Genomic DNA, 113,172 nt, shown 5'->3' with positions numbered 1-113,172 from the left:
AAGTGTGTCAATGAATGCTCGGATGAAAAAAAAAATCAATCATCTCGATTTTTAGTCTACCTATTTTCAGAATTTGAATCATTCAGAAGTATAACATATAATGATAATGGGTTTTGATTCTGGGTAGTTTGGTAACCATTTTCGAAACAAAGTTGAAATCCAAAGGACATAATCGATTTGCATATGGTATTATAAATAACAAGCTTATTTCAAATGAGCATTTCTCTCTCTTTCTTTTTTTTTTTTTTTTTTTGATAAGTAAAATTCATTAATGAAAGTAAGATCAGTCGAGATGACCAACCAAGTGAGACCCAAAACAAAAGGGGACTATTCGATAGCAATACAACACACCTTCTCCCAATTGCCTATGAAATCTTCAAACCCCCCTCCCCCTACCTCTCCCCTTAAATTCCTTGAAAACCTCGTACTAAAAAAAACAGAAGTTATTAGCCTCTTCTTTAAACTAAGAGATGTCCTTGCCGTAGAGACGTAGGTGTCCTCTCTTGGGATTTAGGGGTGAAAGAGGAAAAACAATAAATTTAGAAGGGTATTGAAAAAGGGGGAAAGAGGATAAGCAATATAAAAAATTGTAAGGGTGTTTACAAGCCAAGAGTATATTAATCGAGAAACAAAGTTCAAATGGAGAATCCTTATTGTAGAATTTGAACTTGAGTAAGGGCCATCGTATTCCCCAATAAATATTTATTTACATACAATGAGAAATTTTGAAAATAGAGGACATGCGACATATAATCGCTTATTTGGCTAAAACATTTAGACTAGAGTCTCTATGAACCACTTATGGGGGTAAAAGAGATTAAATAATAAAGTTTAAGATATATTATCAAGAAAAGAAAGGAGAAGAGGAAAATTAATAAAATTTGAGGGTAATATTGAAAAAATGTTAAAAGAAGAAAGATAATAACATTAAAGGTATTTTTGAAAGAGTCATACTAGAGTGACCTCAAGCAAAAAACACATATCGCACTTCTTGATGTGAAAGTGGATGGGAACCATAGATACTTTTCACTCGTATCTCGATGAATGCGTCTATGATTCTCATACACTTTCACGTCAATAAGTGTGATATGAGATTCCAATCTGAGGTCACTTTAGCATTGTTCTTTTTTAAAAGAGGAAGAAGATAAAATGCAAAACATGTCTTTGGGATACCTTGTTTTCGTGGTATAAATCTTGCGAGGAAGATAAGAGGAGTCCACCATTGTGTTTTAATATATAAATAATATTTTTTGTGTGATTTGCATATATTCTGAGTACCCTACTATTTTGTATTTTAAACAGATAGACGTGCACCTTGACCTTAGTCTTCTCTATGGGATTAATTAAAAAAAATGCTTAAATTCCTTTGTCATTAACATTCTAAGTTCTAACCGTAAGTCCGTTTCTTTGTCTCCTTAAATTAATCTGTTGTGTTTAACCTGCTAGGTAATTTCTTTTACCCTTATCGGCAAAGATGGTGTATCAAATAAGAGGTTGAAAGGTTGGACAAATTTAATTAAAGAATTTGAAGACAACAAATTTTATAAGAAAAATTAAGAGAAAGATAGATAAATGACATTTAGGCCACTTTTCGTTATTTCATTAGACTAATGTCAAGGGGTATGGCAAAATCATAATAAAGAAAATGGTGATTTAGACATACCCCCTATGTTTTGCTGAATATTAGAGATACTCCTGTGTTTTGAACCTTATGACATGCATCCCTTGACCTCAGTCTTCTAGATAAACTAAGAGAAAAAGACTCAAATGCCCTTAATTTTAATTTATAGCCAAAAACTCATATTTGTCTTCTCCAAAATCAATCATCTTCAAGCTCTTCAACCTCCAAGATAATTTTAATCTATGCAATCTTATTTTCATCTGTTATTTTCTATCTTCTCTCATTTTGTAAAATATCATAAAATTTTTATCTAAAATTTCATCATTTTATACTTTCTCAAAAATTGTATATTTCCTTGAGATTTGAATGTTGAAGACTTTAAGTAGATATAATCTTAAGATAGATGATGAAGGGTTAAATTTTTTATTCAAAGTAGTTGACGATGATTGATTTTTTGAGAGAAAAAATATGGGTTTTGGCTGGAGATTAAAGATGAGGGCATTTGAGTATTTTCCCCTTAGGGTATGTTTAATTGCATGGAAAATGACTTTCTATGGAATTTGAAATCCATGAAAAAATAGTGGTGAAAAAAAAATAGGGTTGGAAAATCAAATTTCATTATTTGATTTTACTTGGATAAAATCATGAAAAAATATGAGAAAAAAAGAAGAAGAAAAGATGAGGAGGAAGAGGAAGGGGAGAGGATGTGGCGGTGGCGTTGGAGGTAAGTAAGGAAGAAGAAGGGAGAACGTGATGGTGATGGTGACGACGAAGGAGGTAAGTGAGGAAGAAGATGATGAGGAAGATTAGAGAAAAACGTGGTGGTGGTGGTGGGGGATGAGGTGAGGGATGGAGAATAAGAGAGAGAAGGTAGTCGGAGATGGTGATGATAGAGACGAAGTCGACAATGGTGATGTTGACTACGATGATGACGATGACGACGAGGTTAGTATAATGGTGGTGGTGGTGATAGGAAATAAGAAGATATGAATGGGAAAGAATTGGGGATGAAAAATATGGGTGGATTTTTTTATTGGGGTGGAAAATGAATTTTCATTTCCATGTGCAATCAAACACTTGAAAAATGTCATTTTCCATAGAAATTGATTTTCCACCCTATTTTCCATGTGCAATCAAACATAACCTAAGGGTATGTTTGATTGCACATGGAAAATAGGGTGGAAAATCAATTTCTATGGAAAATGACATTTTTCAAGTGTTTGATTGCACATGGAAATGAAAATTCATTTTCCACCTCAACCAAAAAGTCCACCAAAACATGGATTTCACTTTCCCACTCATATGGGTGAGAAAGTGAAATCCACCTAAATTTTCCATCCTCAATTATTCCACTCATATCTTCTTCTTTCCTACCACCACCAACATCACAATAACCTCGTCATCGTCACCATCGTTGTTGCCGTCATCGTCATCACCATCTCAGGCCACTTTCTCTCTCTCATCTCTTCCGTCGTCACCACCACTACCACGCTCTCCCCTCGTCTTTCTCATCATTTCTTCCTCACTTACTTTCACCTCCACCGTCGTCACAGTCACCACCACATCCTCCCCCTTCCCCCATCCCTTTTCCTCTTCATCTTCTTCTTCCTCTTCCCCTCCTCTAATTTTTTTTTCTCTTCCTCCTCCTCTTTTTTTTTTTCCCATATAATTTTTTCATGATTTTATCCAAGTATAATAAAATAATAGAATTTGATTTTCCTACCCTACCTATTTTCCACCACTATTTTTCCATGGATTTCAAATTCCATGGAAAGTCACTTTCCATGCAATCAAACATACCCTTAATCAATTTAAAAGATAGAGGTCAAGGGATGCATATCATCATTTTCAAAGCATAGGGGTATATCTCTAATATTCAGCTAAACATAGGAGGGTATGTCTAAATCACCCTAAAGAAAATGATGATCTCGTAGATAGTCAAGCTCACGGTTTATATTACGGTTTTAAAATTCGGTATTCCATCTATTCTCTCCTCAATTGATTTTGAGTTGACTCGTATATGTCATATTGTCTCAAATAAGATCAACCATTTAATTCAGACATACAATTATTTGTTTTTATTTGTTTATACGCATATAAGTTCATATTTTTTTATGAACACGAGGTGGATTAAATGGTTATTAGACATTAAGCCTGACCAAAATTTTCACATGTGATGATTCACATTGAATGGCTCAATTATTCTTGAATGATATCGAGATAACTCGGGCGAATCATCCGAGTCTGAGATGAGATTTGAATTCGTGGTGAAGATGAAAAGATTATCTTAAAATTATTTAGAAAGTTAGTTTCTAAAATCTATATTAATCTTTAGAAAATCCATCTTTTGATTGATGTTCTCCTACAAACGTATATTGATGTTATGAAATATTTGGCCTAAGAGTTGAAGTAGGACCGGCTAAGTTGGGGGCCCAACCCAAACTTGATAAACACCAACCCGTGCTCGTGCCCAGCAAGACCTCAAGCATGAAATGCTCCACCCAAATCGAACCCAAGTCAGTTGGCTCATTCCTCATTAATATTAGATAATTTAGTAATGATAATGACATATATAAAGATAATAGGTATTAGATATTTAGTAACGGCAAAGAAGCATAAAATTTACAACTATTTGTCTCCAGATATATATCTCAAAGTTTAAATACATGAAATTACAAGCAAATGATAAGAAAAAGGTTATGATGATTAACTAAAATTTGAAACGTAAATGAGAAAAAAATGAAAATATTTTAAAACTAAAACAATTTTAAATTTGAGTAAATTGGGGCAATACAATGTCTATTCTGGAACACAACTCGATTTGATTCGATCAATTTTTTTTTATTTTTTTTGCCCAAACTTGGGCTTGAGCCCTAGCTACCAGTGCCCAACTTGACCCAAGGTCGGGTTGAACCCATCAGGTTTGAGTTTGGCTTGCCCAAGTTGCAGTCCTACCAGAGAGTAGTGTGTATTAGGTCAATGTAATCATTCCTTAACAGCCAAAATAGATAATCAAAACCTTAAACCTTATAATACCATTTCACATGCCCCCTCTGTCATGTATATTAGAATGAGTTGTGATGAATGCACATGGTCTTGATACGAGTTTGATGTGGCAAGGGCATAGAACCATAAATCGTTTTCATCATGATACACAGGAAAAAGATGTGCGATTTTATGCCCATACTACATCCTATGCGTATTCAACCGTGTACCAAGATTGCATGCATTCATCATTATTCTACTAGAGTCACGATGAATGCATGTGGTCTTGATACTCAGTACGGCACACGACTGACATGGCAAAGACACATAACCATAGATCGTTTTCATCGGGATATTGGAAAAAAGATATGCTCTTACCATGTCATCCGTGTACTCAACCGCAAGACCGCGTATATTCATCACTATTCTATTATAATTGATTGATAAATGATTACCATGGGTCTATTGTTGCAAGTAGCTTATGTATAATCTATTTTTTCAACGGATGCTTACCGGTTCAAATACAATAATATTCGAATCCAATGGATGTTCTAAAACTCTATTCGAATCCGAATCCGATTATCCTATTGGATATCAAATAATATATAATTAAAATTCGAATAATTTGTATATTAAAAAAAACACAAATTTTCCTTATCTAATTGATTTTTTATTATTAAAAAAATTATTATATATTATATTATATATAATAAATAAATCAAGTAAAATAATATATATTATGTTATTTATATAAAAAATAAAATAAAATAAAAATATATATTATATGTTATTTTGAATCGCATATTATCGGATTCGAAATGTTAATATTCGAATCCGTATCCAATAAGGATTCGAATATATAAAACTATCCATTAACACCCCTACTCAAATATAAGTTCCGTACACAAAACCTGTTTAGTCGTTTCGAATAAAATACAAATCAAACACGTCCTAATGCTATATAAGGGATTAGGTTTAGCTCAAACACTCGAGAGACCAAAGTCGAACTCGACTGGTGGGTGCCCTTTTATCCGTCGCAACTGTACGCGGCTTGAGGGTTTTCTTTCGCTGATTGTCTCCGTCCGAGGTAAGCTCCCAAATTTGCATAAACCCTAGTTAGGGTTTTCTCTCCTCTCTCTATTTCAAACTGTTCATCTCTCATTGCTTTTCAAATCCAACTCTCTTTCTTTTCACACCTAGGGTTTTTTTTTTACCAAAAAATAAAGCTACCTGATTGTTCTAAACATGTTCAAACCCAAAAAAGATTCATTTTGGATATGGTTTTTCGTGGTTTTAGTTGAATTGCAGGTTTTCGTTAAAGGGAGGGAAGTTGTGGCCTTGATTTCTTTGAAGGTCGTCCATGGATTTCGACGAGTACGATTATTTAGAGAAAACAGTTGAAAATCCGGAAGCTTTGAAAGAGCCGGAAACAACTAATGGTGGAGATGAAGCTGTTAAATCGGGGGAAAAAGACAGGAAGAGTTCTAAGCATAGGAGTGATCAGATTGATGATGATTTAGATCACCGATCGAAGAGGGCACGATCCAGAGATGACACTCGTGGTCATGACAGGCATGGTGAGAGGGGCTCCTCGCGTCATCGGTCATCTCCTGATCATCGGTCCAGAGATGGTGAACGTAGCGAGAGGGACCGTCATAGAAGCAGCAGAGAACACAGAGACAGAGATAGAGATAAAGATAGAGATAGAGAGGAAAGGAATGGGAAGGAAAGAGACCGTGGCAGAGACAGAGATCGAGAACGAGATAAGGATCGGGAGAGAATAAGAGAGCGTGACCGTGAAAGTGAAAGGGAGAAGGAGAGAGAACGAGAGCGGTCACGTCGTAGCAGGAGCCACTCTGAAAGGCACCTCAGTGACCGTGATAAGGATGTGGAACGGGAGAAGGATAGAGAGAAGAGCAAAGACAGGGAAAAAAGTAGAGAAAGGGAGAGAGAGATAAGAGACAGAGATCGAGAAAGCAGGTAACTTTTTTTTTAAATAAATATTTTCATGATTTGCGGGCTATGTGAATTAGAACTGCTGAAAACGTTGAATAAATCCCTGCAAATATTCATTTTAAAATTATTAGCTTTCAAGTGCACCATGCACTTCAACTCTTAAGGCAAAATAACGAATGTCTACCCATGCTTCGAGTTAGGCAAGACTGTATGTTCTTTAAGTGTCACTTATCTGTTTTTAATCTTCTAATTTGAATTTAACTAGAAGGTTTTCAATCGGTTTCTCTACCAAGATTATGAGCTTCATGGCCCCGCAATCATATTTTGTGCAAAACCCAGTGCTAAGGGACAAGAGAAATTGTATGGACTAGTAGTCTCCTTTCCCCTTGATGATCGACTCATTTAGAAAATAGAAACAAAGCTACAACATACTGATTGTAGTTGGAACATGATGAAGTGATCGGTTCTCGTTCCTCCTGTGATTTACCTTTTGTATGTGAACATATTGATGCAAAATGTGGTGTAATATGGACAAGGGTTCTCGAACACTCTATAAAGCATATTTTCTCTGTAGGTTGTGCATTTTGATTATGAACATTCTGTATGTGTAAAATGGACTGTATCCAGTTATCTGGAATTGGTTTTGAATTTGCCAACACAAATTCAGAACTGATTTGAAATCATGTAACACTATCCACATCTTACCAACGTCTGAATTTGTCTGGACCCACAAAAAATCATAGGGTGAATCCACATACATTAGCTAGTTTTTAGTATGTTATATGGTACATATAGTAATTATACAATTGGTCTAAAAATGAAATTATAGCTCTGATTGGAACTTAGTTTTCCAAAGCACCAGGAAGAAGATATATTTTGGGAGTGGGATCATCATTAAAAACTTGTAATTGAATTGTTTTAGGAACAGAAGTGGGCATGGCATGCCAGAAATTGAATGGTTGGATCATAGAAGATTCTTCCTACTTGGGGTTGGATGTTGATTTCATACTCCATTTCATGCCATAATCTCACTCATTTTTAATGAGATCATGATAACAAAGTACGGTTCTCTTACGATTTCCAAGCTTTCAAGACACTGGTGCTCATCAACTTGAAACTTGTATTAATTTGGTCTTGAAATACCAAGAGATTTGTTCTATATTCAATGGATTTAAAAGGGTTAATTATTCGTATCGATCTCTTGTCTGATTCCACATTCTGTTAATTCTGGGGTCATATTTTCAGAATTCATTTCCCCCCTTTTCACAAAATGTTCATCAACCCTTAACTATGCAAATTTTCATATTTGTTAAATATGTGAATTCTCTTTTTTATAAGTATATGATGCATATCATAAGACATACCGTTGTTTTACTATTCATAGAAGAGAAAAGATATCTCATCATTTTTTTGGTAAGTGCAATATTTCTAAAGAATAAAATAAATGAATGTATACAAGGGGGAGGTTGAAAAACATTGCCATTATCATAAACACAATCAGCTAACACTTCATCTTGACACATGCTCCCACACCAGAGTTGGTAATGGTTCTCTCTAGCCTTAACTCTGATGAATAGGAGCACCTTTAGGGATATATGGAAAGAGAGAATGAGATTAAGAAAGATGAGAGTGACCTCCATTGTTCTCATCGTAGGCAGTAATGTGATACTGCAACTTTGTCATATTGTCAGAATGATGACTGCTCTTAGGTTTCATTTTTTGATCAAGTTAAGGGAATTTTATTAGGGTTCGACTCCTCATGACTGGAGTTTTAATTCCTAGGCTTATGTTGAGAGTTATACCTCACTAAAAATGGGAGTTGAAACATCTAGAGGAGTTACAATTGGCAGGAGTTGGGCATTCCAAATGCCAACGAAATTTGCAGCTCCCTGCCCAACTCCACGGTTCCAGACATGTCCGTAATCCAGTTTATCTTTAAGATTGATCATACTTTCTGATGGTACAGCTGTATCTGGTGCTGATTTGCACCCCATATGTAGAAAATTAATGTGGGTTAATTTGTTTCTTTATGATATCTGAGCTGTCAGAACCAAAGATCTTTTGCGTTCTTTTGATCTCATTACTAGTGTTACTAGCATTACATGCTTCTTAAGTTCCCGTTTGATTGAAAAAACAAGATTGCACATTTCGTGTTTATGGATTGGATACTTGGTGGTTGGGATTGTGAAGGAGGATCCTGAGATGCACTTGTTGGATAGTTTTTGTCCCTTGTAGATTTGTTTGGGATTGGGAATAGAGATAGTCTATATTCTGTGTCTTTTCCCAGTTTATGCTGCTCCTTCGTCCAATGCAAGAATGTATCTGTTTTAACCTTTTCCCTTCTCTAGAGGGAATGGAGATAGTGAAAGCATATACGAGACAACTTTCAATAACTGAAGCCTTGGCTTTGGACTGATTAGGTTGGAGAATCTTTGGGATCAGGCCTTGGTGTTGTTTTTAGGGTGGAGGTGGTTTGGAAACTACAGATCTACTTGTTTAAGACATTCTTTTTTTCTTTTCTGTTTTCCATACAATTGTTACTTGCTTTCTAAAGGATTTTGTATGTATTGCCATTTGAATGGAATTCTTGCACTTTTCCTGGCATTATTTTTCAAATTTCATCTGGTTATTTGTGGTATATATATCACTGTTGGGAATTCTGAATATTGAACGTTAGATTCCGGGAACTCGCAGATACAATAGAGCAATCTGCAGATGGTCGTTCTGGCAACTGAGCCAGGCTCAGGAACTCAGGTCATGGGTCTTAAATATTTGTTCTTCGGGGGTTGTTGGTGGAGGTTTGACGAGGAGTGTCTTGTTATGATTTTGGTTATCCTCCACCTCAGAACACAACGGCTTAATTATATTTATTCTGTTGCAGAAATGCTGGTGGGGAGTGATGAGCTTTGCTTAACAGAAGCACTTCCTTCTGATGCATGTGAGAAAAATGGGTGTTCAGTTGGCTGCCAGATCTGCAATAATTTTTTTACAGGATATCTTATCATCTATTTGGGTGATAAATGTCTCTTTTTAAAATGTAGGCCTTTGGGTTACACATAGCACTTGCCAAGGGGAGGTTGAGTTTGACTGCCCATGGATTGTTTTCTATATTTGAGTCCAAGTTTTCAGCATTTGTAGACCTAAATCTAGATTTTTTCTGAAGTCATCACCTCTGAAGTTTTTATATTCACTTTTAGGTTCCTCTCATTCCCCTTGGGAATCCATTTTTTTTGTTTTCCTTGCATTTAACATTCCTTTTTTCCTTGGGAATTTTTTTTCTTTCATCAGTAATTATGCCATTTGCATGACTAGAGAGTTCCCTTCGAAAATTTACCTCTTTTTCCACATGCCTTTTAAATAATGTAACTACTAGCCGCAGATCTTTCATCATATCCCTATTTATTTAACTAGTATTTTTTGGCTACACTCTACTATAAAGTTTGATGTTTAGTGCATCAGTAACAGCGTGTTGCTAGCATATCTGTGAAGTACATCTTTAGATTATTTGCATTTTAGTCTATGTCAGCAGGAGAAGCAAAAGCTGAGGGATTTATTACACAATATTATACAACTGTATGGATGCAGACATATACACACACACACAGATACATACATATAATTAATTAATTAATTTTGGTCATATTGTAGACATACATTTAAGTACACCTATAAAAAAAGGGATATGAATTTACGTATAAGGTAATGTATAAGTCAGTGCTTGTTAGAAAATTTCTACAGGTAGCATTATTCACATGTTAATTTTTGTATGTTTCAGATCTTCATGATTTAGCCATCTTTATTTGTGGAACTGCACCCTTACTTTTTTTGGGCATAATCATTGTCTGCTCTTCGTGTTTGAGTTATAATCTATTCAATTTTTTTCTTCAGTTTGGTACAGGACCCTTTAACAAATTTTTAACTTCTTAGCTATGATGTATTAGGCCTAAACTTTTGCCCCTTGCACTGCTCTGATGATATATCCTTCTGTTTCCAAACCGATGACAGATTGTGATAAATAGAACTGCTTTTCTTGGTGTGGATTATTGACACAATCTGCTGATTTGCTTGCAGTTTTAAGTATGTTTTTGTCAAATGAATGAGACATATCGTTGATCCAGTGCTTGAAGTTCAATCACATACTTTAACATACCTTGCTACCTAGAATGGATGTTTCCACTCATTAGTTTTAACTTAGTCCTCCAGGTCTGTTCTTTACTGAACTTGCAGATTAGGAGCCGTTTCATTTGACCTTGTCACCTCATTGGTCGTGTTAAATTAACTTCTTGCAGTTCCCTGCAGGAGCGTATTACGTGGATTTGACCTTTGTACGCATAGCGGGAAAGAAATTTGCTGCCATTTCTAAAATATTTTGTGCATGCTTACTTTTTTAAATACATAAAACCAAAAATATTATTTTAAGACTTGTTCTATAGCTCAATTGATGTTCTAGCCTGCTCAAGTTGCTTTATTTAACATCACATCGTAATCATTGGTAAATCAGTTGATAGTTGAGGTTTCCTTTCCCTTGCAGACGCTATAAAGAGAAGAAGGAAGAAGTGGTGGAGCCAGAGGCTGATCCAGAACGAGATCAAAGGACTGTGTTTGCTTATCAGGTACCTCAATGTATTCCGGCTTTCGGTGCCTTTTAGCTGTAGTTCTGATGGTGCTAACTGATATTCTGTCAACACTGCAGATTTGTTTGAAGGCAGATGAAAGAGATGTATATGAATTCTTTTCAAGGGCTGGCAAGGTTAGTATGAGCGTTTTTCTGTGTGTGATCACTAAATCAAGGGCTTAAATTATGCCTTTTTTTAATGATTGGTAAAATATGGAAATTTTATTTAACACGAAGATTAGGCTTTCTAGTGAAAGAAAATATTCACGAGGTGAAAAATCTACACAAACAAAATGAATTTTGCATCCCAACAAGGCTGTGCCGTCAAATCATAAAATTGTACTACTAGCAACTTTGAACTTTGTCAGGACAGATGGACCAAGAGCACTTGAGGGTTTTTATTGTCAAGATCATGCCAGTCTATGTTGTCTTCTTTGTCCTGAAACAATAAAAATATTCTCTTCCTCTATTTCTAAATGGGTCGGCAAATTATTTAAGTAATATACTTTTAAAGGAATAACCTATCTCACTGAAGAGCTTGTGCTGCCAGCTAACAGAGAGATTCATTACTGAAAAAGAAGTCACTCAACTTGCCTCGGAAATGAAGAAAACTCGGTTCATAATCCCCATGCAAAAGGACAATGAACAAGAGGGTTCTTAGTCGTCTCCTTACACTTGCATATGATATGACTATTCGGAGTATTTGAAGTCTATGTTGAATATTAAATGGTTGATAGTGAGGATATTGTATAGCTTAATGTCCATACAAGAAACTACTTTTGAGGGATGGTGGCCGTGAATATCTTGCAAGGGAACCTTTGGAGCTCCTTATGAATTATCTCATTTTAAAAATACTTCACTATGAGAGATCTAATAGTTGACTACTTCTGCATTCTCTTATCTAGATATGAGGAGGGGGAATTGGGGCTGTCAACGGATGCTTATTGGTTCGGATACAACAATATCCGAATCCGAAATTTTTATTTGATACCCGAATTCTAATTCAAATCCAACGGATGTTCTAAAACTCTATCCGAATTCAAATCCAATTATCTTATTGGATATCGGGTAATATCCAATTATGATTTGAATAATTTGTATATAAAAAAAACATAATTTTTTCCTTATCCAACTGATTTTTCATTATTAAAAAAACTTATTATATATTATATTATTTATATAATAAATAAATAAATAAAATAATATATATTATATTATTTATATAATAAATAAATAAATAAATAAAATAATATATATATCATATATTATTTCAAATTGGATATTATCGGATTCGAAATGTTAATATCCGAATCCGTATTTGATAAGGATTCGAATATAAAAAACTATCCGAATTCGAATCCGATATCCAAAATTTTGGATAATATTCGATTTTTCGAATTCGAATTCAAATTTTTGACTATCCATTGACACCCCTAGGGGGAATGATCTATTGTGATTCTTTCGACTAGAGCCATTGCCGTAAAACAGCTTTGGAGGGATAGTGGCCATCCAAATTTCTTAGTAGGGAACCTTTGATACTTTTTAGGAGTTATCTCATTGTGAATATAATTTATTAGATCCTTTGAAGGAGTTGTTGAGGTGTCGTCTTTCCAATCGTTTGAATTGTTCCTTAACTCCTAAGGCTTAGGAGAAACCCAAGTGCTTGATCTAGATGCATTGGCTAATAAGTACACCTTCAAGGTTAGATTGTGTGTGTGTGTGTGTGTTGGCTTTGCTTTCTCTTTGTTTAGACAGGTTGAGATGCTTCAATATTCATTTTCACATACTAGTCACATCAAGCACTAGGGGGTTTTAGGATAATGCCTATATTGTATATACCGAACTTTCCATTGATCAATGTACTCCACAAGGTTTCCTATTCCTCCGATGTGTCGTCAATCCCTTACCAAGAAGTAGAATATTCATATCCTTGAAATACCAATGCCGTTCAACATAGCCTTAAGTTGACAACCAATAGGGTGCAATCATCGTCATCATCATAACACGTACTCCGACTATGTCAATGTATCTTGTCATATCCCAAACCAATACAAAACAACTCACCTTCATGCTACTCTAGACCTCACTTCATGCATAAATAACTTGAAAACATGATGCTAACAACCATGGTTTTAAAACTCGTTTTAACGTTTCGTCTGTGAACGAGACCGAGTCGTCTCTGATGAGTTTTTCGATATGTTTGAGGCTTCTCGTTCAAAAATGAGAAAAATGAATGTGGGTTTTAAATCTAGTACGATTGACTTGTCCGTCTGTCTCGTTACTGGGTGATACGTCTCAGTCTCGGACGAGTTTTGAAACCATGCTAACAATGTCTGAACTATCTCTACAAGTCTACAACCACATGTACTAAAACATAATAACCTATAATCTGCACCAAGACACTAAGAAAAATATGTTTAATACAGATGAGCTGAAATATGGTGTTTTGTTCAACAATACTACCTTTTACAACACATTTACATTTAGGGAAGTTAATTTTGATATTTTATCAAGTTCAATTACGCTTTATATTATAAAAAGCTATACGTCATATTATAAGATGAAAAGTGAGATACCTATTTAAAGGGGCCAAATTGACTTCTTATTGGTTAATCCTTTACCCTCTATGAAGGATAAGTTAATGATTGTGTTGCGGTTTAATAATTATTTATCTTTGGTGAGTTTAATGATGCACTTAAAACGTACAGGCATTCATATAGGCTGTCTCTCATGGTGCAATAACATTAACTATAAAGTATCTTTGTCAGGAGGTCATCGTTTCGTAAGTTAAAGCTTTTGGAACTGTTACCATGCATTTTTGCCTGTTATCTTGTTAACACTTATGTTTACCATCTACAGGTGCGAGATGTGCGCCTCATAATGGATCGCAATTCAAGACGTTCCAAGGGAGTTGGGTAAGTTAATATTTTCTTTCATGACATGAGGTTCTCAAAATAGTAACTTTTGTATGAAGATACTTGAATTAACATAAGACACTTGGGATGAAGCTTCGATGATAATGAAAATTATGGAGGTAAACATATTCAAATAATTTTTATAAAGGACAATATGTGGCTTGCACCATAGGCAACATTTATTGTTGTTATGAAATTGACCTCATTGTATTTTATGGCTATGTCCTTGGATAAAATAAAATCACCTAATGATTCTAATCTATTAACTGACTTTAAAGGCCATTTAGATGAATCTAAAGGACAAAATGCCAATCAAAGGGTTAGCAAATTCACAGAAGCTTGTGTTTTTATAACTTCTTTTTGGCAAATTCCTATAAATATGTCCATGTACAAGGATATAGGAGTGTTAGAACTAAGAATCATAGAATATGAAATTTTTAGCAAAGGAAGTTGTGATCCTTTGTCTCCAAATGACATCCCACCACAACTATTTTGTTCTCATCATTAAGAGTTGTTTTGATTGAATGGAGTACAAATTTATCCCATGGCTGCTAATCATATTTTTGTATGCTACAGGTAATTATTGAATGATTTCTGACATTCTTGAAATTTTTTTTTTTTTTGTCTTTATCGTTGGAAGACTAAATGTATTCAGTAGGCCCCAATAATGCAATTTAGACCATCTGTTTGCTGATTTAATGTCAGTTCATGAGTATTGGCTTTGTTAGATGGGCAATTTTTTGTATAACCAAGTTGTTTGGTACATGGATTATATCTACTAGTTTCTCTTTTTTGCCTTTTCTTACTAAATAATGTTTCTGAACTTTTTTCCACTTTTTTATTTTATTTGATATATAATTTTACTTATTAACCAAGGAAATGAAAAGGAAAGAGAAGCTATGGTTAGCTTCAATAACGATGATTGATGGTATATATCATCCTCAGCCAAAGAATAGGCCAAAACATTTGCAAGCTTTAAGTATATGGGTTGGGTTCAACGGCCAAATTCCTAGCCAAAGTTTTGTCTTATATGGGCTAAAAGTTTTGGAATGGGCTGATTTTTTGTGAGGACGATCTTTATGGTGAAGAGATCATCTTCACAAAAATAAAGAGCACCCTTACAAAAAATCATCCCATTTTGAAACTTCTAACCCCATCAGAATTGGTTTATTAACTAACGGTAAAAACTGATGGGCCACGATTCTTCAAGTTATAATGTGGGGTTAGAAGTTTCAGAATTGGCTGATTTTTTGTGAGGATGATCTCCTCATCATAGAGATCACCCTCACAAAAAATCAGCCCATTCCGAAATTTTTAGCTAATAAAGGTCAAAACAGTTTGGCTAGGATTTTGGCAACTGAACACTCCCTATATATATATACACTAACATATCATTTAAATGTGTTAATAGAAATTTACACCATTAAAAATTCTATCATCTGCCTTATTTCAGGCTTTGAATCAGGTAGGGACAGAGAAAACCAGAAGCGTTGATCTGTATCCATCCCAAAACCAGTCCCCAGTTCCAGATGGGCTGGGGTTACTGTAAGAAGAACCATCCAATTGTACGCTTAGACCATTCTTCCCGTGGCTGCATCCATCATGGTGTCAACATATATCTACTATATTTTAGAAGTTTAGATACATCTCTGCACTATCTCCGTGTCATGATCTCCTGTAGAAATTTTTGGAATCCTTAATTTTATTTTGCTCACTGCATGCTGTCGTTTGATTTACTTATGAGTTATGACCAGATCTGGAGTGGGCCATTTGTACACAAGTCAAAAGTTCTTTTTTTTTTCAAAGTTGTTTCTATTGTAATTTCAATACTTTTTGTTCTGGTGTGATAATATGTTATCTTTCTGTTGAATCATGGATCATATGTTTTAATACATCCTTAAGATAGATGGTAGATCCTAAAGCAAACGTTTGCAGGTATATTGAGTTTTATGATGCGATGTCTGTCCCTATGGCAATTGCGCTCTCTGGTCAACTGCTTCTTGGTCAACCAGTGATGGTTAAGCCATCAGAGGCTGAAAAGAATCTGGTTCAATCTAATACAGCTGTAGTTGGAGGACCAGGTGGTTCTATTGGACCCTATTCTGGGGGAGTCAGAAGGTTATATGTGGGAAATCTGCACTTCAACATCACAGAAGATCAACTTCGTCAGGTAACCACACTTGACACTAAATTAATATTTAGAACATTCTGTATAATGTTTGTTTTACAGAAAAAATGGCATTTGTTAATCTGTGGGACTGCGTATCAGACATGTGCTGTGTCCAGACACCTTCTAAAAAAATTAGATCATCTGCATTAAAACTGATTGTCAATTGGACAACCAGGTAGAACTTGCAATTGCACCTCGATGATACAGTCATCTTTTCTTTTTGATAAGTAGAACATTATTGATGGAAAATGTAAGAGATCAAGCGGACCTACCAACAAAAGAAAGAAATAACAGAGAAAACCACAAGAAAAGGAAAGAAAACTCGAGACTAACCAAAGCGAAACTAGCCCTACATGCTCTCATGTCAAATAAGCTCCCACATAAAAAAGAAAATCCTCAAAGAAGAAACCCTCAAATTTTTTAAAAGAAGAGCTTCAATAAAAAATGAGACCCAAAATGCTGATGTTTTCTTGTATTGAAATCTCCTTCCTGAGAAGATGAGATTGTCTCTTTCCTTTCAGATGGCCCAAGAAACAACGAAAGGTTCAAACTCTAAAGAATCCTTTCTCTAGGCCTAAAATCTGAGGACTTCCATCCCTGGAAAAGAGGGATAATTGATCTAGGAGAGGCCCAATGAACATGAAAAAGAAATAAGTATTGAGGCCAAATGATGTTGGTGAACGAACAACAAAGTAAAAGGTTATTACTGATTTCCAACTTGATGTACATATGGGTTTAATATCGTCAATAGTCAGAATCCTGATAAGTGTTGCCCGACCATATGAAAAAAAACACCTTGGAAGGTACTTTTTTTTAATACTCCAAATGACTGAAACTTGAAATATGGCATAGGAGACTAAAGTGCAGGATTCATAAAAATATTCAAGAGAATGGAAAAATAGGACTAAGTAGGTAATTGATAGGTTCCAGATCCCAGTCATTGAAGTACCTTCTAAATGCGAAGTCCCAATAGATCTGTCCACCAGCTCACACCAATAAATCTGAATTGGTTGATCTTTTTTAAAGAAATGGTGTAAAGGTATACAAATTGATTGTTGAGAGAAACTTTACTGCTTCGACGATCTGCCTAGAATCGGATTTTGTTTGCTTTGCCGACTTGGAAAGAGCTATTATGTTTCTATATATTGCTGGAGACCCCACCTAGAAGATGCCTCGATGCCCCACTTTCCCAACCTAAATTGGCAAAATCCCATTCTTAACTTGAATAACCCCCTTCAACAGATTGTCCTGGTCAACCCTGAATATTCCCAATCACTCATTTTTGAAATTTGTAAGGCATCCATATTGTTGGTATTCAATGCCAACATATTGCAATCTTACTACATTTTTTTTCTTCTTGTATTTGACCATGGAATCTGTCCACAACTCTCGGTCAGGCATTGCTGATGAATATAGCTGGACTCATTGTGGCATGCCTTAATGCCTTAATTTATTTTTTACAACAGCAACATACAAGGATTGTATAACAACTGAAAGTTGAGTGGCTTGATTTTCTTTACATTTAGACCCTGTATGGAAGCTTAGAAAACTTTTGATTGGAAAAATTTTCCCTCAAAAAGAAACTCATGCTGTATTGGAATTCCCAAAGAAGTAAATTTTTTTATGGAAAGATTGTTTAGGAAAGAAAGAAATTTCTAAATTTCCTTACGGGGCCTTAACTTCTACTCATTCTCATAATAAATTCATTTCAAGAAGGAAAAGATCTAGGCATCGACTTGGATGCCTCACAGTCATCTCATTTAGGTTTGGTCTTGGAGATTTTCATGGCTGTTATGCAATATTGAAGAATTTCTGTTATAACTGCATTTCTCGATATTATAGCCATCAAAACTCCAATCTGATCTGTTTGATTGGTGGCATGAGTTTATTGTCTTCCCTTGTTGACCTTTGAACTTTATATCCCAGGTTTTTGAACCATTTGGTCCTGTGGAGTTGGTGCAATTGCCACTTGACCCGGAGACTGGACAATGCAAAGGTTTTGGTTTTGTCCAGGTGAGTTTAATGTGAAAGCATGTAGTTCTTTTTGTTCAAACTTGTAGGATTAATTAATGCTAGTTGTGCCAGTTTGCACGCCTTGAAGATGCTAGAGCTGCTCAAAGTTTAAATGGGCAATTAGACATTGCTGGGCGAATAATTAAGGTAATCTACTCCTTTATTTCTTTCTTGTATGATAGATAAAGGAATTCATTAAGGATAAAAGAGGAACGGCATGAAACCCTGAGGAGCCCAAGAGGCAACACAGGTCTTAAAATAAACAAAATAACTGATCCAAAAGGAGTCTATGTTGATTTCTTATGAGTTCCACTGTAGGCATCTGTATTTGTGTCACCGTACAAGTCTTGAAGGCTGTGATGAGATGAGGAGAGTCCACATAAATCTCCTGCTTTACTTTCTGCAATTATTTATTGACCTTTAGTTAACGGTATTGTTTTTTTCATGCTTTCAGGTGTCAGCTGTTTCTGATCAGGTTGGAATGCAAGATATTGGGGTGAACGCTGGTGACTTTGATGATGATGATGGTGGGGGCTTGGTAAGCACCAACTCTTTCCTATATCCATTGCTCTTTGGTGAGAAAAGTGCTTGTAGTAGATGCCTAGGGGAAAAAAAAATAAAAAAGGCTTGTAGTAGCATGAAAATAAACTTATTCCTGATGTTCACCTTTTTTTCCCCTCAAACTTATTGCATATGTTCTGTCACGCATTAATCTCTCTTATTTTGGTTTTATTTAATTATTCTAAATGCAAGTATTCTTTTATTTTTAAGCATCCTAACTTGTTAAGGGCCGACTTTTCTTCATGTAGTACGTAAGGAGAATGTTGTCAATCATGATGTCACAAAAAGTTGTCATTTATTACAATGCTGCTGTGGCATTTACTTTTGAGCATCTTGTTGAGTTCTTTAGGCATATGTTACACGATACCTTATTTGTAGAGGTTTGGATTCATGAAGGTCCTATTTGGTGCAGCTTTTCTTTCAATCAAAGTGCTTCTATGGAATGGAATGACTTCACTTCTATAAGAAATACAATTACAGCATTGATTTGTTGATGACTGTGTTTAGGAAGTGCTTCCAAAAATTGTGGGTGTCTGGTGAAATCAACTAAAACGCGATTTATGCATTCTAGATTTTTATGAGTGAGAAGAAATGGGTAATATCCTTATTAACTGAAGAAAAAGGATATTTTTGTCCCAAACTACGGCAGTTTTCTTTTTTTCAGCTTCTTGCAAAAGTGAGTAGCTAAAAGTGGGTTCAGTCAACTTTGGCTCCTTGTGCTACTTTGGCTTCTGTAGAAACTAGAAGTTGGGTGCCGACCAAACATGCTTTTGAGTCTAAAAAAAGTTTTTGACGGGTGGGAAGATAAAAGCAACCTTTGCGCCAAGTGCAACCATGCTAGAATTACATCAAAACTCTTGTGTTTTGTGATTTTACGACTGCACTCGTATCATGCTAGGCCTAGGAGTTTGTTTGGCCTCACAAAAAGCTACTTTATTGTCATGGAAAAGGTTTCCCCTCTATCTAGTAGAGGTGCACTCTTAACTAGGGTCATCTTGATGTTTGGAGTTCATAACCAGAAAAAGGGCTAGTGTTGAAGCTTTGAACCTCATAAAACCACCTTCCTGTGAAGGGCCTATTAGGATTGCATTATCATAATCTACAGTCTTCATATGCTTTCAATGCCTGGAGCTCTCCCAACCTATGTGGGGAGATTCCCAAGATCTTCCATTTCCCATTCTTTGTATCCTTCTCTAGCCCAACCTCCACAGTTGTACTATTCTTCACCAATGCTGGAAGATCTGAAAGGGCAATGGATGTAAATGCCACTTTGGGACCGCACTGATTATACTCCAAAACCTCATCTGTCCCCTTTACGCAATGAGACCTTGGTTCCCTATGGAATCTTATTAAATCTGTTCATAATTCCTCTACACAAATTATAGTGAATTCATTGGTGGGAATGTGTTCCTTAATTTTTAAGACATTTTAACTCCACTTTACCTGCCTTTCTTCATTCACTATTTATAGAATGTCACACAAACCCTATTTTTTTAATGGAAAAGGTTGTCTATGCATTAGAAAGATATCTTTGTGTGGTTATAATTTTATTGTTCAAATCTTGAATAAGAGCTTATCTGCAGTTATGCTTTTATGGGTAACACTTGCGTATTTTGCCTTACCTTATTAGGGCATGTTGGTGAGGAATCATGAGTAAGATTCAAATGGAATTGGGTTCAAATTTTAGGACCCTAAAATTCATTCGATTTTTGGTATGAATTAAAAAAATCTGAAGCTATATAAAACAATTATTTTTATGTAATATGCCAAACAATTGTATTTGACAATCTCATTTGGTTGACACATTGCAACTCAACTTGAGTCATGGGTTCAAGTCTAGCTTGCCCACCAAAAGAACCAAAAAAAACACATATTTGAGAAGGTTTGTACAGTAACTTAAAATAATGATAATGCAATTTACTTAACCATTTCAATATGCATTGTAGAGACAAATTTTGTAAACCCATAATATTACAAATAAAGATATTTCTCCAATAGAAAAAGAAATAGATGTTGTGCTTCTCTTTCTCATATCTTTTGTAGATGAAAAACTCTTAGACTCCCCACCATGTGGCATATGAGAGAGTCTAATTACACTGCTTGATATATACATAGCACAACATGTGGATCAACAATGGCCATAAAAACAGAGCCTTATCCCGAAGATTTGGGGCCGGCTAAATGAATCGTATTCCTCCATTCCATTTTACCGTGGCCAAGTCTTTTGTTATTGTAAAACACATGTATCGAATCAAAACAAAATTACACATGATAATATCTAGGCCAAACCATCATATGATACTTCATACACATTATGTCTTGAAAGGCTATGCCTAGTCAACACATTGGATGATATAGAGGGTATTGTCTGTTGATTGAAACTTCTGATGGAAAAGCATAGTTTACTTCTCTACCCTGGTATAAAATAATAAAATGTGGGTCATTTGTTATTACGAGATGAACTGATAACTATCATGGCCAGCTGATTAGAGTTTTTTTTTTTTTTTTTTTTTTTTCTGGTTTTTGGTTTTTATTTTGGTAGTCCTTGAATGCCCGTTCTAGAGCCATTCTCATGCAGAAGTTGGATCGTAGTGGCACAGCTACAAGGTTTGCTTACACCAAACTTGTGTGTTCTGTTTTTTATTTATTTTTATATATTTTAAATTTTATAAATTTGGATTGAATTAAGCACTTACTTTTTTGTCTACAGCATTTCTGGTTCACTTGGTACTCCTGTTGGCAATGGATCTGGCGTTACTCTTCCAACGGCACCAATTCTTGGTGCTGCACCTGCAGTTCCCCCGCTTGTTGCTCCTCTAGGACAGGCTTTCATGCCTACCCTTGCAGGATTGCCAGGTTCTGTTCTTCCTGTACCGGCTGTAACTGTATCTCCTGTCGATGCCATTGGTGTTCCTAGTGAGTGTTTGTTGCTGAAGAATATGTTTGATCCAAATTCAGAGGTTGGTTTGGCTGGTCACTTTTAGCTCTTTTATTTCCATTTGTTCACATTCATTACCTATATATATGAAAAAAAAAAAATCTCATGTTCTCTTTCCCTTTTTTTTTTTAAACTTGTTATGCTGAAATGCGTGTTGTATTGCAGACTGAGCCAGATTTTGATTTGGATATTAAAGAAGACGTTCAAGACGAATGTTCAAAGTTTGGCGCAGTGAAGCATATCTATGTGGACAAGTATGTAACAATGTGGTTTACTATCTCTGTGTGGTATCCACGCAGGACGTTCTTGCGTTCTATTTTTATATCCAATTTAGTTCGCTTCCTAAGCCTAACTTCCAAAGCATCATGTCATGGTTTGATAATGACTCCATAAATGTGGAGGCATTTTCCTAATGTTTAAGCACAGACTTCTAAATCTCGGAAAATATTTTTCTTTGGTCTAATTGTTTTTGCTATCTAGTCTTGTGCCCATGAGAATGGGTCTGACATTTCTAATCAGACCTCAAGTAAAACCTTGAGAAAAAGAGAAATTCCACCAAGATTCTATTATTTTTCACTGTTTAGTTTCATTTAAGATAAGTGTTGAATGCCTGAAAGGGATGTTTAGCCAATCGTATAGTTGGAATAAACTTTGTTGATTGATTGATAATTTTAGGAATCCTGACTTTTATTTTACTAGGCATTGCTCTTCTACTCTTGGGTCTATCATTAGAGGTCGTAGTTTGTTGCACTGTCACATCACTATTTTCCTCTAGTAAGGTTCATTCTTTTGTATAGGTTGTCAATGTATTTGGATCGAGCACTCTCATGCTAAATTGGATTGATTTGGAGTTGTTAGTGCATATGTGTACTAATTCAATGGACCTGATCTACGAGGCATCGAGTACAATAAAGAAAAATATTGACCTTGGAATTTATGGAACCATATGCACCCGATCCCTAATGAGTAAAAACTGTATTGGAAGATGTAGTTTTGATTTAATACATTTCCATGTTTTTTTCCTTTCAGATCGTCTTCTCTACCTCTTACATGTGTTTTTATCTCTTTTCTAATGAAATGTCTCTAAAAGGGATGTAATACATTTCCTCATTAAGAAAGAACTTGTCAGAGGTTTTCAACTATATTTTAGCACTCACTTACCATCCTGGTTTTCAAGTACTTGGAAGGAAATAGAATTGGTGACCTTGAAACTTTATAATTATATGCTTTGGTGTTCGGAGTCATAGGGATTTCGATGACATGGATTTGATCATACCATATATGAAGACGTGTAACAAAAGACATAATTTAATGGAAGAACATGACTTGTTCAGTTGATCCATGATACTTTGGATGAGGACTTTATGATGATGGAGATGATCCTTGTTGACTGAAGTGGAAAACCGAATTTCATGGTCTTGATCATAGATTTACATGTGTAGCGGCTGTTTTAATCCTTCCATGGAACGTTAAATGTTTGATTTGGCTTATTTGATACCCATCAATTCTCAGCATCTGTAGTGTTTATTTGAGATGCTGATACTTTGTTTTGGTTTTCGATAACAGGAATAGTGCTGGGTATGTATACATGCGGTTTGAAAACACCCAAGCTGCCACTAGTGCACAACGTGCACTCCATGGGAGGTGGTTTGCAGGGAAGATGATCACAGCAACATACATGGTAACCCTCTCTCTCTCATGTTTCACTTTCTTCTTCATGAGGTTTGCACAAGAACGCCAATTTTTTTCCCTTTTTTGTTTTTTCTGGCTTCACACTTGCAGTTGCCTGTGAACTACGAGGCGAAATTTCCTGACAGCAAGTAGGCTGCTGTGTGCTACTAGCAGGATTGTTTTAACATTGTTGAACTAGTCCGTTTGTGCGGCTTTAATTTGTTGTTCTTGTCTTGGATGAACTGGCAGCAGCACTCCCATGTAGTTTTAGAGAAATTTTAGATCACCCATTTGTGGTACAAGTAGCCTGTTATGTCTTTGGATCATTGGAAGGATAGTATACATTTGTCCAAACTTGTTAATGCGCCATAAACTGTATTTGACTATTCATTTCTTTCAGCTTTTTTCTATTTTAAAGATTGCTGTTGAGAGACCCTTGGGGATTATCTGTAGTCGTTTATTTCCAGCACAAATGGAAGTTGTGCTTGGTTTATTTTTATGATGCACTGACAGTGCAGTACTCGAAACCCAATTCCTTGATATACAATGGACTGTAGATTAGAGATAAATTTTTAGTTGAAGTTTAGTGGCATGTGATAGAGATCAAGTTTAAATTGGTACAAATGAGACCCATTAACAGGGCCAGAGATTGTTTTATATTATTGAGTTGAGACTTTTCAAATTCTCTTCGGTTGAAGATATTTGGCCGCAGAGATTAGGGGAATCAATAATGGTTCACTCGTCATTGTATGAGTGAGAATTGATACAGTTTCTGGATCATTTGGTGGAGAGGTTGACTGGTTGAGTTAGGTCATTCCATTAGCCACAGACCCATATTGATGACTGCCATCTCTCTTGGAATTGTGATAGATTTTTCTACCAAAAAGATTCTTGTTTCGTTTTTTTGATCAATTCCTCAAAAAATAGTTAATCTCTCCTGTATTTATTCTAAATGACTCAATCAAATTTCTATCGTCTGAAAAATAATAATTTTATTTTATACTAGCAACTCTCGACAATATTCTAGCAACTGGTTGCAATAACGACCCAATGCCCCATTAGAAGTTTTTACCAATCAGGTCTTTGTTAAATGCTCTTTCAAAAAGTCTTGACATAATTTAAGAAAAATTCACGAGGAGAAAATATATGGAAAGTAGGTTTAAATTGTTTCAGGTTTCCAAAATTGCAAGCTTATTTTACTTTGATATAAGTAAAGTATAATTTAAGCAAACTACCAAATTACCTAAAATATCATACCAGGAAAGAAATTTACTACAAAAATAAATTATACTTGCAGAAATTAAAGATTAAAACTTTAGGCTGTATGCCTCTGACGCCAAGGAATAAAGGAAAGATTTAAGCAATGGACGAATAATGTATTTAGAGACTTAATGAGGAAAATTGGAAGCTTTTTTTATTTTATTTTATTTTAAGGAATACTTATATATTTTAATTATGATGATTTTCTTCTTAAATATTGTATTTTTAAATAGAAGTAACGGATTACTACATGACCTGACATCCCAATCAAATTAAAATAAAAAATATTTTAAGAAAAACTCTACCTTGTGGAGCCAAATGTTGACACTAAGAGGTAACATGCTAAATACATTTAGCATATGAGAGATGCAGATGGTGAGATTGATGTATTCGTGAAAATGTTAGAATGACATTAATTGAAAGAAAGTCCATTGGATGGTTTGGGCATTGTTCAAACAAGGTTAAATAGTTCCAATGAGAAAAATAATTTAAGTTGAAATTTATTTTTAGAATAATAAGAGGAAGACCCAAAAAAATGTAGATGGAGATAGTGGAATGAAGGATTATAATTCAGTTAGCAGACCCAAAATCTTTGTTTTCTATATTTCTAATATAAGTAGAAGAGTGATTTAAAAGTTGAATAATTCTATGGACCATCTGTTTTATTATTTGTTAACTTGAATTCCACTTAAATGAAGTCAACAATTTCAGAAAAAAAGCTGATCTTTGTGAGGATATCTTGATCATCTTCACTAGCTCTCAAGATGAGTGTCACTTGCATGAGGGCTATTCAATAAATTTTATGAATGTATTCTCTACAATCTTTAAAGTAAACTAGAAGATGACATGTGCCATAGCACATGCATTTGAAAGGCTTATTCATAATTTAAAATATTAGTTAAAGGATGGTTTTGAAGATTACATAGTAGAACTTTGAAAACTAACCAACTTGATTTTATAGATATGAGAATGCAATTTTCAATTTTTAACCCAAATGATCTTGATTATATTAAGTTTAAATGTTAAGGTGAGAGCATTTTTGAAATTCAAATATTGGTGTTGAATTCTTTCTACTTCGTCTTCTCTCGTTACAATAACAAAGATACACCTAACCCCTAGGGGTTGGCTCAATGGCAATTTTGGATTGATAAGTGGTTAATGCCTATAGGTTGTGAGTTCGATACCTAGTATGACCATTAATTCTTCAGGGGCCACTTGCGAGGGCGCATCGTCACTTACGTAGTGTGTGTGATGTGGGGCATTGCACATGCCCTGCGACTAGTTCTTGTGCAAGACCATTGTCTATGGAGTGGGCAAAACCCAAATACGGGCCGATCCCCTGTCTGTAGGGATACCTAATTATCCTAAAAAAAAGAAGTAAAGATACACCCTCTCTTTATTCTAATAAATTTGATAAAAAGTACAAAAATTTGGGATCAATTGGATTTGTAATTTTATTAGTTTCGATGAAATAGATTTAATACTACGTAATATTAGTTTAAAAAATATCATATATTTTTTAAATGAGATTCTATTGACACTCCAACTTTTACCATGAGATGGTATTCATGTGATATTAACGAGAGATATATTTCTCAAAACTTGCACAACTTATGAAAATATTTCGACTCCAATACTTATCAAAACATGTTTTTTTCCGGTGAATTCATCACCTTATAGTCAATGAATTCATTGATAAATTATCAACAAAGTCATTAATAAATTATTAGTGAGATTGTTGATATGGCAAAATCATTGGTATTTTATAAGTGAATTTGTTGATTATAAAGTGATGAATTCACGGGAAAATCATATTTTGGAAATTAAATTTAACAGTGCATTGGACTTGGAATTTCGTCTTATTCAGCCCACGTTAATGAAACATAAAAATAAAAAAAAAAAAAAACCAATTTCAGTGTGCCATTAGTAAAAGATGGTGTGTTATTAATAAAAGTGAAACTTTAATTCTTTTATTCAGCTACTGACCTTGCCATTTTTTTTCACGGATCTGTATCGTGCGCTACATGCGTACGTTAGCCGCTCACCCATCTATCTAAATTCTAAAAAGCAATTAAACTTGCAGAGAAAGAAAAATAGAGGTTCTAAAGCAAGGTCAGTGGAAACCCTAGCTTCTCTACCGCAGATTGCCTTAGATCTGTACGGATTCCTCTTCAATCCATCCGTTCTACTATTTAGGAGTTCGATCATTTGTTATCTCACTCTCTCTGTAATCAACAAAGCTGTCTTTTTTTATTTTTTCTGATTTTTTTTCTTCAATTTTTATTGTAGATATTCTGCAAAGATGACTCAAGATGTGGAGATGAAAGAGCTTCCAGCTCCTTCGAATTCTGTGTCTTCTGCTGTTCCTTCAACTTTGCAGAGTAGAAACCCTTAAAACCGTAGTCTTTTTGTTGTTGATGTCCAAATGTAGAGTTTTTTGGTTTGATTTTGTTTAATTGCTGTAATTGGGGATGTTTTAGATTTGAAGGAAATAGCTTCTCTGATCGAGACTGGTGCATACGCAAGGGAGGTTCGTCGAATCGTTCGAGCCGTCCGCCTCACCATCGCATTGAGGCGAAAGCTGAAATCATCGGTGGTCTCCATATTCCTCAATCACGCTCTCGTTATAGGTTCCGAGGCGCATACCAGATTGACCTCCTATCTTCCCAAGGTTATTAGCTCATGAACCCTTCCTTGTATTTTATTGAAATTGGTTATTATTTCCTAAGATTTATGTATAAATCTGTATGTTCAGTTTGTTTTTTCTGTTTATCGTTAACATTATAAAAAGGGACAACTTGCAATCGAAGTTTGTGTGGAATCCTTGTTTACTTGTTGGATTGACTTTCTTGACCGTGTGTCAGTTTGATTTGAGTTGATTTTGGGGCTACTTGAGTTGCATTAACTAGGTTTACTCGAAAAATTGGGGTAATAATATTGGGTAGTGATCTTGCTTGAGTTCATAATCATAGTGGCTTATAACTACTACGTGGGACCATATAGAATGAAAAACATTCGAATTCTGCTTTTTTTGTTGTTGTTGTTGTTGGGTAGTCTGAAATCAAGAGAAAGAAGAAGATCTAGTGGAATATGGAGCTTCAACGGGCTCATAAGAAACTGTACAATCACTGTACTTTCTTAGCATTCTACCATTTATTAGGCTTGGAACACCCTAAATTGTGAAGGGTAGATCCTTGTATGTGTAGTTGCACTAATTGTCTTAAGTGCTGTTCTGGTCAGCTACCATTTCTGATTCCTGCTTCTGCCTCAAGAAACAATTCATCTTAACCGCAACAAACATCTCTTTCCAATTAGGTTTGTGCCATCATACTTTAATTTATAGTTGGACATGTTTATATTTTGTTCTTTATTAACTGGGGTTCATCGAGTTAACAACCGGAGGTAAAATTGCATAAAACTCTGATTAATCTAGTAGCCACATGTTGAATAATGATTTTTTTTTTTGTTGCTTTTTTGTAGTTGTTGTTTTTAAATTGCATTTAGGATTGCATAACATTCATATATCACAATATAGGAGTTCAGTATTGATATAGAGGCTTGAGGTTTTTAACTTATAAGGTGCTTTCTAATTAAGAAGAGAATTCCAGGCAGACCATGCCTTGATGGTACAAAAGCATCTGGCTGAAGTCATCAGTTTCACTTTAGGATTGCAACATGACTGGCACTCTAGTTAAGATTAATTGGATTTAAATATTCCAAAGAGATCACTTTTGTTATTTTCGTCCAATGATCTATAAAGATGGAGAGATTGGTGAGGATGTGACTTATACAATTAGTGCTTTCTAGTTGAAATAGAGGCTCTTTGTTGGACATGGTGTGACTAGACTGAAAAGAAAATTCAACTAGACAATAATAAGACCAAATATTCTTCATGGGGTTGATATTGGGCTATCAATAAACATGTTCATATAATGAGCTAATAGAGATGAAGATGCTCTGCTTGTGGAAAGAGTTCATCAAAGGAAAATATTGATTCAATCAATTTGGAAGGGTGAGCGCTTATTATGCTCTGCTTATGGGTGTAGCCTTTGGAGGGGGATTAATAAGATCCTACAAGAGTTTTGAAAGAGGATTGCCTTCAAAGTTGGTAGAGAAAAGAAAGAAAGGTGCGGGGAAGATCGTTGGTATGTAGTTCTTCCCCTTAGAACTCAAATTTCAAATTTTAAGGGCCATCATTAATTTTTCAAAATTGGTTAATCACGACTCGTAAATATAACAAACACATAAAACCCAAAAAGAAAAGAATTGAATATACTCGAGGAACTCCAAGAGATGTTGACACAGTTTGTTGCATAACACTGGCTACATCCTCAACCTCGTTGAGTTGATCCACTATGTTTGTTTAAATTGCACGCATGTACCAACAATCATCTCTCATGCGAGTTTTTAGACACATATATAATACATGTGGTATGGTGGAAATAGGTGCAAGCAAAAAAATCACATCATAAATGTATTCACATCAAATCAAACGTGCCTAATTGTGTCATCAAATTGTAGGCTTAGTGAGTTGTCATGTCAAGTCGTATTTTTCAATACACGCATCGTATTTGGGGTCATCTTGACTTCAAGCATTCCCATAAAACAGACTTTGGAGTATCGTTTTTGGGAGCAGGGTATTGATCACTTTTGGACTTTGGATAATAAACTGTCTCTGATCGAGTGTTGAGCCACCTGGTTTTATAAACCTTAAGGAATGTTGGATCGACTTGTGACTTACGATTAATTGAATTGATATGAAGGTTTCATATGTTTGGCTTAGATCCTGCTTACAAAAAGAAAAGTAAATTTGGCACGTGATTAGTTAATTTGTGGATAATTCATGGTGGAATGTGGAATTTTATGAAAAGAAAGGCCATCATATTATAGAAATAATATTCTAAGTTAAAAGAGGGAATTTTAATGGTGGGTGCTAACTAGCTTAGTTGATAAAGTCTTTTGGTGATGATATCAGAGACTTGGATTCAAATCCCACAAACATCGAGTTACTGAATTCTTTAAAAACTTGCTTCTGATCTAATAAAGTAAAAAAAAAAAGAAAAAAGAAAAAAGAAGAGACTAATGGACTGTAATTAAATCTGAACAAAATTTTTAGCTTGTAGCAAAGAAGTTAATAATTTGATGATCCTAATTTATGTCTCTGATGAAAATATTGTTTTGAGTGTTTTGAGGCAATCTCATTGAGTTTCTTAAGCGGCGGTGTTTTGAGGCAATCTCTGGCATTCCGATTAATTTTCGAAAGAGCAAGCTATTTGCTGTTGGTGAAGAGGAAGGGGTGGAGGTAGCAGCAACATCGATTGGGTTCCAGATGGGGGCTCTTCCATCCACGTACTTGGGACTACCTTTGAGAATGGGTTATACAAGCAAAAACATCTGGGAGCCGGTGATTGAAAGGATGAGGAAGAAATTAAGCATTTGGAAAGCTAAGCTTTTATCGAAAGGAGGGAGGATTACTCTCATTAAAAGTGCTTTAGCAAGTATTCCGGTCTACACTTTTTCGCTTTTTTCTTTGTCAAGGAGAGTGGAAATGCAATTAGAAAGAATATGTCGAGAGTTTTTGTGGCGTGGCAAAGATGGCTTGAGAAAACATCACTGGATAAGTTGGAGCAAGTTATGTTTGCCCAAGAAGAACGGGGGTTTGGGTATCTATAATTTTGGATCGATGAATTCAGTTCTGTTGGGGAAATGGCTTTTGGAGGTTTGGGGAGGGGAGGGGGGGGGGAAGCCTTTGGAGGAAAGTAATCGTCGACAAATACGGGATGAAAGGAAATGGGTGGTAGAGTGGTCCAGCTAGAAGCGCGATGGGATGCGGTGTTTGGAAGGGTATTCTCAAAACACTTACATTTTTTAAGAAAAAAAGTGAAATACAAGGTTGGGAGTGGGACTAAGGTCAGATTTTGGGAGGACTGGTGGTGTGGGAGTGGTCTCCTTAGGGACTTATTCCTGAATCTTTATGTTTTGTCTTTGAAAAAGAATTAGGTCATCTTGGATTTTAAGAATTTTGAAAATGGCACGGTTAACTGGGACTTTGGGTTTAGAAGAACTTTCAATGATTGGGAGGTGGATATGTTAGTGAGGCTAATCGTTGTGGTGGATAATAGTTATATGCAAAACTCCTCGGAAGATAAGAGATTGGGGAAGGTACTACGGTTAAATCTTTCTATGATGGTATTAGTCCTACTACTGGTACAATGTTCCCTCATTCTTTTGTTTGGGGTGGCAAGACACCTCCTAAGATATCTTTTTTCCTCTGGTTGGCGGCATTAGGGAGACTCGCAACGATGGATCAGTTAATCAAAAGAGGCTTTGTCTCCCTGAATTAATGTTGCATGTGTGGTTCTTAGGCGAAAACAGTGGATCACCCTTTCATTCATTGTCGGGGGGCTTACCACATTTGGTTATATTTTTTATCCTTATTCGAGGTAGTGGGTTGTTTTCCTCGTTCCGTCAAGTTAGTTTTTGGAAGTTTGGCTGTTGTGGGGAGGTTCCTTCTTGTCTTCTAAGTGGATTCTTTGGTTCTTGGCTTCCTTTGGAATCTGTTAGGGTATTTGAAAAGATCGTAATCGGTGCATTTTTGAAGGGAAAGTTTCGATGTTGGAAGGATTAGTTTTTTCTATTTTGGAGTTCATGTTTTCTTGGAGCAAACTTTACGAGGAGTTCAAAGGGGTCTTCTTTGAAGATTTTGTTGGGCGTTGGGATAGAGTGTGCTCTCTGTCGTGAGAGTATCTTTTGATCGTGCTTAGTTTGTTGTTTGTCTTGTTGTGTTCTTTTTTGTTGTTTTGGGTGGGTCTCCTCGAACCCCTTGCTTTCTTTTTTCAATAAAATTACCTTTATCGATCAAAAAGAAAAATATTGTTTTGAGCCCCAGATTTTGTAAAATTTTAAAAATTGCACACTATGATGTGCCAAGATAGGGAGATCATCTCACGAATGGCTAAGATGTGAATCAAGAAATGAAGGGTGGATGTTGGTGTGTTTGCTCTATGTGGTAATTGCGTATAACCATGATGTTCAATGTGCTCATAGTCCTCCATTTTCTTGGTTGCACGTCTCTTTCACCAGTATATTGTTCTTCATGTAGTGAAACACTGCCATTATGTGAAGTGTACGTCCATTTGCCACTGTTTGAGATTAGTTTTGCATTTATCAGATTCATTGGGGGTCTTGGAGAGGTTTGGCCTATATAATACCCAGTGGAAGGTGATTGCTGTAGCTGACTAATTAATAGCAAAGAATTTTCATGTTCATTTTACCTCCAGTCTGGCCTAACCTGGCTTTGTATGCTACTTTATAAAGAAAAGTGAATAAGTGGAATTGCTTGTCTGATTCAGATCCGACATGTAACTGTCATTGCCCTATTTCTTTGTAGTTGATAGGGGTCTTTGCTTTGTTTTTGTTTTTCTTGCCTTCTTTTCTTTGTATTGGGGACCACCTCGGCCTCCTTGCCTCTTTTTCTAATAAAATTTACACTAGACCAAAAAAAAAAGAAAAAAGATTGCCCTATTTCTGTGGTGGTATGATGGTTAGGCAATTTTATTAACTTAGTCCCATGCAACAGAGTTGCACCTTCCTGGTGTGAATCACACTGAACTAATTCAATTAACTAACTATAGACTTGTGGAGTTAATGTCTTCATGTTTGATTTCTGAATTTGGTATTAATCGTATTATTACAGGTTATCCATTCAATGTAATGAAAATTCAGATTTTATATTTATTGTTGTTTTGGTTGCAGGAAGATGAGCATGATATGGAAGTTGATACTGCTACATCTGTGACTCAGGCTCCTGTGAAGCACTCCTTGCCGGAGGTTGAGATTTTCTGCTACTTGCTTGTGTTGATTTTTCTGATTGACCAAAAGAGACTCAATGAGGTGACTAACTTTAAACTACTTCAATTGGTTATATCTATTAATGACTTATAGTGAACCGTGAAGTCATTCAAAATACCTTGTTTTCCTTTTCTTTTGTTAACATTTTCCTGGGGCCTGGCTTTGTTATCTTTTAGGCTAAAGCTTGTTCTTCGGCTAGTATTGCTCGTCTGAGGAATCTGAATAGGAGAACTGTTGATGTTCTAGCCTCCAGACTATACTTCTATTACTCATACAGCTATGAACTGACTGGCGATCTGGCTGAAATTCGAGGGTGAGTCATTGATTAACAGAGTCCAAGCCATTTAAATCCTACTAAATGTCGCTGCGTCATAGACTGGCACAGAGATGCAACTGCATAGATGTTTGATTGTGTGCACTCTAACTTGAATGCTTTTTTCCTTACCAGAACCCTCCTTGCCTTGCACCGGATTGCCACTTTGCGCCATGACGAACTGGGGCAGGTTTGTTTCAATTAATCAGTTAATTTGAGAATCCTTTGACCTTCTCCTTAATGTAATTCTGTGTGCAGGAAACACTTCTGAATCTGCTACTTCGCAATTACCTACATTACAACTTGTATGATCAGGCAGAAAAGCTTAGATCGAAGGCACCACGGTTTGAAGCACACTCAAACCAGCAGGCAACTTTCATTTCCTTCAACTTGACTGATGTCTTCCTTCTGCATTTTATAGGATAACTCATGCATGCTTGGACATTTTTACCTATCAAATGTAGTTCTGTATTTGGTTCAGTTAATGAACACACACACATGAATGTATGTATGTGGGTCAGATTTTTTGGGATCATATTGAGGCCGGTGCAGTATATCCTTAATTATGGTCTATTTGGTGTGTGTATACCATATGTATTTTGGATAATTTGCAGTGCACTTGATGAGGATGGGTATGCAATCTGATTGTTCCTTCCTTTGTCGAACCTGTTAGTTTGGTCGGAACTGTTGAGTGTGTTGTTTTAGTCAGAAATGTAGAGGGAAGGATGTTTTTAATTGAATGGTTACTGCAACCCAATCAGCCTGGTTCTCTCTCGCCCCCCGCCCCCCGCCCCCCGCCCCCCGCCCCGGTTGTTCTTCCAAGACCTTGTTTGATAATGACAATGAAGGGTAACCCAACTAATAGTAGCAATTGTAAAGAAGATAAACAACCACACAAATAAAAGAGCAAGAACATAATGCCCAAACACAAGATTTTACGTGGTTCACCCGAAGGCTACGTCCACGGAGGTATGATCGATGGAGCTTGATTTCACTATGAAGAAAACGGGGCAAATCGATACAAGGACTCCCTTTATCACTTAGATTCACCTTCTTCTAGATCTCAATCTTCCCAAAACTCTCAATTTCTCTTCTTTTGGGTTTCTTTCTTTCTCTACTCTCTTCTCTAGAAAAGACTTAGACTTGAAGTTAGATTTCTAACAACAAAAAAACAAAACCTTTTTTAGAAGCACCACGTAAGTGGGCCACTTATATAAGTTACAATCCCAATCCAGATTACCTTGGACCAACCCAACAATACACACACTTGGACCAGGTCTAATTGATTTTTAAGACATAATTCAACCCCCCTCCTCCTTTTTCTCTAGATCCTAGATGGGACCCCTTGTATGGATGCCCTTTCCTTGTCATTTGTGATCTACTTGTGTATCTTTGTTGCTTATGGTGTTTGTAAGTGAACTGGTAGTCAAAGCACTTATGTGACTTATGACAATTGGTTTCTCAAAGGTTTTCTAATGATGAGTGTGTTAATAATAGAATATTTTCATGCAGTTTTGCCGGTACCTCTTCTATCTGGGAAGGATTAGGACAATTCAGTTGGAATATACGGATGCAAAAGAGAGTCTACTGCAAGCAGCTCGAAAAGCCCCTGTTGCAGCTCGTGGCTTCCGAGTTCAATGCAATAAATGGGCGGTGATAGTCCGCTTACTTCTTGGGGAAATCCCTGAGCGAACTGTCTTTATGCAGAAGGGAATGAAGAAGGCTTTGAGGCCATACTTTGAGCTTACTAATGTGAGTCTGACCCGTTGAACTTGAGGCTGCTTCTTTCACTATGAACATAGATAAACACATGTTTTAGTACTGTTAGAAAAGAACATATTTTAATTCTTTATTTTGGAACTAGTTATGGAACTAGCACTCTGGTATAAAAGATGGGACTCTCTGAGTCAGTTGAGTGACTGCGTTTTATATCAACTCACTGCCAAAATTCTGTTGACTCAGTTGAGTCACTTAACTGTGCTGAACTCGGGAAAATCTGGCTGACTCAGCAATTCCCAGGCTGGCGACATGGTCCGGTGTGCATTTTTAGGCCTTAAAAGTTTTGGCAGGGCTGTGTCACTAGTCGACCCCTAGCTTTGCAATTGTGAATTTTTGAGATAGCTTGATAACGTGTGGTGGACTTTCCAGGCCGTTCGCATTGGGGATTTGGAGCTGTTCAAAACTGTAGCTGAGAAGTTTGCAGGTACTTTCAGTGTGGATCGTACCCACAATTTGATTGTGAGGCTGCGCCATAACGTCATAAGGACTGGTCTCCGCAACATCAGTATATCATATTCCCGTATCTCATTGGCAGATGTTGCCCAAAAGTTGAGGTTGGATTCTGAAAACCCTGTGGCCGATGCTGAGAGCATCGTATCTAAGGCAATACGAGATGGTGCCATTGATGCCACAGTGGATCATGCAAATGGGTGGATGGTATCCAAGGAGACTGGAGATGTCTACTCCACAAATGAGCCTCAGTTTGCATTCAATTCGAGGATTGCCTTCTGCCTGAACATGCACAATGAGGCGGTGCGTGCTCTGCGGTTCCCACCGAATTCTCACAAGAAGGAGAAGGAAAGTGCTGAGAAGAGACGCGAGAGACAACAACAGGAGCAGGAGCTCGCAAAGCATATCGCAGAGGAGGATGACGATGAGTTTTAATTTAGATTGTTGGGCGTTGTCTTCATCTAGTTGTTGCAGCAAAATCATTTCTTATTGTATTTGTTTCAGCTTCCTTCAAAACTTCGTGGGGAGGATGCTCTATTTTCTTGGATTGATTACTATGATGGAATTGCTGGGTTTTTTCGTTTTTGATATTTCTTACGTGTTTTAAATATTTAAGTTCCAGAAGAACTAGTGTTTTAACCATTTTGAATATCTCTATTTCGAGTTCATAGTTATGTGCAAGCTGGTGGTCATCTCCTTTGCTTTTGTTTTGTTTTTGTTTTTGTTTTTTTTGTTGTTGTCTTTTTCTGATTCTTGATTTAGAGTTTGTTTTATTAAAAGATCCTTGTGTGAGTTCAATTCAATTGATACACCCAAATGACCTAATGCTCAGCTTTCCCAACCCTCAGAATGGCCAAAATTAACCTTAATACGATTACATTGGATGAAGAATCAGCCTCTGCAGAAATAATGATCACAGCTTAGACTACTACTCAAGAGGCAGGGTAGCAATGACATGGTGCTGATGCCTGATGTTCGAATTCATTTGAGGACAAAAACTGAATTGGGTGCGGCAGTCAGTTGGAAACCCCAAAGCAACCGGGCTTGATCTTGCAGAAACAAGGTACCATGTTTCATGGGGGGTGAACTGTGATTATGAAAATGTTAAAAGAGCTTTGCCAATTAACACCATCAAAGGGCTGGCTTATCTAGATTGGTATATTATACTGTTCTGTTTTGCTGGGGACAATGGCTGTTGGACACCAATCTAAGAGGCTCCCTCCTGTGTTCTTGCACCCAAACAATTGAGATATAATAGTGTTTTACAAGTTTTTCAATTGACCTTTTGGTAGTGATATTTGGATTGGAACAGATCCAAAATGATTTGGTTGTTTGTATTTGTTGCCAAAAAATGATGAGAATGGCAGTCATCTTTGCTGCAATTCTGCAACTTAAAACCCTTTATACTCTACTTCATGACTTCAAGACGTTTATGGATTCTTCTACCTCTTAAAGAAAGATCCTTCAACAAGAATTGTGGGGAGTTGAACTTCCAAGCGCAAGCAAACAATCTACATAATCTCACCAAGTTAAGATCAGTTTGCATTTTTTTATTTTTTTTGATATGCGGTACCAAATCAGGGAAAAGTTGTTTTTTGGTTTTTGGCCCTTGTAACCCATGAACCTTATGTTTATGTAAGTTGAAGGTTTTAAGGAACCAGAGGAAGAGCATAGATTAAGATACATGGATTGACGTGCAATCTTAGGTTGCTAGAATTAAAGGCACTATTTTAAGCAGTAGTTTTTTTAGTTAAACAAAATCACTCCCCCTCAGCTTCAGATTCTTAGCTTATAAAGCAAGCTGACATTATATTGTCCTTAATTTATATGATGTTGATGAAGTAAGCAGAAAAGAAAGGTTTCTGATATTTTAGATCAAAGGAAGCATTTAATATGGTGGTTATTCAGTGAAGCACTGAACCATGAATCATGATTGTTCAATCAAAGCTTTTACCACCTATTTGGCTCTTTGTCTGCTTCTTGCTTTGTGTGTCGGGCCATGTGCTAGAATGTGACAAAGTCCCCACAGAAACTCACAAATGCTGCAAAATAGAATCTAATACATCTCTCTCTCAGCTAATTTATTTACTAATATATCAACTGATTCCTATTTCTTTACACTTCTGATACTAAATACACGTCTCTTCACCACCACCTTCCCATTACGTGCTTTGTTCATTATTTACCCTATTAAATGTATGGAGGGTGGTTTGGAATTTAGAATCTGATAAATAAAATCCAATATCATACCTTATGGGATAAACTATTTTTTCCACCCATTTGATCCAATTGTTATTTAGATCAAATTTGGATCCAAATATTCAAATTATAAGGACAACTAGTTATCAAATAGGTTAGAGATCAATTCCAACCTGAACTGAATCCAATTTGTTGATGAGCATAGTAATCAGTGGATCCAGTAAAAAAGAAGTAAAATCTTTACTATTATAACTACAAGGTTGAAAGTTAAGTCCATGTTAATTAGTTTCTTAAATTATAAAAATATCTTTACATTAGACAATACCACATGTTATATAATTTTTAAATCTCACGATCTATGGCATAGGTACAACATGGATCATTTACCATGGTAGGTTGGGGAACTATTGGATCTTTTTCTTATGTAAGTAGTAGACCAGAAACTCGAGTTTACAAAGTTGCCAACTGCATACAAGTGTCATTATTGTCACGTAAGAAACAATACTTAAACAAGTCTTGTACATTGCTATCTACTGGAGTGGGTGGTTATGAGACAATCCTGACCGTTCAAACAATCTACAGATTCTTGCTTGTATGGGCTACAAGTCTTTATGCTGTGGGCCAGTACAACAATCTGAAAGTCCATCTGATCAATGATGATGATTTGAAGATCCGGTTTGATGAGACATTTGCTCTTATTGGTGGTAATTAAAGATGGTCACCACTTTTACTTCTATTTGATCATTAAAAAAAAGGTGATTATATCAGACAGTTAGCATTATCTGATCAGTCTAATTTCCAGGTTATTGCCCATCACCATGTTTGTACCAATCAATGATAGTGATGGTTCATCCAAATGTACTTTGTGTACCAGACTTTACCTGAAATATCTCATATAAAGTAATAGAAGAGTGGCAACAACCACCCATTACCATCCCTCAGTGGGCAAATGTCAAACGGTGACATGTGCAAGCCAAGACACAATAGAAAGGTTTATGGGTTTTGATCAAATAAGTCAAAAAGGAAGACCATGTGAGGTGTATTTATGGTTTAAGCAAACTATTTTATAAACCCCACCCATTGAAGATGGTGCAATTTTATTCAGATGGCAACAAACAATATAATACAGAAATATTATAAATAAATAAATAAATAAAAACTTTCTTACGTTTGGGCAAAGCATGTGACTATGAGGGGACGAGAACGTGGGAATAATTGAATTGAGGCCCATAAATCTTGTGAGTTGCAGAGATAATAGAGATGGTTGAAGAGCACATTTATTGATTAAAAAAAAGGAAGAAAATGCAAGTTTTTTGCCATTTGCATTCATCACATGTGAGGTGGTTGCATAAGAAAAGGGCCTATTCAGTATTTAAAGATGAAGAAACCATTCTACATTCATCTTCCTCCTTACATTCTGCGTAGAGTTTTAGAGAGAAATGGCGTCCTGCAATATTCTTGCGATGATCATCGTGATTGGCTTGAGTTATGGATCAATACATGTCGATGCCTTTTCGCCTTCAGGATGGACCAAAGCCCATGCGACCTTTTATGGGGGCAGTGATGCCTCTGGAACTATGGGTATGTGTTTGTTTTGCTTTTTATCATATATTTGTTTTAATAATGAATGGTGGGACTGAATCTTTGATGGGGTATAGGGGGTGCTTGTGGATATGGTAACTTGTACTCCACTGGGTACGGGACAAGGACGGCAGCTTTAAGCACTGCTTTGTTCAACGATGGGACCTCGTGTGGGCAATGTTATCGAATTATATGTGATTATCAAACGGATCCTAGGTGGTGTGTTAAAGGGAAGTCTATTACAATTACTGCAACTAATTTTTGTCCTCCGAATTTTGCTCTTCCGAACAACAATGGTGGGTGGTGCAACCCACCACTCAAGCATTTTGATATGGCTCAGCCTGCATGGGAAAAAATTGGAATTTATAGAGGTGGGATTGTACCCGTATTGTTCCAAAGGTTAGTTTTTTTTTCCCTCACATATTCTCTTTTTTCCTCTTTATCTCCTACTATACAACTCATGGTGTCGAGGGTTGGTGCAGGGTTCCATGCAAGAAACATGGTGGAGTTCGGTTCACGATTAATGGGAGAGACTACTTTGAACTTGTCATGATAAGCAATGTTGCAGAGAGTGGATCAATCCTGTCTGTTTCGATTAAGGGTTCACATAATGATTGGACGGCGATGTCGAGGAACTGGGGAGCTAATTGGCAATCAAATTTATACCTCAATGGACAAACCCTCTCTTTCAAGGTTACTACCACTGATGGAGAAACACGTCTCTTCCCTAACATTGTCCCATCTAATTGGGCATTTGGTCAGACCTTCTCTAGCTCTGTACAATTCTAAGCTCACCGCGGGGCTTGGGGTTCAAGGTTTAGGTCGGCAGAGGCGTGCTTATTATTTTATTGAAGCAGCCCGCCATTCTTACATGCTATTGGATAAGTTGGTGGAGATGATAATTTTCTCTACAATTATATAGTCTGGGATTGAATCTGTGAACCCAAGTCTTCTATAAACTAATGTCCAAAGCATAAGGACACAAAGCTTGACCTGAAACATGGTGAAAGTTGTGGGGAATAAATCTATTTCAAGAACATAATTGTAGATTGCACGTCTATACATCACAAGGTTTTGCTACAGCTTGATTATATTTTATTTTTCTCTTCTCCATGTAATGTAATATCATCCATCACAATGTTCTTTTATTATCCCAAGTCAATAGAAAAGAATCTAGATGTGTTGAGAATTTTTTTAATGTCTGGTTTTCATTTTTGTCATATTCCTTGGTGATCCATGTATAATTGCCCCACTAATTACTCCTCTCTCTAACAAACATAATTGTACACATCTGAACTCAGATACCTATACAAAAATCCAAGTTCCAAATTTGTATAGACTCTTGTAACTAAATTGAAGAATTACATAGTCCAAACATATGTACTATATTCATACCCTTACTCTGGACTGTCAAGAAATAAAAATATGGAGAAAAGACTAAGAGAGTCTTGCAAGATATGGTTACATTAACTATCTAACAGGGAAATCTCCACTACTGTTGATGTGAGCGCTGTTCATGACTGTTTTTGAAGTTCAACCATCTCCCACTTGCAGGAAACTCTCTTGATCCTCCACAGATTCAATCCTACGAGTATAAAGCGTTAACATATGCTGAGTGGAATCTCCTCAAAAACTACTCCTATTGTTTAAACCAAAAATGATGAATGAGAAAGAGTTAGGCCATGTCTTAAATTTAGTTCACATGCAGTTTACAATACACATGAGAATTGAACAATTGTATCCAAACTTTTAAGGAGCACCTATCTCAATCTTACCTCTCCAATATATCAAAGAGGCACAGGTTATAAAGCAAAGTAACATTATGGTCACTAATACATATATCTCACATCTGCATCCCTGACAACTACGTCCATTGTTACCAAAATAAATTTCACTTTCATGTTAATCAAATATGATGGGGATTGGTATGCAATCCAATGGCTCCTTCCTTTGTCAAATGGAGTTGGTTGGCTGAAACTGTAGAGTGTTGGTTTTTTGTTTTGATAGGTATAGGTTAGTGGTTAGCAAATGAAGTCGGGTCCAAGGGGATTTGAACCTAGGGCGTGGAAACAACACTCTACACATCTTACCACTTAACTAAGTTGGCACATTTTTTTGTTTGTTTAGTCAGAAATGTAGAGGAAAAAATGTCTTTATTGAAGGGTTGATGCAACTCAATCTGGCTTCCACCCATTGTATGGTGCTTCTTCCTTGCCATTTGTGATCTACTTGTGTATCTTTGTTGTTTATGGTGTCTGTATATTGTCCCTATTCAATTGGGTTTTGTTCCTGGGTCGAGCTTAGGCAAACTGTAGTACACGCACTTAATTATAAAAAATAAAATGAAAATGCACTTGCCTGGCTTGCAACTTAATTAAGTTGTTAATAATAAAATATATCCATGCAGTTCTACCGGAACCTCTTCCATCTGGGAATGATAGGACAATTCAGTTAGAGTATACGAATGCAAAATGGAGTCTTTTGCAAGCAGCTTGAAAAAGCTCTGTTGCTTTCGAGTTCAATGCAATAAATGGACAAGACAGTCCGCTTACTTTTTCATTGTCAACTTACTTCTAAAGGAAATCCCTAATGCAAACTGTCTTTATGCAGAAAGGTATGAAGAAGGCTTTGAGAGGCCATACTTCAAGCTTAAGAATATGAGTCTGACTCATTGAACTTGAGGATCTTCTTTCACTATGAACATAATTACACAAACACATTTTAATGTCTGAAAAAGAACATATTTTAGTTCTTTATTTTGGAACAAATTGTGGAACTGACACTTCTGGTACAAAAGCTTGACTCTGATTTAGCTGAGTGATGTGTGAGTTTTATGTTGATTTAGCACCAAAATGCCATTGACAAAGATGAGTCACTTAACCGTGCAAAACTTGGGAAAACCTAGCTGAGTTTACAACTTTTCAGCAAGTGGATTAGTGCGACATTTGACTTTTTGGGTCTTTAAAGTTCTGGCAGGGCAGTGTCACTAGTTGACTCCCCTAGCTTTGCAATTTTGAATTTTTTAGATAAAGCTTGACAATGGGTGGTGGACTTCTCAGACTGTTTGGGTAGGGGAAGCATATCACAGAAGAGAATGATGACGAGTTTTGATTGAGCTTGGGCCCTGCCGGCATTTAGTTGTTGCAGCGAGTTATATCTTCCAATATTTGTTTTTTGTTTTTTCGTAAATAAGTGCCAATTGTGTATTTTTCTGAGGATTTTAGTGGCAGTTAGTCATTCGGGTGTACCAATCTAATTAAACTGGCTATGCCCTCTAATCTAACAAACCCTCCAAATCAGAAAAAAGAAAGCAAAGGAGATGACTACCAGCTTGTATTTGTTCAGCTTCCTTTAGAACATCGCAGTGAGGATGGTCTACTTTCTAGGATTGATTACTATGATGGAATTCTGGATTTTGTTTTTGATATTTCTTAGACATTCTTAATATTCAAGTTCTAGATGAACTACTGTTTAACTATTTTAAATGGTTGTTCTGAGAGTTTATTTTCATGTGCAAGCTGGTACTCAACTCATCTCCTTTGCTTTCGTTTTTCTGGTTGCTGATTCAGACGGTTTGTTTTATTAGAGGGCATAGCCAGTTTAATTTGATCGTAACATCCTCAGAATGACCACTAGTGTTGGACGGGGGCCATGTTTATGATTGTTCCCGGGATTCAAACTCCATCAATTACTATGATTTGATTGGTCTACAATGTACCATTTTCATGCGTTTGTGGATTGAAGGTAAATCATCCATAACTTTAGCAAAGAAATGACTAAAAACAATAAAAGAACTAAATTAGAAACTTAAATGGAAGAAGTAAACTGAGTCCAAGTGGTCCTCCACAAATCCAGTATTTGATGTTGAGAGACTCTGTGACATTGTACATGGAAAATGGGATTCAGCTCGTCGGGAAATATATACAACAATAATTAACCATAATTTACTAGAAGTTCCCCTAATCCTTCTCTGTCTCTTCTTCAACTCACATTTTCTCACTCTTCAGGTTTTTCTTCCCAAGTATTCAATAAGATGCAACATGGTCTTAATTTCAACAAGATCCTACAAGACTCGTAAGACACAAAGCCAGCTCCCTCTCACTGGATTTCATCAAGTATTCAACAATACCATCAGCATAAGGAGCTTTAAGTTGGATCTTTCTCTCCACCATTATATTAATCAACTTTGCAGCTTCAACCAAATGACCTTGTCGACAAAGCCCAGCTAAAATGATGGAATAAGTATCAGAATCAACAGATGCTAAGCAATCTTTCTTCTCCATTTCACTATACCTCGCAAACCCATCAAGGAACCGACCTTCCGAACAGAGTTGCTTTATTAAATAGCCACACGCCAAACCATCAGGCTTCATTCCACTAACCAACATCTTCCCAAAGAGCTTCTCTGCTTCCTCCAAATTCTTAAGCTGCAACAAAGACACGATAAGAGAACTATAGCACCCGTTGCTTGAAATACTCCCATCCACAACCACTTTGTCGATCAGCTTATATGCCTCATCTATGCGGCCTTCAACACAAAGTCCCTTAATCAAGGTAATAATCGTAACTCTATTTGGAAGGCACCCCTGGGCCTGCATTCGATCCAAAATTCTCAATGCTTCCATTGTCCTACCATTCTCACAGAAACTTTGAATCACCGACGTGTATGTAACAACATTCGGCATACAATCATCACCCTCTTTATCCATCTCACCCAACAACTCCAACGCCCTGTCAAGATTTCCAGTCTTACATACCCCATCAAGCAATGCTGAATACGCCACTACATTTGGAACACAACTGTGCCCACGCATAACCCTAAACAACCCACACGCATCCTCCAACTGACCCACATTACAGAACCCTTTGATCATTGCGACGTAAGTGATCATATCGGGATAAAGATCGATCAAACCCATCTCTTTCATTAATCTCAATGCCACATTCATGTCACCCTTCTCACTAAAAAGCCGTATAACGACATTAAAAGTAGTCGTATCAGGCCGGCAATTGAACTCACCCATTTTCCTCAAAACCCATAAAGCCTCCTCGGCAAGCTTGGCTTCTCTACATAGATTCAGAATCACCTTAAATGTCTTAATAGAAACCACACAACCCTCCTTTCTATAAGCTTCTAAAACATTAGTTAACACTTGCGGCCTTCGACCGATTTCAAATAATTCACAAGCTTTGTTATACATTAATGTGCTGTGTCTATAATCTGGTTGTAAACCAGCCCAGATGAAGAACCTAAGACCTAAGAGGGTTCGATCTACAGAGCACCTCTTCATGAACTCTTTGACGATCGAAGAATCCAATTTTCCCCTAATTTTCGAAAGGGTTTTTTCTATGTTCGATTCAGAACCATTTCCATGTAAGATATTCCAGTAATTCTCTGCATGAGAAACGCTCGAATACGGGTGTTTCATTATGAGAGAAAATCTGAGGTTTTTTAATCGAACGGGAATAGAAAGAGATCGATGGATAGCCATGAATGGAGAGTAGCAGAGGAAAATTAGGGTTTTTGTAAGATTGAATTCTTAAATGAAGATTTTACCTGAAATTTGCAGGCTCAAGCTTCAACCTTTTGGTTTCGTAGAGAGTCGAAGGACCTTTTCTTCTGGTTCACTGAGTTCCCACCAAGTTGCGGACTCGATAAGTTGTTTTGAATTATAGTGATTACGATATAACCACTCCACATTTTTTAAACATTTGAGATACCCTGTATTTTCAAACCAATGACATGCCCCTTGACCTCAGTCTCCTAAGGAGGTTAACATATGATGACACAAAAATCCTCATCTTCAACATCTGGTAAAAAACCTTTGATTTTCACCCAAAAATTCTACCATCTTCAAAGCTCATGGGGGAAGTTATTGTTAACTTATTCATGATCCTATGGTCAAACCACCTTCTTCACCTCTCGAAGAAGATCCTTTATTTTTTCATCAAAATCATATTCTACTTTTCCAAAAATCCTATCTTGATAAAAGATCTTATAAAGGTTCAAGACACAAGTAAAAGATTTTACTTATAGACAAGTGGCTTTAGGGGGGAAAAAAAGTAAGGACTTTTTTGGCTAAAACTTGAAAATGAAGGTTTTTAGGTCATTTCTTGTTAGTCTTCCGGACTCCTAAATTTACTAGGATGAAGGGTAAGTCATTGGTTAAAAAAAAGAGAGGATAGCTCAAATGTTCACCTAAACATGGAGAGATATGCCTAAATCACCTTATAAAATTGTCTTTCCTATCCTTTCCATACAATTAGAATTGTCTATTGTGCTAAGGTTTAAATGTGAATGAATAATTGATAATATATATGTATGTATGCGTGTTAAATTATTACACAGAATATTTAACACTTCATCTAGATTGTATTTGTAACTTTTTCCTAACCCAAACTTTTAAGAATTGAACCAGCTAATGAATTCAAAATCGTTTCATATACAATGTCACGGTAAATTTTTTTTTTTTTTTCAAGAGTTTCATTTTATTTTTTGTTCTTATTTATATTTTTAATAGTTACATTGCATTTCATTTTGATATGCTAATTTTAAAATAAAAAATTAGAATCGATAATATATTGATATCATTATGTATAACATGTCTTGATTATAAATACATCAACATATGAATAAAAATCAAACTAAGAAATAGATATTATATTTGAAAAAATTTAGTCATTGATTTTTAGCCATTGAAATTGAATAGATCTTTTTACAATAACGGGATATATCACTAATCAAATTTTCTTTTTTTTTAATAGCTCTAACAAAACATTTTTATAGGGATGGGACGAGATCGTATCAAACTTTTTTTAATGTTAGAGACTATTGAGTATAACAAATTACCTTTTACATTTATGATGAATTTTATTTTGTGTGGGAGTGGCTCGCATAATTTTCTTACTTAGAAGGAACTTGCATTAAACTCTGGTTCGTTTAACTTTCAACTTCTGTTAACTAAGATTATCTTGATGGAACCATTTATTTTTATATGACCAGTCATGTTGGCCATCCCCACGTGTGGTTTGTGGGGGCATTGAATAGTACTTTCTTAAAACTTATGTCGCTCATACAAAGTTGAAAGTATCTCTAAATTTAATTAGATTAAAACTCTTGTTAACAATGGTTAATTGAGAGGAGATGTCAAATGTCTCACTAATATAAACCAGTCTTCAGTGCACATTAGAACCCTCTTGATTTTCAGGAGAACTTGATTCTTAACTCATCGTCATTTGTGGGATCAGAGTGACACTTCTGCATTCCAATTCTGCTGTTGTGAGATGCAAATACTTACAAATTTGGTGGCCAAAAAAATTAGTACAAAAGGAGTAAAATTCATTAGAAACAAAGTAGAGAGAGTGATAGACATGATCACTTGTTTTAACTCTTGTCTGGAAATACAATTTATGGTTCTTGATTCTTGAAAGGGCTGTTCAAATGTCTTCTTGATAGTATGAAATTGCTCGAGCTTAATCACCAATTGATCAGGAGAAATGATGTTAAAACAAATAAGCTTCACCAGGTTGATCAAGGTATATGTCTTACATAGGTAATAAATAAGCTTCACCAGGTTGATCAAGGTATATGTCTTACATAGGTAATAAATATTTTTACACAGCTGCACTCAACCCAAAAGATTTAACAATGGTACTGACTCTTTCAGCAAAAGTTTTGGAGGTTATTTTCTTCCCTGGCACGTGAAAAGGGTTTGAAACTGCATCCACGTACGCTGAGTGGAATCTCCTGAAAAACTACTCGTGTAGTTTAAACCAAAAATGATGAACAAGAATGAGTCAGGTCATATCTTAAATTGTGTTTGTTTGTAATTTACAACACATATGAGAATGAACAACCATTCTCCAATCTTTTAAGGGCATCTCTCTAAATCTTACCTCATCAATACATCAAAGAGGACCGTGAAATTATGAAAAAGCACGATCAATATTATGTTTTCTACATGAGATGAGATGGAATGGAAAATATCACTTTTGCATACTAATATACTTACGTTTCTCACATCTGCATCCCTGACATCTAGGTCAGTTGTGACCAAAATAAATTTCACTTTAGTGTTAGTCAAATATCCATACCTGCATTAGAGTATACTGCAATGAGATTAAAGAAAAAAAATTATAATTACAGGCAAAGCATAAGAAAAGGATTCTTGAAATAGAAAGTCTAAGCCCCATTTAACATTGTCAGGCTAACAAATCCAAAAATAAAAAGGAAAACCACTCGCATGAACTTACACTTTGTAATTCTCAGTTGGATAAAGAAGACCAAGAAATGTCTCATTCAACGTTGGGCCAGTTTTTTTCGGATTGTTCACTGAACATGTAGAATGAAAAATAAACAAATTAGTTACATTGGTTTATGTCATATCTCAATGTGTCCAATTATATTAAGATCTTAATCATAAGTTAGAATAACTAATTCTGAACCGATATTTATTACTATAGAGAAGAAGAACATGTAGAACCAACTAGAAAAATAATAGACTGGATTCATAAACAAGAACACCTTAATCAATGCAACAGACATAAGAATGTAAAATAAAGGTGAACCTGTATTTCAGAAGCTATCCCAAATAAATTTTAAGAAGTCCACGATTAACAGACTTAAAGTGCGAAGGTGGGATTTTGATCCCGGGCAAAGACAAGCCTAAAATTCAGGAAAAAACTCTGAGCCCAAGACTAAGCATACGAACCAGGACAGCACATACCAATGCTACCACAGGAGTGAACCTTTTTTTTTGTTTTGATGGGTAAGTAGAACTTGAACCCACGACCTCAAAGCTGCTTTGCAATGTGTCAAACCAACTGAGCTATGGGTCTAAGCCCCAAATTTGGGATAGCACATAAATGATCACCAAAGCCTCAAATGTGGCTATCATAAAGGGTATTTGGCCTCATTGTGGATATACTTGATTGCACCCAATCAAAAGAGAAGTCCAAAAAGGCCACCACAAGGACACTGCAACTCTCTATTTTTTGGAACTGAGGTATACAGGTCTGTTAGAACATCCGACTAATTCTCGAGGCACGTGTCATGGACACAGCAACTCTCCATGGAGACTGTCTAGCACTTGGCCCAATGGATGACATTGAGATAATGAGCAGGTAAACACCTCACAGGTTCAATCCCAGATAACATAGGAAAAAGGAAAGCATGTGGCCTTCCCATGGAAGGGATTCTGCAAATTCCTCTAAATCAAGTTTGAGGTTAACTATACCTGATTATCTGTAGCCTAACAATCAAGATGCATTGCATAAGAGCATTAAATTTAAACAAGTGTTACAAACACAACAAGCCCACCTTATAAGATACTATTTGACATTAACTACAAATGACCCATCTAAAATCTAACAATCAGGAAGTGGAAAATAGATCATTAAAATAATGTGATGCTAACTCAACAAGGTTCCATACGATACTATAAATCAAAGATTACATCTTAGCAATGTTTTTTTTCTAAACAATTTTTTGTAAGTATAAGTTTAAATAAAACCAAGGCAATAGATTAACATTCAAAGGAAACATAGATTCAACCTAGATGAGAATTAACAGTGTTGCAAGCTCATCAAGGCCCCCATACAATACTGTTTGAGGGTAGCTACAAATCCGAAATCTAAAGGAGTGGTTGAGTGGAAAAATAGAGCATAAAAAGAATGTGCAGCTACACAACAAGGCCTCATACGATACTATTAATCAAATGTGCAGCTACACAACAAGGCCTCATACGATACTATTAATCAAATAAATCTTAGCATATTTTTTTTTACCTTTTTTTTCTGATGAGTATAAATTTACATAAAACTGAAGCAAAAGAGAAACATTCAAAGCAAAAGTAGATTCAACATAGACGAGCATTAAACAATGAGTGCTGCAAACCCAACAAGGCCCCCATAAGATACATTTTGGGGTTAGCTACAAATTGAAAATCTAACAACAAATGAGTGGAAAAATAGAGCATCAAAACACTGTATTGCTAACTCAACAAGGACCCATAAGATAATATTAATCAAATACCACATCTTACCAACCTCTTTTCTTTTATTTTCTTAAAATAAAAAAATAAAAAGCAGCAACAACGACCAAACCTTATCCTGAACATTTGGGATTGGCTACAATAATCTTGTTCTACATTTCTTCTAATTGGGGCCATAATTGGCCTTATTTATACTTCTTTTCACATACGGAAATATGAAATTCAGACTCATGTGACAAGTCAAGGCCCTGAAAGAATCACGAACGAAATACCGCATTTAGAAGCCCATTTACTCCGCAATTTAGACAGAAATGGAATTGTAATGCTGGGATCTTGGGTCGAAACGGGTGATATTTTAGTAGGTAAATTAACGCCTCAGATGGCGAAAGAATCGTCGTATGCCCCGGAAGATAGATTATTACGAGCCATACTTGGCATTCAGGTATCCACTGCAAAGGAAACTTGTCTCAAACTACCTATAGGTTTAAGCATGCCCAAATCCTCTCAGCCAACTTTCTCTTAATGTATATCACCAATCGGAGCTACTCCAACATTTTACTGAATGTATTCATTTCTAATGTACTATTTCATTAGAGTAAACTTACTTTTCTCAGCTAAAATAAAATGCCTTGTTTTCCAACCTCCTAGTCTCGAATGAGTCCTTTCAATGATCGAATCCTAGACTGATTCCTTATGCCCTACGCCAGGCGGTCACTAAGGTACTTAGTAGGAAAATCACCTCCAAAACAGACACCATAACATTCAGATTATGGATTGTATCTCTGGGCACCTTACTTTTGGACAAATTAATTACCAACCATGAAACCAACCCGAAGCATATTAATAGTCCTCCAAGGAACCTAAACTGGGCAGGGGAGAGGAACCCACAAAAAACAATGTGTTGTCTGCAAAATGTGTGTGGCAGATCTGTGGCTCGGACTCAGGAGAGTTTCATTTGTACGTGTCTAAGGATGTAGCTTAGCTTTGCGCCTTTGCCTTAAGCCTCTGGACCTCTACCATTAATCCAAATTAAGAAATATGGTATTTGGCACAAATTTGACGATCCACCTAATCAAACTAATTATGAATCCCATACAATCCAACAATCATTTGAGAAACACCCGATTTACATGATTGTAGGCTTTCCCAAAATCAATTTTTTTGCAAACTAAACCCAAGATTTCGGATCAATGCCTGCATTGGTTGGCTATCAAAATTTCTGAACTTAAGCAAAATAATCAAACTAACGTCAACAAATCAGGAAAGAAAATAAAGTTTGCTAAACAGAAATTCATAGAAAATAAAATATATTTCCTTAAATTAAGCGAAGTTAGGGGTCTGAATAGGAAAAATCGACAGAAAATACACATGAAAACTCAAATCTGATTCCATAATCGATTGAAATCAAAATTAAACAAACAAAAAAGGATCTAAAACAAAATTGAAATACAAATGGGAATTACCTCTCTCATCAATGACGTCCAAGGAGCAGTGCACGATGTGATGAAGCTTTAGGGCATCATCTGCCTCCGTGAAGCTCTGCAAATACAGAGGATTGTTCTGCTCGTAGAGAGGAGAGAGACACGGTGACACGTCAGATTCATAAAATTGGTCAATTCTCTCTCAAGTCTCCAAAAAAAAAACAAAGAATGGGGGCGAATGGGAAGAGCGCACCTGATGGCCGACCACGGCTACGCATACGATCATCTTCTCCTCTTTGGCGTCACTGGCCACTGCAGTTGTTGAGAATTTGCAACTCAGAGTCGCATCTCAAGAACTAGGGCTGTTAATGGGTCGGGTTCTTATTTGATTCGGTTTGATCCATTGTGGTTTGACTACTATATAGTAATTTACTATGACTATTCAGTATTTGAGCTGGGCTGGGTTAGGTTAGACCCGATTCATGTTTAGGGTTGGGTTTAATCTTGGGGGCTAGACTCACGGGTGGCCCGACCCGTTTACCTATAAATTATCTCATGTATAACAATTTTGGGTCAATTGAGCTTGGTCAAAGGTGAGTTTTTATTTGGGTTGGGCTTAGATTTAGACTTTTTAGGAAAAATTACTTAATAGCCACTAGCACTTGGGCGGTGTTTGTTTGCGCTATTTTTCAGCGCTTATTGCTGAAAAAAATTAAATTCAGCACTTTTGTCAAAATAGCGCGTTTGTTTACTCTATATTTTCAATGCTTATTGCTGAAAATAAGTGAAAAAAATTCAGCACTATTTTGATGCTGAAAAAAAGTGCTGAAGCAGTAAGCACTTTGCTTTTTTCAATACGGACAAGTATGGCCTTTGTTTTTTTTTTTAGCATGGACAAGTATGCCCTTATTCTTAAAAGGATATTACTTCTTATATCCCATGGATAAGTATATAAACACCCCACAAATTAATAAACCCACACCATAACTAAATTGTTTTGTCTTATATGGGTTAAAAGTTTTGGAATGAGTTGATTTTTGGTGAGGATGATCTCTACAATGAGGAGATCATCATCACAAAAAATCAAAAATCAGCACATCTTGAAACTTCTAACCCTATCAAAACAAGTTTAAGAACCGTAAATTGTCCCCCTTTAAAAAAAAAAAAAAAAACTATTTTTGACGAGTTAGAAGTTTCAAAATAGACTGATTTTTAGTGAGGATGATCTCTAGACCATATAGACCATCCTCACTAAAAATTTGCTCATTCCAAAAACTTTAACCCATATAAAACAAAACAAAAAGTGGCTATAGTGTGGGTTGCCCTTATTAATTCATAGGGTGATTTTATAATTATACATCCTTCATTTCCATCAAAAATTAGTCATCCAAAATTAAGTTCTTTTAAAGTTGATTTCAAATTTTGGTGACTTGTATGACATTATTATTTTTAATTTGAAATTTGTGGGCTTTTATAAATAGAAATTATTATTTATAAATTGAAGATTTGAGTATTATTTATTATTTAAAAATAAATTGTATTTTAATTTTATAAGAAATAATATATTTTATTGTGTTTGATAATAAATAAGCATTTGAAACATGCAAACAATGTATAATATGATTGTAAGGGTAACAAAGACAATTTACCAGTATCAGCAATGTGTAACAAACATGATCCAGCATCTAAACAAACAACTTTTTCAGCACTTAAATTCAACGCTTATAAGTTTCAGCGCTTAATGCTATTCAGCACTTATTTTTTTCAGTTTAACAAACATCACCTAATTTTTCTTTCAATTTAGTGCTTGATTTTTATGGGTTATCAAAATAGTCCATTTAATAAATCTCTCTTTTCAAAACTGTTCATGAATCCCACTTTAGACATTTCTCACGATTGAAATGTCAAAATTGTTCTAACCATTTAAACTCACTATTTTCGTTTAAAAAAATTGTATTTCTGACATTTCGATCGAGTTTTGGAGACTTCATTCCAATAAAGGATTTGAGAATAAAGAAGAAGTCATTTTCAAACATTTTTAAAATGTATGTAAAAAATTAGAGTTTTTTCAATTGTTTTACTTTCTTTTTGTATGAAAATTGATAAAGGATGGTTCTTTTGATTTGAAATCATCTACACAAGTCATTATGTTAAGTTTTAAGTCTATCTTTCCAGATATTTTAGTTAGAAAAACTAAAAAAAAAACAAAAAAATGGTCGATTTTATAGCGTTGGGGTTGACAATTTTTAGTGAGTTCAATATTTTTATTGCCTAAGGTAGACATTTAAATAAAAAAAATTGTATCTTGCTAGTTTTATTTATCGTCGAGGTCACCAATTTTAGTTATTAATGAGTTCGACATTAATTAAAAAAAAAAAAAGGTTGACCTCGACAATAAAAATATTAAATTCAAAAATAAAAATGATTGACCTCGATGCTATAAAGCCCACCTGTTTTCGTTTTTTCAATTTTTTCGAACTAAAATACATGGAAAGATCGACTTAAAACTTGACATAATGACTTGTGTAGATGATTTCAAACCAAATAAAGAATCATCTTTGATTAATTTTCATCCAAAAAAGGAAGCAAAACAATTAAAAACCCATAGTTTTTTACACACATCTTTAAAATACTTGAAAATAACTTTTTTTTTTCCCTTCTAAAATCCTTTTCATCGGAATTGAGTTTTCAAAACTCAATCAAGATGTTGGAAATCCAATTTCTTTTTTACGGAAATTATGAATTTGAATGATTAAGGCAATTTTGACATTTCAATCGTGAGAAATGTCTAGAGTAAAGTTCAAGGACTATTTTGAAAAGAGGTATTTACCAAATGGACTATTTTGATTACCCGCAAAAGTCAACGACTAAATTGAAAGAAAAATAAGTGCCATGGACTACTCAGTTTTTTTTTTTTTTTTTTAAGGTTTGAAGTTTAGACATTGGGGCTTAAATTATCATTATTTGTGGAGGAAATATTGGGGGGCACATGAAGGCCACCCTTCGTCTAGGACATATCCGGATCAATTCCTTATCTTGACTTTTAGATTCTATAATCTTTAATAATACTCTTGAAATCAATGTAGGTAATTAAATATAGGAGCTGCTCTTGGCACCCCAACTTTTACTTATTACACTCCAATTAAAAACAAAGAAAATAAAAGAATGGTTGAGAATATGTTAAAGTTGGGGGATCAATAGAAGCTCTCTTGTTTTTTGTTTTTTTGTTTGTTTGTAAATTTTTATATTTTTGGGTTTAGGATTTTATATGAGCCTAATTATAATTGTTAACAATTATTGAAATTGTTTAATTGACTGTTATATTGTTGAGATTATAATTTGGGCTAAACCTATGAAATGTTTGAAGAGTTTGTTTTAATCCTTAATTGGGGGGTGAAGAATAATTTCAGAAATTGGGGTGTAACAAGTAAAAGTCAGGGCACCAATAGCAACTCTCTTAAATATCGGAGATTATGACAATTATAAGATGTGATAATCGAAAAAAGTAAGATGCTACTAAAATTACCGAATTCATCATAAACCTTTAAAATATGAGTTCTAAGTATTGTTAAAATCACATTAAATATTTCTTACTAATATACGTAACGACATTGATCATAATTGTATTGGAGTTAATTGGAGGTCATGTATAGATCATGATTTGAAACCATTTAAAAAATCTGAAAATTTTCTAAATTTATTTTAAAATAAGAATTTCTATGGATGGGAGAAAAAGAGAGATTGCTTGTTTTGGAGGAAGATAAAGCAAACTCTTTATGATTTCATCTTGATTTAGAGGAGGAAGATAATTTTTTTTTTACCTATCTCAAAAATCTCGGATGAGATTTTCAATATCTAGTCCGATACATATCGTTCGTCTCGTGAGATACTGCCAAACCCTAATAGTTTGTCCATTCGTCTCGTTGCTAGCTGATACCAAAATGACTCGGATGAGTTTTAAAAGCATGGTAAGTCAACTCATAACGCTAATGAAAGGAAAAGCAATTGCAACTAAGTTGTGGGCGGAGATAAGTACAAAGAATTTAACTAAAATGTGGACATGGTGGAGAATTGATTACACACGGGTAAAGTTTTATTTGACCTGGCCCAGCCTTTAGATAGACCAAGATCAAATAGATTCTTAGGCTCAATTAACATCGGTGATTTGCGGTCCAGACAATAACAGTAAAACCCCATCCTTGAAATTTAATGAAATTGTAGCTCGCACTGACAAATCCGGATTTACTTTGCTTATCTAACTCAATCTACACCTTGCTTCCCAATTTCAACAAGCCCAAGCCATGCATCTCCCTCGAGCTAGCACATGGAGCCCCAACCTGTCGACAACTCCCACATTGGCTGAGCCGAAATACCCTAGGCTTATCATGCTTAGGCTACATAGGCCGCATCAAGCTGATTGTGCTCAGGTTGCCCAAGGCGATCATGTAATATGCGACATTGGCCATCCCGTGTTGATCAATATTCCTAGCTAGGGGGGTATCAAACTCCAATTCAAGGGACAACAACAAAAAAAGAAAAAAAATTGAATTTGTTCTCAACTCTCCATACTCTCAACTCTTTGTAATTTCATCTTCTAAACAATTCCTAAGTTGAGTATAATTCATAGTTGGACTAGTTAGCAACAAATTTTCAAACATACAAACAATTTAAATCAAAATGAATTATTTATCGAGTACGTTGGATTGTTATAGGTTAGATGGGTCAACGTGCTTATCTACATCACTAGCTTGTGCAACTTTATTCCAATGACCCATGCACGCAAAGAATGTCACGACACGGTTGTTGGGCCCAACTCCTACTCCAAGTCATCACCCTGTATGATAAAACCCATCACATCATATTGTTAGCTGTTCCACTTACCCCTTTAAAAAGTTGGAAACTTAAAGGACAAGCTTCGGACATCACTAACGGCTTAGTTGGTTCAACCTTAACCACCAAATAATATTCTCCCAAGCTTTTTTATTTATTAATTTATTTCTTTATAATTTACTAGTAGGGTTAATGTAAAAAATTAAACCAAGATTAATTCTTCCATGCATGAGAACTATGACTAGGTCTCAATTAGAAGAAATTCACAAATTGAAAGTTTTTAAATTAAAAAGAAGTTGAAATTTGAAATAGTGATTTGAATTAATAAAACATGACTTTAGATGGAATCGAAGTGGATGAAGTTTTTTTCCTAACCCCGAATTTTTGGGTTATTAGTTTGATTATGAAGATTGCGTATTCTAGAAGTAGGGTAATGCTAGCATATTCCTCCTCCCTTCTTGTCATGTTAATCTCTTGTGAACTTGTTAAATTATACATATTCTATCATCTAAGTTTATTTTCATATAGTCCATGATGAAATTCTTTTGAATACTATGGTAATTATTAGAAGAATCATGATAAGTTGATGCTCCTTTTTGTGCGCTCCTTTCACAGGATTGTAGATCCATTGTTTCGAGATACACAAAGACATATATTTATGATTTTGTATGATTCTGTGGATGAAGCGTACAAAAAATGAGCGTCAAATTATCATAACTTTTACTAGAAATGCTAATTAACTAACTACTCCAAAAAATCCATCTGATGGAGAAGGGAAGAACTATGAATATAAGAGGTTCATGGGGTCTAATTGGGATATAACACACCTGAATATACATTCAAAAAGATACATTCCCGTTTATTGTAGTGTAGGTCACCAAGGGTAGGCCAAACATTAGTGCATCACCCGAAATAGTGTGCCATATGGCAAAAATAGATACGTCAATATCGATAAAGGTACTCAACTCCTGGTGTACATGATCCCCTCTTCTCTTAGCACATAAATTGAGAAGGAACTCACAAACCCATGAACAGCATTTAAGGTTCTCCATCAAATGGACGGCTGATATAAGACCCTTGGGATTCACAATAAAATGGATCCCTAGTAAAATTGTTTGTACTGATCCCTAAGAAAATAATATGGATGTCTAAAAAAATTTATGTTTTTCTTCCCATTTCAATTGTATATTTGATGGATAGTCTCAAACTTGGTTCGAGGTTAGAGACGTCCAATTGAGGAAGCCTTTCAAAATTCAAAATCAGATTTGGTAAAATAAGGGTAGCAGCTACACCTTGCAAGGACCAACTTAATTATTTTATTAATCTTATCTTATATTCAAAAGAGGGATTATTTGATTATATTTTCTGTAACAAATAGAGGATTAAGTAGTTTGTCTGATAGCTAATATTATTGGTGGTCTAGTTAAAGAATTGCTTTCAAGCGCAGAAACAAATGTGACATTAGTTGTCGTCTAACGAGGATGCTTCAACAACACCACTCCATTAATTATCACTATTCTTACTCACCAAATCTACTATTAGAACCTCATCTCTCTTTCTCTCTCTCTTGTCGTCTATAAATACTCTTATCTTTCTTTAGATTCCACACAGAGAAAATTAAATACAAGATATATAGAAACCACCATGGCAGCCATTCTTGCACTGTTTTGCGTTCTCATTCTCTCATTTTCTACTTTGGGACATTCACTGAGCTTAAATTACTACGACCAAACATGCCCACAAGCTGAGGCAGTCATCACCGATGCTGTCAATAAGGCAGCGAAGTCCGACAAGACAGTGCCTGCAGCACTCCTTAGGATGCATTTTCATGACTGTTTCATTAGGGTCTCTCTCTCTCTCTTATAGATATTGACGTCCTTCAATATTTTACTTTTTCTTTTTCAATAACGTTCGTAATCATTTTATTTTTTAGTGAAAAAAGGCATCCATACATTAATATTTTGAATATTAAATATTTATCTTTTAACGAAAAATAAAGGTAATTTGATCAAATGTGAAGATAAAATTCGTTTGATGATTTGAAATCATAATCTTTAAATCATAATAATTATTATTATTCTTTTTTCCTTTTTCACAAGGGTTGCGATGGGTCGGTACTGCTGAAGTCAGTAGGGAAGAACACGGCAGAAAAGGATGGACCAGCTAACCTATCTTTGCATGCATTTTATGTCATCGACGCTGCGAAAAAAGAAGTAGAAGCTTTGTGTCCTGGCGTAGTCTCATGTGCAGATATCTTGGCTCTAGCTGCAAGAGATGCAGTAGTTCTTGTAAGTTAAATTCTTGACATGATAGGTCTTCTTTTATAAGGCTATTAATTATGGGCTGGGCTTACTCAAAAGATGAGTTTACATTTAACTCTCCACAATATTTTACTTATTGGGCTTTTAATGGGCCCTTGAAGGGACTTATATTGAGATATGTGTAAGAATTGTTTCCCAAGCCCAGCCCTTACGAGGACCAGTCAGGGAGTCCTTCGACCTGGCCTGGTCCACTGAGAACGATATTAGTGTTATACATAAGAGTATAAAATTTGAACAAGTTGAGTCTGAATCGGATTCCACTGATCATGTCTTCGACTCATCCGAAAATCAAACCCATTTGTTTGGATTTTTAATTAGTCTTATAGCATGTAAAAATTATAACCAAAAAAAAAAAATTTTGAAATATATATTGGATGTGCTAACATCTAATGTCTTAATAAAGAGCTAACAACCTCCACAATTCAAATTCATTCTGTACTTTATAGGCTGGAGGTCCAACTTGGGAGGTGCCCAAAGGAAGAAAGGATGGAAGAGTTTCAAAGGCTAGTGAAACCAGATCATTACCAGCTCCTACCTTTACCATATCTCAGTTGCAACAAAGCTTCTCTCAAAGGGGTCTCTCCATGGAAGATTTAGTAGCTCTCTCAGGTAACTACCATACCCTATAGGCCCATATCATTAAAGAAGTAAAAATTCTCCAAAGGGAGCTTAATTTTTTAAAATGACCAAATTGTAGGAGGACACACCCTTGGATTCGCCCATTGTTCATCCTTCCAAAGCAGAATCCACAACTTCAATTCCACCCATGACATCGACCCAACTATTCACCCAGCCTTCGCAGCAAGTTTGAAGAGTGTCTGTCCCCTACATAACAAAATGAAGAATGCAGGCGCTAATATGGATCCTTCTTCGACTACTTTCGATAATACTTACTTCAAGCTACTCCTCCAAGGGAAGACTCTTTTCTCTTCAGACCAATCTCTACTCACTACTCCAAAAACCAAAGGGTTGGTCTCTAAGTTTGCTTCCTCTAAAGAAGCCTTCAATGATGCATTTGTGAAGTCCATGATCAAGATGAGTAGCCTCAATGGTGGACAAGAGGTGAGGTTGGATTGCAAAGTGGTTAGATGAAGTGGTCTTCAAGTTTTTGTTTATTTGATACTTATGTGAGTTAAAGAGGTAATCCATCAAATGGGTTATCTTTGTTTTGTTGGTAAGAGTTACTTTTAATGTTAACCGCGGAAGCGGCGTGATAATGTATTTGGGCTTAGTAGCTTGGCTTGATCAATTAATAGAAATAATCATTTTTACTTAACTAAATTTTATTTTTATTTTACAAAGATATAATTGAACGACGACAAATAATTCATGTCACCCACCTTAACATTTGGGATTTTGATAGATAGGTGAAGCAGCTTATGCTGATCAATTAAATAATTGAAGTGGTTGAGCCATGTCTTCTACTGACTCTGCTTTGTCCTCCACTAGATAAGGAAGCACAATTTGATCCTTTAAAAGAAAAAAATATCAGATGTATTAAGTTTGTGCCTTGTATTCTGTTGAAGGTTCGATAGGGTCAGAATGGTTGTACACAAGACGTGAGTTGTGGGATTTTATTTTATTTTTAATTTTTACAGTTTCATGACTTTACCTAAAGGGAAATTTCATCTTTCTATGAATTATAAATTCATAGTGAAATCATTTTAGAATTTCTATGAGAAAGTAATATTGAGAAATTAAACATGTGTTGTGCCCTCTTTATTTTGATTTGTATTTCTTGTTTGTTGTCATTGTTTCTCATGCCAATTATATATAAGAATCATCTTTTATCTTGTTTTGTTCTATTATATGAAATCTCGAAGGTGGGGGCTATCCAAGGATGTATAGAATCTCCTATCATGTCTTTTTGAACTAAGCATATGGTCAAGATCAAAATGATCATATTTTGGAGCAAATGAAGGGTCGATCTCATAGGAGCAAAATTTCATGATACATGTCTTTATTTTCTCTATTTTGAAAAGTATGTATAAGGTAAGTTTTCGCTTTTTATGGAAAAAATGGTTTTTCAAGAAAATGCAATTTACTCTAGGGTGCCAAACATTTCCCTATATATATGCGGAAAAAAATTTCTAAGAAAAGTTAGGCAGTGTCAAAAATAATGAACGAACTTATATGGAAAATTGTATTTAAAAATAAACTTATGCCCATTGGGTTCAACGTCAACTAAGCTTACAATTGAAGATAAAAGCCTTCTTAGTCTTCCGACAAAGGAAAGACTAATGAGTCTACTGCGGGTCAAGAAAGCATCCTTTTCTTTGCTTCACAAAGATTTTTAGTCGAAGTATTGGAAGGACAGGAGGAATCAAATGAGTTGCCCTCTCACGTTGCCCTTATATCTAGTCTAGAACATTGGGAGTTTCTCGAGATTCACAATGTGACAATTTGCACGTTTGGTCTACTCTTTATTAATATAAGCATCGATCATTAAATTTCTGTGATATACTTTTTCCATGACAATGATTGGACCGACGGTTCAGATTAAAGGTTAGTTTTATACCTTCTCAAAACACAAGATTTTGGTTTAAAAATAAGAGTCGTGACAAATGCACACGGTTAGGGACAAGGCTGATGTGGCAAGGGCACAAAATCATAGATCGTTTTCATTAGGATACGCAGAAACAAGATGTGCAGTTCTATCCCCTTGCCACATAGTCTGTGTACCAAGACCGCGTGCATGCATCATTATTCTTAATATACTAATTATTTTGAGTGCTGATTTTGTAACTTAACCTGACAGGGTAACTCAAAAATTTACTGACGTAGCAGGATCGATAATTGCAGATTTTTTTCCCTCAAAGTGCAATTGTGTATCCCAAGGAAAATCTAGATTCTTGCATTGTACGCATCGCGGTTGAGTTTTTTAATCAACCTCCAAAATCAGTACACTTATTTTGTAACTTGGACTGTCACTTACAGACTTAACTCATACATTATTAAGACTGGAGTTTTTTTTTCCACCACTGCCACACGGGATGCTGGCACGGCAAACAATTAATGACAACTATATTTATATCAAATCTTGGAAACATGCAAAAATAAATATATAAATAAATAATACAAAAAATATTGCATTATTAAAAGTAGTTATCTTGCTAAAAGAATAGGTATGTATAATGAATTAATCTTACAATTTTGACTGGTTTGTAAAGTCTTTGGCTCAATGGCAATTTCGGACTAATAAGTGATTAATGCCCATAGGTCATGAGTTTGATACTAAGTATGAGTATTAATTCATCAGGGGTCACCTGCAAGGGCACACCCTCATTTACCTGGTGCATGTGATGTGCAGTTGAACGTGCCCCAAGACTAGTCATTGGACATGATCATGGTTTATAGATTAAACAAAGCCTAGATATGAGCTCGGTCCACTGTCTACGTGGATACCCGATTATAATCATGTAAGAATATGTTACTTAAAAATTGGGTTGGGATTTGTTGACTCATGAGGAATGACTCGTGGAGAAAACACAAGATCTCAACCGTTTAGCTACAAGATCTAACAGTTGAGATTTATGTGTATCTTGATAACACATATCTCATAGATACTTATCTCAAAGATAAATCTCAACCATTGAATTTTGTATTTAAACGGTTGGGATCATGTGTTTTTTTCACAAGTCATTCTTCATGAGTCATTTTATATACACATTTTGATTTGCTAACTTAATTGGGTCATGAAACATACATTAGATCTACTATTGGGTTGGTCTTGGATCTAATATTCTAACCTGAACTAATTGAAATTCGAATATCCGATCCATTGGCAACTAGACTCCGCAACTCCAATCTCGTTGAAGAACCAGTGGTTTTTAAACTCGTCCGAGACTGAGATGTATCTTCTGAGTTAACTCGGTATTGGAGTTGAACGAGACCAACTCACAAAGTATTTTGAGATAATCGCGTATTGTGAGATAAGCGAGTCGTCTCGGACGATATTTTTTAATATCTCAAGCGATACAAACGAGACAGGGCAGAAAATGATTACCTTACGAGTTAAATGGAACGTATCAGACCAGATTTTCAAAATCTCATCCGAGTTAACCAAGACAAACGAGTTAAAGCCTCAACCCTCTATTCTTTTACTCCCAAATCGATTTTTTTTAATTATATATTTTTTTGGGTTCATATTTAATAGAAATAATTTCTGAATTTTTTTAAGAATTTTTCAGAATTTTTATATGATTTAAAACCATTGTCTCGATGTTGAACGAGACAACTCGAACGAGACGTATCGTCCGAGTCAACTCGGTATTGGAGCTGAACGAGACGAGACATACCGAGTTTAAAAACCATAGTCCAATTTCGTTGAAGAACCAGTGGTAATTGGTAAACCGTTGGATATTATAACAGGGGCATATCAGTCATTTGAACTTTACCTAGAGGTGTAGACTTTTAAAATTCAGAAATGAAATTAGAAGAGAACATTTTGTTCCTCCACCGCTTCCAGCTCCCCCTGCTTACCAACACAGGATTGGAATTAGGAGAAAAATCCTCATTGAGAGATCTCTCATTCTCTCTTTCGATTTCTTGGTAAATTTTTTCTCTCTCGCTCTCACTATATGTCTCTCAATATCATCTGAACCTGCAATCTTTAAGTCGTTCTTGAAGCTCCAATTGTCAACTGTAATGGTTTTTTCCAATCCATCCCCGCCCAACCCAAAAAAAAAAAAAAAAACTCTTTCAATCGGGTTTATTTACTTAAAGGATCCTCGTCTTGTGGAAAGATTTGCAGTTCTTCAGGTCGTATCTATTTGTCGATTCTGGTCTGTTGGATTGAACTATCGGTTTTTATATTGTAAATCATAGCTGCTTTAGGGTTTCTTTTAGTTATTATTTCCAAAATCTGATTAGATTTACCAAATCCGTGAATGTGTAGAAAGGTCAAGATTCGATTTGTTATCTGCAATGTGTTTTCATTTTACCCTAATAGAGGGATTTATTTGTGGATGAATATATAGTTGGATTGGGAGGTGTTCTTATAGGATGAGTTTCATTACAGGCTCTATATATAGCTTTTAAATTTTGAAATCTAATTTGATCGATTGGAATTTAAAAATAAATAAATATATAAGGCATACAAAGGTTTCCTTCTATGAGTCTATAATCTGTTTTTCTTCATTTGTTTGTTCCATGTTAAGCAGAATTGTATGATGATTTAAAGATTTTATGGTTCTAGAATAATAATTGGGGAGTTGGAATAAATCTGCCTTATAGAAATGGGGAAACTCTTTGCCTTTAAATGGGTGCTAAATTTATAGCTTAATTTGAATCTGAACATTAAGATCTGTTTGTTAGTTTTAGATGGGAAACGAGCATCTCCATGGTGATGCCAACATTGCTGAATCTCCAACAACTGTGGGTAATGACATAACCTTGAATCCAATAGATAACATGGCAAATGGGTTTGCTTCTGAGCCAACCAGAAGTTCTGGGAACGATGAATCAATGAACCCACGAGATGTTAGAGGAAACCTTCTCAATGCTCCGTATATATATAGACAAGATATCGTTAGGTGCAACAAAGATGCTCGGCTGACTGGGATTGTGATGGAAGTTGCTGGTGACACAGATTCAGAGAGTGACATCACTGATGATGATGACGACGACGATGACGATGAAGACGATGATGACAACAATGATAATGATGGTGATGATAATAGTGATGAGAATGGTAACAAGAGCAAAGATGATGATTATAAAAGCGATCCTCTTGCAGCTGACCAAGTTCGAGTAGTTTGGATAGATCACTCTGAGACAACTAACAATATTGCTGATGTAAGTGTTGTTGATCGAGCATTTTTACATGGGGATATTGTTGCAGCTGCTTCAGATCCAACGGGACAAGTGGGTGTTGTGGTGGATGTCAATATCTCCGTGGATTTACTAGCTCAAGATGGATTTTTTATAAAAGATGTGTCCTCCAAAGACTTGAAACGTGTGAGTGATTTCACCGTGGGGGACTATGTAGTACTTGGACCTTGGCTTGGTAGAGTGGATGATGTTCTAGATAATGTGACCGTGCTATTCGATGATGGTTCAATGTGTAAAGTCATTAAGTCTGACCCATTGCGGCTTAAACCAGTTTTGAAGAATATCCTTGAAGATGGGCATTTCCCCTATTACCCAGGCCAGCGTGTTAGGGCAAGCTCTTCTTCTGTTTTCAAGAATGCTAGATGGCTTTCTGGCTTGTGGAAAGCTAGCCGTTTGGAAGGTACCATTACTAAAGTTACGGTTGGATCAGTGTTCATCTATTGGATAGCTTCCGCTGGGTACGGTTCTGAATCTGCGACTGCTCCTGCTGAAGAGCAGAGCCCAAAGAATTTAAAACTTCTATCTTGTTTTGCTCATGCAAATTGGCAAGTTGGTGACTGGTGTCTCCTTCCATCTGCAGTATCATCGTCCATTCCCGCTGACAAGACTTCTTCAGCAGTAAAAATTGATGATTTTAGTAAGAGTGGATTAGTTTCTGGCGGTCCAGAAAGTGAGTGTGATTTGGAAACGGCCCCTCTTGAGGGTTTAAATGGAAACTGCCCGTCATTCCGAAGTAGTGAGTCCATGGATCTTGATACAGTCCATAACCTGGATGTAAATAGTGGAAATATGGAAAGTAACACCTTGCCTGAATCTAGCTCTTGTAGCAGTTCGTTGTCGGTTTCAAAGGAATCATTGCATGAAAATGGGCCTTTTCACCGGAAAAAGATGCGCAAAGTCGTTGTTAGGAGAGACAAGAAGGCTCGAAAAATAGAAGAAAATTTCGAAAGAGCCCTTGTGATTGTAAATAGTAAGACAATAGTTGATGTGGCTTGGCAAGATGGAACCACGGAACTTGGACTTGTTTCAACAAATTTAATTCCCATTGATAATCCTGGTGATCAAGAATTTGTTGCTGAGCAGTATGTGGTGGAGAAGGCTTCAGACGGCAATGATGATGATGCTTTTGTAACTAGGCGTGTGGGGGTTGTGAGTAGTGTTAATGCGAAGGAGCGAACAGCGTGTGTCAGGTGGTTGAAGCCGGTTTCCAGGCCGGAAGACCCTCGAGAGTTCGATAAGGAGGAAGTAGTTAGTGTTTACGAGCTTGAGGGGCATCCAGACTACGATTATTGCTATGGGGATGTGGTTGTTCGTCTATCCCCAGTTTCTGTTCCTTCACGCACAGTTCGTTTTGGAAATCCAGTTGAGGAACCAGAGCTGCAGGTTGATTCAACTGAAACCAAACACGATCTAAAAAGGCAGTCAAGATACAAGAGAGTAGAGGACACAACGAACAGTGAGGCCCTTGCGGATTTCTCAGACCTCTCATGGGTCGGGAATATAACCAGTCTAAAAGATGGTGATATTGAAGTTACATGGGCTGATGGGATGGTTTCAACAGTATACTCCCTACCCAAATCCTTTGGCTATTCAAAGTTTTCTTTTTCTTTGTGTTTTAATCAACGATTTATTTGAGATTTCGAGAATCAAATGATTTCACTCAACTCTCTTCTATTTATTATCCTATAACTTAATGATCCCCTGTACTTCAATATATGAACAGTCATTAGCATGGTTCAAAATATTGATCGAACGTATTGGTATTGGTCGAGACCGATATAAAACAGACTCTGAAACATTGAACGTTTCCGGAATATATCCGGTATATATCTGATTGTATCGAATAGGTCGGTTGATATGCTATATGTTTTTTCACTGACCGAAACATTCCTTTGATATGACATTTAAAACCTTGGTCATTACTTTAGCAAGGATTAACAAACCACCATTTGGTGGTCCTTCCTTTAAGGGAGTTCCAACAGTTTCTCAACTGATCCTTCACTTTTGGTCTCAGGTTGGACCTCAAGCCATTTATGTGGTTGGTCGGGATGACGATGATGAATCAATTGGGGCTGGGAGTGGAGTTAGTGATGACGATGCGGCTAGTTGGGAAACAGTCAATGAAGATGAAACAGATGCCATTAAGATTGCTGACGAGGTTAATTTATGTTTGATATAGTTTTTTGTGTGTCATCTTTGGTGGAGTCTAAGGTGCCTGTTGGGAAGACCATAAAACAGCGTGCCAGAGATGTCTCTGTACTATATGATGCAGGGGGTGGGGCCTACAATTCCACGCCCCCTCACCTTGGATAGTGTTGGGTCGGGCATACCCTATTGGATGATCATAACCATCCAATATTGACTCTTTTCTTGACCTTGAGAAAAGTTGCTAGACATGGGGTTTGAATCATTCTGTCAGGATGATTTTTTGTTTCAGGGGGGATTTCCTAGGTGGTTTCCATCAAATGGTTGGTCCCATTTGCATGTGCCACACATATCACTATGACATTGGAAGACCATACTTCTCTCTACCTTATATTTCCACAATTACTAGTTTCTTTCCACACGTTCTCTTTGTTGGATTAATGACTGAGTTGTAAATAAATAATGTTTAGGAAGCTGGACTGCAAAATTCTAATGACACCATTCCTGAGGCACAAACAATGGTTCATTCAGAAGAGAACAATTCTGGACGAAGTGGACCATTGTCCATTCCCCTAGCTGCCCTTGGGTTCGTTACCAGATTGGCCACTGGATTTTTTTCCCGAGGAAGAAAGCAGATTGATCCATTGAGTTCGGATTACAGCAGTGAGAGTGAACCTCAATCCCTTGGAACTACTGATGCTTACGAGAGAAGAGCATCCAGTGCTGAAAGTAGCTCTCAAGAATGTAATGCAATTGGTTGCTATGCTGTGCAAACTGCTCCTGAAAATGCCGAGGAACATGGCCTTGTGTCAGATTTCACAGATATGGCTAACATGTCAGAAACTTTATGCAGCTTGAGGTCCGAAGAAACCAATGCTCACAGCATGATGCCATGTTATGGCCATGACCCTTGTGGCTTCAAACGATTCGATACTGCTAAAGATCCGTTGGACCATTTTTTCCTTGGTGCAAATGGACAGGTAAGGACTTTTTATCCTGTTTAATTTACTCAATCTTCTGCAAACTGCTCAATTCGTCCTTTATAAACTTTTAGTTACCTCTGTGCTTGTGTTAAAACATGGTGACTCTGAATCTCACTAGTATTTTTAAGTGCTAAAACTTGTACACTTTGTCACCTGGGTACTGTAAAGGCATGGCTGTGCGATGTTGTGGACCTGACATTTTCTCTTAAAAAATGAATCGCATGGGCACATGTTGTCATTTTGAAGCATCCATTTTATGGAAGTGGGAAATAATATATTTTCAAAAGGATAAACTGACTTAAAGGAATTCTTTGTTGGAATATCAAGTGTGTATCTTCTTTCAAATTATTTTCAGTTTTTTTACTTTACACCATTTCTGTGTTGTTTTTCTATCAGTAAAATCATATCTAAAAGAACAGAGAACTGTACATAAATACAGAGACACCATAGTGAAGATGAGGACTGCTTAAGCCCTAACAATATAAAGATGCATTCACTAATGCCAATTAGGGTCTCCCATCTGAAGACAAAAATGTCAATTCTACAACCCTTAAACTTATTCAAAACAGAGGTACAAGAGTAACCCCCCCCCCCCCCCCCCCCCACAAATTCTCTCTTCCAAAACAAAAAAAAAAGATTTTGGTCTTCATAATTGTCGTGTCAAGTGGTTTTTTATTGTCTTCTGTTACTATTTTCTTTCCACAAAAAATGATCACCCCCCGAACAGATGCAATTTCCTAAGCAGCTTACCTTTTTCAGAGTAAGCTTTAACATACCATCCATCAAAGAGGCCCTTAACTATGCTAGGGATCATCCAACATGTATTAGGGCTCAAGAAAATACTTCCCATACTATCTGAGCAAAAGGGCAGAAGAATGAGAAGGTGGTCCACTGATCCTTATGTGAACTTTGCATAAAAGAAATTGGGGATGAAAAATCCATGGGTAATAAGTTGGTCGATGGTACGAATTTTAATGAGAATCATTTTCCAAGTAGATGGAATTGGGGCTTTCTGGATGGCCATGGCTGAAAAGGGCTCCAATTTTTGTTCCATGGAAAAACATGAAACTTGATGTGGTTATTCTCCCCATTTCTCCAAAAAAAAAAAAAAAAACAATTTTTGCAATCGGTTTGCCAACATGCGTTGAAACTGAAATGAGTATTGGAAAGCAAATAGGTAGACAGGAAAGAGTGCTCTTGATCAAACATTTCTCTTTGCAGTATATTTTAGTAATGTTTTGTATACAGGTATTTAATAATATATTAGTGTACACACAGTGATTTATATACATTTGCATAAACTTTGAATCCCTACAGCCTGAAGTGACTATTCTAATTTACAGATTAATAATGGAAGGAAGTGGCTCAAGAAGGTTCAACAAGACTGGAGCATCCTTCAAAAAAACCTGCCTGGTATCCATGATTTGTTACTTTCCCTATAATTTAAAATGTCTGCATGGAATATATATATATATATATATTTCATTAGCAGAGACACTGTTAAAAAGGTTTAAAGCTGTACATTTTGGTTACAGAAAGCATCTATGTTAGAGTTTATGAAGATCGAATGGATCTCTTAAGGGCTGTGATAGTTGGAGCGTATGGTACACCTTACCAAGATGGCCTCTTTGTCTTTGATTTTCACCTTCCACTAGAATTTCCTAATGTTCCACCGGTAAGTGAAACTGGCAGCACTTCTCAAAAGTTAATTTAGTTCTTCAGTTGGAATCTGTAGCAAAAGTATTTGTGGACTACTTTGGGAGCTTTGTTAAGTTTGAAAAAGGTTAAAAATATTCTATCTCCTGACAGTTTTTGTAATGATGCAGTCAGCACACTATCATTCGGGTGGCTGGCGGATAAATCCTAATTTATACGAGGAAGGTAAGGTGTGTCTGAGCCTTCTAAATACCTGGACTGGCAGAGGGAATGAAGTCTGGGACCCAACATCATCAAGCATCCTCCAAGTCCTGGTCTCGCTCCAGGGTTTAGTGCTCAACTCTAAGCCATATTTCAATGAAGCTGGGTATGATAAGCAGGTTGGGACTGCCGAAGGAGAGAAGAATTCTTTATCCTACAATGAAAACACCTTCTTGCTAAATTGCAAGTCAATGATGTATCTCCTGCGAAGGCCTCCCAAGGTAATATACCATATTTCCGGAATTTTCTAATATTCTCTCCTCTCTCTTTGCATCATCTATTTTCTTCGTGGTGGTTGATAGCCGATCCCAAATTTTTGTTAAGGCTTTGATATGGATGATTTATTTTTCACTGCTTGTTGCTTCTTGTTTCTAGTATTTATTGGTAGGTGAAATCTTGTATTGCTCTTCAGGTACCACAGGGATGTTCCATTAACACAATTTCCATTATTGGGGAGGGAAATTCACTGGAAGTTTACTTTATGAAATTTAGAAGAGAGAGATGAAGTCTATGGGTGATGATAAAATAGAATTGCATTCAATTCCCACCATCACTAAGTTACTGATCTCATTAAAAAATAGGTTTACCCATTGGGGCAGGGAGGAAGAGATTTTCTGTGAGATATATTTTTTTCTTAAAAAAATGAACCAGAAACTCTTTAATAAAGAGATATCTCGGGGTTATATCATTTTCTTAAAATCTTGGGAAAAAAAATACAAGATCTGCAAATTTGTAAGATCTACTTGTTGTTAGAGGATGCTCTAGTCTACCTATACCTGCATCCGTGGCTTTTGTTTGGGGACCTAATTCTGGTGAGCATAACCACCTGATCTTGTTGCATTCGTTTGGTCTATGTAGCAAGGTCATGGACTTGTGTTTTGGTGTCTGACATAGTAAGAAGTGTCAAACACATTGACCCCCACAGGCCCAATGGACCAATTCATCCTTGCAGTTTATCCATCTGTCAAGAAATACATTGTTAAAGTACTTCATTGACCATAATAGTGGAATGTATATTTTTAAGTGTCGGCATATGTCCAACATATTGTCTGGAAAGTACTGTGTGGCATGGTTTTTTTCGTTAGGTAGTGTAGCATTTTCACAATTAGGAAAAAAGGGAAATGACAAATGGTCCACAAAGAAGTCGAAAATGCCTTTGGATCAGATGTATATGGTCATCAGATCTGGTTGGTTTACTTATGTAGGAGCAACTGAATGACGAGCGCGAGATGGGCTGAGATATGATGGCCATAGAACCTTCCTGTTTGGTTAGTGACTCTAAGACATCCTTTTGCTGGCATAATGATGTTGATGAACTATGTCTTGTGTTATGACATAGAAATGAGTACATTCTCTGATGACCTTATTTTTTTCTTCTTGTCAAAACTTATATATTAGGTTGAATACTGAGTGGTTGGCATTCAAAGTTTTATTTGTAGATGTTGACTTGATTGCTATAGTTGTAAATGTTCGGATAACTACAATTCGGATCACTTTGTAGTTCGTCACCAAGCTTACCTTCATGCTAATAGTAGGAATCCATATCATTGGTGTCATTATGTCACAATAGTAAGGATTGGTTGGATAGCCAAGTCTTTCACTGTGTATAATATTATGTATAGATACAGGACTGCAAATTGTAGTTGGGGTCTTGCTGTGGCATCCCGTGTATTGCATATTTGCATTGTGCAATGGATATTCAATTGATTTTGGGGTTGGGGAGTGGTTTGCATTTCACAAAATAAGGTGATTCACTTGTGCAAGCTCAGATTAGATACCAGGCAACACATAATGAAAGGAGGGGTTACTGGCTATAAATAGTTTCCTCCTCCCACTTGGTGCTTCCAGAAGTGTTAGGCAGGCTGGGAGCCTGACTAACGATAGTCTGCTTAGAATTTGTCCTGCTTTCATTGGCTTAGAGTTAATAAATTATTGCATTTTATCAAATGGATGCTGTGGCTTTCATAAAAAAGTTTCATGTCTTTAACCACCATGTATAAATTGTACTGATTAAAAAAATATTTCTAGAGTATATGAAATAGATGCTGAGTGAGGTTTCTAGATAAGTTTCAAATCTTTTTAACAAGTAATTTTAAACTATACCAATAATAAGAAAGATCTAAGCTATGTTTGTCATGGATGTAGGATTTTGAAGAGCTAGTCAAGGACCATTTCCGGAGGCGTGGTTATTACATTCTTAAAGCATGTGATGCATATATGAAGGGCTACTTAATTGGCTCACTCACGAAAGATGCTTCTGTAAGTGATAAGAGCAATGCGAATTCAACATCAGTTGGTTTCAAGTTGATGCTGGCTAAGATTATGCCCAAGCTAATCTCAGCTTTAAGTGAAGTTGGAGCTGATGTTCACCAATTCAAACACTTGCAACAGTCAGAATAGTGAAGGTTGACCCCTCCAAAAGGTCTCCATGAAGTCAAGGAGGTCAGTTCTGTTTCATGGTGTTTCCAAAATAACTCCCCTGGTGTAAAGTTATTTACTGTCATAGAATTGTTTCATTAAGTTGATCCATTACAGAATCGTCCTGTGTCTGCGAGAGCTTCTATGAACAATTCCTTTTTTTTTTTTCATTCTTTGTATTTTGTATCTGGAATCCTTTGAAGCAAAATTACAGGTCCACGTCTGTGTCATAGTAAAATATTCAACTCTGCTAATTTGGCAGAGATTTGAAACTGACTACATTGGCTTTACTCTTAACCATAAATTGTTGTTCCTAAACTCACTGGAATCTTAGATTGCTTCCAATTTGGTGAAGGTTTCAACTCGTTGGTACCTGTTGGAAAAACTTCCTTCTAATGAAGAAATTTCTTTATTAGCTGCCTGACAATAGATTCTTTATTATAACTTTGACTTTTGGTATTTGATCATAGTCACCCATACTACTTTTTCTTCATTTTTTTTTTTTTTTTGTTTGTTTGTTTCAAGAACAGATTAGGGTGTTGTGTATGGATTCGTCGTTGTTGCAGTGTCAAGAGCTCAAAACTCCTAAAAGAGATGTATTCTTGGTGAAATACCACCTTAAACCCATTGGTGGGTCAAACACCCAAAAACATAGGGTAGTAAACTTCCCACACATCTGAGACACCATTTATTATTTGCCAACACCCAAAAGCAGAGGGTAGTAAACTCCCATTTATTGTTTGCCCATTAAAGTTCTTGGCCAACATTCTCCCGGAACGCATACACTTGGATTTTCATCACTCTGGTCGTGACAAGGACAAATCTATAGGCTCTACTCTCAATGAGGTGGCCCAACTCAATCTTTGTCCACATTATCAATCCATGCGTCATCTATTCTAATGACCATGTGCATCCCACCATCATTTTTTAATTTTAATTTTCAAAATGATCAAGTTATGGGTAACCTCCCAAGGGTGGAGAGAGTGGAGTATCTAATACATTCCCCCACACTTTAATCAAACCTCCATAACTAGACTCTAGGTGTACGACAAGGTGCCTTATTTCTCTCTGAGTCATTAATCTTCCATGAAAATTATTTTCTAAGTGATCATTCATATTGAATTTAAACAATGAATTTCATGGCAATAAGATTTTCCTAGATAAAAAAATCACGTTGTTACGCAATACATTGAGACCTAAAAGATAGACAAAATTTGCCTAAAGTCACCACTCGCTCTACAGACTTATAATCTATGAAAGGAATCAAAGGATTCTGCTAGTCGGAAATCCATATCATATTTTGTGTCGATAAATTATGCATTGACTACTTTAATTCCATATTAATATTCTAAGTGGACTCAACTGATTACTTAAAGGTATATAACAAGATGAAATCATATTAACATATGAATTCACCATTATACGTCAATGGTGCACATATGACACAAACATCTGCCCTGATTGTAAAACCAATGAACCCCATGAAACTAGCTCAAACATTGACGTTTGATGTATCAATTTAGAGGATATTAACACATTGATCAGTGGTTTCGATCAAAGGGCAAGAGATTGATCCGATGAATATTATTAAAAAATCTATTAAGATTGTAATAAATAATTATGAGCACCAGTTGTGTCTATTTATGGTTTCTACTTGACAAGTCAATACAATAGTTACTCCTCATCTATATGATCTTTATAATCAATAAAGATCAAAATAACATAATCAAGAAGGGGGCTACTTAAAAGAGCCACAAAACAAATGAAAAATAAATCCTAAAAGATTTGAATGATCTTTTTAGGCAGATTGGGTGGGAAAACTCCTAGTGTGATTTCCATTAGAACTTGTAAAGATCATTGATTTCCATCCTTATCATCACGATGAAGATTTGGAACATGAACTTATTGTTTTCTCTTCACAGTTGTTTCCTGGATAACAAGTTTTCTAGCTCTATTTATAGTGAGAAAACACAAGTAAACATGCTCTTCCAACTCTCCCAAATGCTCCAAGAAGCCAGAATCATGGATTTTGAACTCCTTCACCACCTCCCTCAACAGCTGAATCTTTTGATTCTTCACATACAACCTAGCAATGGACTTACAATGTTCTATCTCATCGTGTAAGCTCACCACAAGCCGACTCATTGTTTCGAAATCCTTATTTAATATATAAATACCCTTTGCCGCCGCATCAAGCTGTGCCATAAGATTTATCAGTGTATTTGTCTTAATCCCTTGTCGAGCATATTTCATCCTTTTTGTCAAGAAACCTAATGGAAGAATGATTAGTCCTGATGCAGCCACAATGCCAATTAAACTGTGCATTGCAAGGGCTAATGTTACAATTGCAAGTGCACCACAAACTAATATTAGGCTTAACCCCATTGCCTTCTTGAATAAACCGATAAGTTTTTCTCTCCTAGCAATCTTTTTACGTGTAATTGTTAATCGATCGAGCATCAACTTATATTGATCTTGAATTACACCAAATTGCAATCGGCTTGAGGAGGTAAGCGGGTCATCCAGCTTTGAAAACGAAGCGAGGTCATTGGATATAACCCGACATTGATCATCTTTGTAATCACCGAAATGGGGCACCTTTTGGGTTAATTTAATGACCTTTTGACTTATACCATAATTCACTCGTGTTTGATAGATGCTTTGGAGGAGGAAACCACATGTCTTGAAAGCCTCTAAGCTTCCATTGAAGTAGTCAATGAGGAGGTGATGTAGGTCTAATGGTTCGATCATGTCAATTAGAATGTCTTGTGGTGGTTTGAGTAAATGGGTATATGAAGGGTTTGGAGATAAAGAATAGAGTCTCTCGTCGCTTGTTCTTCTTAGTTGGCCTTGAATCTTGCTCCATATTTCTGTATAGGAATTCGTTCTAAAGGCTTCCCTGTATTCCTCATTAACATTTAACTTGCTCCCCAAGTTATTTATTTGTTCCCTTGAAGAAGCACCTAAGGAAAATAAGATGAACAAAAGAAATATTAGAAATCAAATGAGAAGATGAGTTTATGTGTGTTTAAACTCTACAAGAATCTCTCCGTAAACAATCTATTTATCTCTTTTAGATGAAAAACCCATCAAGCAATCTAATAAAAAAAGCTTAGATTTAGGTTCCACCATCTCTTAGTTAATCCAATAAACAACAGAGAACATGATCAGTGTCTTGATGGGGCACAAATTTATAAAAAAAAATTCTCTCGATCAGAAACCCATGTAACAATTCTATTAAAAATTATGATTATTTCATCTAAGTAATTTCAAAGTTTGTATAACTAAAAAGAAGATGGAGAAATCTAAAAGATTTTAATTTAACAGATATACCTGTTCTTGTAAAAGGAGATTTCAACTTGAGCCACAACATAATCTTCCCAATCTAAGATGATGTTACAAAGGCACACATTGACAATAAAGAACACAAATTGAGAAAATATTCAAATAAAATATAGAAACTTCTCTTGGAGGAAATTTATGAAGAAAAGAAGAAATCTTTTATCACCACCTATTTCTGATGAATCAAGTGTTTATATTTCCAATGATTTGTATTTCTAAATCATAATTGATAACCGTCCAAAAAGGCCAAACCTTGAAGCTTAAATAGAAGTTTCCACTTGCTTTCACTCAATCTTCTATGGAGAGTTCAATGAAACATACTTTGGGTTTAACCCAACCAACAAATTTGATGTATTCAGTGGGTCCCACAATAAGGATCCTAAAAGATGATTTCTAACCATCAACGTGGCTTTAATTGGCTGACCACGTAAGATTCTTTGTTGGTGGGAGCAACTAAATGATAATTCTTCTTGTTATTTCGTTCAAGACACGACTATGTATGGAAGGCATATTGGCACCCTATTTGCTGAAGACACATCGTAGTTTAGTGTGATTCGCCCTTTTCTTTTCCACCGCACAAAATAGACCAATAAATGAGTATCAAACCCATTTGAAAAAAAAGTGATCTGCTTGCTGTAGAAATCACCCTCATAAAAAAAATCAGTCTATTCCAAAAATTTTAATTTCATCAAAAGTGATTTACAAAAAATTGTTATTATAGTTATTGTCACAATTATTATCTCATGAACCGTGCGGAAGTGACCTTAAGATTGATGACCTCAATTCACACTTTTCTAATGTGGAGGTGCGCATATAACTATAGATATTTTTCATCGTCTCTTGACGAAAAGCATCTATGATTCTGTACACACCTCCACGTCAATAAAGTGTGAATTGAGGACTATCTTGAGGTCAATCCACCATTATTCTTTCTTAGAAGGAATAAGATTTGAAAACAAAAATCTTGTAATTCTAAAGAGTCGTGTTGGACTGACCTTAAGATTGGACCTCATATCACACATCTTGACGTGAAAATAGGAATCATAGATGCTTTTTCACTTGTATCTTGAGAAAAAACATATATGATTCCCATACACTATCAGGTCAGGGTATGTGATGTTAGGTCCAATCTTAAGGTCACTTCAACATTAGTCAATTCTAAATGGATTTGGAAAGAAAAACACTTTCTTATTAATTTAGTAGGATTTTAAACTTTACTAACATTCCTTGGACTCAAATGGATTACCACATTGGCAATCCAACACAACATTTTTTGTTTGAGCTTGATCCAAGGTTTTAATGGATGAAACAAAACTCCCAAAATTAAAATTAAAATTCAATAGTAAAGAATAACTCCTTTTTCAAAAAGAAAAGTTATAGAATTTTGAGTGCCACAAGGTGAGCTCTACGACCTATAAGAATTGAAATCTTAAAAGGAAATGCCTTACTACCTGTCTTGGACGCTGGGTCCAACAATGAGTTGACTTGGTAGTGGATAGAGAACCATTGGTTTTCTAACTTATATCTCGAGGAGATAAATCTATAGTTATCTATGTGCTTTCAAGTCATTACTATTTACATGAACAAACTACCAAAGCAATTCCTAGTTTTACAAAGGAAAAAAAAAAACACTTTCCTTACTTAGCGCGGCATCCATAAACATTGTTAATGTTATGATGCTACTACTAGATCACAAAATTTTAACAATTTTTTTTTTTTTTTTTTTTTGTAATTTTTGTGATATTAGATTTATCCTCTGCAAAGTAAACGTTTACCTAGGTTTTGCTTGAAAAACTAATAGAAAATGACCTAAATGCCATTGTCTTCAACCTTGTGCTGATTTTCTCCCAAAAATCAATCATTTCAATCTATATTTTATCTCCAAAACCAGTCATCTTATGAAGTTTTTTACCTCTTTTTTAACTTTAAGATTCTTTCTTCCTTAACCTTCAAGCTGCAAGAATAAGATATGATTTTTTGAAGATCGATGAAATTATGGATAGAAAAATCAAGGGTTTCCATAACTTTTGAAGATGAGATTGAATAGGTAAAGACTAGAGATTCTAGGATTTAACAATTTAAAGATTGAAAATTTTTAAATAGAATTCTTGGAGACATAGAAGGTCAATGAAATTTTAGATTGAAAAAATCAGTGGTTTCTAGATGACAATGAAGAAAAGATCTAATCCTAGAGTTTGATGGCTTATTGAAGATAGATACCTTCTTCCTCAATCCAAACATTCTACCTCCTCCAATCTTCAAATCTTAAAAAACAAGTAGGACTTCTTTTAAGCGTGGACTTTGGGATAATAAAAAAAATTAAATTTTTTTATATTATATTATATTTCATTTAAGAAATTTGATACAGATGAGGTTCAATAAGTACAAAACAATAGATTTTATAGAAGATGGCATTGAGGATGCGTTCAATAAGTTGAAAATGAAAAAACATCTCCAAGAAAAATGAAAGGGTTTTGGCTTGAGGTTTAAAATAATGGCATTTAGGCCATTTTATGTTATTCTCTTAAACAAAACCTAGGTCAAGGGATATATCATCAATTTGAAAACATACAAATACCTCTAAATTGATTAAAACGGGGGGACATGTCTAAATGGCCTATTTTTGTTAAATTTAAGAAAAAATATATCCAAGAATTTGAAAATGAAATTGAAATTCCAGGAATTAGAAGTTTTGGAACAATTGATGTGGTCCCGTTACTAAGTTAACACTTTTCCAAATGACACAGTCTAGTCTTACGAACTTAGTAATATTTGAACTCTTACAGGCTCGCTGAGCTTTGCTTGTGCTTTGTGGCATTGCCACACGATTGTAACACCACTACTAGTTGGTTTGCACACCAACATTGAATAATAACCTTCTTTTTATAATGTCTATTTTAACCTACTAATTGCACTTCATTGTTGGTATTAGTGAAATCGTTTTCTTTGCTCGTGCATGTTTGTTATATGACCAAGTATTTTCTTACAAAAATTATTGAACCAACAATAATTTATGTGAGAATGGCTGAAAAAGTATGAAAAACAAATAATAAAGAAATGCAATATTTTTATTTTATTTTAAGTGCAATCATCCAAATAGAGTGCACAGGGAAATTTTTAGTGACAACGTGCAATTAGTAGTGGGTGGTGTGCAATTAGTCGATCCCTAATAATAATAATAATAATAATAATAATAATAAAGAGATATATTTCACTTGAATTTTAACTTTTAAATTTGGGAGTTATGCAGAAATTCAGTAGTAGTTCAATTAAAATTGAATTTATTTTTAATTGGATATGAGTTTTTCTATGATTAAAATCTTAATTAGTTGAGGAAAGTGGTTTTCTTTCCAAATCCTTTTAGATTTACAAGAACTTTTCCCTATATGCTTTTCATCGAGATACATAGGACTAAGAGTGGACTTCCACGTCAGCAAAGTGTGAATTGAGGTCGGGCTTAAGATAACTTCAGTACGACTCTTTCAGAAATTACAAAATTAAAGAACTCATATATATAAATATATATACCTAAATCGTTCGTTCATCACTCTAATCGTTTAACTCAATCTTCTTCTCCAACCTTCAACCACAAGAAGTATTATAAGGCTCTAAGAGGGAGAGAGAGGTTTGATAGAAGAGGGATTCGAATTCTTATCCGATAAAGATTAAGTATCTACTATCTCTTGGCATCCCTTTAATTTATAATTAGAATTAATTAAACAATCAACGATGGGTGATTGGTCTAATATTCCCAAAGATCTGGTTCTTGAAATATCCAAGAGCCTTACCGTCAACAACTTAAATATAAATAATTAATTAAACAAGCAACGATGGGTGATTGGTCTAATCTTCCCGAAGATCTGGTTCTTGAAATATCCAATAGAGTTACCGTCAATGGGGATTATATTCGATTTCAGGCCGTCTGTGTTCCTTGGCGATCTGCTTTATCAGAGATGTCACATCACCTTCGCCTTCACCTACCATGCCAACTTCCATGGTTGATGTTACCTTATAATAGATACGACGACAACCCTCATCGTGGTTTCTTCAATTTATCCGACACTAAGATTTATTGGTTGAAGTTACCACAAGTTCGTGGCAAACGTTGTTGTGGATCTTCCCAAGGTTGGTTGGTTTTTGTTGATGAAGAGAGTGCAGCCATTTCACTTTTAAATCCTCTCACAAGGGTCCAAATCCAACTCCTACCGGTCACAGCATTTCCATATGTATTGGATTTCCGTGTCTCCAAAGTTGGTGAAGAATATGTTGTTAGGAGTTGTAGTGGGGGAAGAAACATCTTTAGCCTTAAGGAAGTCGCAAGCTTTTACATGGAAAAAGTCATCTTGTCCAAAAATCCTAGAGAGGCCAATTATATTGCCATGGCTATATTTGGAGATGTAAGGAAATTGGCCTTTTGTAGATCAGGAGACGACAAGTGGACTACAATAGAAGAAGCTGGAGAGCACTCTGCCTATGAGGACATCATATATTGGAAGGAACAATTCTATGCGGTAAATTGTAAGGGAAGAGTTGTTGTTTGTGATATCAACGATACTTGTCCAAAGACGATAACGATTCAACCACCAGGAAATATATGTTGTAATTGTGACAGGAAGTATCTGGTGGAATGTTTCGGGGAGCTCTTACTGGTCTTTAGACGCAGAAAAGGATATACAGTTATATATGATGATGGTGAGGAAGGTCATCTAAATAAAACATTGATTTTTAATGTTTTTAAGTTGATGAATGATGATCATCAAAAGTGGGCGAAGTTGAATAGTTTAGGTGACTCCATGTTATTCCTCGGTGATAATTGTTCGCTGTCACTCTCTGCCAAGGACTTCCCTGAATGTAAAGCTAATTGCATCTACTTTACTGATGGCTTTTTGGATGGTTGTGCTTGCACTGATGGCAAAGGTGGGGGCCATGATATAGGAATGTTCAACTTGGAGGATGAAAGTATCGAACCATTTCCATGTAGCTGCTGCATGGTTAAATCTAGGTTAAATATTCAACAAGCAGTATGGGTCACCCCCTCTCTGTACTAAATAGTTTTTTTTTTTTTTAATACTGAAAGATAGTTTTATCTAGTTAATTGGGCTTGAGAAAAGATTCTTCTAAATTCATGATGCACTCTAATTATTATTTTAAGAATCAATTTTCAGATATAATTATTTAATACCTGATTGGACTAGACATGCTTACCAGGCTAATATGGATTATACCCAATCAAAGATTAAAGTAATAGATTGGGTTGCTTGATGATGAATACTTGGATCAAGTGTTCATGCACCAAATAATTTGTTAAGACATGGTTTGAAGGGGTCACCCTTCTCTTCTTATTCAAATTCTGTAACTTCTTGTATTCTTCTATTCTCTTGGGTACTTTATATAGCATCCATCGATGAGATTGTGTTGAGAAAGGAGAAGATTATTAGTTCTACAACTAGCTAGAGTTTAATTTTAAAGGGATGGAGTCGAGGGGAGGGTTGTATTTGATGTTGGTGTTCATGATTCTAGGGCCGGGAGGAGGGAAGTTGATGGAGAATTTTTTATGCCTCCAGTTGCCCAAATGTGGAGACGATCGTGAGACAAATAGCCATGACCAAGTTTAGACAGACGATCATCACTGTTCCGGTAAACTAACAATACACATCAAACATTTGTTTTACAAATCATAAATAGGTTAAATTAGTCGAAACTATGTACCAATAAGTTCAATCTTTTATCAAATCCTCTACCAATATTGACAACAGATTAGACGATTTAAAATGAAAATCGGCACAAACAATCAGATCTTATTCTGAAACTTACTAATATCCATCTCTAAGTCCTCCAAACTTATCCTGACCTGCAGTATCCCAAAAGTAGAATCTGTTTTTCCCACTGCTTGTGAAAAATCCAAGGATAAATTTCAACACCGAATGTGGCTGCTAATATTACAGGTTTTAGCAGCAAAATCATATTGGAAAATCAATCAAAAAATGAAAAAGAAAGATTTGATCTGGGGATTGAAGAGGAATTTACATAGCAATACCAGAGCTAATCAACCAAATGACTCCAAATGCAATGATCCAAGCCGAAAATTGACAAATCAAATCAGATCTACCTAATAATCACAAAATAGGATTCCAAAATCGTAAATAAAAAATAAAAAACTATAGATCAAAGAGAAGATTGAGAGAAAATTGTTGTGTAAATGTCTTGTATTAATCTGTTGCGCTACACAAAGAAGTAGGGGTGCATAGGTACCAAACTGTTGTGTAAATGTCTTGAATTCTGTTGCCATTTTTTAAGGGGTATAAAAAAGACAATCGTGTAATATTTTTTTTTCAGATTTTCTATTTTTAGATAGTTTTACGTGTTTTGGTAATTCTCAATTATATAAATAGAGATCTCTAGAGTTATTAAACTTATGAGAAAATAGTGGTTGTTCTAGTTTGGTTCTATGGACGTGAGCACATTGTCGAACCACATTAATCCTTGTGTTTTGTGCGATTATGTTATTTTTGCTATTTCGATTTTTTTCACAAAAACAAGAGATTACATGAGAGACAAAGGGCTTTCAACGATCTCAACTTTAGGTTAGATCTTGCTCGAAGAAACAATTGAAAAGAGAGAGGCTTTTTGACAATCTCTCTCTCTCTCTCTCTCTCTCTCTCTCTCTCTCTCTCTCTAGCTTCTTTCGATCCTTTTAGAATGAGAGAGTGAGCAAATTAATACCCTCTCGAGCTTCTTTAGGTTTCATTCATATTAAAACGTGAGAGTGAGAGAGAGAGAGAGAGAGTTTGTTTCAAAAATGGATAAATATTTTATCGAGTGATTGTTTGCTCATAACCCAACACCGACTTGACATGTGGTGATGATGATGTAAGTAATAAAAGAGAAATTTTCTTTCTCCAGCCCACACATCCACTTCCCAGAAACCATAATTTTTGGATTTCAAATCTTAAAAAATATTGTGAGATCCACATGGATTATCATATTGGCAATCTTTGATTGGGTATAAATCCTAATTTTTAAAAGACGTGTGTTTACACATGCCAATTACTAGTGCAATATAATATTCAGAAATTGGGTTTTATTCAAAGACAAATAAGCTTTTAGACCCCAAAAATATAATTACAATGCCACAATATCAGGCTATCAATCAAGAAATATTAACTGATAGGCTTCAAACAAGTGATGTTCTGGATCTATTTTTCCAGGAAAATTTTTTAATGGGTAAGAATTCCTAACTTTTGGGTGATAACTTAACAAGAAGTTAGCAAAATCTTTCTTTCTTAATCCCCTCATTTTTATAAAGATGAAAATAAAATCGTCAAAATGGTTGAGTGACATTGAATAGTTGATCTCGACTATTTGGACCATTAAGCGTTGAGATGGACAATTTATAATGCTTGATTTTGATGTCTGTAAAGGGTTGATCATCTTGACGATTGGATCAAAGGTTGATCTCAATTACTTTATTTTTCATGTCAATGATTTGAATCATTAATCACATGATTGAAAGGCGTGGGGCATTAAGAAAGAACGACAATGAACTCTTCAAAGTTCAAACAAGTCAAATATTTGCAGGCAAGATGGTGATGGGAAGGCAATGGAAGGAATATTGATTATCTAAAAGGTTTTGGACTTCGAAGATTGAGGAGTTAGGGTTGTGGTCATGGTGGCCATTGATGACTTTTTGATGGTTTTTTGAGCCTTTGAAGGGAGATGACCATAGATTGGAGAAGAGGTGGGATGGGTTAAAATTTCCAACAATTGTGGGCAAATCTATCAATTTGATAATGAAATTATGCTAATTTATATAATTAAATGGTCTGTACGAAAGTAGATGTGGCATTAGAAATTATTGAAATAAATTTAGATAATTATCCTATAAAATCATAAACTATATTAATTTATTTTAATTTATTCCATAAACTCTCATGAGTTTTATAATTATTATATGGATCAAACTTAGAAAATAAACTCAAACAAAAGAAACTGCTAATTAATCTTTATTTTTGCATTCGAAATCTGTCATTTGCACCAACCAAAGTCCATCTCCCATCGCCTGTTCACAAAAACTAGGTCCTTTAATTAGTTCATTTAATCATGCTCTTTGTCATCCATTGCATTGCATGATTCTTTTAAGTAGATGAGCAGCTGCAGAACTAGGAATTTTTTGTCATGGGTGGGGAAAAACTATAGTTAATGGTATACTTGAAGAGCTTGAAGATGAATAGCTTTGCGGAGAAATTCAGAGATTTTTTTTTTTGTAAAAAGTAGAAGAAAATGATATATAGGTCATTTCCTATTAGTTTATGAGAGAAGGTCCAATCAAGAGGGAAGGAAAATAAGAACGTAATTATTTGAAAATAAGGGGTATCTCTTAATAGCCCTGGCCATGCCTTTCTTCTCAAATGAAAAATCCAAATGGTAACTGCGTAATAAATGTCACCACATAAATAATAGGACAACGGTTGGTTCGAGAGAAACAAATTTTCACTCACCTCATTGTTTGGGTGGCTTTTTATGCCGAGAACAACCAGGCCTACCTCATATAGAAAGAAATCAAAATAAGATATAAAATTAATAATAAATATTAAAAGTAATAGTAAAAGTTAAATTTTACTTACGGGTGATGTTCAGACATATGGATGTCAAGTAACTTGCTTGTTTCAAACACGTTGTGACCATTTTTTTCTTTGCATTCATAATTACATCCTTTGTGAACTGTTTGATTATGACTACGGAAACTATTAAGTTCATCCAAGTTCCTGTCATCATGTATGAATATTAAGTAAGGTGTTTATATCAAAGAACTTGTCATAATTCTTATATTTTCATTAATAAATATGATCTAATTTTATCTTTGTTGTGAGTTCAAAAATTATTAAGTTCATATCATTCCTTGCCATCATGAAGACAAACGAATTTTTCTCTTCCATCTTCCATGATGACTAAAAAAAAAAAAAAATAGTTGAAAACAAATAAGATGAAAAGGAGAAGAAAACAGGATAAGTTGATTTCAAGCTATTTTAAATTTACAGTTAATACTTAAATCAAGATTTCAATTATCAACAAAACTTTATAATATATCAGGTATGATAGATGTGATGATACTTAAAATGCAAAATGAAAAGTATGCTTGATCCAAGCAAAATTCTCGTGAATAAGGTGGTGGGACACAAACGTATGATTGAAGTGTGTGTAACCAACCACTGCAATTGTGATAAATTGAGTTCATCTCTTAGGCCCATATGTTGCATTATGGACATTACATAATTGGGTCCAATTGTCACCTTATCATTTTTATATATAAATCTTTTAAGTTTGTTTAATTAATTCTAATGTAATCAATTGAGTCATTGGTATCGTGAAAGTCCTATTTAGATTTTTAGGATTCATTCAATTATGTTATTTAGGTCAATATAAAAGCATATGTTTGTTAATTCAAGTGTCTTCAAACATGCTTTCATTGGATTGGAGGAGAATATAAAATTAATGATAATAAACTTATATATATGAAAAGGAAAATATGATACAACTATAAATAAATCCAAGAAACAATGACCATGCTTGGGACACCATGAAATACCGTAAAATGTAAAATGTTGCAATTACCATATTTTGCAATAATGGTTTTTGCAATTTATGAGTACTTGGTAGTAAATTTGGAATAATTTCAATCTGAAGTCTAAATTTAAAAAATAATTTTTCTACTCTAAATAGTGTAGATGAAAGAGATGTGTCTCACTCTATTCAAGTAATCTTTCTAATTAAATATAAGTATTCTCTTAAGGAAAGTGAGGAGAAATCACTAATAAACTTATAAACAGTGAGAGTGGATTCAGTCATGGAATAAACAAAGAGAAAAAATGTAAAAAATGACGTATTCTAAAAAAATAGATAAATGAGATGTTGCATCAAGATAAATTAGATCAAGTCTTTGAATCAGTAGAAAATCTGAGAAAATGGAATATCAAGGAGAAGAAGGTCAGCTCGGTCCCTTGATTGGAGATCAATATATTGTATTTTTGTTATCGATTGATTCATTGGTAGTAATATATCTTTTACCACATAATTATGTAATCATACCAAAACTAATTTTCAATCATTTACAAATATGGCTGAGATGATCACTAGGATTCACTTATCAATTTCAAGATTTTCATTTTCTTTTAATTTGTAGATACAATGATTATAGAAAAGTTGATCTAGGCATACCCCTCCACGTTTTCAAACCTATGACATGCACCCCTGCACCCTGATTTTCTCTAATACACAAATGAAAAATGGACTATATGCTCTCATCATCTTAAACCTTTAGCCAAAAACCTTTCATCTTTATCCCAAAATATATATTATCTTCGAGTTCTTCCACCTCCATGGAAAGTTATTCTAATCTAATCAATTTCATTTTCAATCCATCATCTCTTTCTCCTTCCACAATCTTTTATTATTATTTTTTTTTTCTGATCGTAGGGATCCATGATTATTCATTTTCGATATTCACGTCATCAGTTACATTCCTGCATCGTTATCCCCAATGTGTTAGACCATATCTCATCAATGTATGGAAAATTTGAGGTATCTTGTTTCTCCTTCTCTTAATTATTATTGGCAAACATGAGAGAAATTCCTCATTCCCACTTAGTTAACAAATAATCTGCAGGGGATACGTGTTCGGTCCTGATCTATTGTATAGTTAATAGTTTTGCCTACTGCTAAGTACATTATACTGAGTCAAAATTCATTGATTAAAATATAACCAACCATCAGCTAATAGTTTAGTGAACCACTGCGGGTATTGGAATCCTTTGACAAAAATTGAAAGAGAGAAATAAAAAGGGAAAGTCATAATGTTGAACAGGAAGCTAGTATGGTTTTAAAACTTGGTATTTCGTCTCATCTCCCACCCCTCAATATATACCGTGTTGACTTGCTCGAGTCATCTCATCTTGGACTACATAAATCATTTCACTCAATTCACTTGTGTGTGTATAAGTTGAAGAATCATAGACCGTCAATTTTTACCATTACTTTATAAATCACTTTTGATGGGATTAGAAAATTCAGAATGAGCTGATTTTTTGTGAGGATGATCTCCTCACCATAGAGATCATCCTCACAAAAAAATCAGCTCATTCCAAAACTTTTAGCCCATATAAGACAAAATTTTGATTGTTGAACCCAACTCATATATATATATATATATATATATGGGAAGTGTTCGGCAGACAAAATAAGGCAGGCAAAAAGCGTCCTAACCGTGTACACCGTTAGATCACACTCGATGTAATGGCTATGACATGTTTCATTCTCTTAAGTGAATGTGGTTTTGATAATAATAGCATCAATTTACAAGTTAAAGAATCGTGGATCGCCAATTATTTGTAAATCACTTTTGATGGGGGGTTATAAGTTTTAAAATGTGCTGATTTTTTGTGAGGAGAATCTCCTCACCATAGAGATCACCTAAAAACAGATGTTTGGCTCTCCTTAGGGCTTCATATATATATGGGAGCGGTTCGGCAGCCCTAAAGTTTGCCAAATTTGGTGCCAAACATTTTTTTGTAAATCATTTTTTATGGGGTTAGAAGTTTTGGAATAGGTTGATTTTTTGTGAGGATGATCTCCTCATCATAGAGATCATCCTCACGAAAAATCAGCTCATTCCAAAGCTTCTAACCCATATTTTGAAAAATGTTTGGCACCAAACTTGGCAAACTTTAGGGCTGTTGAACCGTCCCCTATATATATATATATATATATATATATATATATAGGGGACGGTTGATAGGACAATAATTGTGACAACATTTATGACAATGATTTTTGTCTTATATGGATTAGAAGTGAGGATGATCTCCTCACCATAGAGATCATCATCACCAAAATTCAGTTCATTCTGAAACTTCTAACCCCATCAAAAGTGATTTACAAAACAATTGATGGTTCACATTCTTCAACTTATAAATTGGGGTTAGAAGTTTCAGATTTGGTGAGGATGATCTCATCATCATAAAGATCATCCTTACAAAAAATCAGTCCATTCTAAAACTTCTAACCCCCATCAAAAATGGTTTACAAAAAATCATTGTCATAGATTTTGTCACAGTTATTATCTCATGAACCGCCCCACATATATAATTATATATAAGTAGCCTTCGGTTGCCAAAGTCTTGGGCTAAAATTTTCATGATGGTTTGATGTTTTGTGGGGATAATCTCTATTGTGAGAAGATCATCCTCACAAAAAATCAACTCATTCTAAAACTTTAAACTAATAGAAGATAAAACTTTGGCTAGGAATTTGAATGTTGAACTTCATCCTCACCAAAAATCAGTCTATTTTGAAACTTCTAACCCATCAAAAGTGGTTAATAAAAATCGGAAGGTCCACAATTCTTCAACTTGTAAATTAGGGTTAGAAGTTTCGGAATGAGCTAATTTTTGAAAAATCATGGAGATCACGATCACAAAAAATCAATTCATTTCGAAACTTTTTAACCCCTATTTTGAAAAATGTTTCTCGTTTGACTCTCTATAATGACTTTAAACGCTTCCCATTATATATATAGTGATGGTAGAATTTCTTATTGTTAACATGTAATTCAGGCATTATTTTGGGAAGAGTGCTTATTTTCTAACTCAACTCGACAAAATAACTTAAAAACTCATTGACATGGCATGTGCAAGAACCGTTGATTTCTTCCTCTGGATGCACAACTACACATGTTTTATAGGGATGTGCAGTTGTATATCCGAGGGAAAAATCTACAATTCTTGCATATGCCACATCAGTGAGTTTCTGAGTTAGTCTGTGAGAGTTGAGTTAGAAAATCATTACACTTTCTAAAACAGCCGTAATATCTCTCTATAAATTAGACAGCCCAATAAATTTCTTGATTGAAGTCCATAGGGTCTTTTAATAACTTAGATGGTCCAAGTAAACTAATGGCTAAGATATCAATCATAAGACAGTCGACCAGAAATTCAAAGTATGCATACATAGTTCATACCTCCCCCCACCAAACATCCCAACACACACACACACACACACACACACACACAAAAGACTAGAATTTCGATTGTTGAGATGCAATGCTAGGCTTCAACGACTTGCCCGCAATGTCAATGACAAAGCGATATCGAACGTCATTCTTGGAGAGACGGTCCATCGCTTCATTGATCTGATCAGGAGTGATGATCTCCACATCACAAGTGATATTATGTTTTCCACATAGGTCCATCATCTCCTGTGTCTCCTTCATTCCTCCAGTCATGCTACCTTTAATCACCCTTTTGCCTACAATTAAAATCAAACCCTTGTTACTACAAAAGTTTACAACCTTGGAAAAACTAGTGCTAGAAGTTTGCTCCCTCTGATATTGTTTGAAATTGGGTGGTCTCTTGATTGATCCTATTGTGTGTTGTCGGATTTGGGCATTCAACCATAGGGATTAGTTCGAGAGATTTTTCATTACAAAAAAACCAATCCAGGATTTCACAGAATCCCTGATTACCAATAACCAATTGCATGAAGCCCAATGAGGTTAGTTTTGTAAATTGGGGATGCCCACAATACGAGCTCATGTGATTGGTTGATCTGAGATTCAACTATACCCATCCAAAAAGGTCTAGGGATACCATTTTCATTAAAATAAAATTGATGATTGGAATATGTACCGAATATCAAGGGGAAAGAAGGCAGCTCCACAGGCTTATCAGGTGCACCCACGAGTACCAAAGTTCCCTTCACCTTAAGTAGATCTAATATGGGGCCCAGTGAGTGTTTCGCTGCTACCGTGTCTATGATGAAATCCAAACTCCTGCTTCCTGCCTGTCTCCTCCCATTCCCAAATCACAACCAATTATTAATTACAACAAACATATATATTACGACCTGATCAGTAAGTAATATAATTGAAGGGCTGAGATGGGAAGATTTTCGTGTGGATCTGATTGTCTCCCATCTCGACCGTTGGTTGGTTTGACCATCCCTATCTTTAGATAGAAAAGTTTTATATCATATTATAATTAAGTAAGTAAAGTACCTGCATTTGTTTGATATCAGTGCTGACAAGGAAGTCATCCGCTCCAAGACGTGCTTTAGCTTCGTTTTCTTTAGAGGGAGAAGTGCTGATGACGGTGACGTGGAGGCCAAAGGCCTTTCCAAACTTGACAGCCACATGGCCTAGACCTCCAAGACCCACCACTCCTAGTTTCTTGCCTGGTGACTCAAGCATATTGTTATCTTTCATGGGTGCGAACACTGTTATCCCTGCGCACAATAGAGGTGCTGCAGCATCCATAGGTAGGCTTTCTGGCACGTGCACTACATACCTTCGCATCAAAAGAACCCAGACCAGGAAGGAAAACTAAATTAGCTTTGTACAAGATTTTCCTTATATATAAGATTTTTTTTTTTTTTTTTTAAATGTGTTTGACTTGATTTCTTGACTTTGATATGTTAACAGTTCGTTGGACCAACAAGCTCCATTGCTGACTTCTATACATCAAAATTCAAAGCATTTTCCATCATGGATTTATACATAAAGCACATATTGAAAACTGCTCGAGATCCATTGGAAAAGAAAGAAATAAGCAATGAACTATTTTGTACTAGTTTGGTTTTGTGTTTTGGAAGAGATTTTGGGCTGTAGCATACATGACTCCTAGGAGAAGCTTATAAAACAACCCCAAGAGTAAGAGTAAAGGGAACTTTATGGTTGAAAAGTGCTTTCAACTACTGTAAGTCATCAACGTTGCTTTTTCTTGATGATTTAAAAGTGAATTTTTGATTTAATAATTCAAGTATTTGGAGAGCATTTGGCAGAAAAAAAATCAAAATCAAAATTCCAGTTAAATCATCAAGAAAATGCAATGTTGACTTATGGTCAAGTGGGGTAAACTTAATCTTGCATTTTATAAGGGTTAAACCTAATATCATCAATTTTATAAGGGTATTTCTAAAATACCCATAAAAATATATAATAAACAATGCAAGAATTTGACAGAACTAAAAAAATGTATATAATTTCTGGATGATAATATATTTTTTTAAATAATCATCAAAATACTTTTAAGATATTTATTAAAAGTCTAGATCTTAAACTCATGAAAAACAGTGATTTTTCAACATTTTGTTGTTTCTGTTTTTCAAAGCTCCTCTCTATGAAATTCTAGGAAACAGAACCCCCCTACAAAATCCAAACAGGCCTTTAATGGGCCCAAAAAAAAAGAGGATTGATTACCTTTTGTCAGCAACAATCATGTTGGAGTAACCACCATAGGTGATGCTTCCATCCCAGAAAATGCCATTGTATGTAAATTGAATCTTGTCACAGTAATTTTCCTGTGAATCCTTGCAGAATTCGCACTCCAAGCAAGAAGCTGCTAGACATCCTATCCCGGCTCGATCTCCAATCTTGAATTCTGTCACATTGCTTCCTACCTTCGTCACCACACCCGTAATTTCATGCCTAAATTAAATCAACCAAAATTTATTTCAATACTTGTGTGTACGATTTCTTAGGAAAAAAATATTTTGATTGAAAGACAATTTAGAGGGGGGGAAAAAAAATCCGAATTTCAAATCCAATTTGGATCTGCATTTAGGAACCTCAAATCTGGCTCGAGACAAGTATTCTCCTATTCAGTATGATACTTTATTGGATCTGTTCTTTATAGGGTCTCAATATAAGTATCTGAATCCCATTGAAAATAATGGATTTGATACACATCAGATCATATTCAATGTTGGTTGTTGCTGCACTAAACCATCATCGTTCCTCATGATATAACTAACGCCACCATGTGGCGTCAAAGTTCATATACCGTCTGGGAAATTTGACGGGGGGAGCAGATCCTCTGTAGTATGCAATTCCCTGTAGTGGCATTTGACGGTCGAGGGAGAGCCACATCACACACCACAAAAATCCCCTTCGTTTGAAAATTGGAGGTCATGGACCGTCCATTTCAAATCCTTTCTCAGACTGTAAAATATGTCTTCTTTTTTTTTTTTTTTTGAAAAAAAAATTAATTTTTTAAATCTGATCTACACAATGATCCATACAAGACTAAAGTGTCAGATTTTGTTTTCAAGATGCCAATCTCTACTACTTAAATGGAACTACAAGCAGGGGCAGAGCCAGGATTTTCTTGTGGTGAGGGCAAACTATGGTTTTAGAGAGAAATTCAGAGGTTTTTGGTTAGATGTTGAAGAAAAGGATATTTAGGTCATTTCCAATTAGTATATGAGGTGAGGGTGTGGGGACAAATGGGGGCATGTAATTAGTTGAAAACATAGGGGTGTCTCAAAGTTCTGTTCTGTTGGAGCAATTGCCCCCACCAGCTCCGCCATTGACTACAAGGGGAAAGCATACTAGAGACTAGAGAGGATCTGCTCCCTTTGAGGGGGGAGGGGGGAGGGGGGAGGGCATTAGGAGGCCGTTCCACATAGTACCAATTAGCTTGGAATTGATCCTCTGTAGTATTTATATTTCCTGTGGTACCTTACCTTTTCAACGGTTGAGACACCACCACACCCTCAAAATAGTAAATTCTAACCTTTCAAAATTGGGAAGTTCAATGAACGTAAATCATAAATCATAAAGGCCAGATATCAAGAAACATATATAGTTGAAGCAATATTAAGAATTAAATAATAATTAAAAAAAACTTACCCAGGGACAACAGGATACATGGTGATCCCCCAGTCGTTCCTAACATGGTGGAGATCGGTGTGGCACATCCCACAGTACCAGATTTCAATGGTCACATCGTCCACTCCATTTTCTCTAACAACAGTTTTAATTTATAAAACAAATTAGTTAACAAAAATATTTTTATTTCCCAAAACAAAACAAATTAAGCTTCATTTTTTTTTTTTCTCAAAAGTTTAGGTTACCTTCGTTTGAATGTGTATGGCGTAATCTTGCCAGAGTTGTCATGAGCTGCCCAACCAGAGACGATCTGAGTGTGGTTTGGGGTTACTTGAGTCATTCTACACCTTAGTAATATAAAGATGAGCTTCAACTTTGAAAAAGGGGCCTCGCTTGACTTGGGAGTGAGGAGTAGGGGAGTGGGACGTTGCTCTTCGCTTATCCTTCTATTTATTTATGAACTTTTAATAAATATATTTTCTTTCATTAAGGCCCCGTTTGGATCATCTTTCTGTCTGCCCATATGTCTACTCGCAGTCCAACGTAAATGCACATTGACTTCCAAGTTTCACTACTTTAATTAAGTGAATCAATCAACCACTTGTTCAGACTTTTCAGACTTCGGTCTAATTTTTATTAGTTATTAATTATTAATATATAATGTCCACAAAAATATGGAAAGTGAACGTGATTATAAAGGGTCTCCAAGACCAAGACTCGCACACACAAGACACGTGGCACAATCCTATTTGTACTCAGTCATTAATTTACTACTCTTATTATCATAATATTTCTCCTACCTAAAGTAAAAGTAATCGGTCGTCTGTTTACTCATTCAATCGGTTGGTCAGGTTCGAATTCTTAAAAAGCCATTAATTGGAAATTAGTTTTCTTAACCACTACCCATAATTAGTTTTCTAATGTGTGAATCAATGTCATTGCAACATTTTCATATAAGTATACAATCACCTACCGATATGGACCACCTATCCATTTGATCCCAAAAACATAACTGTCTATCACAAAATTTGAAGAACTCTCAAAAAGAGATTATATTTTTGTTTTTAAGTTTGAGAGTTCAATTACAATCCATTTTGTTGACGGGCATATTGTTGAAGCAGAGTAACCGTGCAATTTTATTGGAAGATTTCTTAGAATATTTTTGCAATAGTCCCTCCATCTTAATTTTATTTACAATCCTTATACTTTTTATTAATTAAATTCAAATCCATACACCGTCATTTTCAATTGAAATAGCAAAACACTTGTCTTACTAACATAATAAGATTTTAATTCTTATTAAGGGTCTTTTGACTTATATGGATAATCACATCACTTGTCCAACACTACCACAACCCTCTAAATTTCATCAAAAGTCTCATATCAAAAAAATAAAATTCAAGAAATAATTTTTTTTAACATTGATGTAAGTTTTTGAAAGTTACCGAACTTTCAAATAACTCCCAAACTTAAAATTAAAATACAACGATGAAAAATATCGTTTTTTGGGGATTTATTTTTTCAAAGTTCATATACTTTTATCCTCAACAATATTGAAGCATTCGATCATGTGTTTAGATGCCACAAGGTGAGTCCAAGATTAGTTGAAAATAATAAAATATTTTAGATAAACATTTTTCCTACTAAGTAGGATTTGAAATCTTACTAAGAATCATTGAGCTCAAATGGATTACCAAATTGACAATCCAAAACTAAGGTTTATGATTCTGAAGAAAATAAAATTTAATAATTTATGAAGAAAAAACAATATTTTTTTTTAATGAAAATGATTTTCTCAAATAATTCAGATAAAAATAATGATAATGAATGAAAAAAAAATCTAATTAACTTGCAAAAATAAAAAGAGATGTTTCAACTTTTTACTGTAAGAGATATTTTAAGAGAAGGACTATTGACACCCCAACTTTTACTTATTACATCCCAATTACTTAAATTAATTATCACACCCCAATTAAAGATCAAAACACACTCTTCAATTATTATTAAAGTTTGCTTCAAATTACAAATCTCATCATAATAAAATATTATAGCACTCAGCTTTTTACAATTAAAAAAACGTCATATAAAATTCTAAACCTAAAATAAAAGAATCTAAGAAAAAATAAATGACAATTTCTATTGGCACTCCAACTTTTACTTATTCTCAACCATTCACCTATTTTCTCTATTTATTACTAAGGTTTGTCTTTAATTACAATCTCAACAGAATAAAATATTATAGCACCCATTCAAAAAATTTCAATAGCTTTTTACAATTAAAAAAATGTTCATATAAAATCTTAAACCTAAATAAAATTTTATTAACAACCTAAATAAATAATCTGAACTCAACGACCCTTAATAAAATTTCAAATTTTACTTAGTAGGAAAATTGCTTCTCTAAAATATTTTATTGTTTCCAAATAACTTTAGGCTCACCTTGTGGCATTCAAAAACATGATCGGATACTTCAATATTGTAGCGGACAAAAGTATATGAACTTTGAAAATACAAATCCCAAAAAAATAGTTATTTTTCACCATTGTATTTCAATTTTAAGTTTGAGAGTTATTTGGAAGTTCGGTAGCCATCAATTTTCAAAAACTAGGATCAAGCTAAAAAAAAAAAAAAAATTGTTTATTGAATTTTATTTTTTTAATCTGAGTTTTTTATGAAACTTAGAGGGCTGTGGTAGTGTTGGACTGGTGATGTGGTTATCCATATGAGTAAAATGACCCTTAGTAAGGATTAAAATCTTACCACATTAGTAAGACAAAATGTTTTGCTATTTCAATTGAAAATGACTGTGTTTGGATTTGTATTTAATTAATAAAGAGTATAAAGATTATAAAAAAAATTAAGATGGAAGGACTATTGCAAAAAAATTCCAAACAATCCTCCAATGGGATTGTGCAATCACTATGGGTTAACAATATTTACGTAAACAAAATAGCACTCAAAGCACCTATGAATTTGGGCACACCTCAATGTCTTCAATGTGTGAATCAATGTCAATTTGAATGTCACTACAACATTTTCATACAAATATACAATCACCTACCAATATGAACCACACATCCACATGATCCCAAAAACATAATTGTTTACCACAAAATTTGAAAAACTCTCAAAAAGAGAGAGTATACTTTTGTTTTTAAATTTGAGAGTTCAATTATAATCCATTTTAAAAGTCGACATCCAATAAAAAAATAGTATTTTTTTTATATATTATTTTTTCAAATCAATCTAAACCACATGGCCGAGGTGTTATATTAATTTTAGTAAGATTTCAAATCTTACTAACCGTGATTGAACTCACCTTATGACACTAAAAGGATGTAGAGGAAAAAATTCTATGAACGTTAAAATAAAAATTCAAAAAACTTAACTTTTGAATTTTATTTTTTTGAATTTATTTATTTAGAATCAGAGTTTTTCCATGAAATCTAGAGGATTGTGGTCTTGGATTTGCCAATTTGGTAATCCATTTGAACTCAACGACGCTTAGTAAGAATTGAAATCTTACAAAATTAGTTAGGAAATCTTTTTTCTATTAATGTTTGGTTTACGTCAACTTAACCTATAGTAATAATTTGACGCCACTATTTAACATTATTTATAATAAAAATATCCGTGGGTTCCTTCACCAACTACTTGGGCGGTCGTTAATGTAATTACTTCTACATTTTATAAGTAGGTCCTCTCTAGCCTGGGGTGGGGGTTCACACAATTGGACCAACTTAATTCACATTAATAAATATAATTAATTAAGGGTGCCAACGTACCCATTTTGATTTGATTGGATGTATTCTTGTAATCAAAATCTAAATAAAATATTGGTTTCGATTGATTTAGCGTATACTAAGAATCAAAAAAAAAAAAAAAAAAAAGACTTTAGTTCTTTTATATCGACTTTTATTCGGTTTCAGTTCTTATCCGATCCATTGAAAGGCCTTTAGGGAGCGGTGAATCCCTGAGGAGTACAAGTTCCTTGTGATGACAGACTGTTGGTAGCATTAAATATTTGATGACATTAAAATACACATCCATCTACCACAACTTTGGCGTATCTAATGTCCCCAATTATGACCCACACGCGTGAATCCCGTGGGAAGCCACCCAAAGCCCATATTGCGTAGAAATTTCAAAATCACATTGTTAGGTGGGAAGATGAATTTCAAAGAAACTACACTGAGGAAAATCATTTTCCTACCCACTTTTCATGTCAAATTATAGACCCTCAATTCCAACTAGTTGTACATGGCCCATTTCTTGCATGACCATAATTGTAATGAACACCTCTTCAAATGTTGGGCGCAAGATGGAGAGAATAGTTTTGGATATTTAAGAATAATGTGAAAATATAGTTTTTATAGAAAATACTACAAGGTTAGCTAACCTGAGACTATTCCGTATATAGATGGAGCATTCTACTTTGTCACATTCATTGATGACTTCTCCGAGAAGGTATAGATCTACTTTATGAAACATAAGAACGTGGTATTTAAAGAGTTTAAGCAGTAGAAACTAATGGTAAAATCAACAAGCAAACAAATAAATAGGTAAAGTACGATTGGACAGATAATGAATTGGAATGCAAACTTAGTGAATTTATCAAATTCCACGAAAATGATGGGATCACTAAACACTCTAATTACTACACTAGAAGATCCACAATCAAATGGTATAGCAAAAAAAGATGGACATGACTCTCAGGGGTGGAGCCAGGATTTTGCTCATGTGGGAGCAATCAAGAGTAGAAAAAAAATTGTGGGGACAATTCAGAGTGAAAAAAATAGTTGTGGGGGGCAACTAAGAGTGGAAAAAATAATTGTAGAGGCAATAATGGCAAATTTCTTTATCCACCACTAAAATCTATCGCAATAGCACATTAATCCATATAATTTGAAAACTTTTGTAGGGGCAAGTGCCTCCACTCTACATCCGCCCCCGATGACTCTTCTAGAGAGAGTAAAATGTATGAGATTACATGCATGTTTGCCAAAATCTTTTTGGGCTGAAGTTGTTGACATGGCATGCTATACTATTAATAGGTCACCTGATCAACTATCATTGCTAAGGCTCTCAAGTGATTTGGATAGGTAAACTAGTTAACTATTTTTGAGTCGTGCTGGGGTGACACAGGAATTTTTGTGATTCTCACAATTCTGACATGGACATGCATACATAACCGTAGATTGTTTTTACTCGCATCGCGAGGAAACACATCTATGGTTATGTGCACATCCCAGGTCAGACTTGTGAGAATCACAGTCAATTCTTTTTGTCGTTTCAACATTTTCCATTAAAAATTGAACATATTTGGTTGTCTAGACTATTTTCATGTGCAAGAACAACAACGATCTAAAATGGACCCAAAGGCCAAACAATGCATATTTATTGAATATAAGAAGACCATAAAAGGATGTATACTTTAGGATTCGATTGGACATAAGGTTGTTAATAGTAGGGATCTGTCATTTTTAATGAAGCACATACACTAAATCTGAATAAGGAATGGGTCGATTAACAGGTAGCTGTTATGTAGAAAGAATTTCAATCTAGGTGGAGTTAGATGAGACTAAACAACTTACAAGAGAAGATGTTGTACATATGCTTTCTCAAGAACATGCATGTGGTGAGACTATTAGTCAAGCATAACTAACTAACATCACTGTAGGTAGAGAAGAAGATCTCATAAACCCCTTGTCAGCTATGGATTTGAAGATATGGTTGCTTTTGCTTTAATAATTGAAAGTAGAGATCAGTCTTGCTTTTAGGATGTTGTTAATGTTATAAAAATTGTTTGAAAATTGCTATGAGGCACAAAGTAATCTATGTTGTCTGATAGACAATAGACGCCCCCACTCCGATTGAACACGAAGATGCAGATGGGTTGCTGGCGAACTTGTCTTCAGGATACAATAGAGCCCAATTCTATCAAAATTGTATATTTTGAGAAAATTTGCACTATTTTAAGAAAATTTGTCACACAGAATCTCAGATACACGAATGCCTCCTTTTTGTAGAAAAAATTTTAATTAAATTATTTTTAACAGAATTGATCTCCATAAATAGATAACAATTACAAAAGTCACATCCATTCGTAAATGATTTTTTAAATCTCAATAGGTATGAAACTCATTGGATCTACTAGGCACCTATTCGGATCAAGGAATCCGTTAAGCACCCAATAGGCCCTTTTGACACCTTTCGGATCGGCCTTGGTGCCTATCCAAAATTGGACGACCCTATTAAATATTTAATTTTTCTCTCTCTCTTTCTTTTATTTTTTTTCTTATTATATATATATATATATAATATAAAAAAATTATTAAATTTCCATATAACTAGAAGCCATTAGGAGCTCTCAAGGAGAGCGTTTTTGGAATGAAGAAAGAGTTGAGAATAGATTCTTATTTATAGGTTTAAAAATCCCTTCAAAACATTTAAAAAATAATGTGGGATTTATAAAATATTTGAAAAAGGAGCCAAAAAGAACTTTTACAAACTTTAATCCATGTGAAAAGATATCAACCAATAAAAATATTCTTTTTAAAAATACTTACTTTTCTTTAACAAAAAAGTACACCAACCACAAAGTAACTTTCAAATATCATTTTAAAATAAACTAAATTAATTTTATTTGAATCAATTTTAAATAAATATTAATCAACATTTATTAACATTTATTTTAACAGTTAATAACAAAAATAGTAATGATACTTGGGAATTAGTTGAATACCTAATAGGCAAAAGGTGCTTAGAAAGCACTTATTTACTCATTTGAAGATTTCTAATTTAGCTAACATTCTTCTCTCTGCATGACTTAAGGTAATCAAAATGAAAGGTTGGATATTATTAGTTTTGCTATCTCTACTTTTGAATCTCATGCTGACCACTTTAGTGATTTTCATTTGTTGTTATTGTTTCATTTTTTTAGGAAGCAATAAACAACAGTCCGGGATTTCGCAAGGTGGTTTTCCAGTAAGCTATAGGAACTGGAGTTTCCGCCCTTAGGAAGTCCTCAATAAAAGCGTGTCGTGATGTGGGTAGGGATCCTTGCAACATGACTAAGCGAAACAGTATAGTCGTTGTGCAGTTCCCCTTCTTATCCAGTTTTTGTAGCCCTTCAAGGCATCCGGGCCTGGAGAACCGCTTTCTTTCATTCAGTTTGCATTCTCTTAGGTAAGTTGTCTCTAACATGGTCCACTTTTTTAAGGGCCTTGCTCGTGTGGGGCGTCTGTTTGAGGTATCTCGAACAGTGTAGTTTGTATCTCTTTGAAGCTATCTTTCAAAGTCAACTGTTGTGTCATGCCTATCTCGGGTGTGCTTTTTCGAAATCATTTTCCTCTGTTCTTTTTTTTTTTCTTGTCGAATGTGTTTATTATTTGCTCTTTCGTTTTCTTCTATCTCTACTTTAGCTTGCCCTTAGGTATATTTGTGTGTGTTTCCCTATACCAGTATTTTGATGATTTGTTGGTCGTTGCCAAAAATTTGCATGAGTTGGATTGTTAAAATCCGGATGAAAGAATATTTTTTTATTTTTTATGAAAGATTTTAGTGCCACTAAAAGAATTCTTAGAATGAAAATTTGGAGAGACGTGAAAAAGGAAAAAAAATACTGGTCTCACAGAAGAAATTAATATGTTGGTAAGGTGGTAGAAAGGTTTAATTTGGGAATAATAAAAACTTGTTAGTACTCCTCTAACTATTCACGTTAAATTGTATGTTAGGTTATGTCCTTCTATACATGATAAGATGGAGGAAATGTCCCAGATACCATATACTTATATTCTTGAAAAGTCATCACTGATACTTCCAGACTTTTGCAATTTGGGCAAGCCCCGTAAGATAAATATGTTGGGCTTGGTCTTGGGCTACGTTCTGGGGTCAGACTTGGACCTGTAAGTGATAGGCCCATCTTTGTACTACTTTCATTAATGTTGGACTGGACTTGGGAAGGCTTTATATTGACCCAAACTTGGCCCATTTACACTCATACATTTCGGTTTTTGTACATGATTATATTCCTGTCAGTCTCAATCCTTCTGAAAGTAAACAATGGGCACTGAATTTATCAAAAGAGGTTAAATGGTGGGGCATATTCTCTTTTTAGCTCATGTGAAGTCCTATCAAAGCACTTTTTTCTTTTTGAGAAAAAGATTCTTCTAACATATTTTTCCTTTGAAAAGTAGGCTTTGATGTTGTTTGCTAACTATTTAGGTCACAATTTTCGACCAAGACTTTTCCAAAACAAATCTATGGATTTAGGAGAATAAACAACAATAGAAATCCACTCTCTTCGAAAAATTTCAAAGCTTTCTTGAACTTAGAAATGCATGGGTGGTCTTGATTTTTCTAATATTAGAAATTGTTAGATTGATATATGGTTCATGATCTATCTGAAAACAAATATTTGAATAATGTCCAATTAATGGAATAATTCATCAAATTCACATGAATATAAAAGCAGAAAATAAAGATAGAGAAATTGCTAAGGATTGTAAATTTGAGCAAATGCTAGAAATATAAAAAACTTCAATCCTCTAATCATTTTCACCCAACCTGTAATTTCAAGTGATCCTGACTTAAAATCCTCGAACATCCTAAGAGATAACGGGAATCACCCTCCAATTAATATTGGGGAACAATGCATTTAAAAATATATATAATCTATACAATTAATAATATGGATCCGATATTCTTTGAAGTATTTGATAGTTAAATTTTCATTATAGGAAAATTGAATTCCTAATCAAATCAAGATCCCCAAAAGTAGAAATGAAATGGAAAAAAATGAGTTTATGTTCTAAATTAAATCCTTTTATCATCTAATTTTCATGGAAGACAAATAGGTGTGGTGAACATGGGTTCAATATAAAAAATCTACACTTTTATTTTAACAAATTCATGATTTTGGAGTTTGTTCTCTCTTCAATAAATAGTAATTTCTTTAAATAAATAAATAAATAATAGCTTATACATTTCCTCACTAACGTTGTGTTTGGATTGAGAAAAATAGAGAGAAGAGAAGAGAAAATAAATGAGTTTCTCTCCATTTCTATGCTTGGATTGTTAAGTTGGGAGAAAAGAGAAAAGAATTGGAGAGAAAATGAGAGAATTCTTTCTCTCCAAAAGTGGAGAGAAATGGAGAGAAACCCTTTCAAATTATTTTATAATGCCAACTTTACCCTTAGATCTCTTTTAAGATATTTTAAAAGGGAAATGTTCAGCACCCAATAATTTGCCCAACATTTTGCCCAACATGTTTTGTCTTACATGGGTTAAAAGTTTTGGAATGGGCTGATTTTTGGTGAGGATGATCTATATGGTGAGGAGATCATCCTCACCAAAAATCAGTCCATTCCAAAACTTCTAACCCTATGTTTACAAGTTGAAAATCGTGGACCGTCCATTTTTTGTTAACCATTTGTGATGGTGTTAGAAATTTTGGAATGAGCTGATTTTTGGTGATGATGATCTCCTCATCATAGAGATCATCCTCACCAAAAATCAGCCCATTCCAAAACTTCTAACCCATGTAGGACAAAACATGTTGGGCAAATTGGTGGGTGCTGGAACGTGACCCATTTTAAAAGTCTAAAGTTGTCCTATGTTCTCTCCTATCAATCCAAACATGATGGAGAGAAATTGAGTTTCTCTTCTCTTCCCTTTTCTTATGTTATCTTCTCTCCACTTCTCTCAATCTAAACACAGCCTAAGAGGATTGGATCCTTGTTAGATCTTCCTTTTTATTAATATCCTCTTTTATTGGATTGGGACAGATTACAAGATGGAATAAGCGTAACTTGGAGATACATTTGTGTGAGGACTTGAGGTGTATGAAGTTCGAGATATTACTCTGCTTGTTCTCAAGATACTATGTAACAACCTGAGATCTAGCTACTATACATATCGTTCTTTCTAAATTGCCACATGAAGATCCCATAAGGTAGAGTATTAAATTACACCAGCCTAAGTACTTTAGGTGCTAAACTGATGAACCAATGGCATTCGATCGTGTACCAATGCACGAGAATATGATTATAACCAGACAATCCACGACACAATGTAGAGACTCTAGGTGTATAAAAGGAGGATTTGTTGAGAGCAAATGTTTGTAATATTTCTTCTTTGAACCATTATTCAACTAATTTGATTGTCATGAAGAGCATTTGTAGATACCCTGGTGATGAGGCTTAGGGAAGGAAAATTGATCATCTTTAGGAGATGGACATAGACTAATGGTAGGAGCGTAGGACTGTTATTTTGTGCCCATGACTATTTTTGTAGGAATATGAGATATTAACTAAACAAAGGGCTAGAGTGTAAGCCAAGTCGCTGAGTTGATCAAAGTTTGGGACTGTTGATGAGACCTCCATTACTGACCACTAATCTCAATATGCAGCCTTAATAGTTGGTTCAGTTAGTAAAGAGCCTCATCCACTTTGAATTTCTTTTAGAGTCGTGTTGGAGTAATATTGTGGCAGGACATTTTTAATGTGTCTGTGTGTCATAATCATTGATATTTTTCATCAAGACACTAGTGAGATCTTAATGAAAAGTACCTATGGTTATAACACATCCATATCAGAAATGTCTTCTAAGAAAAAGTGTATACAAATCTACGGTTCTAGACTTATTCACATCATGGAGTCATTTGAGTATGCCACCTGGCGAGTCATATTATCAGGACTCTATTATATATATATAATAGGGACCGGATCAAGGGACATATGAAAAAACATATGTAAAAACAATGTAACATTAATAAATTTTCAAAATATAGGTTAGAAGTTTTGGATTGAATTGATTTTTTGTGAGGATGATCTCTATGATGGGAAGATCATCGGAAAAAAAATCAGTTTAATCTGAAACTTCTAACTCCATTAAAAGTGATTTAGAATGTGGACCGCCGATTTTTTACTAATAATTTGTAAATCACTTTAGATGGATTTATAAGTTTCAAATTGAACTGATTTTTTATGAAGATGATCTTCTCGTCATAGTAACCATCCTCACAAAAAATGAGCTCAATCCAAAATCTCTGTCCCATATTTTAAAAAACCATTGTTTTTATATGTGTCCCTAGAACTGCCCCATATATGGAAATGTTCAACACCCAACCATTTGCCCAACATGTTTTGTCTTACATGAGTTAGAAGTTTTGGAATGGGCTGAATTTTTATGAGGATGATCTCTACGGTTAGAAGATCATCCTCACCAAAAATCAGTCAATTCCAAAACTTCTAAACCCATGTTTACAAGTTGAAAAATCGTGGGCCATCCATTTTTTATAAATCATTTTTTATTGGGTTAGAAGTTTTAGAAAGGGCTGAATTTGTATGAGGATGATCTCCTCACCATAGATATCATCCTCACCAAAAATCAGCCCATTCCAAAACTTCTAACCCGTATAGTACAAGACATGTAGGGCAAATGGTTGGATGCCAAACGGGACCCATATATATATATATAGGGTCGGGTTCCGTAGACACATTAAGCTACTCATAAAGCAACACCATTTTTGTCTTATATGTGCAAAAAGGTTTGGAACTGATTTTTTGTGAGGATGATCTCTGTGATGAGGGGATCATCCTTGCAAAAAATCATCCCATTCCAAAATTTCTAACCCCATCAAAATTGATTTACAAGAATTGGATGGTCTAAAATTTTTCAACTTATAAACATGGGGCTAAAAGTTTCATAATGAACCGATTTTTGGCAAGGATGATCTCCTCATCACAGAGATCATCCTCACAAAAAATCAGCCCATTCCAAACATTTTTGCCCATATAAGACAAAACACGGTTTTGCTTTACCTGTCTACGGAGCCCCATCCATATATATATAGGGTCCCGTTCAGCAACAAACATTTTGGCAAAACATTTTTCAAAACATGGGTTAGAGAATTTGGAATGGGCTGATTTTTGGTGAGGATGATCTCTATGGTAAGGAGATCATCCTCACCAAAAATCAGCCCATTCCAAAACTTCTAGCCCCAGTTTACAAGTTAAAAAATCGTGGACCGTCCATTTTTTGTAAACCATTTTTTATGGGATTAGAAGTTTTGGAATGGGCTGATTTTGGTGATGATGATCTCCTCACTGTAGAGATCATTCTCACCAAAAATCAGCCCATTCCAAAACCTCTAACCCATGTTTTGAAAAATGTTTTGCCAAAATGTTTGTTGCTGAACATTTCCCATATATATATATATATATATATATATGGTCCCGTTCCCCACCTTAAGCTTTACCCTACACTTTAACAAACGTGTTTTGTCTTACAAGGGTTAGAAGTTTTGGAATAGACTGATTTTTGGTGAGGAGATCATCCGCACCAAAAATCAGCCCATTCCAAAACTTCTAACCTCATAAAAAATGGTTTACAAAAAATGGACAGTCCACGATTTTTCAACTTGTAAACATGAGGTAAAAAATTTTGGAATGGGCTGATTTTTGGTGAGGATGATCTTCTAATCATAGAGATCATCCTCACCAAAAATCAGTCCATTCCAAAACTTCTAACCCATGTAGGACAGAACACGTTTGTTAAAATGTAGGGTAAAGCTTAGGGTGTAGAACATTTCCCATATATATATATATGGGAAATGTTCAGCAACAAACATTTTGACAAACATTTTTCAAAATATGGTTAGAGGTTTTGGAAGGGGTTGATTTTTTGTGAGGATGATCTCTACGATGAGGAGATCATCATCACCAAAAATCAGCCGATTCCAAAACTTCTAACCCATCAAAAATGGTTTACAAAAAATGGACGGTTCACGATTTTTCAACTTGTAAACATGGGGCTAGAAGTTTTGGAAGGGGATGATTTTTTGTGAGGATGATCTCCTCACCGTAGACATCATCCTCACAAAAAATCAGTCCATTCCAAAACCTCTAACCCATGTTTTGAAAAATGTTTTGCCAAAATGTTTGTTGCTGAACGGGACCCTATATATATATATATATATAGGGTCACGTTCAAGGGCCAACTTTTTGGCAAAACATGAGTTAGAAGTTTTGGAATGGGCTGTGAGTAAATCATCCTCACCAAAAATCAGCCCATTCCAAAACTTATAACCCATGTTTACAAGTTGAACAATTGTGGACCGTCCATTTTTTGTAAACTATTTTTGATGGGGTTAGAAGTTTTGGAATGGGCTGATTTTTGGTGAGGATGATCTGTACACCGTAAAGATCATCCTCACCAAAAATCAGCCCATTCCAAAACTTCTAACTCATGTTTTGAAAAATATTTTGCCAAAAAGTTAGCCATTGAACGCCACCCATATATATATATGGGAAATGTTCAGCAACAAATATTTTGGCAAAATATTTTTCAAAACATGGGTTAGAGGTTTTGGAATGAGCTGATTTTTAGTGAGGATGATCTCTACGGTGAGGAGATCATCATCATAAAAAATCAGCCCATTTCAAAACTTCTAACCCCATTAAAAATGGTTTACAAAAAATGGACGGTTCACGATTTTTTAACTTGTAAACAGGGGCTAGAAGTTTTGGAATAGGCTGATTTTTGATGAGGATGATCTCCTCACCGTAGAGATCATCCTCACAAAAAATTAGTCCATTCTAAAACCTCTAACCCATATTTTGAAAAATGTTTTGCCAAAATGTTTGTTGCTGAACGAGATCCTGTATATATACACACACAGAGGTGTGGAGTTAACAGCATTGCCCTTCTTTTTGGGGGAATGGTTGTCGAACTTGAACCGAAATTTACTAGGTAGTAGGTAGAAACGTGGCGTTGGAGACTGAAGGTTCTCGTAGACTGTGAAACGATTCATCTGCTTTATTGAATTGAAAGATTTATGCCATTGGTTAACTTTTAGTCCAAAGTGGTTGCAGCAATGCCTTTCCAGCATTTCCAAGGACACTTTTCCAGCGAAAAGGGTCTACACACCGCATCTCTCGAGTATTCAAGGCCTAAAAGGAATGAAAAGCCAACCTTATAAAGTCATACTCATACCTGCTATTTACACGTGCCATTCATCCTTTGTAAAACGAGTGACACTCACTCACTTGCTAGGGTTAGGGTAGATCCCACGTTAAAAGGATCCGGAGACAATAATTTTCGCTTTTTTTGTTTTTTTCCACTAAACATTCGGAGAATTCTTTTAAGCGACCAACTAGTTGCACACCACCCATTATCAATTGCAGTCCATCACTTAAAATTCTCCCCTTTGCACATCATTTGGATGATTCCACTCCAAAAATAATGAAAAATATTGCACTCCTTTTTTTCTTCTTTCCTAATCATACTCACATAAATTATTATTATTTCAATCATTTTTGTATAATCTAATCTATGTGCAAATATCATAAATTCCTTATAATCACTATGTATCATGAGTGATAAACCAAAGAAAAATTGGTTTTGTCAGTTTTAACGCACTTAAGAAACTTGTTGGAATCGAAGATGAATAAACTTGTAAATTATAAGATAATCATAATGAAGTGCAATTAGTAAGTTAAAATCGATTTTAAAATAATTAAATAAAGTATTTTTTTAATGTTAGAGTGCAACTAGTTGGTCCATTCTTTTAATCATTCACAATGTAACAATATTTACCAATAAAAAAAATGGAACAACGATATTTTTCAACCAAAGAACAAAGTAGAGTCATACTAAAAAAAATTAACACCTCTACCCTCTTGAGGTCATGACTTAGATCTAATTTAAAAAATAAATAAAAAATAATTTTTTTCAACAGGTACATGTCTTTACAAATGAATGACTATTAAATTCTCAACATTTTAAGTTTGGGATTTAATTGCATTGTTGTTGTGGTACTCTTTCAATGGTTGAAAGTGTGCTATAGAGTGCTACAGGAACCTTGTGCTACAGAGGATTCGCTTACCTATTTTCAAACCCCAAAAATGCTCTTGAACACCAGAAGTACAAGAAATGCTTCCCAAACAAAATTTCAAACACCACATATTGAAAGTTCACATGTCATTGCCCCTTGTAAGTGCTAGTATTTAGGGGAGATTGCATATTATACCCACCGATAGGGCCATAACATCAGTAGAGCCTTACCTTGAAAATTGTCATTGTTAGAGAGCATCAGTCATCCATAAGGCCAAAACTATCATTAGTCCTACAAAATTGCTATATAAAATAAAATAAAAAAACTCATTATTGTGCTTAATCTAATTTATTGGACTCATGAAACTTTGAATTATGAGTTAAACCCATTAAGAGATTTGACCAAACCGTAATGTTTTAAAGATCCGAACTGGTTCAATTACCATTAATGAGATCCATATGTAAAGGATCATTAAACTTTGCAAAACTAAGCAGTCCAAATGTTCATGAGACTGCAAGTGCTGTGATGATAGTTGACGCAATGAAATGTAGGCATGTTTTAGATTAGTTATGATCGTTACAACAATGAACTTGGCCTAATGTTCACTCATTGAATTGTGATTGCAGCAATGAGTTCCAAAGCATGGGCATTTTTGCTCGAATTTCACTAACAGTCCAAAACCATACCATTATAATATACACTCGCACAAATGATTTTATTATAAAATCGTCACATACCTATCATTCGTATATTATAAGTGTGATAATATCACCACCCCAAATTTATACCATTTAAGCAAAATGAATGCGGTTGATGGTCCTAAAGAGAGCCAAACATTTTTTTCAAATAAGAGTTGAAAATTTCAAAGTAAGATAGATTTTTTTGACGAGAATGATCTCTCATCAAAATCAGCTCATTCCCTCTCATCAAAATCAACTCATTCTGTAACTTCTAACCTTAATTTACAAATTAAAGAATCAGCTCATTCAGAAACTTCTAACCTTAATTTACAAATTGAAGGGTCGCAGGCCATTCTGATTTTTTTGTGAATCACTTTTGATGGGCTTAAGAGGTTTTGGAATGAGAGTAGAGATCATCTTAAAAATAAATAATAAATAATACTGAGAACGACTTTAAGGCCCTCCTGACGCCACTACCTACCTTTAAGCAATAATACGGAGAACGTCATAAAATAAAAAATAAAAAGTAAGTAATACAGAGAACGACATAAAATAAAATAAAAAATAAAAAGTAAGTAATACGGAGAACGACTTTAAGGAACGACTTTAAGGCCCTCCAAACACGCCTCGCCCTAGAGCAATACGGAGAACGACTTGTGTCAAATATGTGAGTTTATCAGATTTCTGTTTATTTTAAAAATAAAAATAAGTATTAATTTGAAATTATTAAAATAAAATTATATTTTAACATTATCTATGGCAAACTTTTTTTCCAATTTGGTTCTGCAATACAGCTCATATGGAACAGTTTGGTCCGGGCGTGACCACAGAGGACCACCCTCAGTGGGAGTAGTGATGGTGGTACTACGAAAAACTGTCCATTATGTACAGGTTCCTCTACTCTCCAATAAAATAAGGGTATTTTGGTCACTTTATAAAAAGAAAAGGCGAGAAGATAAGGCCGAAGAAAAAGTTTCATTGGATAACCACACATGGTCCGTGATGTGGATGATGACCTCATATCATAGAAAAGCATATTCCCAACAAAAGAGACGATTTAATAGCAACCCCAACCCCAACCCCACCATTATATCAAACAATAATTACTCCAACAAAAGAAAAAAAAAACTTAAAAAGCAAAGAAGAAAAAAAATAAAAATAAAAATAAAGAGAACCCCTTCTTTACACACAAAGACCAGAAGTAGAAAAAGAAAGAAAGAAAGAAGACTAAGTTGTCATGGAATAACAGGCTTTAGTTGGTTGGGTTGCTGCGGAATGATCCCAAAGCCTTAATAGCAGCAGCTCTCAAGATATATTGATGGTACGCAGCTGCAGCCAGTGCTCCAACAAATGGTCCCACCCAAAAGATCCACTGTGTTCATGAAATAACATAAACCAAACTAATAATTAGATCCAAAAACCAAACCCAATTCAAACAACAAAAACAAAATAAAAATAAAAAACTTACTTGGTCATCCCAGACTTTTTCGTTGTTGTAGATCACAGCAGCACCAAAGCTTCTAGCGGGATTAATACCTGTTCCAGTAATAGGGATGGTAGCCAAGTGAACCATGAACACAGCGAACCCAATAGGCAAAGGAGCCAAAACCTGCACCACATAATAACAAAATCCATCTCGTAATTATTTACCGCTATTAGCGAAAAATTGCAATAACTTGATGAGAAAGATAATAAATAAACTTACAGGGACATGGGAATCACGTGCGCTTCTTTTGGGATCAGTGGCGGAGAAGACAGTGTAAACAAGCACAAATGTGCCGATAATCTCAGCTCCAAGAGCAGTTCCTTTGGAGTAACCAGGAGCGACCGAGTTCGCTCCACCACCAAGTGTGTTGTAGAAGTGCTTCATGAACGCTTTTACTAACCCAACTCCAGAAATCGCTCCCAAACACTGAGCTGCCATGTATGACACAGCTCGGATCAACGAAACCTTCCGCGCCAAGAACAGACCGAACGTCACAGCTGGGTTAATATGACCACCTGTTCAAGAAACCAAGAAAAATCCATAAATTAAAACCCATCTCTCAAAAACCCACCAAAAAAAAACAAAACAAAACAAAAAGAGTGAGAATTTGAACCAGAAATTCCAGCGGTGCAGTAAACTAGGATGAAGATCATGCCACCGAAAGCCCAAGCTATGCCCAAAATACCAACACCAGCACAAGGGTCGCTTTGTTTCTTGTAACCAATAACAGTAGCGACAGTAATGTAGAGGAAGAGAAGGGTAGCAATGAACTCTGCGATTAAAGCTCTGTAGAAGGACCAGAGTTTAAGCTCACCCATGTCGAACAGAGGTGCTGGTGGTGGATCTGTGTAGTCTTTCTGTGTCGTTCCCTCTTCGATCACGTCTTTTGCCATCTTTCAAGCTTTCGTTCTGTCTCTCGCTCTCGAAGATCTCACTCAAAGAACTCTAAATCTCTGTTTCTAAGATTTCTCTAGTTGGGCTACAGAGAGATCGGTGGATAGTAGAACTGAGTAGAGGAAAGGAGAATTTATGGATGAGACATGAGAGCAAGAGCTTTCTCTCCAAAATAAAATAATAATTAAAATTTTGAAGAGTGAGAGAGAGAGAGAGGGAGGAGAGAGAAAAAGTAGTGGGCCCAGTAACAGCGAGACCATGTGACCGGCTAATAAGCCCAGAGCGTCAGCCTGGCGTCGAACCAAACAACGCCGTTGGAAAATAATTCCAAATGTCCAATAGAAAGTTACAAATATTTGTTATATTTTTCAATAATTGTAAAATCCCTATTAAGCTGTTTCCTTACGAATTAGGTTAAGATGTCTAATACGACAGAAATGTTCGGACATCAATAGAGGAAGAGTAAAGCTAGTCTTACTAACTTAGTAAGATTTCAAATCTGACTAAGATTCATTGAGCTCATCTTGTGTCATCTAAAAACAAGATCCAATGCCACCGGAAGTAGGGACAATTTTATGAGCTAAAAAAAGTTATTTTTTACCATTAAATTTTAATGTTAAATTTGGGAGTTGGTTGAGAGTTTACTAATCGTTCATTTTCAAAATTATGGATCAAACTCAAAAATAACTATTTTTTTTTTTTTGAGAATCTTAGTTTTACCATGACATCTAGAGGGGTGTGGTATTGGATTGCCAAAGATATTGTTATTTTTGAGACATATCAGTATTCTTGATTGGATTGAAGTAGTTCGATTTCAACTTTACAAATAAAAAAAGGACTTTGAAAGAGATGAAACCATAAATAATAATAATAATTATTATTATTATTATTATTATTATTATGATTATTATAAAGACCTTAAGAAAAATAGAAATGATGTTAACTTTGAAGAAAAAAAATTGTAGAAAAAAGAAAGAGATCATTAGTGGAGAAAAAAAAGTGATAGGCAAAGTCATATTCTCAGACTGAATTGAAGTAGATCAAATTCCAAATTAACAATTATTAAGTGACATGTTTTTTCTTACTTAGGATTTTGGGTTATATTTCTTTCACTATTATTTTGTAAAAGAAAAAAAAAATTTAGAGATTGATGTATTATATATTTAGGATTATTTAAATATGCCCCTCCATATTTTCAAAATGACATGTCCCCATTGATTTGTGTCTTCCGGGTCATTTTATATTATTCGACGACTTTCATTAGGTGTATGTCATCAGTTTAAAAAAAAATAGAGGTATTGTCTAAAACGTGTAGGTGTATCTCTAACCTACCTTAAAATTAATATGCAACAAAAGTAATGCGTCATGATAAAAAGTTTGGTGCGGCAAAGGCAGCTCTCTATTTATTTAAATTTCTAACCCATCAAAATTGATTTTAAAAAATGAATAATTTACAACTTATTTTGATAGGATTAGAAATTGTAGAGTGGGCTGATTTTTGGTGAGGATGATCTCCTCATCATAAAGATCATTCTTACCAAAAATTAGCTCATTTCAAGAAATTTCCGTATTTTGTTACAACAGTCATCATTTTTTTTTTTTTTGTTTAGAAACTCTAGTGTCGAACGAATTACTGATCTCGAGAAGGTATGTATTTATCTTCCAAACTCTGCTGTTCGTTGGACTCTGGGCGTCCAACATCGTTAGACCCTAAAAGAATTCCTTTAATTCGCTGTGCTCCGCTATAACATACATTCTCTGAAGTCTGAGTCTTCCATTTCTTAATGATGTATGAGACATGGACTAAGATCTGTCCAGACTCGAGATAGCTGCAAGGCAAAGATCAAAGATCAAAAATCGAACACGTGGCACAAGTTGGAAAGATCAGATGCGGGCCCACACTCACTCATCGTTATCTGAAACCTTGACTCTGCACCAAAGCTAATTAGCTTCCAAGCTACTTAGTTAATAAAGTACAATTTTGCTTAAAAATCATATTTCGCTTTCTTTCTTGTTCCATCCACCGCCCAAAATCGCCACGTGTCATTTTCTCACCAACGGCTACATGTTTCGAGAGGCTTCGTTCTATCCGTTGGGTCTCATATTGAAAACGAGAGGAACTAATATTTGCGTTTTTTTAATTTTTTATTATTGCAACGGTCATTTTTTGGAAAAGGAAAACGAATGGTGTTTTGTGGTTGTAAGTGAAGTTTGCCCCTCTGCGCACGTTAATGATAATTATGATAGACTACAAAGGGATATGCTTTTGTTAAATTTGCTTTCTTGTCTAGTCTCTCTTTCCTCTCAAGGTGCACTACTTTTCTTTTTTTTTTTTCTTAAAAAAAAAAAAGTATTTATATATATATTAGAGATGTGATATTGCCAGGCGCATATTCTCAAATGCCCAGACATCACTGTTTATTAACTATTTTATTGCAGGTAATAATGGCCAGATGTAAAGGGATTGGAGTTTTGACTGCGTATGGTTAATTATGTAGTTCCTCAAATTAGTATGCCCAGTCATACTATGTTGTAATGTTTCTCCAATGTATAGCAGATGGTATCAATAAAGAACAAATATTAGGTGAATGTCTCATTTGTTTTTAATTTTTTTTTTTCTTTTCTAGGTTGGTGTTCTCAATTAGAACCTATTTCACAAATATACAAACATCTTTTTTTTAACATAGTGGAATCAATGAGATGGGTTGGGCCTTAAAACAAATTGTGGTCCAACTATTAATTGGACCCGAGACATTTAGATGAATTGAATACCCAAGCCATGTACTAGGACTACGGACACTTGTTTAGTCGATAGTAGAAAACGATGATAATAATAATAAAATCAATAAAGTTTTGTCCTAAAGATTTGGAGTCAATTAAATAAATTGTGTTTTCTAGATTCCAAATTACGCTAATGAGTTCATTTTTTTTTTATTATTAATTTTGGAAATTCATTTGAAGTCTTCAATTTGAATATATCTTCTGATTTGGATTGTAATCAATTTTCGTTGAACATTCTCGAATACTCTTACTGAACTTTCTTTTCATTTAAACTATATTGGAACCAAGTTAGAGGGAATGTTGACAAATAATAAATGGAATGGGCCAGTTCTAAGAAGGGAGGGACCCCCTAATCAAACAACCTAACTCCGCCGGAAACATAAATGCTTTGGGCTAAATTACTTTGCCCAATCCCAATCCTTTGTGGGGCTGATCTTGAAACAATTTAACCTTCTGACACCAACATATACCATTAATGATCGAGTCGTGCTACACTACTTGTGTTGGACATTGAGTTCAACATTGAGCTGATTTGGCAATGCACAAATAACCATAGATTTATTTCATCGAGTTATAAGTTTGAAAATCAACAGTTCTCTATACATTGCCAAGTCAACTCAATGTTGAACCCAAAGTCCAAAACAGACAGACAGGGATTTTCCTTAATAATCAATCCGTCTCCAAGTGCAACACACCATATGTATAAGCGATTAATAATCAATCTCAAAGACTACTCGATGGTTTAAATCTAGGAGAAAAATATGGTATCATCTTATAATGGGCATCTACTATTATTTTTGTGAGATAAGGTTGTAATTGAACCTCAACTAGGGAAGGAAACTGATATAATATAGCCAATTCTATATTTTGACTTAAAAACCTTATCACTTTATGTCTAATTTTTAATCCTTATCACTTCCATGCCTAATTTTTTATTATATGCAAAGCCAACAACTAATAATTACGACCATTATTGTTATAATTATAAATTAAAGATTAAGATAATGAAAGATGATTAGCACTACATGTCTGCTATCAAGATCATGAAATTATAATATACATTAGCAAAAAAAAAAAGGATAGAATATTCCATTAATTATCTTTCTTTCTCTTTGGCTAGAATTGTATAAGTATTTCTTGTAATTAATTAAATGGAATGAATGAAACGAGGTGTCTTAATCATTGATAATCAGAAGGTACTATTATGGATGGGAGTGTTAGCATCTTTCCTCTTGCATTATCTGTGTCACGATGTCTTGAGATTCACACTACACAAATCTTGATGATCATAATTTTGGATGACAATTAGGATGATGATTAAGAAAGATAACTGCTATTGGCAACCCAAATTTTACTTACTACACCCCAATTTTTTAATTATTTATTACATTCTAATTAAAGATTATACGACACCATTCAAACATTACAAAAGTTTGATTCAATTTATTACTTTCGCATTATAACACATTCAAACAACCTTTCATCTCTTGTTTACAATTAGCATTAAGCTCTTATAAAATCTTAAATCTAGCAAATAGAAAACTAAAAGAGAGAGAGAAAGAGTTTCTATTAACACCCCAACTTTTACTTATTCTCAATCATCGACTTATTTTAATTGGGGTGTAAGCATAATCATCAAAATCGTGATTTAATCACAAATAAATTATGATTTAAAAAAAAAAATGATTTAATCATCTATTTTTTAAAGATTTTATTCATATATCATTTATTCTTATAGTTAAAAATAGGTTTTGAT

The 113,172-nt window shown here is 35.1% G+C and overlaps 10 protein-coding genes and 1 pseudogene across 11 annotated transcripts; 6 read left to right on the top strand and 5 right to left on the bottom strand.

The window, feature by feature from the left end:
* The first annotated feature begins 5,534 nt into the window (after positions 1 to 5,534).
* On the top strand, positions 5,535 to 23,880 carry LOC147407577 (Splicing factor, CC1-like protein). Its single transcript, XM_086436221.1, has 14 exons — positions 5,535 to 5,693; positions 5,904 to 6,586; positions 11,094 to 11,175; positions 11,256 to 11,312; positions 14,037 to 14,092; positions 16,028 to 16,262; positions 18,189 to 18,275; positions 18,348 to 18,422; positions 18,730 to 18,813; positions 21,379 to 21,443; positions 21,547 to 21,796; positions 21,940 to 22,028; positions 23,341 to 23,455; positions 23,557 to 23,880. The coding sequence occupies exons 2-14, from the start codon at positions 5,967 to 5,969 to the stop codon at positions 23,596 to 23,598; spliced, it is 1,857 nt and encodes a 618-aa protein (XP_086292347.1). The 5' UTR covers positions 5,535 to 5,693; positions 5,904 to 5,966; the 3' UTR covers positions 23,599 to 23,880.
* Positions 23,881 to 26,707: 2,827 nt separating this feature from the next.
* LOC147407576 (putative 26S proteasome non-ATPase regulatory subunit 3) lies at positions 26,708 to 35,740 on the top strand. 2 transcript variants are annotated; one of them, XM_086436219.1, is made up of 9 exons: positions 26,708 to 26,862; positions 26,995 to 27,086; positions 27,186 to 27,376; positions 32,461 to 32,598; positions 32,733 to 32,869; positions 33,005 to 33,059; positions 33,128 to 33,238; positions 34,382 to 34,621; positions 35,018 to 35,740. In XM_086436219.1, the coding sequence occupies exons 2-9, from the start codon at positions 27,008 to 27,010 to the stop codon at positions 35,531 to 35,533; spliced, it is 1,467 nt and encodes a 488-aa protein (XP_086292345.1). In that variant the 5' UTR covers positions 26,708 to 26,862; positions 26,995 to 27,007; the 3' UTR covers positions 35,534 to 35,740. The 2 variants fall into 2 exon arrangements, with proteins under 2 accessions (XP_086292345.1, XP_086292346.1); XM_086436220.1 differs by having other exon boundaries at positions 26,759 to 26,817.
* Positions 35,741 to 38,556: 2,816 nt separating this feature from the next.
* Positions 38,557 to 40,076, top strand: LOC147407575 (expansin-A11-like). Its single transcript, XM_086436218.1, has 3 exons — positions 38,557 to 38,878; positions 38,956 to 39,277; positions 39,361 to 40,076. The coding sequence occupies exons 1-3, from the start codon at positions 38,737 to 38,739 to the stop codon at positions 39,665 to 39,667; spliced, it is 771 nt and encodes a 256-aa protein (XP_086292344.1). The 5' UTR covers positions 38,557 to 38,736; the 3' UTR covers positions 39,668 to 40,076.
* Positions 40,077 to 42,651: 2,575 nt separating this feature from the next.
* Positions 42,652 to 44,469, bottom strand: LOC147407574 (Tetratricopeptide repeat (TPR)-like superfamily protein). The gene is made up of 2 exons (XM_086436217.1): positions 42,869 to 44,469; positions 42,652 to 42,752 (listed from the first exon to the last, which is right to left on the bottom strand). Exon 1 carries the CDS (start codon positions 44,368 to 44,370, stop codon positions 42,931 to 42,933), a length of 1,440 nt encoding a protein of 479 aa, XP_086292343.1. The 5' UTR covers positions 44,371 to 44,469; the 3' UTR covers positions 42,652 to 42,752; positions 42,869 to 42,930.
* Positions 44,470 to 46,376: 1,907 nt separating this feature from the next.
* Positions 46,377 to 50,699, bottom strand: LOC147407573 (SNARE-like superfamily protein). Its single transcript, XM_086436216.1, has 6 exons — positions 50,545 to 50,699; positions 50,334 to 50,430; positions 47,132 to 47,210; positions 46,891 to 46,972; positions 46,480 to 46,633; positions 46,377 to 46,431 (listed from the first exon to the last, which is right to left on the bottom strand). Exons 1-5 carry the CDS (start codon positions 50,575 to 50,577, stop codon positions 46,493 to 46,495), a joined length of 432 nt encoding a protein of 143 aa, XP_086292342.1. The 5' UTR covers positions 50,578 to 50,699; the 3' UTR covers positions 46,377 to 46,431; positions 46,480 to 46,492.
* Positions 50,700 to 56,716: 6,017 nt separating this feature from the next.
* On the top strand, positions 56,717 to 58,723 carry PER64 (Peroxidase superfamily protein). The gene is made up of 4 exons (XM_086436215.1): positions 56,717 to 56,966; positions 57,221 to 57,409; positions 57,889 to 58,051; positions 58,140 to 58,723. Exons 1-4 carry the CDS (start codon positions 56,766 to 56,768, stop codon positions 58,532 to 58,534), a joined length of 948 nt encoding a protein of 315 aa, XP_086292341.1. The 5' UTR covers positions 56,717 to 56,765; the 3' UTR covers positions 58,535 to 58,723.
* Positions 58,724 to 61,875: 3,152 nt separating this feature from the next.
* UBC23 (ubiquitin-conjugating enzyme 23) lies at positions 61,876 to 71,016 on the top strand. The gene is made up of 8 exons (XM_086436214.1): positions 61,876 to 61,993; positions 62,765 to 64,834; positions 65,289 to 65,432; positions 65,890 to 66,399; positions 67,746 to 67,815; positions 67,938 to 68,077; positions 68,229 to 68,540; positions 70,465 to 71,016. The coding sequence occupies exons 2-8, from the start codon at positions 62,765 to 62,767 to the stop codon at positions 70,717 to 70,719; spliced, it is 3,501 nt and encodes a 1,166-aa protein (XP_086292340.1). The 5' UTR covers positions 61,876 to 61,993; the 3' UTR covers positions 70,720 to 71,016.
* Positions 71,017 to 72,639: 1,623 nt separating this feature from the next.
* Positions 72,640 to 74,110, bottom strand: LOC147407570 (UPF0496 protein At1g20180 pseudogene; annotated as a pseudogene).
* Positions 74,111 to 77,909: 3,799 nt separating this feature from the next.
* LOC147407569 (F-box protein SKIP23-like) lies at positions 77,910 to 79,127 on the top strand. The gene has a single exon (XM_086432610.1). The coding sequence runs from the start codon at positions 77,910 to 77,912 to the stop codon at positions 79,125 to 79,127; it is 1,218 nt and encodes a 405-aa protein (XP_086288736.1).
* Positions 79,128 to 86,953: 7,826 nt separating this feature from the next.
* On the bottom strand, positions 86,954 to 91,187 carry LOC147407568 (putative cinnamyl alcohol dehydrogenase 6). Its single transcript, XM_086436213.1, has 6 exons — positions 90,982 to 91,187; positions 90,758 to 90,871; positions 89,327 to 89,554; positions 88,127 to 88,415; positions 87,759 to 87,912; positions 86,954 to 87,378 (listed from the first exon to the last, which is right to left on the bottom strand). The coding sequence occupies exons 1-6, from the start codon at positions 91,074 to 91,076 to the stop codon at positions 87,149 to 87,151; spliced, it is 1,110 nt and encodes a 369-aa protein (XP_086292339.1). The 5' UTR covers positions 91,077 to 91,187; the 3' UTR covers positions 86,954 to 87,148.
* A 16,024-nt stretch (positions 91,188 to 107,211) lies between these two features.
* On the bottom strand, positions 107,212 to 108,780 carry LOC147407567 (aquaporin PIP2-7). Its single transcript, XM_086436212.1, has 4 exons — positions 108,355 to 108,780; positions 107,961 to 108,256; positions 107,724 to 107,864; positions 107,212 to 107,627 (listed from the first exon to the last, which is right to left on the bottom strand). The coding sequence occupies exons 1-4, from the start codon at positions 108,632 to 108,634 to the stop codon at positions 107,508 to 107,510; spliced, it is 837 nt and encodes a 278-aa protein (XP_086292338.1). The 5' UTR covers positions 108,635 to 108,780; the 3' UTR covers positions 107,212 to 107,507.
* Positions 108,781 to 113,172: the final 4,392 nt, after the last annotated feature.

This window comes from Akebia trifoliata, chromosome 3 (genome assembly GCF_017979445.1).
Source record: "Akebia trifoliata isolate Shusen 1 chromosome 3, ASM1797944v1, whole genome shotgun sequence".
In the NCBI taxonomy this organism is placed as follows: Eukaryota; Viridiplantae; Streptophyta; class Magnoliopsida; order Ranunculales; family Lardizabalaceae; genus Akebia; species Akebia trifoliata.
This window is presented reverse-complemented; position numbering and strand designations above follow the sequence as displayed.

Bases quoted from the DNA above. Each gene is read 5' to 3' on its own strand.
- LOC147407577 (XM_086436221.1), top strand. From the start codon at position 5,967: ATGGATTTCGACGAGTACGATTATTTAGAGAAAACAGTTGAAAATCCG. The intron at 14,093-16,027 runs GTAAGTTAATAT...AAACGTTTGCAG, and splicing joins AGACGTTCCAAGGGAGTTGG to GTATATTGAGTTTTATGATG. The intron at 16,263-18,188 runs GTAACCACACTT...TTTATATCCCAG, and splicing joins CAGAAGATCAACTTCGTCAG to GTTTTTGAACCATTTGGTCC.
- LOC147407576 (XM_086436219.1), top strand. From the start codon at position 27,008: ATGACTCAAGATGTGGAGATGAAAGAGCTTCCAGCTCCTTCGAATTCT. The intron at 32,870-33,004 runs GTGAGTCATTGA...TTTCCTTACCAG, and splicing joins GATCTGGCTGAAATTCGAGG to AACCCTCCTTGCCTTGCACC. The intron at 34,622-35,017 runs GTGAGTCTGACC...TGGACTTTCCAG, and splicing joins CATACTTTGAGCTTACTAAT to GCCGTTCGCATTGGGGATTT.
- LOC147407575 (XM_086436218.1), top strand. From the start codon at position 38,737: ATGGCGTCCTGCAATATTCTTGCGATGATCATCGTGATTGGCTTGAGT. The intron at 38,879-38,955 runs GTATGTGTTTGT...GATGGGGTATAG, and splicing joins TGATGCCTCTGGAACTATGG to GGGGTGCTTGTGGATATGGT. The intron at 39,278-39,360 runs GTTAGTTTTTTT...GGGTTGGTGCAG, and splicing joins GTACCCGTATTGTTCCAAAG to GGTTCCATGCAAGAAACATG.
- LOC147407574 (XM_086436217.1), bottom strand. From the start codon at position 44,370: ATGGCTATCCATCGATCTCTTTCTATTCCCGTTCGATTAAAAAACCTC.
- LOC147407573 (XM_086436216.1), bottom strand. From the start codon at position 50,577: ATGATCGTATGCGTAGCCGTGGTCGGCCATCAG. The intron at 50,431-50,544 runs GTGCGCTCTTCC...CTCTACGAGCAG, and splicing joins TAGCCGTGGTCGGCCATCAG to AACAATCCTCTGTATTTGCA. The intron at 46,634-46,890 runs GTAAGTATATTA...CTACACGAGTAG, and splicing joins GGGATGCAGATGTGAGAAAC to TTTTTCAGGAGATTCCACTC.
- PER64 (XM_086436215.1), top strand. From the start codon at position 56,766: ATGGCAGCCATTCTTGCACTGTTTTGCGTTCTCATTCTCTCATTTTCT. The intron at 57,410-57,888 runs GTAAGTTAAATT...TGTACTTTATAG, and splicing joins CAAGAGATGCAGTAGTTCTT to GCTGGAGGTCCAACTTGGGA. The intron at 58,052-58,139 runs GTAACTACCATA...ACCAAATTGTAG, and splicing joins AGATTTAGTAGCTCTCTCAG to GAGGACACACCCTTGGATTC.
- UBC23 (XM_086436214.1), top strand. From the start codon at position 62,765: ATGGGAAACGAGCATCTCCATGGTGATGCCAACATTGCTGAATCTCCA. The intron at 65,433-65,889 runs GTTAATTTATGT...AATAATGTTTAG, and splicing joins CCATTAAGATTGCTGACGAG to GAAGCTGGACTGCAAAATTC. The intron at 68,541-70,464 runs GTAATATACCAT...TCATGGATGTAG, and splicing joins TCCTGCGAAGGCCTCCCAAG to GATTTTGAAGAGCTAGTCAA.
- LOC147407569 (XM_086432610.1), top strand. From the start codon at position 77,910: ATGGGTGATTGGTCTAATCTTCCCGAAGATCTGGTTCTTGAAATATCC.
- LOC147407568 (XM_086436213.1), bottom strand. From the start codon at position 91,076: ATGACTCAAGTAACCCCAAACCACACTCAGATCGTCTCTGGTTGGGCA. The intron at 90,872-90,981 runs GTAACCTAAACT...AACTGTTGTTAG, and splicing joins CCATACACATTCAAACGAAG to AGAAAATGGAGTGGACGATG. The intron at 89,555-90,757 runs GTAAGTTTTTTT...GATTTAATTTAG, and splicing joins ATGTATCCTGTTGTCCCTGG to GCATGAAATTACGGGTGTGG.
- LOC147407567 (XM_086436212.1), bottom strand. From the start codon at position 108,634: ATGGCAAAAGACGTGATCGAAGAGGGAACGACACAGAAAGACTACACA. The intron at 107,865-107,960 runs GTAAGTTTATTT...TATGTGGTGCAG, and splicing joins CACGTGATTCCCATGTCCCT to GTTTTGGCTCCTTTGCCTAT. The intron at 107,628-107,723 runs GTAAGTTTTTTA...TCATGAACACAG, and splicing joins AAAAAGTCTGGGATGACCAA to TGGATCTTTTGGGTGGGACC.